Source organism: Rhinoderma darwinii, chromosome 4 (genome assembly GCF_050947455.1).
Source record: "Rhinoderma darwinii isolate aRhiDar2 chromosome 4, aRhiDar2.hap1, whole genome shotgun sequence".
Lineage (NCBI taxonomy): Eukaryota > Metazoa > Chordata > Amphibia > Anura > Rhinodermatidae > Rhinoderma > Rhinoderma darwinii.
This window is the reverse complement of record NC_134690.1, coordinates 204,608,499-204,730,394: the sequence shown is the minus strand read 5'-3', so window position 1 is coordinate 204,730,394 and position 121,896 is coordinate 204,608,499. Positions and strand designations below refer to the sequence as shown.

Here is a 121,896-nt window from a genome sequence, read left to right as displayed (position 1 = left end):
TTATTTTGAAAAACGATAATTTTTGAGCAAGTTATGAACAATTTTAGATTTACGCTAATTAGTTTCTTAACCACTTTAGGACGCAGCCTGTTTTGGCCTTGTGGCACAGCTGATTTTTTCAAATCTGACATGTGTCATTATATGTGGTAATAACTCCGGAACGCATTTACCTATCCAAGCGATTCTGAGATTGTTTTCTCATGACATATTGTACTTTATGTTAGTGAAAAAATTTGGTCGATAAATTCAATATTTATTTGTGAAAAACGTCACATTTTAGCAAAAATTTGCAAAAATTACCATTTTTCTCAATTTAAATGTGTTTGCTTGTAAAACAGATAGTAATACAATACAAAATAGTTACTAGTTAACATCCCCCATATGTCTACTTTATGTTTGCATCATTTTTTTTCACGTACTTTTATTTTTCTAGGACGTTACAAGGCTTAGAACTTTAGCAGCAATTTCTCATATTTTCAAGAAAATGTCAATAGGCCATTTTTTCAGGGACCAGTTCAGTTCTGAAGTGGTTTCGAGGGCCTTATATATTAGAAAGTCCCCATAAATCACCCCATTTTGAAAACTGCACCCCTCAAAGTATTCAAAACCACATTCAGAAAGTATTTTAACCCTTTAGGAATTTCACAGGATTTAAGGCAAAGTAGGTGTGAAATTTACAAATTTCCTTTTTTTTGCCGTGATTCATTTGTAATAAAAAAAAAATCTGTAACACAGAAGGTTTTACCAGGGAAACGCAACTCAATATTTATTGCCCAGATTCTGCAGATTTTAGAAATACACCACATGTGGCCCTAGTCAGGGGTGAACCTAGCCCCTCTGCTGCCTGAGGCGAACTATAAAAAGGTGCCCCCCCCCCAATCTATCAGAGTTTTCTCATTACTGGCTTTACACATCAAACACGCAATATATACATTTTATTTTAAATAGGAAAACATTTGTTGTTTATTTGTAAAGTGCTGTTTAATGTATAGAGAAGATTTAAAGAACTCTTTTTACTGTATTACTTTAGTATCATAGATCAGCAACGCATTAACACTGAAAATGGTTTAACATCTTCTATGCCCACTTTTTATTACCTAATTGACTTATGATTTTTAACCGAGTTCAGTGGCCCGGCGTGGACGGCATGATGCAGTGACGTCATCGTGCCGGGCAGTTGACGTCATCAGCGTGCTCCCGATCTCTTGTAGGCCTCAGGCCTAAACCAGGCTGTGGCCTACAAGAGCAAATGGCGGAGCAGGGGTTTCTATTGTGGCAAATAAATATTTTTTTTATTTTTTATACTGCTAACTTTTTTTGGGTGGGTTCCGCTGGACTGTTTGGACTACGTCGTAGATTCATTAGACTACTTCAATGATCTACTTTAAAAAAAAAAGAATTGTGAAAGAGGGTTGCATGGGGGAGTTTTAATTTCAATAAAAAAAAATTCTTATGTCTGTTTTTTTTTAATACTTTATTATGGCCTTAGTAATGGCAGCTGTCTGATTGACAGCGTTCAATTACTAAGGCTGGGGCTTAGCATTAGCCAGTAAAAAGGCTATCACTAACCCCTATTATTACGTGGTTCCCACTGCCAGCAGGGATACCGGGAAGAGTCGAGTACGATTCAGTACCTGGCCATCTGAAACGACGGTTAGGCCACAGGCTGGTATTATCAGACTGGGAAGGGCCAAAAAAGTGTCCCTGGGGATGCTAGGCTGCAGCTGCTTTATTGTATCTGGCTGGTTATGAAAAATTGGGGAAACCCCTCATCATTTTTTTTAAATAAATTGAAAAAAAAATTATGTGAGATCGCCTCCATTTTTCATAGCCAGCCAGATACAATAAAGCAGCAGCAGCAGCCTAGCATTACCAGGGTGGGAAGGGCCATGGTTTTTGTCCCTTCCTAGCCTGATGGGTGGCCGCAGGCTGGTACTAAGTACCCTTCAATTCAGATGGTCGGGTGCTGGATCGTACCCAGCTCTTCCCGGTACTCCTGGTGGCGGTGGGTACCGGGGTAATAATAGGGGTTAGTGATGGCCTTATTACTGGCTAACACTAAGCCCCTTCTTAGTAATGGACGCTCTCAATCAGACAGCAGCCATTACTAAGGCTGTAATGAAGTATTAAAAAACAGAGACATAAAGAAATTTATTTTATTGTGCACGCGCACAATCCACTTTAACCATTTTATTTTAAAAAAAAGAAAAAAAGCTTAAATCAGCGAAGTAGTCCAACGAATCTACGACGTAGTCCAAATGGTCCAGCAGAACCTGCAAAACAAAAATTAGCAGTATGAAAAAATAAAATAAAGTTGGCTGCCCCCACAGACATATGAATAAATAGCTACCTTCGGGAACATATTAAAATAATTAGAAAAATTAGGACCATAAAATAAAACATATCAAATAAAAAATTATAACACCTTTCTTTTAAAGAGAACCTTTCACCTCCCCATACATGTGCAGCTGAGTGCAGCATGTAATGGTCAGGGCTGCACAAACTCTGGGGCACTTTACATTTTTTTCCTAGCCTCCTTCGTTATTTAGATATCGGTGCTGTAATATTTGGCGCCCGATATTTAAATAACCCCCTGAACTGTCAATGGGGAGGTAATTGGCAAGGGGGCGTGTAACATCACTGCTCCGCCACCACTAAGGAACAGAAGAAGAGTGTGAATTCTTCTTCTTCTGTTTCATGGCATCGGAGCTGTGTGCGCACGCACGCTCTCACTCTTTAGCTCTCGGCAGACAAGGACGACAAGACTGATCTCTCACCTGAGATTACAGACTTGTACTTGCCTGCCGAGAGCTGAAGAGTGAGAGCGTGTGCACGTGCACATGCTCTCCTCTCCAGCTCTTGCTGTTGACATTGTCCGTAGCTGATTGGACAGTGTCACAGCAATGTTACACGCCCCCTTGCCAATTACCGCCCCATTGGCAGTTCATGGGGTTATTTAAAGATTGGCGCCAAACATTACGGCACCGATATCTAAGTAAGGAAAGAGGGTAGGAAAAAAAAAATGTAAAGTGCCCCAGAGTTTGTGCAGCCCTCCCCATTACACGCTGCACTCAAATGCAAATCTGTGGGCAGGTGAAAGATTCTCTTTAAAGTGTAACAACTTTTAAAAAAACTTTTGACATGTCAGAAGTTTTGATCAGTGGGGTCCGAACACTGAGACCCCCCACTAGTCGCTAAAACGAAGCAGCAGAAGTGCTCGGGTGAGCGGTGTGCCGCTTCAATTCTGTTTGGCTTTCCTTGGAGCAGTGTACGGGCTCCATAGAAAGTCTAGGAGTCCGTACACCGCTCACTCGGCTTAGAAGCAGTTTAGATGTTGTCTGGACTACACATCAGATATTGTGTTTGTCAGTAATTTGTAATGATGTGCTCTCTTGACTTAAAGGGGTGTTCCCATCTAGGAAATGTATGACATATCCACAGGATACTGTAAAGGATCTGCCAGGCACAACTTCTGTGTATACGCCCATAGGTAATCAGTCTGCACCTGAGTCTATGTCTCTGAGACTGACTCAATCTTCCACCACTCAGGATGGCAGGCTTAGGAGTGGGAGAGCCTATCACAGCCTGGCCAGACGGAGCTAGCTCCCGCCCTCTGTCTATTTATACCTGTCTTTCCTGTTCCTCCTTTGCTTGTGATTCTTTTCGTGTGGTTTCCTGGCCCTGCTGCAGCTTCTAACTATTTGACCCTGCTTCATACTGACCCTGGCTTACTGACTACTCTCCTGCTCTGCGTTTTGTACCTCGTACACTCCTGGTTTGACTCGGCTCGTTCACCACTCTTGTTGCTCACGGTGTTGCCGTGGGCAACTGCCCCATTTCCCTTAGCTTTGTGTACCCTTGTCTGTTTGTCTGTCGTGCACTTACTGAGCGTAGGGACCGTCGCCCAGTTGTACCCCGTCGCCTAGGGCGGGTCGTTGCAAGTAGGCAGGGACTGAGTGGCGGGTAGATTAGGGCTCACTTGTCTGTTTCCCTACCCCCATCATTACAGATACGTCATAAATGTCAGATAGATGCGGGTCCCACCTCTGGGACCTGCACCTATCTCTAGAACAGGGTCCCCTAAATTCCGTTCTACCGCTCTGTGTTCCTACTGACGTTTGTGATTCCCGACCATGTAAGATGAAACCGGCGTAACTCGCTAAGCTACGCTGTTTCCGAAAGTTGAATAGTAGTGAATGGCAGTAACAGAAACAGTGTAGCTCGCATGCTACACTGTTTCCGTAACTGCCATTCACTATGGGAGTTACGGAAACAGCGTAGCTCAGCGAGCTACGCTGTTTTAATCTTACATGGTCGGAAATCACATGCGTCAGTGGGAACACAGCAGTAGAACGGGTTTTAGGGGGTCCTGTTCTATAGAAGGGTGCGGGCCCCAGAGGCGGGTCCCACATCTGATTTTTATGACATATCCTGTGGATATTGAGCCAAAAATAGGACATTTTTGAAGCAGCACAAGTCCCGAGTTCCTGGTGCGGTGCACGCTGTCAAGCCAGGCAAACGTTCTCTGGCATAATGTAATTTCCAACAAAACAGTAGGACAACAGAACACGTCTCCAAATCTTCAAAAAGGTTTTATTGTCAAAACATCTTGCGACAAACAGGCAACGTTTCAACCCGCAGTGAGTGAAGGCTTGAGAAAGACCCTTCACTCACTACGGGTCGAAACGTTGCCTGTTTGTCGCAAGATGTTTTGACAATAAAACCTTTTTGAAGATTTGGAGACGTGTGCTGTTGTCCTACTGCTTTGTTGGAAATATCCTGTGGATATGTCATAAATGTCCCTGATGGGAAAACCCCTCTAAAGGCCCTTTTACATGGGCCAATTATCAAGATAACGAGTGTTCACAGAACACTCGTTCCCGATCATTGCCATGTGTAAACAGGGTAACAATCGCTTGTCCCCATACATTACTGATAATAGCTCCTTGTGAAGGGAGGAAACGAGTGCCGATCAACGAGCGGTCCCGTTGATCGGCACTCGTTGTTATGGCCAAAGTGGGCCTGTGTAAATTGGTGGCAAAATGTTTCTGCAACTGTCTAATTCATTTGAACGGAGTTTGCCATTCAGATGTATGTAACAGATTTTATTTTGCAGAAATCTCTGCAACAAATCTACCCCTTGTGAACTATGTTTAAAGGGGTTATGTGGGGACCAAAAAGTATTAGCAGTGTACTCATTGCAGTATGTGAGCACACTCGCTAATATACATTCCGGTCCCCCGTCACGCTGATTCATAGATTTTTTTTATAGCACTGCCGGGGGACTGGAAGTCTAGTTGCACAGGCTTCTTTGATGACAATACAACTCTTCGTCATGTGACGGACCCTGCTGTACTACTGCTCCTGCTTGTACAATAGAGTACAGTGGAATCGTCACAGGACGAACAGTCATATCATCATAACCCCTTTTAAATTAAACTTAAACTGAAATTTCTTTGAGGCTTAGCAGAAGTTGTAATCAGTGGGTGCCCATGAGCTCAAGCTGTTTGGTTACTAGAATGAAACGGATGTGTCAATGCTTCTCCCATGGAAATGAACGAGACTGTAATGCAAGCACTTTTATTCTAGTCTTCTTATTTTATTCATTAATTGGTTGAGTATCTGTTCTTTAAATCGAACGATAAATCTAAGATTAAAATGTATCTGTAAGTTTGGTGATTAAATCAACCTTCAGTACAGATGGACGACCTATTAGTCGTCCATCTTTCTGCCGATTTTTATATAATGTGTATGGTGAGTTTAAAGGGTTATTTATGGCATATCCATGGTCTGTCCATGGTCATGTAATGGACACCCAGGTGCTGGGATCGTTACAAGACACAGCTCTGATACACATACTGTAACTGTAACGATCCCAACACCTGTGTGTCTATCACATGACCAGGACAGTGGTTTATCCACTGGAAGTACACAAGGAAGGTTCCCATTGAATGCCTGCAAGCAGAGAACTAGAAAACTGTGAGAAAATTATACAGAATGTATATTGGAAAATTGTATATCTTTTTATAATACAAAAAATAACAATAATTTTCTGAAACTGGAATACTAGGTAGTTGATCATGTGGGCCTCTGCAGCTTGTTAATGGTAGCCATAAGTAAATAAAGCTCCTTTCAACAAAATAAACACATTGGGTAAATGTATTAATACTAGCGATTCAATCAGCAGTCTTAATATAAAGTTGAAGTAAAAAGGCTTCAATTTATTAAGAGGCGCAATCCTTTTAATATATTAGGCACATCTCTGGCAGTTTGTGCGCCAGAAAGTGAAATCTACGCCAGCCATGGCGTTAATTATGATACATTTGCTGGGCTGCGGGTGACCCTGCCCCTTCCATTAAGCCCCGTCCACCTTTTTACTGCAAATTGCTAATTTGGTGCTGTTTGTGACTTTTCTATGGCAGGAAATGTATAAATTCCCCTCGATAGAGTATCTATGTGAAGCAGCATACAAATATAAAAGAACTATCCCCCAGTTAGTAGATGGTGTTCTACCTTATACATAAGTGAATGTAACTGTTATCTAAGTATATACGGTACATATTTATATAGGAATCCTTAAGCAGTATTTTAAAACGCAGTAATGTTCCGACACGGCAGGCATTGGGAATAACTATTGCATGAACTGTTACAACATTTGCATTTTCGTTATACGTTTTTTTACTTTAAAAATAAAAAAATCCACATGTGTAATTTAGGCTACATGTGGTAAATTGGATCATCCGTAGACAGTGGACACACATGATCTGTATCCTTTTGATCACTCATCAGCTGTAGTTCGAGACACAAACTTCAGAACAATTGGTTTCTTTGGCTGAATGAAGCCTTTATTGCTGAACTCCACTGGGATCTAAAAAACCAGAACAACATAAAATGAGATAGCAGCGTAATACAACTTCGATATGATACATTTATTTTATTTGTCATTCTCTCCCTTCACTGAAAATTATATGAATATAGATGGCCTCACAAACACTTACCAAAATTAGGCAATAAATATCTGAATAAATTATGTAAGTCATCTATTTATAATCTTTATCTAAGGAGTCCACACTCACCAGTGTCTGTATGAGAAATTTGCATGTGAGTACATAGCATTATACCAAGATCAACATGGACTGCAGCGTTTATAGGCAATCAATATGTCCAATTATTCTCAATGGGACTACATGTAAAATTATACAGAAACCGTTAGCAAGATTCTGTAGGGGGCACATTTAAAAAACAACAACATATATAAACATCCTGTATTTAAATTGAGAGAAGGTCGGTGGCAAAATAGCAAGAGTATGGATAGAGACCTGAAAGGGGATTGTATTGGTATGCACAAAGATGCATTTGAGGAACTTCAGTGTATTTAATACTAAAGGCTATGTAAACCTTTGAATACTTTGTTTTAGAAAAAAAAATGTAAAAAAATTATTAGTTCTTAGTGTAACTTTGTAATTAGTTTTTCTTAAAAATTATTTTTACTTTTTCAGATACAGCTTACATAGAAGCTGTATCTTGAACTGAAATCCGGATCCATTCATAACTTAGATGTGATTGATAACAACTGTTCCAAGATATTTTGGCTCGATGGAATATTGTATTTCCAAAGTAATAGAAATGAAATAATAAGCACGAGAGACAACTGGATCCTGCGTTTTAGAGACTTGCAGGACCCGCTGTCAGCGAAGCCGTCAGTCTCGCTGACCTGATGGATTCAGGATTCAGAGCAAGATACAGCTGCTCTGTATACAGAATACAAAGTAGCTGTAGCTGAAAAAGTCAAAATGATTTTTTAATAAAAACCATTTATAAAGTTACGCCTTATGCACACGACCTTGTGCGCCGGCCGAGTTCCGTCAGTGATCCGAGGAAAGATCGAACATGTCCTATCTTTCCTCGAATCGGAGACTCGGATAATTTTTTCACAGACCTGATTCACCCGCTAAAGTGAGGGGATCTGTGAAGACTATTGGGTGCCACTTGGATGCCGACAAAAACGTTCGTGTGCATGATGCATTACACTAAAATACCATAATAAATTATATATTTTTTTTTTACTAAAACAAAGTCTTCAAACGCTTACATAGCCTTTAAAGATGAGGCAATAAGTATAACCCTTTGTTTTATTCTAGCTTTTCTACCACCTGAGGCAAAAAGTGAAATGCCTTACCCGTTAAAAATTCTAAAACCAAATAGCTGTATTCGCATTTTAATTTTTTTTTTGCCACCATTGTCAAAAATCATGGCAGCATGAAACGTGATTTGACCCAAACGTGTGAATACACCTAAATATAATTTGATCAATAAAACCTATAAATAAAGTCAGCATACAACTCATACTAAATACAGCAATATCTAAGTCCTGATTAAGACAAACATGTCAGTTTTGCATCTGAAAAAATGGACTGTATTTCATACATTTCAGTTCCGTGTGGTATCCGTGTGCTTTCCGTGTGGCATTAGTGTTCCTGTTTTTTTTTCTAATTGCATTAGCAAATGGTGTGTGAAAAACACGGACAGAACACAGATGTCGTCCGTGTGCTGTCCGCAGGGCCCCCATAAGGGCAATACTAGTGGTACTCCCATCAGGGGCCCGGCCACATGGCTGAAGAAAAGGGGCCCGTCGGGCTGTCGTCTTTCCCCTCGGACTGTTGTCCCCCCTCCCCCTCGCAACGCTCACGCCCCCCCCTGAAGACCCATTGTAACTTCACGAACTTGATGAATAAGAAACCAACTTCAGCATTGTAGCGGAATAACAGAAGCAGAAGCTCCGTGTGGAGATCCTGCCCCCAGCCAGCTCCTTCTCTACACAGCCGACTGGACCTGCAGGCATGTTAACCCCTTAACGACCGCCAATACGACTTTTCACAGCGGCCGTTAAGGGTACTTATACCAGAGTTCCGCCTTTTCACGGCGCTCTGACATAAGCCCGGCACGGGAGTCCTGTGCCAGCTAAAGCGGGTATCGGGCTGTCTAAAGACAGCCGGACACCTGCACCAACGGGTGGGATCGATTTCAACATCGATCTCCTCCTTTTAACCCCTTAGATGCGGCACTCAATAGCGAGCACCACGCCACATCCAAGTCGTTTTGGAGGGAGGGTACTCCCTTTTTCACCACATCGGCACCCTGCAATTGCAATCGCAGGGTGCCAATGGCTTCTATGGCAGTCGGGGGCCTAACAAAGGCCCCAGGTCTGCCTGTGGTGGATGCCTGCTAAGCCATGCCTGAGGAATGATCTAGCAGGTGCCTATCAGTTTTACACGGACATGAAATAATACGCGGCAATACAGAAGTATTGCAGGGTATTATAAAAGCGATCATTAGATCGCATAGTTAAGTCTCCCAGTGGTACTAAAAATAAAGTTAACAAAAAGTTTAATAAAGTTAATAAATAAAAAACAATGAAACACCCACTTTTTTCCTTATAAAATACTTTAATATGAAAAAAAAACAAAACAATACACATATTTGGTATCGCCGTGTCACCTATAAAGCGATTAAGTTATTTAACCCGCACGGTAAACGCCGTAAAAACTTTAATAAAAAACAATGCTAGAATTTGTGTTTTCTGTTCATCCTGCCTTTTTGATAAAAAAAAGTGATCAAAAAGTTGCATGTTCTCCAAAATGGTACCAATAAAAACTAGAAGTCGTCCCGCAAAAAACAAGCCCTCATACAGCTGCATCGGTGTAAAAATAAAACTATTATGGCTCTTAAAACATGGTGACACAAAAGCAAATAATTTTGAAAAAAAAGTGTTTTCACTGTTTAAAAGTAGTAAAAACATACAAAATCTACATAAATTTGGTATCGCCACAATAGTAATGACCCACTGAATAAAGATATTATGTTATTTGTACCACACAGTAAATGGCGTAAATCTAAGACGCAAAAAAGAGTGGCGAAATGTATGGCTTTTTCCATTACCCCCTTAAAAAAAGTTAATAAATTATATGTACCCCAAAATGGTGCTATTAAATAATACAACTTGTAACTGATGACGGCCCTGGCTGTCCGTGTTTTTCACACACCCATTGACTTCAATGGGCAAAGTGGTCTGCAAAAATGGACCAAAATAGGACGAGCAGTGACTTGCACACACGTGAAAAATCACGCATTTGTTAATAGCCTGATTGATTTGCATGGGTCTGTGTGCTGTCAGTTATTTCAATGGACAGCACACGGACGTAATTTACGTTTCTCTGGATAAGGCCTAAGACTGTATTAAACATCCACACATGAAAAATTAAGCAGTGTACATCAGTTTATTACTCTCTCCGCACAGGAACCAAAACCACTGGGAGCTTCATTACTCGTCACTTGTAGCCAATGTGTGATTGTACTAATAACAAAGCCACCCAACGACCCTGGCTCTTCACTTATACACATACAGTCACTATTTAAACATGTGCGCGCGCACACACAGCATGCACGAACATTTACTACACACATTTACAATCACTAGCTACATACAAGTGTAGCTGGGCACACACACAAAAAAGCCTTTTACCTGAGTGGAGGTGAAGAGCACCTTAGTTTGAAGCATAGAAAGAAGAGCTGGGTTGTTTGGAGGCTGGATTACAGCAAGCAATGCAAAAGCCATTGGTGAGTCCACATATAGTGGCTCCAAAAGGGGTGTGAAGTGTAAGGAAATACATTATGTTCTTTTGCACATTTCTGCGGTAGTTTTCTGAAAAATCAAAGTAAAAAATGTTGTTCTGCCACTATTTTCAGAAAATAGTGGCAAAACCACGGAAATTTTTACAGAGATTTTCAGAAAATCACAGCAGAAACACGCTAAAGAACACAATCTATTTCCTTACACAACGCTGAGTGCCTTCATTAATGGGCAGTAGTACATCCACTCACGGTCCTGGCAGAGTAGTGCAGCTTTGTCAGGGAACGAGTCAACGGAGAAGCAGTTAGACAAATGAGCAGACAGTGGGTTAAACAAACTGCCAGGACTCAATTTTACCGCACCCTCCAGGCCACCGCCTAAGGCGAGATCCTCAACTTGCCTCATGAAATTTGTAGTTCTGGAATTGTGCTATGTTTATATCACCTCACATGGGTGTAAACAAGATCTTGGGTGACATACATGAGCAGCTGACTCAATAGCAAATGCAGCTTTACAGCTAGAAGTTGAATTAACTTATTTTACAAACAAATTTCTCTCCCATCCCATTTTCTAATATACAATGCATACAACCAAGGGCAGACAAAGATAATCGAGGGCCTCCGCGCAAAAACAGCATGCGGGCCCTTCTCTGCCACCACACCTCTTAATTTCCCCTGCAGCAATAGGTAGCATCCCTGGTGGTCTAGGGCAATAAAGGAGTTAATTTCTTTTTTTGGGAAATCCATTAAAACATGCTGCAGTGAGAGGTCCACTGTTTCAGATGCTCATGCATTTCACATACACCTGTTTTTATTTATAGTATACATCGCAAGTACATGTATATGTAATTAAAATTAAAAAGGGACCAATCAGAGCACTCTGCATTAAAGAGGCTCTGTCACCACATTATAAGTGGCCTATCTTTTACATAATGTGATCGGCGCTGTAATGTAGATTACAGCAGTGTTTTTTATTTAGAAAAACGATCATTTTTGACGGAGTGATGACCTATTTTAGCTTTATGCTAATGAGTTTCTTAATAGACAACTGGGCGTGTTCTACTTTTTGACCAAGTGGGTGTTGTGCAGAGAAGTGTATGACACTGACCAATCAGTGACCAATCAGCGTCATACACTTCTCTCCATTCATTTACACAGCACATAAGGGAAAAGATGGATCAAATCTTTTGTCATTGTTAATAATAATATCCCTGGTTGGAAGGTGCAGGGAAGGTGTTAATCATCGCAGATGTGGTGGTCGAAGGTCAGTAAAGGGGTTAACTACCCGTAATAAAGGATGCAGAAAACCTTCCTATATCATCAGCTATCTGTGATTGGTTGACTGGGATGATGCAGTGTTTGTGTAATATATGAGAGGCTCGGAGAAAGTGTTAGTAGGGGTTGGAGGCAATAGAAGAATGATTCTTGTTTTAACCCCTTACAGTCCAAGCCATTTTTTAACAAAAATTTACACTCCCTGCCTGAGCCATAACTCTTTTATTTTTCCGTTAATGGAGTGGTGTGAAGGCTTGTTTATTGAGGAAGGAATTGTTTCTATTGCCATGTGGGGTGGAATTTGAAAAAACTGTGATTTCTCCATTTTCTTTTGGGTTTTGTTTTCACGTCTTTCACCCCGCAGTAAAAACGACAAATTTTTTTCATATTCTGAAAGCCATAACTTTTTTATTTTTTCATTGATTGAGCGGTGTTAGGGCTCTTTTTTTTTGCGGCACGAGTTTTGGTTTTTATTGGTACCATTTTTTAGTACAGCGATTCTGGCGTTTTATATATATATATTTGTGGTTTGACGGCGTTCACTGTTTATTTGTAAAAAAATTAACTTCAGAGGAAAAAGTTTTTTTAGGTTTTGAAGAAAAAAAAATTTCACTACTAAAAACTTTAACTTTTCTTTTTTTACACAATCTATTAGTCCCCCTAGGGGACCTGAACCAGCGTTCGTTGGATCGCTGGTACAATACACTGCAATACTAGCAGGGCTTAGCAGAGGCAGAGTGAAGGCAGTCCTGGGGGCCTTAATTAGGCCCCTGGGTTGCCATGACAACCATCGGCACTCCACAATGGCGTTGTGGAGGCACCGTTGAGCAGTCAGAGAGGTGGCGGCCCACTCTAACACCTCAGATGATGTGGTCGCGATTGACCGCAGCATTTGAGAGGTTAAACGGCTAGGAACAACGTGATCGCTGTTCCTGGCCGTTAGTACCGGGTGTCAGCTGTAATATACAGCTGACACTCGCAGTGTATGGAGTGCGCTCAGCGCGGTCCATACTTCTTCCCCTGCACCTTGACGTACACTTATGTCAAGGTGCGTTAATAAAATCGCCTGTGACCTCAGTGGGCTCTTCTTCTCTTTTGGCTACTGTGCAGCTGAACAGGCTACACAGGTTATATGTCCGCCCAGGCATACAACCCCCTTCTTAAAAAATCTATTCATATATATTACACATAACATGCACATATCATCAGATAATTCACCTCCAAAATAAAAAGACCACCACCCATTTAGGCCCTGTTCACACAGTCTATTTCCATTGATTTCAATGGGAGGCGGAGGCGTTGTTTTCCCGCGAGCGAAAAAAAAAAAACCTTGCGGGAAAAAGAGGCGACATTCTCTTCCTTTGGGTGTTTCCGTCTCTGAGATAAAGCTTTTGTCGCAGCGTTTTCTGCCTGCGGCACTCAATGACCGCGGCAGAAAAACGGCCCAAAAAATCCACCGCAAAAAAAGGAAGCAAAGATAGTGAAGGCAGGTCAAAATGCCTGAAGGAATTTTTAGGCAGATTTTTCTACCCGCATAAAAACTCAGCGTGAACAGGTCCTTAGACTAATAGTGAAATAAAGCATGCAAAATTCTAAATAACACCCACAAATGTTTGCCTTTTCTTCTTCTTTAGCCTTTTATTAGAGGTTGCTGAGAGTAAACTACTGATGTTCCCTTAATAGTGTGTGCCAGTCTCAGATGCCTAATCAGAGTGCCAGCCACAGATGGCCCAGAGTGCCAGCCACAGATGCCGCCTCAGAATGTCTGCCTCATAGGTGCCCCCATTCAGTACCACAGCTACCCCTCCAGTCATCTAGTCACAGTTGTCCCCCAGAGCCCAGCCAAAACTTACATACTGCATTGGTGTGGGCATCTCTGCATCTGACAGCCCTTGCATCCATAACCTCAATTACACTACAGTGACCAGGAAGCAGGCCGAGACCAATTTGGTTGTGGCTCCTTCCATGGATTTATTATATTTCAGCAGATCGATATGCCAGAATTTATAACAGTCGGTTAAAACAGTACCAGGACTGAATCTTAGTGCACGTACTGTAGTTTCAGCAGATATATGGACACTGGGCAACCCAGAGCTCAAATCTGAATACAGACATTTATCAATATGTATAGAGTAAATGATTCTTGTGTGTTACTACAGCTCGGTGAATGCAGCCTAATGCAGGTTGTAGTTTATTTTGCAGGTAGAACCATCTATGCAGAAAGTAAAAACTATTATAGAAAAACAATGAAAAACAAGACAGGTACAGACAGGAAGTGATCTTACATAGTTACATAGTTAGTACGGCTGAAAAAAGACACATGTCCATCAAGTTCAACCAAGGGAAGGGAAAAGGGAAGGAAAAATTTCTACACATAGGAGCTAATATTTTTTTGTTCTAGGAAATTATCTAACCCTTTTTTAAAGCCATCTACTGTCCCTGCTGTGACCAGCTCCTGCGGTAGGCTATTCCATAGATTCACAGTTCTCACGGTAAAGAAGCCTTGTCGCCTCTGCAGCTTGAACCTTGCTAATGAATGTAACAAAACATAACAGAAATGCTGTATTTGAGACAAGATCTTACGTAAAACCAAGTATGACTTGATGCATTGACCCTCAACAACTGATATATAACCTATAAAGTATGGGGTACAATTAACACAAAAAGTATGGCAGAAAAAAATCACAAACTTTATTAACATATGTCACAACAATTAAAAGATGAGTCATACAGAGCATGAATAAAAACGTTCAAAAATCGCAAGGGATAGGAGTACAAAGAAATGGGGACAGAGTCTAGTAAGATGAACTAAAGCAACCAGACTAGTTAGTTATATAATCAGTGCAATAATGCAAGTAGTAACATGTGTAATACAACAATGTGCATAGATACTAATATATACTGATGAATACACTGAAAGTCTGTTGCCGAACACCAACCTCCCATAGGACTGCTTTAAAAGCAGAGACATGCAGGTAAGTAATACTCCAAGTAAATGTTTATGAAAGCAAGCAGCATGGGAGGAATGAATACAATGACATACCCATAATCGTGATAGTATCCCTGCAATGGCCACCCGAGGACGAAGGCATCCCGCCGAAACGCGCGTCGGGTCTGACGGTCTCTCATTGCAGCGATACGATCACTCATATCCCTTGCGATTTTTGAACGTTTTTATTCATGCTCTGTATGACTCATCTTTTAATTGTTGTGAAATATGTTAATAAAGTTTGTGATTTTTTCTGCCATACTTTTTGTGTTAATTGTACCCCATACTTTATAGGTTATAGAAAAACAATGAACACAAAATGGAAATAAAGCACATGTTGACTGTGTATGGAGTAGTTAGCTCACCAATGTGTCTTTACATGGTCGGCAGGTGAAGTGCTGGAGGATGGCTGTGATGGCTACTTTCATACTCAACATAGCAAATCTCATCGCTATGCAGTTCCTAGGTCCATCTCCAAAGGGCAGAAAGGTGTACGGTGTATGGTTTACTCTATTTTCTTTACTGAATCTGGAGAAAAACAATGTAAATATATAAGTAATGCCAGAGCTTAGTCTGATAGGCCGTCGGAGGGGGCTGACCCCCTTTTCCTACAGGCTTAGATGCCGTGGTCGCTATTTCACACAGGGCCAGGTAGGGCTGAACAGTATTTTTCCTTCAATAAATGAAGGAAAACGTATACACCTGAGCAGATACATATATATATATATATATATATATATATATATATATATATATATATATATATATATATGGATAACAAGTTAAATGTATACACATGAGAAGACACATAAAGGTGAGTAAGGCTGGGTTCACACTACCTATTTTCAGACGTAAACGAGGCGTATTATGCCTCGTTTTACGTCTGAAAATAGGGCTCCAGTACGTCGGCAAACATCTGCCCATTCATTTAAATGGGTTTGCCGACGTACTGTGCCGACGACCAGTAATTTACGCATCGTCGTTTGACAGCTGTCAAACGACGACGCGTAAATTGACTGCCTCGGCAAAGAAGTGCAGGACACTTCTTTGCAATGTAATTTGAGCCATTCTTTATTGAAGTCAATGAAGAGCAGCTCAAGATTACGGGCGTCGAAGACGCCTCGCATAATGCGAGGAGGAGCTTTTACGTCTGAAACGACGCAGCTGTTTTCTCCTGAAAACAGTCTGTCTTTTCAGACGTAAAAGACAGTTCTCGTGTGCACATACCCTTACGCTTTATAAGTCACAGTTGGAAAGTAATTTTATGATGGACTCCATTATGCTTTAAAATTTCCAAGACTATATGGTGTTTTATCGAAATGTTGGCAAAGTTACCTCTCTGGATGGAATTCTTCAGGTTCAGGCCAGAATTCAGGGTCATGGTGCAAAACATATGCTGGAATCATGCAGACCGTCCCTTTTGGTATGGTGACACCATTAACCTCAACAGTCTGCTTTGAAACCCTTTCTAGTCTTCCCGCTGGAGGATACATACGAAGAGTCTCCTGAATCACCATATCTAGGTATTCCATCTGGATCAATATGTCATATGTAGGGCTGGCCTGATGATTGATAAAATGAATAATATTGGCATTATTCCAGGAGACAGATTACTAAATACAGCTAAAAATTGAAGACTATTTGCATTCTTGTATTTTTGTTTGTATTGTATGCAGCATTTTAATAATAATTTTTATCTATATTGATCTGAATAGCTATGAAGATCTACCAAGCACTTGATGTCTTTATTTTAGAAACTATTAATAAATCTGCCACCAATAAAAGTAAAAATCGCCAACTCCAGTCCGCGATAATCATAATACAATACACTTTACAACGTTTGAACATTGTAGCTATTCCCATTACTGTTGATTTGTATTATGTTACATTTTTCAAAAACTCTAAAGTGTCACCTACGTTCAAGATGTCTGCATGGGCTGGCATGAGCAACTTTCTGCTCTGCTGGCAGCTTGTTGGCCCATCCGGAACTGTGGCGTTACAATTTCCACTGCTTCTGCTGGGCAGCTCCAGCCACAGAATAGGGCCCCGGTGTGGCACGTGACATCACTCCATCTGGGCCTTTAGGGCGAACTGCTTCACTGTTGCAGTTCTCAGTCATCAGCCCTGGTGGTGCCTTTCCTGTTATTTTTTTCTGTTCTCCCTGTGTTTTTCTGTATTTGACCTGGTTACTGCCTTGACTCCACTTGATCTGACTTTTCTGCTTACAGACCTCTGGCCCGACTCTGACTTTGCCTCCTGATTCTGATTACTATACCTGACTTTACCTGCCTGTTATTGGCCTGGATCTGTTTAATCACAAAACATTTAATTGCAGCCCAACCATCCATTGAGGACTTTCCTGCGGACCGCTACCTGGGAATCTTACAGGCAAAGTCCATACCTCCTTAAGGGTTAAGAACGGGGTTATGGACTCCACAGCCCAGGTTAACCTGGGCCAACTCAATAACAGTTATTCCTTGTTCCAGCTGACAAACATTTTTTGCTCTGTGCTAAACTCATTCTCTATCAAGTCTGCATGGTGCCAATTAAGTCTGTTCCTGCTACACTGTGCTACTCTGCTTCACCATGCCCGAGACGTTATCCAACTATGTTTGTTGGGGACCAGGTACCCTCTTGGGCTTATAGTCTAACACAAAGCATTGTACACTGTCACGTTCTTACCTTATCAGGAAGATATGAGTCAACCTCCTCCTGCAGTTTCTTCTGAACATCAGGGTGGGTGGCCAAATTATGAAACAAATAAGTTAATGTCAAAGTTGTGGTCTCAAATCCACCCACTATAAAAACAATGGACTGAGCCATTATCTCTGTATCAGTCAGAGCTGTAAAACAAAGGGAAAAAAAAGGAAAAAGCACAGTAAGTTTAGGATGCATTTGACTTTTTCCAGAATGTCCTTTATTGAAATCAGACAAAAAAATTATATTTATTATGGCCAGTAGGATACAGAAACTACCAGAGTGTTTATCATATAAATGGTAAAACAACGTGATCTCACAATCTTTAAACGTGGGATGATTGTGGATGTGAGTACAACTAGTGTGAGTAATGTGTTTAGGGGGGTGACGCCTCACCTGCAGGAAATTTGATGGTATGGAAGAATGGCAGGCAGACACGCAGTTCAAATGCAGCAATTTAAGTCAAACTTTTTCTCAGTTTTAAATATACAATGCCCACCAAAAGTTCCGGAACACCCTCATAACGTTTGAACCGTTCGAGGTAGAGGGTTGAAATTTGGTGGGATTTAATGGGGTCATAAAATCTACCAGTTAACGCCCAAAAAAACACCCTTACCCCCTTGGGGGCGGTGGGGTTGGCAGAGGCAGCAAAATCTTAAATGGCACGGGGTTCGAGTGGGGGCTCATTTGAAAGCTCTTTTCAATAAAAAAAAGGATGTTGCAAACAATTTTGAGATAGGATTTTCTTTCGCTGAGATAGTTAACGTTAAAGTGTTAGCATTACCCAAAATGTACCGCGCAGGTAAAATCCTAAATGTGTGTAGGCGCGTGTGCGTGTGAGCTTGGGAATGTCACATCAAGGTGACTATAAATTACGTATTATTACACTCGACCTAGGCGATACAAAAGGGACCTTTTCTACGATTGTAACATGATTTCATGTGTACCCATTTCGGTAGTTGCTTGTTGTGCTCCACTCGTTGCAGATGTATGAGGATTATCATGTACAGTGAGCAGAACATTTAAAGCTTTTTCATCATTACTAGCATGTTTGGGTCTACCGGAGCTTGGTGCGTCTTTAATTGAACCGGTTGTTTTGAAATGATGAACAGTTCCTTTAACAGTTGACAATGAAATTGGATCACGGATAGGATAAGTGGCATTGAATAAAGCCGCTACTTCTCGATAGGATCTTATTTTTCCTTCGTCATGCCCTGTCATCATCAATGAAGTGATCCTTTCCGTTTCGGTCAAACGCATTTTGTGATATGACAATAGAAATGCACAAAAATGAAAATTACTCTCCGAATCAGCGCTCTCTGAAATTCACAAGCGACTACCGAAACGTCTACACATGAAATCATGTTACAATCATAGACAAGGTTCATTTTGTATCGCCGAGGCCGATTGTAATACGTAATTTAAAGTCACCTTGATGTGACATTAAATGTGACATCCCACTCGACCCCCCGTGCCGTTTAAAATTTTGCCATGCCTCTTGCCACACCCAACCCCCACCCTTTCCGACCCCAGTTCAGACCACACAGTAAAATTCCCCCATAGTGCCTTCCCTTAGCATGATGCCCCCATAGTGCTTCCCCTTAGTATGATGCCCCATAGTGCCTCCCCACAATTGAATGCCGTATAGTGCCCCAACACAGTATCCTGCCCCATAGTGCCCCCCCACACAGTATAATGCCCCCATAGTGGCCCCCACAAAGTATAATGCTCCCATTGTTGCCCCCACACAGTATCATGCCCCAATAGTGCCCCTTACACAGTATAATTCCCCAATGCCACTTACACACAGCATCATGCCCTGAGTTCACCCAGAAAAATGTCCCATAGTGCCCCTCACACACAGTGTAATGCCTCCAGAGTGCCTCTCCACACAGTATAATGCCCCCATACTGCCCCTCTAAACACACACACACACACACACACACACACACACACACACACACACACACACACACAGTATGCCTCCATATTGCCCCACAGTGTAATGCCTCCCCAGACAGTATAATGCCCCACAGTGCCTCCCCACACAGTATAATGCCTCCATTGTACCTCACTACAGTATAATGCCCCACATAGTGCCTTCCCACAGTATAATGTGAATGAGATACCTGTGCAAGTATGGTATGGTCTGTGCTCTGTGTGGCTCAGCACAGAAAGGCTAGATAATATCACTGCATCATCACGCCTATCTGCGACAAGCAGTTCACGGCTGGCGTTACATAGTGAATGGTGGAGCAGGGAACTGATAACTCCCTGCTCTAGCACTGTATCTGTATCCTGAGGACGCAGATACCTAGACATCCTGCTGGCACTGTCCCGCTGGTTCAGGGATGGGTTCTCTCACACTGCACAGTACCTCATTGGGTCTCTGATACTCTGTAACTTCCGGTGGCCCTCTGCAGCCAATCAGTCATAGCTTACTCCTCGCAACTACCACTTAGGATAGCGGTATTGAGCCTCTGTCAGTCTGTCTTTAAGGTCACGAGATACTCCTTACACTGACAAAGTCTTCTGTGCTGCGTCACCACTTGCGACCTGGTCACTGGCCAGTACCTACTTCCCTCACCACCGTCATACGTCCAATAGCATTTGCAGCCACAGGCACTTACTTTGGTAATCTTTGGTTGGACCCGCCTCCTAAATGTGTGGGCACGGTGTACCTACGCCTCTGCATTCCACAAACTGCAGAGGTAAATTTCAAGGGACCTGCCACCTTAGTAATGGCACTCGGGGAAGCGTCTCCCTGCCCACAAGGAAGCACCACCACAGCCTGCCAGCAACAGCATCTTCAGAATATTACACTTGCTTGAGGACCTGCACATCCTGGTCATGTGACCACAGGTCCTATTTACATATCACACAACAGCACAATATCACATACTATTGTAGTTTGGCCACCGGGTGGCAGCAACACACTAAAATTAGGTAGAACTGCTGGTAAGACCAACATTTACAGACACATGCTTGGACTTGAACCTGCTAAGAAATCAAATAAAATTACAGTCACATTCACATTCGGTGCCCTGGCCACACAATACATTAGCATAAGTAAAACCTTAACATAACACAAAACTGAACACAATACCTGTGTTGGTAAACGGTTATTGAATGCTGGAGCCCATCATAATAAACTGGCTACTGTATATACGCATCATTTCCAAATTCTAATGTCTTGAATTATTATTAGTTTCGCAAAAATATTCCCCCAATGTAGATATTAAACATATTTTCAAAACAATGGCAATCCATATACCTTTTTGCTCCTTGTTTAAGCCACTGGCATCTTCTACTCTAGAATCCAACATAAGTTGCAGGAAATCGACACGACCCTGTTAGTTAAAATGAAGAATGAGGATGATCTTATTTTAGGATTACTTTATGATCAGTAGTATTCATTATTCTATTTAGACATGTCATTCCCCATGGCTCCGGCAGCATGATTTCCTTGGAAAAATCTACAGTAAGTTTTTAGATATAATAGATGTACACCACCTAAAGATTTTTCTTGACATTGAAGCAAAAACCACGGCACAGTTCACACTTTCTGGATTCTGCGCCTAAATCCTGACATAATCTACTCACATTCCACTGGCAGTGCATGTTAATGGAGTATTTTATTTCCCATCTACACGCTCAGGAAAAGAAATACTTACCTGAAATAATGTACACGAAGTGGATTTTTAAATTTGCAGTGTGTTCATTACTGCTGCGAATTCCGTGCTGAAAAGCCATGGATTAGCTTCACTGAATTATAATAAGGGGTAATTCATGTGCGTAGTGTCAACTGTGGACTTCTGATGAAAATTTTCAGCAAAATTCACGCCAGATTTGATTATGGCTAATCCATGACCTGTGAAAAAACACCCAATATGTTGCTTTGGTTATCCCCTTTCTATTTAAGGTGTAGGGCACGCTTTTCTCAGGGGACGCGTCTTTTGCCCTTGATAATAGAAGGGGTATGATTAGATAATGAATAGAATAGATAATGAATAAATAGAAAAAATATTGCTCAACTAACACAGAGCGGTAGAACGGGGATAATGTGGCCCCGTTCTTGAGATATGTGCGGGTCTCAGAGGCGGGACCCACATCTATCTGACATTTATGACATATCTTGTGGATATGTAATAAATATCCCCGATGGGAAAACCCATTTAATCTCTTTCCTATTAATGCATTTTAAAATAATTTTCTATTCTTTTTAGAAGCATTTTTATTTTTTTAGTTTTTTTTAGTTTGTGTATCTGAATAAAGATGAATCATTAAATATAGCATGTGCTGACATCTAATGGGCAAACAGGCTACACTGCAGGCATTTTTGAATATTATCATCTCATCATCAATAGTGGAGAGAGGAATAGTAACAAAATTACAAGTTTGTTGTATTCCCCCAGGTTAGCTACACGTGGAAAATTGTAAATGCCCGACACTTAGCAGAGAGAGTAGACAAAGTTATCTTGGGAGAGATCGAAGAATAGCTGGCCATCTCAAATTCGAGACAAGGTCTAGAAACCAGGAATCTCCAGTTGGGTCTGGGACACTTGGAGGTATGCAAGTGTTACAATACCAGGTAATTTGGCAAACAATACCGCTTATACTGCCGCTTCCAGAACTTTACAGTTTACATTAAATCATACATAAACATATGCAGCCTATAAAATACCAAAATAAGCCAACGGTTAGTAATTTTATACATTAAAATGATGGTCTATTCCTCAGTCGGCGTATGATTATTTTACAACTCTCCTTGACAAAGCTAGAGGTCTATCTCTCTTCTACGCTACTCTACTTCAACCTCAAACCTCTCAAAAACCTAAACATTTCCTTACTTGGGAAGCAGACTTGGACATCTCCATCTCACTGCGAGAATGATGACATGCCATTTGTGGGACCAAAAATATCTCACCGCTCTACACATTGGGAAATTGCTCTCTAGATTCTGCTAAGGTGGTACAGATATATCCAGGTATGACCCATCGTACTCCCCATTATGTGGGCATAATTGTGGGGATCGGGGTGACTATTTACATTATGATGGAAATGTCCATTGGTATTTAATTTTTGGAAAGTAGCTTTCACTCTGATATCCACTGTCTCCCTTCATCGGATTTCCCCCTCCCCGGCATTGGCTTTGTGCTTTATTGGATTTAAGGACTTACCTCATCGTATTCGACATGTCCTTGGTCATATAATGCTAGCTACTAGAATTAGAATAGCTAGAAGATGGAAATCTCCAACCCCCTTATCCTTGGAAGGACTCATTAACCAAGTCCAATCAGACTATTATATACAACACATGCTGGCCTCAAAAGGCACTCAAGGCTCCAAGTTTATATCTCTGCGATCTAGCTGGACAGTTTTTATACCTAGTCGCTCCTCTTCCTCCTCCCAGCCCAGTCCTCACAACTCGGAAATTTAGTTGTTATCATTTGTATAGCCATTCTGATTTCTGTACCATACAGACTTTTTGTTTTGTAGTAGGTCAGTGCTCTAATGTCTTTAAGATATTACTACATTGTATATCTATTCCTGATCCCCTGGCAGCCACGGGTACAAGTCTTGCCTATCGGAGGCAGATCACCATGTTTGGGCCTCTTTTTCCCTTTCCCCTTTTGTTGTATGTAATACCTACATCGTAATTATACCATGGATGGCCTGTTGCTATCCTTGTCATATCAATGTTTGTTTTATGAAACTGAAAATGTAATAAAAATGTAATTTGAAATAAAAAAATAATTGACTACTTACCGAGTGGTCTCCTTTCTGTCGCCTCTTTTTAAAACTAGTCACAGCATTCATATAGAAATTCAGGAAGTCTTTTGGAAAAAAGCTTACATTTAGTCTCTCAAGAATAGGACAGAGAAATGGGAAAATCACTGAAAGTGAAAAAAAAAAAATATTTCAATGAAATAAAACAGCAAAGAGTAAAGTTCAGGCGTTTCTCTATGTGCACTCTAATGCATTTTGCAGCTAAAGTATCTGGTGAACTACACACAATAAAAATATTTTTTACAATAATTTAAACAATGAAAGGCAGAAAGTATTAAGTTAAAGTATTTCCGAGAGGGCGATTCAATATAAATTTTTTAAGTGGATTTGCAAACCTAGGAGCAAACATCCACGGACAATTCAGATAAAAGTGAAATTGTGACACTTTAATGTACGATATATGCATGCAGAATGTATTTTTTGTGCAGACTATGAACCAAAGCTCTTTGGCCTGCTTATTTTTTTGTTAAATACAAGACTTGCTACATGTCCCAGTTACATCATTACATCATACCCATAAAGGAGCGTGCACAGAAATCATAGGGTCCCATAGCAAAACTCAGAATGTGGGCCATTATTATAGTTAATGTCCATCATAATTTCATAATGTACCCACAGATGTAGCCGAGTTTCTTGACTGTCAAAAAGTCAAGTTAAGGTTTCTTGACACAGTGTATTTAATGCATTAAAAGTCAAGATAAAGATGGCTACATCTGTATATATACAGGGTTCAGAGCATTGTTTTCCATACTGTGAGGGTTTAGCATCAGGAGAGGTTGGTACAGCGGTTTCTTTGTAGCCAGAGACAGGGACACCGTGCATTAAAAGTCATAACAGGGCTTTGCCTGTGTTTTTATTCTTGTCAAAGAAACAGCCTCTTGTACAACAAGGCAAAATACAAAATAAATCCTGCTCGTCTGAGCACTAACTAAACAAGATATTATCTAACTATACCAAGTGCCTTCCTACCGGGCACTGGACACAAAGTAACACAGGTCTTTACTCACATAGCATACAGGCTACTCCAGCCTTAGTAGTCTCCAGTCTGAGTCAGGGGTGAGACTCCCCCACGCTGTGTCTGCATCTTTTTATACACAGGCTACAGGTGCAGCTAATTGAGCAGCAGCCTTGTCCTACAAACAGAGATGGACTAGGGATTGGGGAACCCGCCCTGGAGCCTAGGATACATATGACAGGATTCTAGGGGAAATATACCTTCCCTCAATGACTTTACCTGTCACTGTCTCACAATACATAAAGGCTATGTACACCTTTGCAACCAATTTTTATTATTATTATTATTATTGTCACAAAGCATCTAGAATGAAAAATGATGCAGCAGGTTTTTTTTGTCATTTCCTACGGTTTTGTTTCTGCAGCTCCTTTGCAGACCTTACATAGTTACATAGTTTGTACGGTTGAAAAAAGACACATGTCCATCAAGTTCAACCAAGGGATGGGAAAGGGGAAGTGGGATGGGAAAGGGGAAGTAAAAAATTTCTACACATAGGAGCTAATATTTTTTTGTTCTAGGAAATTATCTAAGCCTTTTTGAAAGCCATCTACTGTCCCTGCTGTGACCAGCTCCTGCGGTAGGCTATTCCAAAGATTCACAGTTCTCACAGTAAAGAAGGCTTGTCGCCTCTGCAGGTTGAACCTTTCTGTTTCCAGACGGAGGGAGTGCCCCCTTGTTTTTTGAGGGGGTTTTACATGGAACAGGATTTCACCATTTTTTTTGTATGTGCCATTCATATATTTATATAAGTTAATCATGTCCCCCCTTAGTCGTCTTTTCTCAAGGCTAAATAGGTTTAGTTCTTTTAATCTTTCCTCATAACGTAGATTCTCCATGCCCCTTATTAGCTTCGTTGCTCTTCTTTGTCTTTTTTCCAACTCCAGGGAATCCTTTCTATGAACTGGAGCCCAGAACTGGACTGCATATTCTAGATGAGGCCTCACTAATGCTTTGTAAAGTGGTAATATTACATCCCTGTCCCGCAAGTCCATGCCTCTTTTGATACACGACAATATTTTGCTGGCCTTTGAAGCAGCTGATTGACACTGCATGCTGTTATTTAGTTTATAATCTACAAGTACACCCAGATCCTTCTCAACAAGTGACTCCCCCAGTGTAGCTCCCCCTAGGACATATGATGCATGCAGGTTGTTCTTACCCAGGTGCATAACTTTACATTTATCTACATTAAACTTCATTTGCCAAGTGGACGCCCAAACACTTAGATTGTTTAAATCTGCCTGCAATTCACAAACATCTTCCATAGTCTGAACTATATTGCATAGCTTGGTGTCATCTGCAAAAATAGAAATCGTGCTATTAATCCCATCCTCTATATCATTAATAAATAAGTTGAATAATAGTGGTCCCAGCACTGAACCCTGGGGTACACCACTTATAACTGGGGACCATTCAGAGTAGGAATCATTGACCACAACTCTCTGGATACGGTCCTTGAGCCAATTCTTAATCCAATTACAAACTATACTTTCTAAACCTATATTCCTTAATTTACCCATTAGACGTCTATGGGGGACAGTGTCAAATGCCTTTGCAAAGTCCAAAAACACTATATCCACAGCGCCCCCTCTGTCTAGGCTTCTGCTTACCTCTTCATAAAAACAAATCAGGTTGGTTTGACAGTTTCTGTTCTTTGTAAAACCGTGCTGGCTGTCACTTATAATACTATTTATTGTCACATAATTCTGTATATAGTCCCTCAATAGCCCCTCAAACATTTTCCCCACAATTGATGTTAAGCTTACTATAATTACCCGGCGAAGACCTAGAGCCCTTTGTGAAAATAGGCACCACATTTGCCCTGCGCCAGTCCCTTGGCACTATACCAGTCATGAGAGACTCTCTAAATATTATGAAGAGGGGGACAGAAATAACTGAATTAAGCTCCTTAAGAACTCTAGGGTGTAACCCATCTGGTCCCGGGGCCTTGTGTACATTTATTTTATTTTATTTAGCTTGCACCATATCTACATTCATCCAATTCAGTATATCAACTGATATATTAACAGCACTGGCAGCGGCTACATCAGCTGCTCCTTCTTCTGTTGTATATACAGAGCGGAAGAACCCATTTAGTAACTCTGCCTTCTCTTAATCCCCTGTGACCAACTCCCCATTACCACTATCTAAGGGTCCTACGTGTTCAGACCTTGGCTTTTTTGCATTTATATGCTTGAAGAATTTTTTAGGATTTGTTTTACTATCCTTGGCCACCTGCCTTTCATTTTGTATTTTTGCTGATTTTATTATCTTTTTACAGATTTTATTAAGCTCTTTATATTTTACAAAGGCTACAGCTGTACCCTCAGATTTGTATTTTTTAAATGCCCTTTTTTTTGTCATGTATTGCCCTTTTTACAGAAGGTGTAAGCCATGTGGGGTTTAATTTGAGTCGTTTATACTTGTTACCTATAGGAATACATTTTGCACTATAATTACCCAAAGTAGATTTGAAAATCTCCCATTTATCATTTGTCCCATTATTTAACATTAGTTCTTCCCAGTCTATATCCTGAATTGCAGCCCTCATCCTGGGGAAATTGGCCTTCTTAAAATTAAGTGTTTTTGCCCTCCCAGCCTGTGTTTGTTTTTTACAGTACAGGTAAAATGTAACTATATTGTGATCACGGTTACCGAGGTTTTCACAAACATTGACGTTCCCAACAAGATCTGCATTATTAGAAATGACCAGATCCAACAGAGCTTCACCTCTAGTCGGGTCTTCTACAAACTGGCCCATAAAATTTTCCTGCAACAGGTTGAGGAAATGTATCCCCTTTGCAGTTGAAGCCGAACCATGACACCAATTAATATCCCGGTAATTAAAATCTCCCATTATCACAACAGTACCCGCCTGTGCAGCCCGCTCAATCTGTTTATATATTTGACCTTCTATCTCTTCAGTTATATTGGGGGGTCTATAGATTACACCAAAAGTAATTTTTTCAGTGTTTACCTCCCTTTGTAATTCCACCCACAAGATTTCAACCTCCTCACAATCTTCACCCTCTAATGTCTCATTCACACTCACCTTCATATCGCTTCTCACATACAGACATACACCACCACCTTTCCTATTTGCCCTGTCTTTCCAAAACAGTGTAAAACCCTGCAGATTTACAGCCCAATCATGTGAAGAGTCCAGCCATGTCTCAGCAACACCAACTATATCTATATCTTCTTCAATTATCAAGGCCTCCAGCTCCCCCATTTTGCTTGCTAGACTTCTGGCATTTGTGAACATACACTTTAACTTGCCTTTAAATGTTTCACATCCAGTATCAGAAATGTGATTATTTGACATTTGGGCCTTTTTATTTTCACTGCTGTTTTGTAACGAAAGGATCTCCTTATCTTGTTGCCTAGTCCTCTCCCCCCGTCTGTTTTTCCCCCCACCAATATAGTCTGACCCCTCTCTAACCTAACTACCCCTTTATTTTCTACATTGGCCTCCCTCCTCAGCCCTAGTTTAAACACTCCGCCACCCCAGCTAGAATTCTCTCCCCCAGCACAGCGGACCCCCTTCCATTTAGGTGCAAATCATCTGCAGAATACAATTTCTACCCCAATGAAAAGTCAGCCCAGTGCTCTAGGAACCCAAAGCCTTCTCCTCTACACCAAGACTTAAAGAGGCTCTGTCACCAGATTTTGCAACCCCTATCTGCTATTGCAGATCGGCGCTGCAATGTAGATTACAGTAACGTTTTTATTTTTAAAAAACGAGCATTTTTGGCCAAGTTATGACCATTTTTGTATTTATGCAAATGAGGCTTGCAAAAGTCCACGTGGGCGTGTTTAAAGTAAAAGTCCAACTGGGCGTGTATTATGTGCGTACATCGGGGCGTTTTTAGTACTTTTACTAGCTGGGCGTTCTGACGAGAAGTATCATCCACTTCTCTTCAGAACGCCCAGCTTCTGGCAGTGCAGACACACAGCGTGTTCTCGAGAGATCACGCTGTGACGTCGCTCACAGGTCCTGCATCGTGTCGGACGAGCGAGGACACATCGACACCAGAGGCTACAGTTGATTCTGCAGCAGCATCAGCGTTTGCAGGTAAGTCGATGTAGCTACTTACCTGCAAACGCTGATGCTGCTGCAGAATCAACTGTAGCCTCTGGTGCCGACACGATGCAGGACCTGGGGCAGGACCTGTGAGTGACGTCACAGCGTGATCTCTCGAGAACACGCTGTGTGTCTGCACTGCCAGAAGCTGGGCGTTCTGAAGAGAAGTGGATGATACTTCTCGTCAGAATGCCCAGCTAGTAAAAGTAGTAAAAACGCCCCGATGTACGCACATAATACACGCCCAGTTGAACTTTTACTTTAAACACGCCCACTTGGACTTTTGCAAGCCTCATTTGCATAAATACAAAAATGGTCATAACTTGGCCAAAAATGCTCGTTTTTTAAAAATAAAAAAGTTACTGTAATCTACATTGCAGCGCCTATCTGCTGCAATAGCAGATAGGGGTTGCAAAATCTGGTGACAGAGCCTCTTTAAGCCATGCATTTAACTCCCTGAGCTCCCGCTGTCTTTCCTGTGATGCGCATGGCACAGGCAGTATTCCTGAGAATACAACCTTGGAGGTCCTTCCCTTCAGCTTGTAGCCTAGTTCTTTAAAATTATTCTCAAGGCTCCTCCACCTACCATTTATTCTGTCGTTGGTACCGACATGGACCACAACAGCTGGATCATCACCAGCCCCTCCCAGCAATTTGTCCACCCGTTCCACCACATGCCGAACCCTGGCACCTATATCTCTCTGTGGTGGTAAAACACAGCAAACAAACCCTGTGTAGTTTGATCCTGCAGTTATGCTCCCTTCTAACTGTGAACTAGTTTTTGCTAACTTACATTTGGTATGTTAGCAATATACCATGATACAAGGGGAGACCTCCTTCAATTTGATATGCCATCCATTATGGAGTACAGATGTAGCCATATTTATCTTGACTTTTAACGCATTAACCCCTTAACGCATTATCACGTAACCGTACGTGATGAGGGTTAAGGGGAGGTTAAGGGGAGGTATGGAGCGAGCTCACGGGCTGAGCTCGCTCTATACACAGCGAGTGACGGCTGTGTTACACAGCCGACACCTCACTACAATGGGCGGAATTAAAGATTGGTCAATCGCGATCGCGGCATTTAAAGTGTTAGAATCAGGGGGGCGCCCCTCAAACAAGCCATCGTGCCCCCCCCCCCGCAGCATGATTGGCCGGTAACAACGGTTGTTATGACAGCTTGGGGGCCTAACAATGGCCCCCAGGTCTGCTATTGTTGCACTTTTTTGAAGCTCTGCCTCCGGCAGGGCTTCGTAGAGGACTGTCAGAGTCACGATATACTGCAATACATTAATATTGCAGTATATCATGCAAGCGATCTAATGATCGTTGCTTCAAGTCCCCTAGGGGGACTGATAAAAAAAATACAAATTAAAAGTATTAAAAGTAAAAAAAACGCCCCCTTTCACATTTTTCCCTAAATCAATGTTAAAAAAAGAAATGTTAACATAACTAGTATCGCCGCGTCCGTAAAAGTCCGAACTATCACAATATAGTGTTGTTTAACATGCAAATTGCTGGTTTTTGGTTACCTTAGTGCTCCAAAAATGTTTTAATAAAAAGCAATCAAAAAGCATATACCCCAAAATGGTATCGTTGAAAACGACAGCTCGCCCCGCAAAATTTAAGCCCTCACATAGCTAAATTAATGGAAAAATGAAAACGTTATTGCTCTCAGAATATGGCGACACGCAAGATTGTTATAATTTAGCAAATAGTTTTTTTTTTTGTTTTTTTTTAAAGTGGTAAAGCAAAAACATAAAAATTTGGTATTGCCGTAATCGTATCAACCTGTAGAATAAGGTGAATATTTAGTTTTTACCGCCTGATGGATGCAGTAAAAACCAAACCCCTCAAAAATTGCGTAATCGCCGTTTTTCACGCCACAAATAATTTGTTTTCAGCTTCCCAGTACATTATGCGGTACAATAAATGGTGCCATTAAAAACTACAACTTGTCCTGCAAAAAACAAGCTGGAAAAATAAAAAATAGATGGAAAAAATAAAAAAATTATAGCTTTTGGAAGGTGAGGTGCTTTTGAGAATATTATAAAAGTGATGAAATAATATTTGCTTAGTAAGAATAAGGCCAGGGTACCACGGTGACTTTCATGTTCATTTACTTTCCAATGATCTAATCTCAGCAATATCTGCATAATAACCACTTTATATAAAATGTGCTTATAATAAACTAGCCAGAAAGTGCCTCACTTCTATGATTTCTTCAACTTCTTATTTGATATCTTTAAAAATTCTTTGCTGGTGCCAAGATGTGGCCCCAGTCCAGAAAGTCTGTGGCTAGATGTAATCAATGTGGCCACGAGTTACATCCAATCCATAGTTAATACTGTGCTCTCGTGAACTTGTCTCATGACTGTAGTGCTTCCTGGCAGGTTTGCAATGGGAGGCACATTTTGAATATACCAATGGATATGCATGTAAAATTCTTACGTGGGGATAAGCTGTTTAGATAGCTGATTGTACACTGTTTTTCAGGAGTAGGAGATGGACGGGAAGGGGCCAGCAGCAGCATCAGACAAGTCTATGCAGATGCTGAGTGGAGACAAAAGGTGATCTGGGTAGTCATGCTCTTGTCAAACGGAGGCAAGCATGCTCTTGTCAAACGGAGGCAAGCATGCTCTTGTCAAACGGAGGCAAGCATGCTCTTGTCAAACGGAGGCAAGCATGCTCTTGTCAAACGGAGGCAAGCATGCTCTTGTCAAACTGAGGCAAGCATGCTCTTGTCAAACTGAGGCAAGCATGCTCTTGTCAAACTGAGGCAAGCATGCTCTTGTCAAACGGAGGCAAGCATGCTCTTGTCAAACTGAGGTAAACATGCTGGCTGTCAACCCAAGCTGTGAGGTAGATAGTTGTCCTATTGTGACTAAAGGAGCACCAGCTGAATCAACTTGATGCACATCGGTCTGCATTGATACTGTATACACAAAACTGTAAGATACTTTTAGCAAGACTATTTGCAAAGTTGCGCTAATATTTGGTTTTAGGCAAATTTGAGCAAAGAAAAAAGGGTTTCCTATTACATATTAACCCCTTCCCGACATCCGCCGTATATATACATGGCGCTATCAGGCAGGGCTTCCCGCAAAGCTCAGTATTATTACGTTGTGCTGGTAGTGCGGGCTCAGGAGCTGAGCCCGCACCATCACCGCCGGGTTTCAGCTGTATGTTACAGCTGGCACTCTGATGTAATGACCAGGACCTGAGCTAGCATCCGATCCGGCAGATTAACCCTTCAGACGCTGCGTTCAATAGAGATTGCAGCATGTGAGAGGTTATGAGCCACCGGCACCCCAGCAACGTAATCGCTGTGTTGCCGGTTGCTGCAATGGCAACCGGAGGCCTAATACTGGCATCCCGGTCAGCCAGCAATGGAAGCCTCCTATGCCCTGCTCGCCGTCGGGGCCTAAAAGACTTCTGATACCATCGGCAAGATGGCGCAGGCTGAGCTTCCGGCTCAGAAGCTGAGGCAGCGTCATCAGCAGTGGGTGCCTGCTGTATGTTACAGCGGACACCCCGCTGTAACGGCGGGAACTGGTGCTAGCTCTGATTCCTGCCATTAACCCCTTAGATGCAGCGATCCAAAGTGATCGCTGCATCTTAGTGGTTTGTAGCAAATCGGCAGCCTGCCATGCGATCGCAAGGCTGCCGACTGCTACTATGGTAACAGGAGGCCAAACAATGGCCTCCTTTCTGCCATTACAGAAGCTGATTAGGCCCCGACCTGAGCTGGGGCCAGATCGGCTTGCTGTCAGTGAACAACTGACAGTTCTAATACATTGCACTACATAGGTAGTGCAATGTATTAGAACATCAATCAAACAGTTTGACCTTCAAGTCCCCTAGTAAAATAAAATAAAAGTTTCAAGTACTAAAATAAAACACTATCACCCTTTTTCCCATATCAAGTCATTTATTATTGAAAAAAAATAATAAAACCATACATATTTGGTATGACCACATCCATAACGACCTGAACTATAAAAATATTATATTATTTTGTCCCGCGCAGTGAACCCTGTAAAAAAACAAACCTAAAAAATACTGCCAGAATTGCTGTTTTTTTGGTCACTTTGTCTTCCAAAACTTGAAATAAAAAGTGATCAAAAAGTCGCATGTATCCAAAAATGGTACCTATAAAAACTATAGCTTGTTTTGCAGAAAACAAGCCCTGACACAGCTCAGTCGATGAAAAACTTATGGCTCACACAACATGGCAACAGAAAAAATACATTATTTTTACAAAAGTCATTTTATTATGCAAAAAGTTGTAAAACATAAAAAAGCGCTATAAATTTGGTATCGCAGGAATCTGACTGACCTGCAGAATAAAATTAACATGTAATTTATGACACGTGGTGAACGCTACATAAAAAAAAACTATGCCAGAATTGCTGTTTTTTGATCACCTTGCCTCCCAAAAAAAAAAGAAAAAAAGTGATCAAAAAGTCGCATGTACCCCAGAATGCTACCAATAATAACTACAGCTCATCCCGCAAAAAAACAGCCCTCATGCCACTACATCTATGAAAATATAAAATAAGTTAAGGCTCCAATAAGTCAGGAAAGAAAAATATCCAGTTGTGCAGGCCCGAGGGGAACATTTCTTCTGTTTCAAGTGGCGATTTATGAAGGCCATAAAATTGGGGAACCAGGAAGGGGAGGGCCCAAACATATCTGCTGGAAGCGAGGGTGCCCGTATTATACCAGGACGACACTTTCCCAGCAAAATTACCCAAACTGCAAAGGTGCCGAGTGTGGACCAAAACGGGATAAGAAAGGACCATTTATCAGTGCGACACTGGCCTGTGCATAAAGGATTGCTTCACAGTGTAACAAATATTTATGGATTATTTTATTGTTTACCCCATTATTATACCGCTTGACTATGCCCCTGATGTACTCTGCCCAGCTCACATATGCCCCACATTATAAACTGAATAAAACTCCAAACAAAACTACTACCAAGTAAATCAACGCTCCAAAAGCCAAATGGCGCTCCTTCCCTTCTGAGCCCTACAGTGTGCCTAAACAGCAGTTTACTTCCACATATATGGCATCGCCATACCCGGCAGAACCCTTTTAACAATTTTTGAGGTGTGTGTCTCCAGTGGCAAAAGCTGGGCACAACATATTTCCCACTGAAATGTCACATCTAGGGAAAAAATTTAATTTTTACTTTGCACCATCCGCAGCGCAATCATATATGGAAAAGACTTGTGGGGTGAAAATGCTCACTATACTCCTTAATAAATGCCTTGAGGGGTGTAGTTTATAAAATGGGGTCACTTCTCAGGGATTTCTTGTATTATTTCACATCAGAGCCTCTGGAATTGTAAACCAATACTGTGTAAGTTGCGAACTTAGGCCTTAACTTCGCTTGGTACTCTTTTCACACCTGAGCCCTGTCTATAGTCCAGGCAAAAGATTAGGGCCACATGTAGGGTGTTAATAAGCATAATAATTAGAGAGCTGTCTTGTTATGGTGGCACAAGCTGTGCACCACATATTGGCATATCTATGGAAAATAAATCCCATTTTCACTCTGCCATATCGAGGTGAATACCTTGAAGGGTGTAGTTTCCAAAATGGGGTCACTTTTGGGGGGTTTCCACTGTTTTGGTCCCACAGGGGCTTTGCAAATGCGACATAGCGACTAGAAACCAATCCAGCCAAATCTGTACTTCAAAAGCCAGATGGCGCGCCTTCCCTTCGGAGCCCTACTGTGTGTCCAAACAGCCGTTTATGACCACATATGGGGTATTGCCATACCTCAGGAGAAATTGCTTTACAGACGTTGTGGTTCTTTTTTCCTTTATTTGTTGAGAAAATGAAAAATTTGGAGCTAAAGCTACGTCTTATTAAAGAAAAAGGATTTTCCTCTCTTCGGAAAGAGCACAAAACTGAGGGATTTTTTAAGCTGTGGGAGAATTTTATACCTCTCTTACCACTTCACATTAAACAAAAGCTGATTGCATGCTTTGGCTCCTCAACCTGGTACCTGGAGCATCAGTTGTCTGGTGTGACACCAATCAGGCTATGAATCCTTGCATGAATCCGCCCCCTCTTCTCTCCTTCCCTTCCCCTTTCTTTATGGTTTCCTTTATGTGTTACATGTCCTATGAACATTGATACTCTTGTTTTAATTTCCTTTGTTTTTGGGGTAAAATCTCTCATACCGTTCTAACGAGGATCCTTTGCAATAATTTATATGACTTGTAGGTTATATTTTCTTCAACATATTGATATAAGTGTTCAGAGATGTTATTGCCATGGGACATGTTGTTGAATTTTTGTTCATTTGTCTGTAATTGTTGGAAAATAAAAAATACATACTTTAAAAAAAAAAAAAGAAAAAAGGATTTTCTTTATTTTCACTGCCCAATCCTAATAAAATCTATGAAACACCTGTGGGGTCAAACTGCTCACTACACCCCTAGATGAATTCCTTGTGGGGTGTAGTTTCAAAAAAAGGGGTCTTTTTTGGGGTGTTTCCTTTGTTTTGGCATCACAAGACCTTTTCAAACCTGACATGGTGCCTAAAATATAATCTAATAAAAAGAAGATCCCAAAATCCAAAAGGTGCTCCTTTGCTTCTGAAGCCTGTATTTCACCACTCCTTTGCTTTAATTCTTGTTAAACGCCTGAAGGGTTAAGAAACTTTCTAAATGTTGTTTTGAATACTTTGAGGGGTGAGGTTCTTAACATGGAGTGCCTTATGGGGGTTTGTATTGTATAAGCCATACTCGGGAGAAATTGCTTTACAAACATTGTGGTTCTTTTTTTCCTTTATTTCTTGAGAAAATTAAAAATTTTGAGCTAAAGCTACGTCTTATTGAAAAAAAAAGGATTGGTTTTATTTTCACTGCCCAATTCTAATAAAATCTTTAAAACCTCTGTGGGGTCAAAATGCTCACTACACCCGTAGATTAATTCCTCAAGGGGTGTAGTTTCCTAAATGGAGTCACTTTTTGGGCGTTCCCTGTTTTGGTCCTTCAGTGGCTTAGCAAATGCTAAACCATTAATGCTAAATTTGAGCTCTGAAAGCCAAATAGTGCTCTTTCCCTTCTATGCCCTGCCGTGTGGCCAAACAGCCATTTAGGACCACATGTGTGGTATTGTTTTAATCGGGAGAAATTGCTTTATAAATGTGGTTGTGCTTTTTCTCCTTTTGTCCTTGTGGAAATGAGAAAATATTAGATAAACCTACATTTTCTTTGAAAGAATGTAGATTTTAATTTTCACTGCCTACTACCAATTAATTTCTGGAAAAAAACCTGTGGGGTCAGAATGATCATTATACCCCTAGATAATTTCCTTGAGTGGTCTAGTTTCTCAAATGGGGTCTTTCCACTGTTTTGGCACTGCAAGAGTCCTTCAAACCTGACATGGTGCCTAAATATTTTCTAATAAAAAGGAGGACCCAAAATCCACTAGGTGCTGCTTTGCATCTGAGGCTGGTGCTTCAGTCCATTAGCACCACATGTGGGATACTTCTAAAAACTGCAGAATCTGGGAAATAAATATTGAGTTGTGTTTCTTTGGTAAAACGTTCGTTGTTACAAGAAAAATGGATTAAAAATGAATTTTTATAAAAAAAAAAAAATGTTAACATTTCACCTCTACATTGCTTTAATTCCTATGAAACATCTAAAGGGTTAAGAAATTTTATAAATGCTGTTTTGAATACTTTGAGGGGTGAAGTTTTTAACATGGGGTGACTTATTGGGGGTTTCTAATATATAAGGCCCTCAAAGCTACTTCACAACTGAAATAGCCTTTTGACATTTTCTTGAAAATGTGAGAAATTGCAGCTAAAGTTCTAAGCTTTGTAACGTCCTAGAAAAATAAAACGATATTAAAAAAAATGATGCCAATCTAAAGTAGACATATGGAGGATGTTAATTAGTAACAATTTTGTGTGGTATAACTGCTTGTCTTACAAGCAGATACATTTAAATTTAGAAAAATGCACATTTTTTCAATTTTTCACTAAATTTTGCGGTTTTTCACAATTAAATATTGAATGTATCGAGCAAATTTTGCCAGTAACATAAAGTCCAATGTGTCACTAGAAAACCATCTCAGAATTGCTTGGATAGGTGAAAGCATTCTGAAGTTATTACCACATAAAGTGAAACATGTCAGATTCGAAAAATGAGGCTCTGTCAGGAAGGTCAAAAATGGCCAAAGCGGGAAGGGGTTAATCACATCTTTTTGTCAATAAATTGTTTATGTATCTTGTAACATATTAATATGATTTTAACCCCTTCCCGCTGCAGCCACTTTTGACCTTCCTGACAGAGCCTTATTTGTAAAATCTGACGTGTCACTTTATGTGGTAATAACTTTGGGATGCTTTTACCTATCCAAGCGATTCTGAGACCAGGTTTTTCGTAACACATTGGACTTTAAGTTAGTGGTAAAATTTGATAGATACATTCAGTATTTAATTGTGAAAAGCACCAAAATGTAGCGAAAAATTGGTATCTCCTTGTAAAAAAGATAGTAACACCACACAAAATGGTTGAAAATCAACATTTCCCATATGTCTACTTTATGTTTGCATTGTTTTTTTTAAACATTCTTTTATTTTTCTAGGATGTTACAAGGCTTAGCACTTTAGCAGAAATTTCTCACATTTTCAAGAACATTTTAAAAGGCTAATTTTACAGGGACCAGTTCAGTTGTGAAGTGGCTTTGAGGGCCTTTTACAATACAAACCCCCATAAGTCACTCCATGTTAAAAAAACCTGCACCCCTCAAAGTATTCAAAACAGCATTTAGAAAGTTTCTTAACCCTTTAGGCGTTTAACAAGAATTAAAGCAAAGTAGTGGTGAAACACAGGCCTCAGAAGCAAAGGAGCACCTTGTGGATTTTGGGGCCTTCTTTTTATTAGATTATATTTTAGACACCATGTCAGGTTTGAAAAGTTCTTGTGATGCCAAAACAAAGGAAACACCCCAAAAAAGACCCCTTTTTGGACACTACACCCCAAAAGGAATTCATCTAGGGGTGTAGTGGGCATTTTGACCCCACAGGTGTTTCATAGATTTTATTAGAATTGGGCAGCGAAAATAAAATAATAATTTTTCTTCAATAAGATGTAGCTTTAGATCAATATTTTTCCTTTTTCTCATCGAATAAAGGAGAAAAAGCACCCCAACATTTGTAAAGCAACTTCTCTGGAGTACGGAAACCATAAAGAAAGGGAAAGGGAAGGAGAGAAGAGGGAGGGGGGAAGAGGATGGACACGCGTATCCCCCAGCAGTACCACAATTCCACACTGATGTGCAAGGATTCATAGCCTGATTGGTGTCACACCAGACAACTGATGCTCCAGGTACCAGGTTGAGGAGCCAAAGCAATACCCCATATGTGGTCATAAACTACTGTTTGGGCACACGGCAGGGCTCAGAAGGGACGGAGTGCCATTTGACTTTTGGAGCACAGATTTTGCTGGATTGGTTTCTTGGCACCATGTCGCTTTTGCAAAGCCCCTAAGGTACCAGTACAGTGGAAACTACCCAAAAGTGACTCCATTTGGGATACTACACCCCTTGAGGAATTCATCTATGGGTATAGTGAGCATTTTGACACCACAGGTGTTTCATAGATTTATTAGAATTGGGCAGCGAAGTTGAAAAAAATCTTTTTTCTTCAATAAGACGTAGCTTTAGCTCAATATTTTTCATATTCTGCACCTCAATATTTGTAAAGCAATTTCGCCTGAGTACAACAATATCCGACATGTGGTCATAAACTGCAGTTTGCGCACAGAGTAGGGCTCAGAAGAGAAGGAGCGCCATTTGGCTTTTGGAGTGCAGATTTTGCTGGATTGGTTTCTGGGTGCTATGTCGCATTTTCAAAGCCCCTGTGGGATGAAAACAGTGGAAACCCCCCAGAAGTGACCCAATTTTGGAAACTACACCCCTCAAGGTATTTACATAGTGGTGTAGTGAGCATGTTAACCCTGCAGGTGTTTTCCAGAATTTAGTGTGCACTCGATGTTGCAGAGTGAAAATGGGAATTTTTCCATAGGTATGCCAATATGTAGTGCCCAGCTTGTGCCACCATGAAAAGACGGCTCTGTAATTATTATGCCGTGTTTCCCGGTTTTGGAAACACCCTACTTGTGGCCCTAATCTTTTGCATCGACATTTGACCAGGCTCAGGAGTGAAAGCGTACCATGTGAAATTGAGGCCTAATTTGGCGATTTACAAAGTATTGGTTCACAATTGCAGAGGCTCTGATGTGAAATAATAAAAGAAACCCGAGAAGTGACCCCATTTTGGAAAATACACCCCTCTCAAGGCATTTATTAAGGGGTGTAGTGAGCATTTTCACCTCATGTATTTTCCATAAATGATTGCGCTGTGGATGGTGCAAAGTATAAATTGCAATTTTTCACTAGATATGCCATTTCAGTGGCAAATATGTTGTGCCCAGCTTGTGCCACTGGTGATACACACCCCAAAAATTGTTAAAAGTGTTCATACGGGTATTGCGATGCAATATATGTGGAAGTAAACAGCTGTTTGGGCACGCTGTAGGGTTCCTAAGGGAAGTAGCGGCATTTGGCTTTTGGAGCGTGGATTTTGCATGGTAGTAAATTTGTTTGAGTATTGCTGGTGTTTTCAATTACAACGTGGGGGTACATGTAAACTGGGCAGAGTACATCAGGAGCATAGTCAGGTGGTATTATAATGGGGTAAAAAAACAAAACAATAAAATATGGTTTCCGTTTGTTTCAGCTTGGATTCTGTTTATGGGTTACCCTGACTGAAAGCTCAGACAGAACCCATGAAAGGAGTTTCGACGCAGATGTGAATGAAGCCTTACCGGTAGGTCTGCCGCTTACTTACATATGCTAAATTATATAAGGTAGTTAAATTAAGGCTCAATCACATGGTCATATTATGACTGCATTTTATACAGAGCCTTAACCCCTTCCCGCACCTTGACATAACTACACGTCGATGTGTGCAGTAACTTCGTGCACCTCGACGAGCAGTTACGTCAGTGCTTTGACAGTTAACCGCCGCGCGGCGCTACACCGCAGCGGCGGTTAACTGTGCAGGGTGTCTGACCTGCATTCCCCATTGCCGATCAGGGGCCCATCGCCGCTGATTTAGTCAGTTAACGCCTTAATTGCGTTGTTCGGTTTTGATCGCCACATTTAAGTTGTTTAGCGACGATCTGCAGCCCCCACGTGAAATCACGGGGGCTGGCGATGGTACCCATGGCAACCGGACGCCAGACAATGGCTTCCGGGCTGCTATGTACAGAGGCCTATGAGGACCAGCCGGAGGGTGGTCATCGTAGGCTTCCTGTCAGTGTGACTGTCACGACACAATGACAGTTGGAATGCATTACACTACGTAGGTAGTGTAATGTATTCCAGCAGCGATCAAAGCTGCAAGTCTAAGTGTCCCCTAGTGGGACAAGTAAAGAAAGTAAAAAAAAGAATAAAAATGTTTTAAAAAAAGTGTAAAAATAAAAGTTAGAAGTGACATAAACAAGAACTGCTTTTTTTCTATAGTAAGTCTCTTATTTTAGGAAAAAAAATGAACACGTAAAAAAAAAGTACACATATTTGGTATCACAGCGTTCGTAACGACCCCAATTATAAAACTATAATATTATTTTTCCCGCAAAAAATAATAAACGAAAAACAATGCCAGAATCACTATTTTTTGGTCACCACCCCTCCCAAAATCTACAATAAAAAGTGATCAAAAAGTTGCATGTACGCCAAAATAGTAGCAATACAAACTACAACCCATCCCGCGAAACAACTAGCCCTTACACAGCTTTTTTGACTGAAAATTAAAAAAGTTATGGCTCTCAGAATATGGTGACACAAAAAATAATGTATTTTCTAAATAAGTTATTTTATTGCGCAAACGCTGCAAAACATTAAAAAAAACCTATATACATATGGTATGGCCGTAATCGTACCGACCCACAGAATAAAATATAATGGTCATTTATAGCCCAGGGTGAACGCCGTTAAAAATAAATAAAAAACATTGTCAGAATTGATGCTTTTTGGTCACCTTGCTTGCCGAAAAATTGAATAAGAAGTGATATAAAAAAATCAAAAAAAAAAAAAAAAAAAAAAATCGCATGTAGCCCAAAATGGTACCAATGAAAATTACAGATTGTCCCGCAACAAATAAGTCCTTATGCAGCTCCGGTGGTGAAAAAATAAAAAAACTTCCGGCTCCCAGAATATGGCGATGCAAAATGTGCAGTGTTCCAAAAGCGGATAGGATCGGGCGCCATTTATAAGTGCGACACTGGCCACATATCTGCGGATTATTATTTATTTACCCCATTATTATACCCTCTTATTATGCCCCTGATGTACTCTGCCCAGCCTACATATGCCCCCACATTATAAACTGAAATACCAGCAAACCGCCAGAGCTACTACCAAGCAAAATCTGCGCTCCAAAAGCCAAATGCCGCACCCTCCCTTCTGAGCCCTACAGCGTGCCCAAACGGCCGTTTAAGTCCACCGATATGGCATCGCCATACCCGGGAGAACCCGGTTAATATTTTATGAGGTATTTGTGGCACAAACTGGGCATAACATGTAGTGCACTAAAATGGCACATCAGTCGAAAATTTTAATTTTCACTCTGCACCATCTGCTGCGCATTAAACCCATCGCGCACCATGACTTAATAGCATGTCGTGGTGTGGAGGGTGATATATGGAGCGTGTCACGTGCTGAGCCCGCACCATAGGCTGCAGCCGCCCCCTATCTAGTGCATAGGAGAACATATCGCGTAGGGAAGGGATGAGATGTTCCGAGTATTTGTGATACACCTCTATAGGAATCCCATCTGGGCCCGACGCCTTCCCTTTTGAAATGTCCCCCATGGCCTCCCGTATCTCCTCCTCCGTCACATCGGCCTCTAATTCGATTCTGCCTTCTGTGCTCAGTGTAGGGAACGTTATACCATCCATATAGGTTTTAAACTCTGACACATCGTATCTAGAATGGGAGGTGTATAACTCTTTGTAGAATTGTACAAATGTCTCGGCTATACCTAGGGAGTCCGTCAAGCTCTCCCCCGATCCCCCCTGTATCTTGAGGATGGCTGGACTTTTAGAGTTCTGGTGGATTAAGTGTGCCAGTAGCTTACTAGACTGGTTGCCCAATTCAAAATACGATTGCCTGGTAAAAAATATTTTCCTGTTTGCCTTTTCCTGAAGCAGCATAATGTATTTCCGCCCTGTTTGCAGCCAGAGATCCCTGTTCGTGTCTGTAGGGTCATCTATGAATTTACCCTCTAAAATTTTGCATTGCTGCTCTAGCTCTAATTCAATCCTGGTAGAATCTTTTTTAATATATGAAATCGTGGACCTAAGACATCCTCTAAGGTAAGCTTTCAAGGTGTCCCATGCAATACTGGAATTCTCAAATGAACTATGGTCCATGTTAAACACCTCCAATTGATCTGGGATTCTATCTTGAGGGCCTATCAGGGTCAGCCAAAAGGGGTGTATTTTCCACGTCCCAGGCCTAGTAGGACCGGGGAGGCTAAGGCTGGCCACCATAGGGGAATGATCCGACGCTCTATAGGAGATAGAGTTAACCATGGGCACAACAAGAGCATTACCCACCATATAATCAATGCGTGATAGGGAGTGTCTGCCTAGTGAGTGACATGAATACACTTTAGCTGTCGGATGTTTATATCGGTAAAGATCCATCCACCCCATCTCATCCAACCATAAGCCCAATACAGACATGTCGGGTGCCGCCCTATCCCCCTCAGAGGAAGTGTTAAGTCTGTCAAGGCTGCAGTTCACTACCATATTGAAATCTCCCATTCCCAGTACTTTAGCGGTCGGATAAGTTGCGGCAAAGGCAGCAGCCATATGTAAAATTCGCATAGATGCGGGCGGGGGGATGTACATGCCCAGTATTACATAGGGAACATTTTCTATGAGGGCATACACAAACACATATCTGCCTTCACTATCAACTTTGGTATGGATGGCCTCCCACCTCACGGATTTGTGCACCAGGATTGAAACACCTCTTGAGTATGAAGTATGACAAGAGTGGCTAGACCACTGAACCCAAGGTCGGGTCACTGTTCTCGTTTTGGCGGGTATTAAGTGAGTCTCCTGGAGGCACAATATATGAGGGTTAACTCTACGGATGTGGCTATACAGTATAACTCGCTTCTGCGGATTACCCATACCCCTCACGTTCCAGGACATTGCAGTTAAAGAAGACATCTATACATTGCGATCTCCATTTGCAGGAGTAAGCCATATTTCCTGATATACAGTAACATTCTCGTCTGTTGCAGAGGTGAGTATAAATGAATCAATACATCTCTTACACGGTTGCATCTGTACCTTAGTAGTATTAAATCTATCCGCATCCGCGGCACATTCCAACTTATAACCAAGATAAACCAGTTGTAAACATTATAACAATACAGACAATGCATGAAGATGCATATTACATTGCCGTTGCATGCCCAGAAACGTGGCATTTAAGTAATCGGGGGTAATCCCCGCGCCAAACAGCAACTGTTCAAGCTTCTATTTTTAAGGATACGTGCGGTAGTCTCCTCAGGAGTGTCGTCTCACATATTTAGCTGACGTAGAAAGGCATCTTGGCCAACCGATCTCCATCCGGCCCCATCCGCATCACCGTCAGGATTAGACATACCGAGAGTCCTTGCGAACTGTCCCACGGTTCCGGTGATACAGATTGGGTCAATAGCATCAGTCCGCCTTGCATGAGTCGCCGACTGCGTTGATCAATAATATTAATTTTGGCGTGCCGATCTTTTACTTCTCACCCAGTCGTCAGCTTCTTGCGGGGAGTTGAAAAATATGGATCTTTCCCCATCCACAATACGTAGTCGGGCTGGATATGACATTGAGTAGAGGATGCCCAGATCTCTCAGGCGCCTCTTGACGGCCAAAAATGTCGCCCTCCGCTTTTGCAGGTCAACAGAGAAATCAGGAAATATAGACACCTTTGCCCCATTATAGGTGATCTCCGGTAATCGACGTGTCAGGCGTAGAATCATGTCCCGGTCATTGCAGTTGAGTAGGCGTGCCAGCAGCGGTCTAGGGGGTGCTCCTGGGGGTGGTGGTCTCCCCGGCACTCTGTGGGCTCTTTCAACCGCCAAGGCCTGCGAAAATGGCGCGTCTGGGAGCAGGTCTTTAAGCCATTGCAATACAAATTCACCCGGATTTTGACCTTCTATTCGTTCAGGCATGCCAATTATCCTGATGTTGTTGCGCCTTAGCCTGTTTTCCATGTCGTCTGATTTTTGTCTCCACAATTCTGCTGCCGATTCCAGATCAGCGATTGCCCCAGGCAAGGATGCCGTTCTATCTTCCAGCCCAGATACCCTTTCTTCCGCATGCATTATGCGCTCCCTCATGGCTTGCATGTCTTGCCTCATTAGCCCTATGTCAATCTTTACCTCTTCCAGCTTTCCGGTGAGTGAGGTTTTACAGGCCGCAATAGCTGTCAGCAGCTGGGTCGTCATCTCAGACAGTGTGGGCTCCGAGGCTTCCTCTGTAGTTGTATCCTGACTGCCTGAGGTTGCTCCTCCACCTCCTCCCTTAGAGCGCTGGGGAAGAGGAGTGCAGCCGCCATCTTGCCCTTCACCTCTTGCAAAGCCTTGCAACTTTTCCGCGGCCGACTGACCTCTGGTTGGACTCATTTTTGCTCCGGTAGTCGCCTTCAACCGCCTGGACCGTTTGGAAGGTATGTTTATAGCTTTTAGAAGCTGTAGGATTACTTGCAGGATAACTTTGGCGCGGGTTCACGGCGGAGCTCTCAGATCATGCGACCGCTCCTGCTGCGCGCTAAGCCACGCCCCTGGAATCCCCTGTAAAGCGTGGCACACACACCCGACTGTAGATATTGGCACACACACCCCTGTATTTAGCGCCGCACATACCCCCTGTAGATAGCGCTGCACATACCTCACTGTAGATAGCACCACACCCCCTGTAGATAGTGCCACCCACACTCTCCTGTAGATAGCGCCACACACACCCCTGTAGATATCGTCACACACACTCCCTGTAGATAGCGCCACACACACTCCCTGTAGATAGCGCCACACACACTCCCTGTAGATAGCGCCACACACACTCTCTGTAGATAGCGCCACACACAGCCACCTGTAGATAGCGCCACACACAGCCCCCTGAAAATAGCGCTCCACACCCCCTGTAGATAGCGCCACACACACCCCCCTGTAGAGAGCGCCACACACAGCCCCCTGTAGAGAGTGCCACACACAGCCCCCTGTAGATAGCACCACACACAGCCCCCTGTAAATAGCACTCCACACCCCCTGTAGATAGCGCCTCACACACCCCCCTGTAGAGAGTGCCACACACACACCCCTGTAGAGAGGGTTTTCTGGTTTGGTGTCTGAATTAATTTTGTTGTGTGTTTTTTACACAGATAACGTATGTGTGTGTGGCGTGTGAAGAGAATGCAAAAGCATCATCCAGGCATGCCCGTGGCGGTGGGAGATCTTAGGGACTGCAGCAGCCAGAACTACATTTTGGTGAGTGACTCAGCTTCAGTGCAATGATTTTTGTTTATGTTGCCCCACCTACACCCTGACAGATTCTTTGCACACACACACACACTGTTTCCCTTTTTGCCCCCCACAGAGCCGCTGTCTCTTCCCTGTCACTCCACAGAGCCCCTGTGAGGTTGCGTCTCCCCCTGGCTACCACTGCCACTTTCAGTTCTCCCAGCCCTGGCACTTAGTCTCTCCCCTTTGCCATCCGACACCCACCTCCTGTCTCTGCCCTGCTCCTCCAAAGAAACCCTGCTAGTTTTCTTTTTAATGTGCCCCACCTCCCGCCCCTTTACATTTCACCCCCCCTTCTAATGATGAGGGGGTGGGGGCCAGACTCATTAGCAGTATGGGGCCCAGAAATTTCTGGTGGCAGCCCTGCTCACTATACCCCTAGATAGATTCCTTAAGTGGTGTAGTTTCCAAAATGGGGTTACTTTTGGGGGGCTTCCACTGTTTCAGTATCTCAGTGGCTTTGCAAATTCGACATGACACCCAAAAACTATTCCAGCTAAATTTGAGCTCCAAAAAGCCAAATAGCCCTCTTTCCCTTCTAAGCCCCGGTGTGGGTCCAAACAGCACTTTATTACCACATATGGGGTCTTTACGTAATCTGGAGAAATTGTTTTACAAATGTTGGGGTGGTTTTTCTCCTTTATTCTTTGTAAAAATTAAAAATGTCTACGTTTTTACAGAAAAAAAAGTAGATATTTACCTTTTCAGACTAATTCCAATGAATTCAGCAAAACAACTGTGGGGTCAAAATGCTAACTTTACCCCTAGAAAAATTCCTTGAGGGGTGTAGTTCCAAAATGGGGTCACTTTTGGGGGGTTTCCACTGTTTTCATCCCTCCAGTGCATTGCAAACGCGGCACGGCACTGAAAACTATTCCAGCAAAATCAGAAATCCAAATGGTGCTCCTTCCCTTCTGAGCCCTACTGTGGGTCCAAACAGCAGTTTATTACCACATATGGGGTATTGCCATAATCGGAAGAAATTGCTTTACATATGTTGGGGTGCTTTTCTACTTTATTCCTTGTAAAAATTTAAAATTTCTAAGTTTTTTCACAAAAAAAAGTAGATTTTCATCTTCACATACTATTTCAAATAAATTCAAAACAACTGTGGGGTCAAAATGCTAACTTTACCTCTAGTGAAATTCTTTGAGGGGTGTAGTTTCCAAAATGGGGTCACTTTTGGGGGGTCTTTACTGTTTTGGTACCACAAGACCTATTCAAACCTGACATGGTGCCTAAAATATATTCTAAAAAAATGAGGCCCCAAAAATCCACTAGGTGCTCCTTTGCTTCTGAGGCCGGTGTTTCAGTCCATTACCGCACTAGGACCACATGTGGGATATTTCTAAAAACGACAGAATCTGGGCAATAAATATTGAGTTGCATTTCTTGGGTAAAACCTTCTGTGGTACAGAAAAAAAATGTATTACAAATGAATTTTTGAAAAAAAAAAATGAAATTTGTATATTTCCCTTCTACTTTGCTTTAATTCCTGTGAAACACCTAATGGGTTAAAACACTTTCTGAATGCTGTTTTGAATACTTTGAGGGGTGCAGTTTTCAAAATGGGGTGATTTATGGTGACTTTCTAATATATAAGGCCCTCAAAGCCACTTCAGAACTGAACTGGTCCCTGAAAAAATAGGCTTTTGACATTTTCTTGAAAATATGAGAAATTGCTGCTAAATTCCTAAGCCTTGTATCGTCCTAGAAAAAGAAAAGAATGTTCAAAAACCGATGCCAGCATAAAGTAGACATTTGGGAAATATAAACTAGTAAGTATTTTGTGTGGTATTACTATCTGTTTTACAAGTAGATACATTTCAATTTAGAAAAATGCAAATTTTTTCTAATTTTCTCTAAATCTTGGTGTTTTTTACAAATAAATATTGACTTTATCTACCATATTTTTTCCCTAACATAAAGTACAATATGTCACGAGAAAACAATCTCAGAGTCACTTGGATAGGTAAAAGCATTTCGGAGTTATTACGACATAAAGTGACACGTCAGATTTGAAAAATCGGCTTCGTCCATAAGGCCAAAACAGGCTCAGTCCTGAAGAGGTTAATAGGGCTACAGTAGAAGTACATGAGACCTCTACTGTCCTCCGTATATTTCCGATTTCCTATAAAAGCATATAGAGGCTTCTTCGGTCGGATTCCGTACAAATCCAACTAACAATAAATCGTGGAATGTTCGAGTGGATTAACCTTGCATTGCAAAGGACTTGCTTCTGCCATTTTAACACAGAAAGAGAGAGACTGCTTTATAAATCTCCCCCTATGTGTCTAAAAATGGAAAGAAAGACCTCCTACCCATCACAACAAAAGAAGCAAAAATATTTTTTTTAAACGAAAGGTATAGTTGTCTAATTAGAACATGCCTTAAATAACTAACAAGTATTTGGTCATTAAGGAACATTAAGTGTTCATCTAAAGGGGATTTCCCAACATATACATATATGGCATAGCCCCAGCTCTGGGACCCCACCTATCATGAAAACACAGATACATTGGACCCTGTTCTGCCAGATTGCTGGATTCAGGTGGAGAGGAACATGCATACATATCAAATAAGGAGAATAAAATAAACAATAACTAAAATGTATTGCCTCGCACTTTGTTCCAAAAATGTTAGCTAAAAATAAAAAAACCTCAGTGGAAAACCTTACCCACAAATAGGAGTACTGGACTGAGGAATCCAACTTTCAGCAGTTTCTTGGTTTGGGTAAGAAATGGGTCATTGGGCTTGTTCAACGAGTCAATGTCCACACCGAATGAGCTACTGGCGATCACATCCAAACTATATGCTCCTAACACACTAAAACAAAACATATAGCAAGGTATCAATTCAATTATTATTATTATATTATATAAATAAATTATATAAGGGAGTTAAACATAGATGAAACAATGTATTGCATGCTACAATAAAATATGTAATGTGCAAAGGATGGGTAAAACTTTTCTTGTTAATCATTGGCGGAAACAGCACCAGGGGTATTTTAGCCTAGTGCTTTAAGATGTAGACAAGACCTAATGCTGCTATTTTTTTATTTTATTTTTATTAATTTCTTTTCTTTCCTTAGCTTCAGGTGGGTTTTCAGCCCGTTTACAGTCTATGTTAACCCCCTGTGAGTGTTGGGGAACCAGGCAGTCCTCTGCTGTTTTTCCCTCTCTGCTGGTTACCTAAATTTATATTTTTTGCTTCCACAGGCGGAGTACCAGTACCCCACTATATGTCCGAAGTTATTGAAGAGGTGACCCTGCGTGCACCCAAACAGGTGTGAGGGTAACTATATTCCCCTCCCCCTCTATTGCTATTCTACAGGCAGCTATCTGGGGTAAATACTAGAAGTCCACTTTCTCTAGGGGCTTTTTTGTTTTTATTGAGGAGTCATTCCTCTCTTGGGCTGTTTTCTGGTCTTCTAGCCTGAATACCCTTACCTTTGGTGCTTTGTATTTTGTTTTCGCTGATTTGAGCATTTTTGCTTGGTGAACGAATATAGTACTCAGCTTCTGTCTTGTGTGGGCCGCAGTCATCTCCTGCTGTTGCCTCCACCCCTGGTCTGTCAGCTGTTCATTTTTTGTCTATGGTTCGTTTGGAAGGCAAGTTTTGAGGGTAGGGCTGAGCCTTCAGAACACTGGAGTCCTTTACTGGCCGGTGTTATCTTTAAAAACGGTTCTCAGCACTTCCACTCTTCTGCAGCTCGTCTTCTGGTGCCATCCTTCTCGTGTCTTCAGCTACAGGGGTCTGGTAGGCCAGCCTTTTTGCTGTATTATAAAATGTCTTCAATCAGGCCTTGAACAGGGTCTTGGCTTAACTTCCCGGAGGGTCAGATTTCTGCTCTGTCTATTGTTTTTCAGAAAACTTTGGTTTTGGTTCTCAGGTAAAGATTTTTTTTAGAGGGTAACTAACATGGTCCCTCCTTTCAGACATCCCATTAAGCCTTGGGATCCTTCTGGGAACGAACTCCTTTTGAACATTTGAGAAACAGTTTGCTTCATCTGCTTCCCTGGAATGTAGCTTTTCTGGTAGCTATCACCTCCATCAGGCAGGTTTCAGAACTTGCTGCCTTGTCCTGCAATTCACGTTTTTAAGTCAACCGTAAGGATGAGATTATTTTCCGACCTGTTTCATCTTCTCTCCCGAAGGTGGTCTCTACCTTCCATATTCATGATGAGATTCTTCACCCTTCTTTTTTCCGCTACCCATCTCATCTGTGGGAACAGCTTTACATTGCCTTGATTTGGTAAGAGCAGTCCTAATCTATGCGGCTGCAACAAAGTTGTTTTCGGCGCGGCAATTTTTTTTTAGTTATTCCTGAGGCGCTACCTAAGGCTTGGGCGGCATCCAAGGCCACTATTGCGTGTTGGATCCAGGCTATGATTTTGGAAACCTATCAGTCCAATGGTAAAGTTCCTCCCCTTCAGGTTACTGCCCATTCTACAAGGGCTTTTGGTGCCTTCTGGGCGGTCAGGCATCAAGCTTCAGTTGTTCAGGTCTGCAAGGCTGCAACTTGGGCTTTTGTGTACACTTCACTTAGTTTTACCATATTCATTCTTTGGCCTCTGCTAATTTCAGTCTGGGTCGCAGAATGTTGCAGGCAGCTATGTGTTAGGCCAGTTGTATGACTGTACTTTTAATTTGTTTTTGCTCACCCTGTGGGACTGCTTTAGGACGTCCCATGGTGCTGTGTCCCCTTAACGATTAACGAGAAAACAAGAATTTTATACACACTGTAAAAATATTTCTCGTTGAATCCATTTGGGGGACACAGATTCCGTCCTATTATTTTTTGTTGTCGACATGTTTGTATTCTTTTTTTCTTATTGCTTTTGTACAAACTGAATAAGCTAAGACCCTTTCCTACGTAGTGTCGACTTCTAGTGGCAGTAGCATATACCCATGTTGCTGTGTCCCCCAATGGATTCAACGAGAAATAGATATTACGGGAAGCACAGAAATCTTGTTGTTCTGCACTAGCCACTGCTGCGATGCCCCCTTTGTTTACGCTGCTTGGCAGCTCTTTGTAGGTGGCATTGTAGTTGGGACAAGGTGATTGATCGGAGTGTGACAGAAAGACACAAGTAAAAGAACAGACATATAGGATATGCCATAAATGCCTGTTTGGTGTGGAACCCTTTACTGATCCCCGTCTGCTGATTCTGCATATCGGCCACTTCGACATCAACTTCAGAGATTGTGGCGGCCAGGAATAGGGGACAGCAGGCCGCCATTCCCCCGATTGGTGTTTGACCTAACACTGAGACACTCACCTATCAGGCATTTACGCCATAACCTGTGGATATGCCAAAATGCCAAAGACTTGAGTACCCCCCTGTCACATTTGTTTAATGCCATTGATATTTTGAAAGCAGACTCAATAATATTCTACTAAAAGCATCCAAAAACTGAAAACTCCATAAGGCTATGTTCACACTGAGTTTTTTGCAGGAGGAAAATTCCTCCTTCAAAAACTGCTCCAGACGGTTTTTGCACAGCGGTTTGACAAAAACTCGTCAAAACACTCGTCGAGGCGTTTTTTCCCTCTTTCTGACTGATTGAAATGGGGTTTTGGAGGCGGAAACCGCCTCAAGATGGGTCATGACGCTTCTTTTTACCGCAACGGTTTTTTTTTACCTGTTCAAACTCCGTGTGAACAGGGCCTAAGAATAAATGTGTGTCTATAAATACAGTATTAATCCAAACGTATAAAAAATAATTAAATTGTTTTTACAATAGTAAAATTCCGCTTTACGATATAATTTTCAAGAACAGACTTACTCTTTCATGTCACATGGCTCTTCTTTGTCGACATAAATCTGGATATTCCGCACAAGCAGATTTGAATAGTGGTCCATGATATGAAACATCTAAAAATAAGATATGTCAGTTATTGATGTAAAACCTATTCTCCTTACTCTCAGGCATTAGGTACATATCAGTCCAGAATACAACATAAAAAAAAACACCTCCGTATGCCTCTGTATTAAATCTAAAGTATACGGAGGTACAGTAGGGCCCCATAGAAGTCTATAGGTGCCCTATTACAGATTCATACAACTCGGAGGTTGTACAGAGATGTAATACTGCCATGTGTAAGAGGCCTTAATATGAAAATGAAAAGCTGTTCTAGACAAATTGGTAATCACCTCTTTGAGTTTCCCACTGGTAAATGTGGGTGAGAGAACAGTGCGAATCCTCTTCCATTGCTCATCCTGAGCAATTGTTATTGCAGACTCCAATGGGCCATTGAGACCAAAATTCTGCAGTAAATAAACATAATAGCATGTTAGACCTTATTCACACAGTTTATTTTTGGTGTGTTATTTGCAAAGACAAAACCAACAATAGATCCAAAAAAGTGGAAACATATAAGTATTTTCTTTAACTGTTTTTGAAATTCTTACACAGTCTAATTAATGGCTTAAATTAAAACTTTAGGCAATAAATGTTTTTCCTTGGGAGTTGAGAGGACCATGCCATCCCCAAAGTCAGAGTTAGGTCCAGAATTATTTGGACAGTGACACAAGTTTTGGCATTTTAGCGGTTTACCAAAACATATTGAATATACAGTTACATAATCAATATGGGCTTAAAGTGCAGACTCTCAGCTTTAATTTGAGGCTATTCGAATCTTAATTTGAGGAAGGGTTTAGGAATTACAGCTCTTTAATATGTAGCTGCCTCTTTTTCAAGGGACCAAAGGTAATTATCTCAAAAGCTATTTAATGGGCTGTGCCCTCGTTAATCCATCATCAATTAAGCAGGTAAAAGGTCTGGAGTGGATTCCAGGTGTGGCATTTGCATTTGGAATCTGTTGCTGTGAACCCACAACATGAGGTCACAGGAGCTTTCAATGCAAGTGAAACAGACCATCATTAGGCTGAAAAAAATGAAGACATCCATCAGAGAGATAGCACAAATGTTAGGAGTGGCCAAATCAACAGTTTGGTACATCAAATTAATCCGCACAGGATTTTTTTTATTTATATTTTTTTATATTTTCCAAGCAGCGTATTCTAATTATAAGTATACACATATATTTATATTAAAACTTGTGTATTTTTCAAAAGATTTTCTTTCTATAGGGTTAGCTTTGTTGTTTAAAGAGAAAAACTGCAAGAAAATACACTTATGCCACATGCACACGACAGTGTGCGCAGGCGAGTCCCGTCCGTGATCTGTGGAAAGATAGGACATGTCCTTTCTTTCCACGTATCAGAAAGTCGGGTCCATTTTCATCTCCCCTAATTTTCACGTTATGTATGGAACCATTTGCTGAAATGATCCACACTTCTACCGATATCACAGGCATTACAACAGGAAACATAGAACATCAAATAGGTCTGTACGCAGATGATGTGCTTATTGCATGTCATTCCCCTCTTACTTCGGTGCCTGAGATACTTAAGGTTATTCATCAATATTCAGAAATTTCTTATTATAAATTAAATGTTTCAAAATCTTTATTAATGCCCATTCATATTTCGCCTCAGTTAAAATCCTCCATGGTTAATTTTGAGTTTACTTGCGCTGACTCGGGTGTATCTTATTTGGGTATTCAACTTATTCCCCAACCTTCTCAAGTAGTGCAAACAAATTATTCTAATCTACTCTTAAGGTTACGTCAGGATTGTGCCAGAATAGATAAATTTAGTTTATCATGGATTGCTAGAATTCACTTGATGATACAAAATGATACTACTTCCTAAATTTCTGTATTTATGTAGAACCTTGCCTCTCCTCATTCCTTCAACATTTCTGTCACAAATTCGGTCGTTATTTTTAACTTTCATATGGAACAACAAAAGAGCTAGAGTACAAAACATATTCTATACCGCAAGATTAGGGAGGGAGGACTGGGTGTACCAAATGTGAAAGCATATAATATAGTGGCTGTAATGGACCAATTATACTCTTGGTGGAATTCCCGTGGACTCACCTTTGGTCTCTTCTGGAAGATTCAATTATTACGAGCCTTTCTCTTAGAGATTTAATGATGACAAAATACTTAGGAGCTATCTCTCCATTGTTGCCTTTACAGACCATGACAGACTCTTTGAAGGTGTGGGCTGAATATATATGTAAAAACAAATGGGTTCATTTCTCTAGTAATTTAATTCCACTATCAGTCATAAAAATTCTTATACCGCACATCTCACTCCAACCCTGGATATCTGCCGGTCTCACATCCTTCTCAGATTTTCTGGATTCTGGACAATTTATTTCCTTTGAAAATGTAGCTAAATCTTTTCAGTTGCCTCACACTCTTTTACCAATACCTCCAGATTAGACACTGTATACAAGGAAGGGCTCTTCCAGCTAAAGCCTCCAAACTTACGTCATTTCATACATTTTTATTCAACTGGCACGGTTACCCTTAGGCTGAGTTTTACGTCTGAAAAAAGGGCTACAATACGATGGCAAACATCTGCCCATTCATTTGAATGGGTTTGCCGACGTACTGTGCAGACGACCTGTCATTTACGCGTCGTTGTTTGACAGCTGTCAAACGGCGACGCGTAAAAATACAGCCTCATAAAAAGAAGTGCAGGACACTTCTTTCAGACGTAATTTGAGCCGTTCTTCATTGAACTCAATGAAGCACAGCTCAAAATTTACGGCTGTCAGAGAAGCCTCGCAAAATGCGAGGAGGAGAAATTACGTCTGAAACGAGGCAGCTGTTTTCTCCTGAAAACAGTCTGTCTTTTCAGACGTAAATGCCTGCTATCGTGTGCACATACCCTAAAGGGTTGCCTATTGGTTATGACATAATTTTTAAATTAGAGAAATCTGGCAAAGCCAATCATATGTTGAACTGGGAGGGGGAGTTGGGAGAAATCTTCTCGGAAGAACAATGGATTAAAGCTGCTAACTGGGCACCGAAACATTCAAAATGTGTTAACCATTGGGAGTTGATGAAAAAAAAATACATCTTAGATGGTATCTGACTCCTACCAGAATTGCCCATATGTCTCCCGGCTTCTCCAATTTATGTTGGCTTGGTTGCAGACAATTAGGTTCCCCTTTACAGATGTGGTGGCTTTGCCCAGTAATTGCATCGCTATGGGAACAAGTCTTTAACCCATTCCCGTCGTAAACAACTTTTAGATTTTCATTTTCGTTTTTTCGTTTATTTGTGGGGTAGAAAATGAAAAAACAGCGATCCTCCATGGTTTTTTGCGCACCGTTTTTACGGAATTCACTGTGCAATTAAAACAACATGTTAACTTTATTCTGCCAGTCAATATGATTACGGCGATACCAAATATGTATAGTTTTTTCTATATTTTACTACTTTTACAAGTAAAAACCTAACTGTAAAAAGGAAAATTTATTTTGTGTCGCCAAATTCCGAGAGCCATAACTTTTTATTTTTGCATCGATTAAGTGGTATAAGGACTTATTTTTTGCGCGACAAGCTGTAGTTTTTTAATAATACCATTTTGGTGTACATGCGATGGTTTGATCACTTTGTTATTTAATTTTTTGTGGGAGATTAGGTGACCAAAAAATAGACAATCTGGCGTTTACAATTTTTTTTTTACGGCGTTCACTGTGCGGGTTAAATAATAATATATTGTAGTAGCTCAGAGTTTCACGGACGCGGCGATACCAATTATGTTTATTTATTTATTTTTTTACTATTCTCTAGGGGGGGAAATGGGAAAAGGGGGGTTTTTTGAACTTTTAATATTTTATTTTATTTTTTTACACAAAAAAAAACTTTAACTAATTTTTACTTTTTTTATTAGTCCCCCTAGGGACTAATAGTCGCTTATATCGCTTGCATGATATACTGCAATACTAATGTATTGCAATATATCGTGATTCTGACAGGCATCTATTAAGCCCTGCCGTAGGCAAGGCTTAATAGGTGTACAAAGATGGCGGACATGGGGGGCCTTCATTAAGCCCCCAGGCAGCCATAGCAACCATCGCCCCCGCGATTGCGTTGCAGGGGGCGCGATGAGCTGTTAGAGCGGGTCGCCCCCCTCTTTCTGACGATTTAAATGCTGCGGTCGGTATTGACCGCAGCATTTAACTAGTTAAACTAGCGGGATCGCGCTCGAGAGTGATGCCGCTAGTTACTCTGAAGTGTCGGCTGTAACATACAGCCGACACCGGCATCGTATGGAGCGAGTTCACTCCGTGAGCCCGCTCCATACTTCCCCTACCCGAATCTGGCATATGGATACGTCAAATGTCGGGAAGGGGTTAAATTTATTGGAGAATTAGTTGAGATTCCCTTACAAAAATCTCGAGGTATAAAGAGATATTGTAGGGCCTCAGGTACAACTTAGAGTTTGTATGGAACTGTATGGCTGTGCGTAATACAACAAACCTAAAATTTGCTATACTAGATATATCTTTAGACAAAATTGTTCCTTCCGCTAGATTAATAATACAACATATACTTATTGCTACAAGACTTGCAATAGCTCAATCTTGGATATCTCCCATATCCCTGTCCCTTTCTGATGTTATAAGAAGGGTTAATAGCCAATATTACCATGAAACCTTTAACCCCTTCCCCCTGCTTGCATTCTGGGCCCTAATGTCCAAGCCATTTTTTACATTTTTCCATTGTCACATTCGAAGAGCTGTAACTTTTTTATTTTTGCGTCGGCATAGCTGTATAAGGTCTTGTTTTTTGCGGGACGACTTGCAGTTTTTATTGGTACCATTTTGGAGTAGATGCGACTTTTTGATCACTTTTTATCACATTTTTTTTAAGTCAGGATTAACAGAAAACAGTAATTTTTCCATTGTTTTTTATTTATTTTTTTACGGCGTTCACAGTGCGGGTTAAATAATGTTATAGATTTATAGTCGGGGTCGTTACGGACGCGGCGATACCAAATATGTGTAACTTTTTTGCTTTATTGTAGTTTTTTTTAATAGTAAAGCAGTTTGTAAGGGGAAAAAGTGGGTTTTTCATTTTTTTTGTTTCACTTTTTTTTTTTTATTAACTTTATTAAACTTTTTAACTTTTTTACTAGTCCCACTAGGGGACTTCACTATCCTCCGATCGCTATTATAATACACTGCAATACTTTTGTATTGCAGTGTATTACTGCCTGTCCGTTTAAAACGGACAGGCATCTGCTAGGTCATGCCTGCGGCATGATCTAGCAGGCATTCGCTCCAGGCAGACCTGGGGGTCTTTATTAGACCCCCGGCTGCCATAGAAGACACAGACACTCGGCGATTTTATGGCCGGGTGTCAGTGAGATGAGAGGGAGCTCCCTCCCTCTCTCCAAAACCATTCAGATGCGGTGCTCGCTATTGTGCACCGCATCTGAAGGGTTAAACGGGTGAGATCGATACTAATATCGATCTCACCCGGCAGAGCAGGGACGCCCCCAGCCCTCAGCTGCCTCTAGCAGCTGAGAGCAGGGAGATTTGACACTTCCTGCTCTGTTTACTTTATTCTACAGCAGCGCCGTAGAATAGCGGCGCTCTAGAATAAAGCCCACTAATGACCGCCGTAAAAAGGCGTATCGGCGGTCATTAAGGGGTTAAGATGTATGATGTACACCGTAGAAATACGCAATTGTGGTAAGCTTGGTCTCAATCGAAATATTTTATATGATGTCATTTTGATGATACGTCTATTTACCTTATATACCTTACAGCAATGACAGTGTTTGGTTTTTGTTCTTGGTATTTTATTATTTTAGTTTTCTTTCTTTCTTTGAACAACAGTTCATGATGTAATAATTGTAAAATCTTTAATAATGATCGAATGTTTAAAAAAAAAAAAAGAAAGTCGGGTCCATTTTCACGGACCCGGTTTACCCGCTAAAGTGAATGGGTTCATGGAAACTATCGGGTGCCACTGGGATTCCATGAAAAACGGCCGGAGTGGCACTGCACTTAGATGTTGCATTTTAAGGTTATCGCACATTTTTCACAACTTTTTCTGTGCAGACACCATTCAGAAAGACTCATATCAATGAGCCCTAGAGTATCATGAAGCAGAAATTGTTATTTCCATGATTATCTCTATTGTACACGTACCCGTCTGTTCATGAAGTTAGTGTAACACTCTTTCACCAAGATGGTTTTAATAATAACTGGATCTAAAATTGCAAGCACTGGTTGTCTACCGTCATAGAGTCTGCAAAACAGCAATAAGTAGGTTAGAATCGATGAGCATACAAGAATGAGCTACAGTACCGTGAAATCTTCACTTAGGGCCAATAAATTCAATTATTAAATTTAAAATCTACACTGAAGCTAGCCATACATTAGTGATTGCTGGCGTCCGTTTTCTGAAAGAATTGTGAACATTGATGTTTTGGACAACAGATCCATAAGTAAAAACAACAAATCGCCAATCGACCTCTGCTTTGATCTGTGAATGGTCTGGGCTTTGATTTATGGGATGCAGATCTGTCATTTGGCATGAATGACCTTACAGGACTGCACTCCACAACAACTGAAAAGATCCAACACGGAAGAAGAACTTGTCCACACATAGCTGCATTCGGTCAGCATCAGTCATGCTCGTACATGTCACAAAAACGCATCAGAAAATGGCCTAAATTTGCCTTTTCGGCTGTCCAATATTACTAGTGTATGGTCAGCTTTATTCAGGCCGACTTTGTCTTATATACAATTTTGTTAAATGAGCTGAAACAATTGAGTGGAACAAACATACAAAAATAATGTACTTTTCGATAAAAAGAATAAAGGATGTAGTAAACCCCCATGCATACGGCATACAGTATGGGCCCATAGCAGGCTACAGCCGGTGTATACAACTTTCGTGTACATGAGCCCTTATACTACCCTTTTATTATGGAAACAAACGTTTTGTTGCCTTAACGTAATGTATGAAAAAAACAAACAAATCTGCACTGTATGAATGTGTGCATTATTTAATGCCAGTGTTTAGAGAGTTAGGCCTAGTGCACAAGGCAGATCAGAGTGTATGCAGCCTATTCAGAAGCACATGGAGTCCCATGAAGGTTTTGTCAGAATATATATATATATATATATATATATATATATATTTATTTTGAATTCTTTTTTTAAATCTTCACTGTAAACTGTCCTTACTATAAGGGCCTTACAGTAAGGACAGTATAGAGGAAGGGAATTGCCATCAACAGTGCTCTCAAATGCCATTTGCAGTAGGGGCAAGGCCCCACGTGGCGGAATTGCTCTGGAATTCCGCTGAGGACACTCCGCAGCGTTAATCCGCAGCGGGCCCGTTTCTCCATTGCCTTCCACTACTTTTTAGTAGTGTTCATTTAGACGATGCGGAAAATTCCGCTGCGGAGCATAGGCTGTGGTGCAGAATTTGGTGTTCGCAGCATACAATGGTTGTTGCGGACGTGTGGCGGACTGGTTGCAGACTCATTGCGGAAGTTCTCCATTGACTTCAATGGAGATTCTAAATTCTGCAATGAAGTCCGCAGATGTCATGTACATGTTATGTGTGCTGCGGAGCGTATTGGTTTTTTAACATGACATTTCTTCATTCTGGCTGGACCTATGTATTTCTAGGTCTACAGCCAGACTGAGGAAGTCAATGGGGCTCCCGTAATTACGGGTGACTACGTGTGTGCACCCATAATTACGGGTGACTACGTGTGTGCACCCATAATTACGGGTGACTACGTGTGTGCACCCGTAATTATGGGAGCGTTGCTAGGCGACGTCAGTAAATAGTCACTGTCCAGGGTGCTGAAAGAGTTAAGCGATCGGCAGTAACTGTTTCAGCACCCTGGACAGTGACTACCGATCACAATATACATCAACCTGTAAAAAAAATAGAAGTTCATACTTACCGAGAACGCCCTGCTTCTTTCTCCAGTCCGGCTTCCCAGGATGACGTTTCAGTCTAAGTGACGGCTGCAACCAATCACAGGCTGCAGCGGTCACATGGACTGCCGCGTCATCCAGGGAGGTCGGGCTGGATGCCGAAAGAGGGACGCGTCACCAAGACAACGGCCGGTAAGTATGAAATTCATTCTTTTACTTTCACTAGGGAGAGTGCTGTCCCTTCTCTCTATCCTGCACTGATAGAGAGAAGGGAAGTACTTTCACCTCAATACGCAACGGCCAGTCCACATCAATTTACTGCACATTTTGGGCAGATCCGCAACAGAATCTGCAACGCAGATTCTGTGCAGCATTGATGCGAACAGTTGCGGAAGAAATACGCCACGTGGGGCCATGCCAGTTAACATTTTTATAAAGCCCTTTAATTCAATTCCCCAAAATGATTCCAGATCCCATAGTTTAGACCAGACCCCAGATCAGACCCCACTAACTATTTTTCCTCTCCTGGCTGCAGGCTCTTAAGCAACTCCGGCTACTCTTCTGCTTCAGGCTCCACACATAGAATCTTGATGCTGGCCATCTTTAAGACATTGTGTGAAGTGGCGCCTGGAGTTGAAAAAGAGCCGATGCTGCTGCTGAACAGGAGTCGGGGGTAAGGAGAGGATACTTAAATTGGTCATCATCTATTGGATTATTCCAGTAGATAACAGCCAATTTAAAAAAAATAAAAATACATTCATATACATATATACGTACATACACACATTATATATATATATATATATATATATATATATATATATATATATATCAAAACTGGCGTTGTACGCCTTCCCCCTGGTTTGCAGGAAAGTGCCTGGGACTAATATGGCTGGCAAATTTGGGACTTTTGGCAACCATGGCTGTAGGCACTTCTAGGGGCTATAGTACCCCTAAAAGCGATGCCTCCATTATACAGCATAAAATTGGAGGTATAAAGAGATATTTTAGGGCCTCAGGTACAGCTCAGAGTTTGTATGGAACCGTATGGCTGTGTGTATGAGCCCTTAGTGCAACAAACCTAAAATTTGCACATGAAAACATTTACTTGAGTATTTAAGCTTACCCCCACAATTTTCCATATTTCTTGAAGCATTCCATATCATATTGGACGATACCCTAAAAAAACAGAATATATCACTAATGTTTGTTTCACTTCATTTACACAAGGCAATGACGGTACATAACCCTACCACATTATTACCAAAGAATAGGGAAAAAAGGATGCAAAGACTACATTTTTGCTTTGATTTATGTTATTTATTTTAAAAGAAACTGTTCTAGTAATTGATTCCATACTGTTTACAATTGAAAACAGCGTTGTAAAAATATACGTGATGCATAAAATAGCAACGTTTTCCAAACGCCCTCCTAGAATGATAGCTGGAATCTGATTGGTTGCTATGGGTGACTGCTATACTTTTCCCTTGCACCAGTTTTGATAAATCTCCCCCCAAGTGTACGTCAAACCATACAAAAATCAATGCTAATGTTTGTAAATAATAATAGATAATGAAAAAATACTATTCCTAAGGGTAGATCTAGACGACAGTGAAAAACGGCCGTGTGACAGCCGTTTTCAGAAAAATGAAGTTCTGTGGTTGTATTCACATGGCTGGTTTTTTAACAGCCAGTGAACATTGGCCGTCAAAAAATAGGACATGTCCTATTTTTGTCAGTTTTCACGGCCCATAGGAGTCAATGGATCAGTTTTTACTGGGCCATTTTTCAGGAAACAATCCTAACGGCTGGTAAAAACTGTTCCTGGCCGAGGAATCCCTGCACACAGCGCTACTTTGAGCGCTGAGCCCGGGGAAGCCCTTGACATTACGGTCCATATAAGGACAGTGAAGTCAGGGCTTCCAACAATGGAATCCCCGGCCAGAGCATAGCAAGATCTCTGGCCAGGGACTCCAGTCTTGCAAATAGCACCCCTCCATTTATATAGCACCCTCCTGCCTGATGATAGCAAGCCCCCCATCCCCCATAGATAACGCCACTGTAGCTCCCTGTAGGAGCGGAATCCATCGGCGGCCGGACACCGCTCTCGCAAGGGATTCTGCTTCTGGAGAAGCCCCCAGCGTCACTATCCAGATATGTTGGCACTGTGGCACTATGTGGGCACTGTGGCACTATGTGGGTACTAGCCCTATGAGAGCATTAGTGTCAGTGGGCACTGTGGCACTATCTACAGGGACATTGCAGCACTATCTACATGGGCACCGTGGTGTTTTCAGGGGGTTGGGTCAAAAAAACATGACAAATGAAATCCTTTTTTTTTTTTTAACGGCCATTAAAAAAAGATGGCAAACGAATGACAAACGGCCATTAAAAAACAGACAGACTGACTGGAAATGGATGAAAATTTGGAGACACACAATGGCCATGAAAAACTGACAGTTGATCAGTTTTTAATGGCCATTTTTTTCACTGTGGTGTGAATGTAGCCCAAGGCCTCATGCACACTTCCATTGCCCGTCATATGGCCGTTAATGACGGATACGTGAAACACGGACCGCACACGGATGGCTTCCGTGTGCAGTCCGTTGTTTCACGGACCAAATCAGTGTTTGACTGTTCCGTCAAAAACGGATAAGAGTAGGACCTGTCCTATGTTTGACGCAACGGCCACACAGCCCCGTTAAAACAACGGAAGTGTGCATGGCCCCATTGAAATTAATGTGTCAAGGTGATATCAGTTAAAAAAACGGATATCACCCTGATGAAAATAACAAGTCATGAGGCCTAAAAGTCAGTTGACATTTAGGCCAGGTTCACACAGTATAGTTTTGATGCTTTTGTAAACAAGGCCTAAAGCAGCTTTTTCTATAGCATACAAAAATATACTGTTTCATATACTTACTTTTTTGTACCCCAAAAATGTTCCAATGAATGGTAGTGGCCTGGGTCCAGGAGTTCCCAACTTCTTAAATATGCCATAAGGATATATTCCATAACTGAGAAAAAAAACACAACATTGTATTTTATAAATACATTCATATGAAGCTTCGTTCACATCTCCGTCGGGAATCCGTTCATGGGTTCCATCTGACTTTTCTCTCAGGGGAACCCATGAACGGAATCCAAACTGAAACCCTAGGTTTCCATTTGCATCACCATTGATTTAAATGGTGAAGGATCCAGTGCAAATTTTCTTCCGTTTGTCACCGTTGTTCAAGGGTTCCATTGTTTTGACGGAATGAATAGCGCAGTCAACTATGGTATTGATTCCGTCAAAACGACTGAACCCTTATACAACGGTGACAAATGGAAACCATTTGCACCGGACCTGTCACTATTGAAATCAATGGTGATGCAAACAGGAATCTAAAAGGATCCCTATGCGCTGACTAAATGAATAAGAGAGGCGTGTATGACGCCGATTGGTCAGCGACATACACTCCCCTGTACAACGCCCACTTTGTCGAAAGTAAAAACACGCCCACTTGGGCATTAAGACACTCATTAGCATAAATCTAAAATCACTAATAAAGCGGTGAAAACAGATAGTTTTTTTTAAATAAAAAGCACTGCTGTCACCTACATTATAGCGCTGATCTCATTATGTAGGAGATAGGGCACTTATAATGTGGTGACAGCGCCTCTTTAAAGAGGCTCTGTCACCAGATTTTGCAGCCCCTATCTGCTATTGCAGCAGATCGGCGCTGCAATGTAGATTACAGTAACGTTTTTATTTTAAAAAAACGAGCATTTTTGGCCAAGTTATGACCATTTTTGTAGTTATGCAAATGAGGCTTGCAAAAGTCCAAGTGGGTGTGTTTAAAAGTAAAAGTCCAAGTGGGCGTGTATTATGTGCGTACATCGGGGCGTTTTTAATACTTTTACTAGCTGGGCGTTCTGATGAGAAGTATCATCCACTTCTCTTCAGAACGCCCAGCTTCTGGCAGTGCAGACACAGCGTGTTCTCGAGAGATCACGCTGTGACGTCACTCACAGGTCCTGCATCGTGTCAGACGAGCGAGGACACCGGCACCAGAGGCTACAGTTGATTCTGCAGCAGCATCAGCGTTTGCAGGTAAGTAGCTACATCGACTTACCTGCTAACGCCGATGCTGCTGCAGAATCAACTGAAGCCTCTGGTGCCGGTGTCCACGCTCGTCCGACACGATGCAGGACCTGTGAGTGACGACACAGCGTGATCTCTCGAGAACACGGCTGTGTCTGCACTGCCAGAAGCTGGGCGTTCTGAAGAGAAGTGGATGATACTTCTCATCAGAACGCCCAGCTAGTAAAAGTATTAAAAATGCCCCGATGTACGCACATAATACACGCCCACTTGGACTTTTACTTTTAAACACACCCACTTGGACTTTTGCAAGCCTCATTTGCATAACTACAAAAATGGTCATAACTTGGCCAAAAATGCTCGTTTTTTAAAAATAAAAACGTTACTGTAATCTCCATTGCAGCGCCTATCTGCTGCAATAGCAGATAGGGGCTGCAAAATCTGGTGACAGAGCCTCTTTAAGTCCCTCACCATTATCAAGTTCTTTGTTAACTGTCACTGAATAGAAATGTTAGTGCTTACACACGGAGACTAAAAACCTGTACTGACCTAAGGCTCTGTTCACACAGAGTTTTCTGGAGCTGATGTTGATGTGGAAACCGTGTCGGAATAAGCGCCAAAAAAATGTCTGAAATCGACCTTTGATTACAATGGGAGACTGAGGCATTTTTCTTTCCTGGGCGGCATTTGGCCACTCACGGGGAAAGAAAGAAGCATGTCCTTACTTGCCGCGTTTTCCGCCTCTGACCTCCTATTGAAATCAATCGGATGCAGGACAAACCTGCGTCACTAGTTCCCGAGCTTTTTTTCGTGGCGTTTTTTGCCTGCAGTTCTTGCATTAGTTTCAATGCCCAAGGGCGAAAAACGATGGGTAAAATGTGGAAAAAAAGGGCAGGCAGTTCAAAATCTGCCTCAAATTTCCAGAAGGAATTCTGAGGCAGATTTTTGCTGCCTGCAAAGATCTCTGTGTGAACAGGGCCTAAAATTTCTCACAGCTGAGGATTTTACACAATTGTTCCAAGTATAGGCAATCCTTTGTGGGCTAAACAGTCTGGGTTCCTGCGAACACTAAGGGTATGTGCACACACAAAATAAAAAACATCTGAAAATACGGAGCTGTTTTCAAGGGAAAACAACCAATGAAGTTCAAAAGCCACTCGCGTTTTTACGTCCGTTTTTGGAGCTGTTTTTCTATAGAGTCTATGAAAAACGGCTCCAAAAACGGCTGAAGAAGTGGCATGCACTTCTTTTTCGCCCCGCCGTTTTTCCCATTTAAATATGGGTAGATGTTTGGAGGCGTTCTGCTTCCGATTTTTCAGCCATTTTTCAGGACGTTACGGCCTGAAAAATGTCTGAAAACACTGCGTGTGAACATACCCTAAGTGCCCTTTTACACAGGCCAATTATCAGGCAAACGAGTGTTCATATGAATGCTCATTCCCGATCATTGCCATGTGTAAACAGGGCAAAGATCAGCTGATAACCGAGCAAACCCTCGTTTATCAGCTGATTGTATCGTTTATGCAGCGTGAAATATTATTGTTGTCAGCAGCGCGTCTCCCTGTGTAAACAGAGAGGTGTGCTGCCGACATGATGGAAATGTATGGGGACGAGTGATCATAGTAACAATCGCTCTTCCCCATACTAGCGGTCACATTGATCGGCGCTCGTTTTCACGACCCATAAGTTTCCTCAGACGACGGCCCACATTTGTGCCAGTCCCTGGAGATATTAATTGTCAGCTGATTCGGTCTAAATAGTCAGGAAAGATAAGCTAACTGGTCGCAAAGCCACTTTAACATTTATTTGATTCTGGCCATATTTTAATAATAGACTAACCACCTGTTATCTTTGAATGTAACTGTTGACCTAAGAACATTTGGGGGCCTCTGTAGTAAACCATTTAGTGCAATTCATATCATGAATGTGGTTACAGACCCCACTTCCCTCTGTACTGTATTATAGTATAATAATGATATAATATAGTACATTAGCAGCTATAGTAATAAAAAGGACACATTGTACAATCACATGTATTCGTTACTCACAGTAAAAACAACAGCAAGAGGATAGCCAATAATATCCAGGTGCCAGGGGAGAGACTTGGCATAAAGTTCATGATCCTTGCTGACTTTTTCCTTTCCGCTGTCTGAATGTCACTGTGCACTCGGCACCACAATATATAGCTTCAGTTTACTCCTTCAGTTTACTCCTCTTTGTTCCTGGGCTTCTTCTTCCGTTTCTCAGAGAGCAGTCACATGATCTCTAGGCCTGGCCAGATATGTCAGTGTTGTAAAGTTGCGAGGGAGGTGAATGAGTCACAATGTTCTCAATCCAGCCAGCTGAGAACCAAATACAATAACATTTCATGAATTATTTGTAGAATATGATGTAAGGGGTCCTCCGTGAGCACCTAAATATAATAGAAAAAGCCAGGCGTACTGTATGTCAGTAGGGACTCATATGGACATACAGTACCGACCTGCCCATGAACCTTCATGTTTTTTACAATTCCTATTATTTATTTATTTTTTTCATTTCGAAATGTAATCATATAGATCAGAGTTTCCCAACCTATTCAGGCTCGAGGCACGCCAGGAAAAAAAAAAATTCTCAGGGCACCCCTACCAAAAATTGTTTACAAAACGACAAAAAATGGCTAAAAACAAGCACTACACTCTTAGGCCGGATTTACACGAGCGTGTGCGTTTTGCGCGCGCAAAAAACACGCCATTTTGCGCGCACAAAAGGTACATAACAGCTCCGTGTGTCATCACCATATGATGTGTGGCTGTGTGATTTTCTTGGAGCCGCCATCATTCATAGTTTTTACTGCTGTTGCGCGAATCACGCGCGTCACACGGAAGTTCTTCCGTGTGCTGCGCGTGATTTTCACACACCCATTGACTTCAATGGGTGCGTGATGCGCGAACAACGCACAAATATAGGACATGTTGTGTGTTTCACGCAGCGGACATACCCTACGTGAAACTCACGGACAGTCTGCACGGCCCCATAGACTAAAATAGGTCAGTGCGAGGCGCATGAAAATCACGCGCGTTGCACGGACCTATTATACGTTCGCCTGAATAAGCACTGAGGGCTTATTCAGACGAACGTATAATACGTCCGTGCTACGCGCGTGATTTTCATGCGCCTCGCACGGACCTATTTTAGTCTATGGGGCCGTGCAGACTGTCAGTGAATTTCACGCAGCGTATGTCCGCTGCGTGAAACACACAACATGTCCTATATTTGGCCGTGCTTCGCGCAGCACGCACCCATTGAAGTCAATGGGTGCGTGAAAACCGCGCACGGCACACGGAAGCACTTCCGTGTGCCACGCGTGATGCGCGCTACAGTAGTCAAAAATATGAATGAAAACAGAAAAGCACCACGTGCTTTTCTGTTTACAAACATAAAAACAGTGTCATAATGATGGCGGCTGCGCGAAAATCACGCAGCTAAGCATCATATGCTGCTGACACACAGAGTTTTTATGGACCTTTTGCGCGCGCAAAATGCCGCGTTCTTTGGACGAGCAAAACGGACACGCTCGTGTGAATCCAGCCTTAGGGTATGTTCACACAGATAACCGCAGACAAAAAAGCACCAAACGAGCGCCGCAGTTTTTTTCTGCCTCCTATTAATTTCAATGGGAGGTCAGAGGCGTAAACCACTCGAAGACCGTCACCCCCCACTCACAGTAAAATGACCATCAGCCCCCCACTCACAGTAAAATAACCATCAGCCCCCCACTCACAGTAAAATGACCATCAGCCCCCCACTCACAGTAAAATGACCATCAGCCCCCCACTCACAGTAATGACCATCAACCCCCCCACTAACAGTAAAATGACCATCAGCCCCCCCACTCACAGTAAAATTACCATCAGCCCCCCACTCACAGTAATGACCATCAACCCCCCCACTCACAGTAAAATAACCATCAGCCCCCCACTCACAGTAAAATGACCATCAGCCTTCCACTCACAGTAATGACCATCAGTCCCCCAATCACAGTAAAATGACCATCAGCCCCCCTCTCACAGTATAATGACCCCTCAGTAAAGACACCATAAGCCCCTCCCCCCCAGTAAAATGACCATCAGCCCCCTCCAGTAAAGCCGGCATCAGCCTCAGTCCCCCGCCCCCAGTAAAATGACCATCACAGAGAGAAAGTGTGCTTACTCCTGGGGAAGGAATAAATAAGGACGTATAAGAACAACAACTCCCAGCATGTCCAGGCTATTATTATGTGATATCAATGGACATTACAGAGGGGAGATATAAGAGGAGAGAACTACAACTCCCAGCATGTCCAGGATGTTATGTGATATCAGAGAAAGTTTACTGGAGGAGGAGGTAGAAGAGGAGAGAACTATAATTTCCAGCATGTCCAGGTTGTTATGTGATATAAGAGGACATTACAGGGAGGAGGTATGAGAGGAGAGGACTACAACTTCCAGCATGTCCAGGTTGTTATGTGATATAAGAGTACATTACAGGGAGGAGATATAAGAGGAGAGAACTACAACTACCAGCATGCCCAGACTGTTATTATGGGATATCAGAGGACATTACTGGGAGGAAGTATAAGAGGAGAGAACTACAACTCCCAGCATGTCCAGACTGTTATTATGGGATATCAGAGGACATTACACGGAAGAGGTATAAGGGGACTGTGATGCAGATTTTGTATATTTGTAGCTATGCCAAATATGGTCTATTTATGCACTGTGCCTTTAAATGCGTTATATCTTTAGGCCAGGATCACACACACAGTCTTGATGCAATTTTTGGCTCAGTTTTTTTTAGCCAAACACACACAAAAGAAAGGAGATACATCAGTCTTCTCTTTATACCTTTCCTTCCTTTTGGATCCACTTCTGGCTTTGGCTAAAAAAACTGAGCCAATAACTGCACCAAAAACTGCATCAAAACTGAGTGTGTGATTCTGGCCTTATGCTTTTTTTCATTCCCTAGGTGGCGTTCCAGAGGAGGAGTGGTCTGTCCAGCCAGTAGTACTTTAGTTGTGTTGTTATTGCAAGTGCACTGTAATGTTATGTCTGTTATTGGCAGGTGAAGCGGCATCATGGTTGGCTCTCTGGTAACTAAATTGATTGGAGCTGGGATGTAGGGGCCCTATGCCATCTTGGCCAAATTTCTGCCGAGCCATAACAGAGCCAGGCCGTTGCAGGGTGGCTAATCCCCCGTCCTGGGGGCGGTGCTTCTTCTATAAAATGGTGGTGTTCCCGCCAACCAGAGTTCAAAGATTGGGTGGAAGAGGTGAACCTGGCTGTAGAGAGTGAGAACTGCTGTAAAAGAAGGAGCTGGAGAGTGAGCTGTGTGACAAGAACTGTGGAACTGCTGTGCTAGCGACACTCAGAATATATTTTGTCACAGGATGCCTTTGTATTGAAAAGCCTAGTCGTTCATGAAACAATATCTGCCCGTCTGTGAAGGATGGTTTATTTGCTTATATTCTCTGTATTAAATTACATTATGAATTATCAAGCAGGATGCCAAATTACTAAAATAAGTATTCTCCATTTTGTTTTCCTCTATATAATTCAAAGAAATATCTTATCTTCATGTGTTCATAATATGGCCTTCATACCCAATTGTAGTAGGTTGGCTGAACGCCCAGACATAAAGTGCAACTATTTCTCATTATCACAACAAATTCCCCCATGAGAACGAACCACTAACAACACCCCATTGTATGCTTGTCTCCAGGTGTTACCTGATGTCAGCATTTTAATGAAGAATTAGAATTATTTACTTGAAATATTCTTATCGTCTGCTATTGGCTGAATAAGAAATATTGTCACATTGCATCTGATTGGTTAACCTCAAGCCTACACCCCTTCTGAATGATATTATTATAATTGAGTTTGGCAATAAACCTCCAGAGGAGTATTTTGAGCATACCAGCAGCATCTGTGTGTTATTTCTCCTCTCTCGTATATATATCGGTATGAAATCTCCTGATTAGGATGCTGGATAAAGTACCTGGCATGAGTGTCTGTTGGAACACTCGTCTAAATTTCAGTCTAATATATTTTGAGCCATTGGCTTCCACGACGCATCTAATAGGACCCTTAGTCAGGGGTAGTCGAGCTTAGGGAGGTAGAGATGTACTGTAAGGCTATGTTCACACAGGGAAGATTCGCCACGTAAAAGCACACAGTGTTTCCTGGGCGTCGCAGGGAATTCTGTCCGAAAAACCGCACCAAATTGTGACTGCGGAAAACTGCACGTAGAAAAGAAAAAGTTTGATACTTACATAGCCATGGCAACGCGTCCCTCTGCCGTCCTGCAGGCCGGCCTCTTGGGATGACGTTTTATCCCATGAGACCGCTGCTGCCTGTGATTTACTGCAGCGGTCACATGGGTTAAAACGTCATCCCAGGAGGCTGGCCTGGACGAAGAAACACAGAATTCTCAGTAAGTATAAGATTTTTTATTATTTATGAGTTGCGTTTACGCAAATACAATTGACATGCTGTGGATGAAAAAAAAAACACACCGCAGGTCAATTTCTGAGTGTTTTTCTCCGCTCAGCATTTACGCAGCATGTGGATGACATTTGTTCAACTCTCATCGACTTTGCTTTGGTAAACCGGGAGATGTGCTACCGACATGATAGAAATGTATGGGGACGAGCGATCGTAGTAATGAGCACTCGTCCTCATACAGAGCTCCGTGTGAAAGGAGCACCGATCAACGAGCTGTCTTGTTGATTGGCACTCGTTTACACGGCTCATGTGTGACAACAGCTGATTGGTCAGCTGGTCTGAATGGTGGGGAAAAAATAAAGTATTTAAACCCCTGTTGCCAGTGGTTCAGGGCAGTTTAGGAAGAGCCTCGATACCAGCGCCCTGCCCACCCTCCCTGTTTTTTCCCCTTTTGTCACAATGTTTATTAGAGGTCGCAATTTTTATTAGAGGGGTGCAGCCTCCCAGCTACTGCTAAGTTGACATGTTTTATCTGCTAACTGGTTATTGATTATTCAACTGATAAATTAATGGTTTTAATTAATTATTATCTATTATTAATTCGTTAGAGTAAGTCTACACATAGATTAAATACTGCAGACTGTTCTGCATCGGATTTCATTGCAGAAAACTGCAGCGTAATAAAGTAGCAGCAAAGTGGATTCGATTTGAACAAATCTCATCCACACACTGCGTAAAAAAATGTTCATAAATTAACCTGGGGTGCATTTTTTTTTTGCGGAATCCCTGGTTTTTGGTTGCGGGTTTTCCCCATTGAATTCAATAGGGAGGTAAAACCTGCAAGAAATAGCAGATGTTGTGAATTTTGCCTAGGAAAAGCTGCAATTCCAATGCAAAAATCACAACTCAGAAAAAAAAAAAGCCTATACTTACCCAAATCTCTATGCTCCTGCGTCCAGCCTGGCCTCCAGGGATGACGTTTTATCCCATGTGACTGTTGTAGCCAATCACAGGCTGCAGCGGTCACATGGAATGAAACGTCATCCGAGGAGGCCGGGCTGCAGGACGTCAGAGGGACACGTCGCCATGGCTATGGGTAAGTATAAGTTGTTTTTTTTACTTCTGTTTTCCACAACGGACAGTGCCAGCACGGTTGTTGGCCGGGTCGCAACTGTGTCAGGGCCGCTCCGTGTGGCCTTACCCTTACTCAGTGTATCTGCCCTGTGTGAACATAGCCTTATTCTATTTATTCAGATGTTGCTATGATTTTATGTAATCCTTAATAAACATTGCGGCCATAAGTTTATCCAATATAAAGTGTTGTGTGTTTATTTATTATTATTTTATGTTGAATATTGGTTTTATTGGGAATAAAGAAGCGTCATGACCCATCTTGAGGCAGTTTCCGCCTCCAAAACCCCATTTCAATCAGTCAGAAAGAGGGAAAAAAAACCTCGACTAGTGTTTTGACGAGTTTTTGTCAAACCACTGTGCAAAAACCTACTGGAGCAGTTTTTGCAGGAGGAATTTTCCTCCTGCAAAAAACTCCGTGTGAACACAGCCTAATGACGTTTTAGATAAGTAAAACTCATATTAGAGGGTAAGGTATCTGGAAAATGTCTGACATGTAGCCTGCTAAATAAATTTACACGTAAATGACCAGACTGACCTAACAAAGGGAACAGTCCGGTCCGGAAAGGCGTAGTCAAATGAAAAAATGACATAGATGACCTAGGAATTATATACATCCAGTTGTAAAAAGCACATGATGTCAGCTCAGATTTATATGTGTGTATAGTGTCACATACCTGCAGTAGTGGATGTGGATCCACCGACTTGCCGCTTGAGTGTGAGAAGGCTGTAATACTGTGACCTGCCGCTGTGTCGGCGATTCACAGTATGAGCAGGTGAGGAATGAAGGCCCATTCAAAACAGCAGATCGGGCCCCCCACCGATTAAATAATGCTGGATAGGCCATCAATTTTATATAACTGGGAAAACCTCTTTAAAAAAAGTTTTTGGTAATATACCAAAAATGTTAAAAGTTAAAAAAAACAACTTTCCCATTTTTCCTCTAAAGTAATGTAAAAATATGTTTTGTAGGGATGAATACATATTCCATTCAAAACCAAGGTTGTTATTATTATTATTATTATTATCAATAATAATAATAATTATTATTATATTATTAATAATAATACTAAAGTAATATAGATGGAGCTGGAAGCTTCTGGCTACCAATGCAAAGTCAAGTCCTTCAACCATTACATGCCATTTGTATAAAGTCCTCTTGTGTTCTACCTGTGCTGCAATCTCGTACTCACAATAGATTTGTCACTAGAGAGTATGGTGCAAAGTACTGCAGTTTATTTGTTAGTGAAACTCTTTACAATTTTTTATTAAAGAAGACCTCCAGTAAAAACACAACTTTCCATGTCTGCATTCCCCACCTGACTGTATACCACACTCTACACTTCTTGTATGTATGCTGGACGTAGTTATTGAACTGCTGTCTTGTCTGTGCTTTAACCCCTTCACGCAAAATCACGTAACTGTACATGATGAGGGTTAAGGGGAAGTATGGAGCGAGCTCACGGGCTAAGCTCGCTCCATACAAGGCAGGTGACGGCTGTTACACGCAGCCGACACCTCCCTGCAATGAGCGGAATTAAAGTTCACTGACTATTCACGGTCTAAACACTTCATTATCGTTAATGTGTTAGTATAAGACAGCACATAGTGATCTAAGAGGATCCCTATGTGCTGAGTAAATGAATGGAGAGAAGTGTATGACGCTGATTGGTCAGCGTCATACACTCCTCTGTACAACGCCCACTTGGTCAATAGTAAAACACGCCCAGTTGTCCATTGAGAAACTCATTAGCATAAAGCTAAATTCGCTAATAAAGTGGTGAAAATAGATCGTTTTTTTAAATAAAAAGCACTGCTGTCACCTACATTATAGCGCCGATCTCCTTATGTAGGAGATAGGGCACTTATAATGTGGTGACAGAGACTCTTTAAGAACTAATTAGATAAAATCTAAAATTATTCATAACTTGCTCAAAAATGATAGTTTTTTAAAATAAAAACCACTGTTGTTATCTACATTACAGCGCCGATCAGATTAGGTAGGAGACAGGGCACTGGTGACAGAGCCTCTTTAATTTTTCTATAGGGTGCTTTTAAATTTGTATTAAACTTTGAAGCTCAATTTTACATGTTTTCTTTGTCCCACTTGGGGACTTGAAGCAGTGATTCTTTGATCACTTGTATAATGCTTTGGAATACTTAGTATGTCAGAACACTATTGCCTGTCAGTGTATAGTCATGTTCACACAGGGCAGATACGCTGCGTAAATATACACAGCGTATCCGCCCTGAAACGTGCAGGGAATTCCAGCCAAATAACCCCACCAAGTTGTGGGGCGTTTTTTTGGGCGGAATGTCCACGGAAAACAGCGGTTGAAAAAAATAAAGCTTATACTTACCCCATTCTCTGTAGTTATGGCGATGCATTTTCTAACTCCTTACAGACCCTTTTTCTAATCTTGGACAAACCATTTGGGACAGCCCCTTTAGGATGGCGTCCCTTTATACATTACACATACAGTGGACCATTCGACCAGGATAGCTGTGATACTCACACCTAAAAGGAATCTTTCAGCAATTTTTAGCCCTCAAAACGGCTGACAGCGCTGTATACAGGACAGGGATAGCAGCGTAACTATACCTGTAGTGATGGTCATGCAAGTTGCATGACCAAAAAAAAGAACAACAATATTTACTGTATATGTCCACGGCGCTGCAATTGCAAGTGCCACAGAGGCGGCCCCTTCATGTTCTGGGCTCCTGGCTCTCTGCATTGAATGCTGCCAGCCCCTCCCCTCTTATGTGAGTGACAGCTCTAGCATTCAATCAGGAAACACCTCGAGCCGCCACTCAGAGCAGACATTAGAAAGTAGATTTCTCGGACACCACAGGTATGGTTACAGCACTTTCCCCATCTTGTATATAGTGCTGTCCAACCACTCAGTGAACATTTATGACTTGTCTTTGAGTACACTGTAATCCTAGGACATTCAACTCTCAACCCTAAACTTTGAAGTGACACTTTTGGATAATGGAACAGCACACCTTTAAGAAGAATCTGCAAAAGTAATTAACCCCATCATAGGTGTAAAGTTAAAAACTCCTTGCAGCACAGTACTCACACATTGCACCCCTATAGACTCATGTACATAAAGGTAAACTGAGGATATTAGCAAACAGATGCAAACACTGACATGTGAACAGATGGGCATGACACCAAAGGTTTAAATGGTCATTCCTCACTTCTGACTTTGTGAGTGTTACATAAAGAGATTGCACAGCTCCTGGTAATGAAAAAATCCTGTATCTATTGGAAAACACAGCAAGGAACCCTTAAGAAAATATATGATTCTGAAGCACATAAGTAAATGTGACAACTGATGATAAGTTAAAAATTTGGTCAAATAATGAATGCCTTTCCCTCCACATTCCGATTCTGAGAGGCGAGCTATATGACCAACAGAGGCATTTTACTCAGTGTGGACCAAAAGGGATGATCTGTTAGGCCAGAATCACAAAGCGCAGCCAAAGCCCGGATTAGATCATAAAGGGCTGCATAAATATTTTTTTAAAAATAAGACCCTTTTTGCTAGAACTGTATATAAATCTGTCCTATACAGCTAAAGTTGTACTAATAACTAGTTGTGGTAACACACGGCAATAAAATAGCTATGATCTCATGTAGCCGCATGACTTATGTACTTTGTAAACCGGTCGGTTCCATAGTGGTGACTGTTTACTGTAGGTTGACCTGCAGCACGGACACATACAATAGGAATTTTTATATTACCTTTTTTGACTACACTTGTTTTTCTTCCTTTCATTAAGCTTGGCTATCATAAATATGGCTATGACCCTTACAATTTAGATTAATTCTATATGTAAACGTGACCATATCACCAATTATTATAACCAGATGTGAAATATAAATCACCCGCCTGTCTATGTTTAAATAGCTGCAGTGACGATGTGCTGTACTGACATGTGACTGTCAGTACGTACAGCACGTGAGGGCTGCGGCCAGTGATTGGCTGCAGTGGTCACATGTTACGGCACGTCAAATCTGCAGCAATGTAAACATCTAACAGCGGGAAACACGGGGTCAGCGTGTTGGAGGATTTAAATGGTAAGCTTGGTTTTATTTGTTATTGTATGACATAAGAAGTTCCTAGATTTGTTTTTTCTAAACCTGGAACCCATTTAGGATTTCACATAAAAATATTTTCATTTTTAATAGGAGACATTAAATAAGGCCTCATGCACACTTCCGTGTGCCGTTGAACGGCCGCTACTGACGCTTCTGTGAATCACGGACCGCACACGGATGGCTTTCGTGTGCAGTCCGCTGTTTCACAGACCAAATCAATGCAAAGGCCAAAACTGTTCCGTCAAAAACGGGCAAGAGTAGGACCTGCACTACTTTTGACGGAACGGCCGCACGGTTCCGTTAAAACAACGGAAGTGTGCATGGCCCCATTGAAATGAATGTGTCAGGGTGCTATCAGTTAAAAAAACGGATAGCACCCTGAAGAAAAAAACTGAAGTGGGCATGAGGCCTTAGCCAGAAATCAACATTTGGAAATAAACAGAAGTTAGTTTGTTATGTTTTATTGTTACTATGAATACATTCATAGAAATGTGATACAAATAAATATATATATTTATATAATACAATTTTACATTAAATGCTTAGTTCATAGTTATATATAGTTAGATAATAAAAAGTTTGGGAAAGGGGAGTAATAACCGATCTGAGCACACTTCTGGTTTAGGGTATGTTCACACGGCAGCGTCCGTAACGGCTGAAATTACGGGTATGTTTTCAGGAGAAAACATCCCCGTAATTTCAGCCGTAACGGCATGTGCAGGCGCTTGAACGCTGCGTCCATTATGTAATTGGCGCTGCTTTTCATTGGAGTCAATGAATAACGGCTCCAATTACGCCCCAAGAAGTGACAGGTCTTTTGACAGCGGCGCGTAAATATATGCCTCGTGTGAACAGACAAACGTCAGCCCATTGCTTTTAATGGGCAGATGTTTGTCAACGCTATCGAGGCGCATTTTTGGATGTAATTCGGGGGTTAATACGCCCGAATTACGTCCATAAATAGGCCGTGTGAACATACCCTTAGAGTTGTGGTTATTTCTTTTAAGGCCCCTACCTGGTAAAGACGGGTGTAGTTAAAATAATAACTGCAAGGTGGGTTTCATCCTTAGGGTATGTTCACACACCCAATTTACGGACGTAATTCGGGCGTTTTACGCCTCGAATTAGGTCCGAAAATACGGCTCCAAACCGCCGGCAAACATCTGCCCATTGAAATCAATGGGGTTACGATGTTCTGTGTGCACAGGCTTTTTTTTTACGCGCCGCTGTCAAAAGATGGCGCGTAAAAAGACATCCGCGTCAAAGAAGTGCATGTCACTTCTTGAGACGTAATTGGAGCCGTTTTTCATTGACTCCTTTGAAAAACAGCTCCAATTACGTCCGTAATTGACGCCGCGAAAAACGCGAGTACGAGCAATTACGTCTGAAATTCAGGAGCTGTTTTCTCCTGAAAACAGCTCCGTAATTTCAGCCGTAATGGATGCTGCCGTGTGAACATACCCTAACTGAACAATGTTGTACAAAAGATTGTGCAGCAGTATACATATTAGAAAATTACAATGATAGGCCTCATGCACACGACCGTATTTTTTCCCACCCGTAAATACTGGCGTAAATACGGGTCCGGTGTCACACGTATTCCACCCGTTTTGCACCAGTATTTACGAACCCGTGCTCGTAAATATGGGTCCGGTGTCACACGTATTCCACCCGTATTTACGAGCACGTTTTTGGCGGCAAAATAGCACTGCACTAATCGGCAGCCCCTTCTCTCTATCAGTGCAGGATAGAGAGAAGGGACAGCCTTTTCTGTAATAAAAGTTAAAGAAATTCTTACTTACCCGGCCGTTGTCTTGGTGACGCGTCCCTCTCTTCACATCCAGCCCGACATCCCTGGATGACGCGGCAGTCCATGTGACCGCTGCAGCCTGTGATTGACCTGTGATTGGCTGCAGCGGTCACATGGCCTGAAACGTCATCCAGGACGTCGGGCCGGATGTCGAGAGGGACGCGTCACCAAGGCAACGGGCGGGAGACCGGACTGGAGGAAGCAGGAAGTTGCCGGTAAGTATGAACGTCTTTTATTTTTATTTTTTACAGGTTTATACTGATCGGTAGTCACTGTCCAGGGTGCTGAAAGAGTTACTGCCGATCAGTTAACTCTTTCAGCTCCCTGGACAGTGACTATTTACTGACGTCGCTTAGCAACGCTGCCGTAATGACGGGTGCACACATGTAGCCACCCGTTATTACGAGAGCTCCATAGACTTCTATGGACTGTCCGTGCCGTTATTACGGCCAGAAATAGGACATGTTCTATCTTTTTTAACGGAACGGGCACCTTCCCGTGAGAAAACGGGAAGGCACCCGTCGCCAATAGAAGTCTATCAGCCCGTTATTACGGGTCGTGATTACGACCCGTAATAACGGGAGTTTTTACGGTCGTGTGCATGAGGCCTTATCATTTGGAAAACTACTATAAAGAAGCACTTATTCTTTAAAGTGTAATTAAACTTTTAAAAAACTTTTGACATGTCATAGTGATGCTCTCCGAGTCTTTCCCATGCCACCTGCCCTGAAAATCCATATCATCTCCATTAACCATATTTGCCTGCTACATTGTATACGTCTTTTACTCCTTGCAGCTTCACATCCTCCCATTTAGCTACAGTTTGACTGGAATTGGAATGTTTGTATGCGAGATCAACTAAGTCAATATCCAATCTCATTATTTACTGTTATGGTATCGCACAATTGTAACAATATCATTCTAAATATTGTTGTCTCTTGGATGCCGTTGTTGTCTGCCAAAAAACAAGTCTGCCAACAAAATGTCAGTCTCCACTTAGAGTGCGTGTATACAGTATATACGTAATATATGTATACAGTGGTCACTCAGATTCAAATCCAGAATCCGGCTCCTCTTCACTGTTTTCTTCATCATTGTCCGTGTCTGATTCAGAGTCATAGATGGATAAGGTGGCCTGGACTGGAAAATTTCTTAATAAGTCATCTGCTTCCACATACAATAGATCTAGTGGTTTAGATCTGGGCCAAAATAATCTACAAGATAAAAAAAATATATAAATATACATATTACTACAGTGACCTGAAAGCTAGCGATATGTTGATATGTATATCATGTCATCAGTAAAAACATAAATAATGAGACAACAGTATACAATTACTAGAATAGAAAACCCGTTACATGGATTTGCTAGCAAAAGGAATGCAGTGGTCTGTTAATATATATAAATGATCCCCATAGATGCCCTCACACCGTATAATGCCCCCCATAGCTGCCCCCACACAGTATAATGCCCCCCATGTCATCTCCTCCCACAGTATAATGCCGCCCATAACTGTCCTCACACAGTATAATGCCCCCCATAGCTGTCCTCACACAGTATAATGCCCCCCATGTCATCTCCTCCCACAGTATAATGCTGCCCATAGCTGCCCCCACAGTATAATGCCCCCCATAGCTGCCCCCACAGTATAATGCTCCCCATAGCTGCCCCCACAGTATAATGCTCCCCATAGCTGCCCCCACAGTATAATGCTCCCCATAGCTGCCCCCACAGTAAAATGCCCCCCCTCCCTCCCATACACAGTATAATGCCCCCCTCCCTCCCATACACAGTATAATGCCCCCATGTCTGCCCCCACACAGCATAATGCACCCCATAGCTGCCCCCACAGTATAATACTCCCCATAGCTGCCCCCACAGTATAATGCTCCCTATAGCTGTCCCCACAGTATAATGCTCCCTATAGCTGTCCCCACAGTATAATGCTCCCTATAGCTGTCCCCACAGTATAATACTCCCCATAGCTGCCCCCACAGTATAATGCTCCCCATAGCTGCCCCCACAGTAAAATGCCCCCCCCTCCCTCCCATACACAGTATAATGCCCCCTCCCTCCCATACACAGTATAATGCCCCCATGTCTGCCCCCACAGTATAATACTCCCCATAGCTGCCCCCACAGTATAATACTCCCCATAGCTGCCCCCACAGTATAATGCTCCCTATAGCTGTCCCCACAGTATAATGTTCCCCATAGCTGCCCCCACACAGTATAATGCTCCCCATAGCTGCCCCCACAGTATAATGCTCCCCATAGCTGCCCCCACAGTATAATGCCCCCTTCCTCCCTCCCATACACAGTATAATGCCCCCATATCTGCCTCCACACAGTATAATGCTCCCCATAGCTGCCCCACAGTATAATGCTCCCCATATATGTCCCCACACAGTATAATGCACCCCATAGCTGCCCCCACACAGTATAATGCTCCCCATAGCTGTCCCCACAGTATTATGCCCCCTCCCTCCCATCCACAGTATAATAACCCCCTCCCACACTCCCTCCCATCAACAGTATAATGCCCCCTCCCATCCATACACAGTATAATGCCCCCCTCCCTTCCATCCATACACAGTATAATGCCAACCCTCCCTCCCATCCATACACAGTATAATGCCCCCCTCCCATCCATACACAGTATAATGCCTGCCTCCCTTCCATCCATACACAGTATAATGCCCCCCTCCCTTCCATCCATACACAGTATAATGCCAACCCTCCCTCCCATCCATACACAGTATAATGCCCCCCTCCCTCCCATACACAGTATAATGCCCCCCTCCCTCCCATACACAGTATAATGCCCCTCTCCCTCCCATACACAGTATAATGCCCTCCTTCCCTCCCATACACAGGATAATGCCCCCTTCCTCCCATCCATACACAGTATAATTCCCCCTCCCTCCCATTCATACACAGTATAGTGTCCCTATATGTAAGATACATACTTACCTATCCCTGTTCCCACGACGGGTGGAGGATCCTTTGCCTCCTCTGCACTGTGCTCAGTGTGCTGTGAGCGGCTCGGCGAAGGCAGGCGTGATGTAGTGGCGTCATCGCGCCTGTCTGCACTGAGTCACTCACATCGCACAGACCGGAGGAGGAGAAGGATCCTCCACCCGCGGGGGAACGGGGATAGGTAAGTATGTATGTATTGTATAACCGAGAAGGACGTAGTGTTACCGAGAATGACGTGTCCGTGGGCGGAGCTAACTGGCGGTTGGGCTGTGGGCAGAGCTCTATGTGGGCGGAGCTCTATGTGAGTTTCGGACACCACGTCCTTCTGGGTTATATAATAGATTAAATACTGCCAGATATGGTTCTAGCATAAATATTTTCCAGGGAGAGGTTAATAATTAATTAACGGTTTTCCCATTAATACCATATATATGTTTAATCAGTAGGGGTCTGACTGTTAGTACCCTCATCGATCATGAAGGTCTTGTGCATCATTTGCTGAGACTAGAGTCTGGAGGCGACTTGCATGTGCAGGCACACATTATAGTCTATGGTGGGTATGAAAACAAGCTTTTGAATTACAAAGTCCTTTTACGACTGAGCAGTCAGCAAGTAAATGTACATAATTTGATGACTACACAGAATGTATGTGATGTGACGGGAGTGGTTTAAAAAACGTCTGAAAATCAGGAGCTGTTTTCCCTTGAAAACAGCTCTGTATTTTCAGACGTTTTTGAGTTTGTGTGTGAACATACCCTAACAAAGAATGAACATGTCTTTCAGCCATTGTCGACATATAAAAAATGGGCCTGTTGTCAACATCTGTTTTCTTCTGACTACTCAGTATCAGCTTTTACTTCACCCTTCCAATGTCACACGTCTTACCTCACGGGGTGGTTGTAGTCTGCAGGCTTCTGTCCAGCTTGACGATTTTCACACAGGCCTTTGGCATATGGCTGGGATAAAGAAGAGAACATGCGATCATCAGTACAAGCTGTTTTCTACATCAGCGCACCTTTCATGCACGTCTCAGCATGGTGTGAGAGGCCAAGCTATGAACGTATTTTATACTGATCGCTGAACCGTGGAAACATTTCATATATTCACCCAATCAATAAAGTAGCTGAATATAAAGGTTAGCGGGATCAATGATTGCCACTCTAAGCCCAGGTATGGTGTTATTCTTCTGCTGGTTTATACCCATGGGAAAGTTCAACATGGCTGTCATTACCTCATGACAGGAAAATGAGACATTGTTATTTTATATATTTATAAAAGTAAAAAGCTATATATGTAGGGCAAATCTCTACAATGAAATAAAGAAAGTTACAGTTTAGGTGCTGTTAAGCCATGTGAACATACCCTTAGGCCCCATGCACACGAACGTGTTTTTGCGTCCACAATTCCCCCGCAAATCCACGGGAGAATTGCGGACCCATTCATTTCTATGGGCCCATACACACTATCCGTGTTTTCACGGGTCTCCGCATGTCCGCAAATCCGTGCCGCAGAAACTCAGGACATGTCTTATTACGGCCCGCAAATTCGATGCGGACATGCCCATAGAAGTCAATGGGCCGGTGGAAAATGCGGGTACACCTCTGTGTGTCAACCGCAGTTTGCGGATTTGCGGAAGTGTTGCTAGGCGACGACCGGGAATGAGTTCTGTCGTCATCCTGTTTTACCTAGGCTTTTTTTTTTTATTCGCATTTTGCGGATTACATACGGATGAACTGCGGATTACATACGGATGAACTGCGGAGGACATTTCACGGAACACGGTCCTGGAATTTGCGGACCAGAAAAACACTACGGTCGTGTGCATGAGGCCTTACACTGCTTTACGTTTTACATTCAGCAACAACATTGGGATCCGTGGGTATATCACGAGAAGCTCCGGCATATTGTATATTGACCAGATGTCATTTTACTTGACTAGTTTGTAGCCTGGAGAAAAGCGAATCACAGAAATAGCATATGGTGAATTGTTTATACTTACCAAGCTTTGTGGCAGCGATTTTCTGGAGCAAATTTGAGTCCATGGTCTCCAAAACGAAAGCTGCGGCCTGCAATTTACAAGTGGATAAGTTATAAATGGTGTCAAGCTTTCATAGATGTACACAGCATAGGCAGTCTACAAGAATGTTCCAATAGCAAGAAGATGCGTTACTATGGAAGGCCCCGTGCACACGGCCGTCATTCTGATCAAAGTACGGATCTATTTATTTCTATTCCCCACGGACACCTTCCCTTATATTTACAGGAAGGTGTCCAGGCCATAAAAAGGCTCCGCAAAAAATAAGACATGTCCGAGTTTGGATTTTACGGACCGCGCTCCCATCCCGTAGCCGTAATCACAGACTGGGATTACGGCTACGGCTGTGTCCCCTGCACTAAGTGACATGTAAAGAGTGCCTAAGTGACATTACACATTACAGGGGGCCTAAGTGACATTACACATTAAAGGGGCCTAAGTGATATTACACATTAAAGGGGGCCTAAATGACATTACACATTAAAGGGGGCCTAAGTGACATTACACATTACAGGGGGCCTAAGTGACATTACACATTACAGGGGGCCTAAGTGACATTACACATTACAGGGGGCCTAAGTGACATTACACATTACAGGGGGCCTAAGTGACATTACACATTACAGGGGGCCTAAGTGACATTACACATTAAAGGGGCCTAAGTGACATTACACATTAAAGGGGGCCTAAATGACATTACACATTAAAGGGGGCCTAAGTGACATTACACATTACAGGGGGCCTAAGTGACATTACACATTACAGGGGGCCTAAGTGACATTACACATTACAGGGGGCCTAAGTGACATTACACATTACAGGGGGCCTAAGTGACATTACACATTACAGGGGGCCTAAGTGACATTACACATTAAAGGGGCCTAAGTGACATTACACATTAAAGGGGGCCTAAATGACATTACACATTAAAGGGGGCCTAAGTGACATTACACATTACAGGGGGCCTAAGTGACATTACACATTACAGGGGGCCTAAGTGACATTACACATTAAAGGGGCCTAAGTGACATTACACATTAAAGGGGGCCTAAGTGACATTACACATTAAAGGGGGCCTAAGTGACATTACACATTAAAGGGGGCCTAAGTGACATTACACATTACAGGGGGCCTAAGTGACATTACACATTAAAGGGGGCCTAAGTGACATTACACATTAAAGGGGGCCTAAGTGACATGTAAAGGGGGCCTAAGTGACATTACACATTAAAGGGGCCTAAGTGACATTACACATTAAAGGGGGCCTAAGTGACATTACACATTACAGGGGGCCTAAGTGACATTACACATTAAAGGGGGCCTAAGTGACATGTAAAGAGTGCCTAAGTGACATTACACATTACAGGGGGCCTAAGTGACATTACACATTAAAGGGGGCCTAAGTGACATTACACATTAAAGGGGGCCTAAGTGACATTACACATTACAGGGGGCCTAAGTGACATTACACATTAAAGGGGGCCTAAGTGACATTACACATTAAAGGGGGCCTAAGTGACATTACACATTAAAGGGGCCTAAGGCACATTACACATTAAAGGGGCCTAAGTGACATTACACATTACAGGGGGCCTAAGTGACATGGAAAGGGGGCCTAAGTGACATTACACATTACAGGGGGCCTAAGTGACATGGAAAGGGGGCCTAAGTGACATTACACATTACAGGGGGCCTAAGTGACATTACACATTACAGGGGGCCTAAGTGACATTACACATTAAAGGCGGCCTAAGTGACATTACACATTAAAGGGGGCCTAAGTGACATTACACATTAAAGGCGGCCTAAGTGACATTACACATTAAAGGCGGCCTAAGTGACATTACACATTAAAGGGGGCATAAGTGACATTACACATTAAACATGCGAGAGCAGTTTTTAGTTCTTTGAAGACACAGCAGTACAGCAAAGCACTCAGCAAAGAATAAAAACGTTTTACATTATAAGAAGGACTTTTATATATATATATATATATATATATATATATATGACTTCTGGAGACATAAAGTGCCACATCCGCTGACTAGAGGTTATTTTTATTTATACTGGATGACACTGATATAATAGTAAGCCCGAGGCTATCACACAATAAATGGCCATATTTCCATGTGGATTTACATATATTCGCACCATATCTGCCTTATAAATTGATCTTTTCTTTTAATAACAGACGTGCGGCGTTCACGAGTAGGAATTGAGGAATACACATACATTATTTTATAAAGTAGTCCCTATGTCCTCATGCTACTATATCTACGACCACAAGTGTTATTACATATCTAAGAGTCCATAATGATACCAAAATAATGTATGTCCAATCAAATGCCTTTAATCCAGCATTGATGAAACGGAATAGGCGCTGGATTACCAGATATTCTGGATTACGGGACAGTAAAATAGAAAAGTATATTAAATTTACTCATAATGGAAAAGAAAACAACTCCCAAAAATTTATTTATTTTTAACAACATGATAGATTATCAGAATTTCCAGATTAAAGGAATTATATTGTAATAATTGTACTCCTAATAATCCCTGTGGCTGTAAAGGTCATTGTTCTGACGTCCTGTCATCCAGAGACCACCTATGTACATGTGCTGCAACTTTATAAGATTAGAAATTCATAAACATTTGTGTAAATGTATCTGGAAGTTTTTAGAACTGGAGATATGCAAAAAAGCATAGTGATGAGGGGGCAGACATTTTTGACTTCCTGTTCGTTTCATGGCTGATAACAGGGAACAATAGATTGTAATAAACTGCACAGCAAATGTGAATGAGCTAGATGTTTATATTTACACACACCAGTAGTAGGGTAGTGGGTAAATGCTGTACCTTGACAATAACTACTGTATAGTAAACCAGATTGTATAGGAATTACCTGTGCTCTGCCCTTCTGTCTGCTCTCTTAGTAACACGAACACATCCAGCTGTGTGAGGTCTTCTCCTGAGGCATCTGCAGCTTAGGCAGTCCATACTCAGCGAGGACAGCCTGCAGTCTTCAGTCCCCTCGTCCTCCCTCGCCCACGTCTGCTCCATGACCATAGTTCTCCAGGTCTGTGCGCACCCTTTATAGTCTGGGACTGGCCTATTTACCTAAGCGATGATGAAGTGGCCAGCGCTGACCAGAGGAGGCAGAGGCCATCACCACTAATGTTTAGACTCGTGCATGACTCCAAATGGTGAGGGGAGAGATGTGACAAGGACGTGTTAATGGCACCTCCACAGGTCCACGGACAGGACAACGCAGTCACCATACTGTGGGCTATGATGAGATCCACAGCACACTTATCACTTGTCCACCCAGTGACCTCACTGTACACATAGCTGACAGGTGACTGACGGGGCGCTCCGCTCCTGGTCTGGGCAATTCATTATGTCCCAGTGCCTGATCAGTATGATTATACACACTATCTATCTATCTATCTATCTATCTATCTATCTATCTATCTATCTATCTATCTATCTATCTATCTATCTATCTATCTATCTATCTATCTATCTATCTATCTATCTCATGTCTGTCTGTCTATCTATCTATCTATCTATCTATCTATCTATCTATCTATCTATCTATCTATCTATCTATCTATCTATCTATCTATCTATCTATCTATCTATCTCTCATATCTATCTATCTCATATCTATCTATCTCATATCTATCTATCTCATATCTATCTATCTATCTATCTATCTATCTATCTATCTATCTATCTATCTATCTATCTATCTATCTATCTATCTATCTATCTATCTATCTATCTATCTATCTCTCATATCTATCTATCTATCTATCTATCTATCTATCTATCTATCTATCTATCTATCTATCTATCTATCTATCTATCTATCTATCTATCTATCTATCTATCTATCTATCTATCTATCTATCTATCTCATGTCTGTCTATCTATCTATCTATCTATCTATCTATCTATCTATCTATCTATCTATCTATCTATCTATCTATCTATCTATCTATCTATCTATCTATCTATCTATCTATCTATCTATCTCTCATATCTATCTCATATCTATCTATCTATCTCCTATCTATCTATCTCCTATCTATCTATCTATCTATCTATCTATCTATCTATCTATCTATCTATCTATCTATCTATCTATCTATCTATCTATCTATCTATCTATCTATCTATCTATCTATCTAATATCTATCTATCTATCTATCTATCTATCTATCTATCTATCTATCTATCTATCTATCTATCTATCTATCTTCTATCTATCTATCTATCTATCTATCTATCTATCTATCTATCTATCTATCTATCTATCTATCTATCTATCTGTCTGTCTGTCTGTCTGTCTGTCTGTCTGTCTGTCTGTCTGTCTGTCTGTCTGTCTATCTATCTATCTATCTATCTATCTATCTATCTATCTATCTATCTATCTCTGGTATTCTTATACATAGTTACTATTGTGATGTTCTACTATCACAGGGCTTGCAGTGCGTGTATCTATTGTAATAAAAGGCTTTGCACTTTGATGTGCCGTGTCCGATAACCTTTATGTTGTATATAAACATGGAGTCATCTCATCATAAATAACACTACACAGAGGAGCGGAGGCCTTAGGGTACTTTGAGGGATACCAGAGCAAGACCGCTCTTATCTATGAGATAAACAGCCGGCCTACACGGGGTTACGTGGGTCATGTAGGTGAATGCACTGCTTGTGGTGACCGCATGAAGACTATCAATGCTGACGGGTTGACTAGAGCTATGTGATACTGTGTCAGGCAAGCCGCAGGTATGGCTTCCCCTCAGTCCTATGAAACCCCCTCAGTCCTATGAAACCCCCTCAGTCCTATGAAAGGCAGTTACTGAGCGTCTACTTGGAGCAATATTTCATGTGTTGGGCGGGAAAGTTTGATGTGAAGTGATGAGGACCCAGGCTCGTGTCTCTCGTTTTGTCACCTCTCCTCGGTGTTTGGACAAGATAAGAGGGCGGTTATCTGCTCATGGGGAAAAGAATGTTCTCACAAATGGCGGTGGGAGAGATTTGTCAGGTCCTTGTTAATCCCCTGGGGAAGGGAATGAGTTCAGTGCACACGACCAGTCACTTCACTTGTATGAACTGCCCATATCCCTGACTGCAGAATTGTGTAGAAAATTATATGTAAGGCTACATTCACACAAGCGACACAGATTTACGCGCGTAAATCTGTCCGTGTGCGTTGCTTTTTGTATCTGTGCTCTGCGTGTGGCCTGTGTTTTCCACGCACTTTCAAGCACGTCTTTTTTTTAGTAATGTAATTGATCCGTGAAACATGGACAGCAAAAAGGATGTGGGTCCGTGTTCTGTCCGTGGTTTTAAAGCATCCATTGACTTCAATGGGCGACTAGGTGCGTGAAAACGCACCGTTATAGGACATACAGTAAGTTTCACGCAACGGACACACGCTGCGTGAAAAACAACGCATGCGTGAATGGCCCCATTGAAATCAATGGGTCCGTGTGCTGTGAGTTGTTTCAGTGTCACCCTTCCATTCATGGTTTGCGCTAGACCTTTCCATGAACCCATGAACGGAAATGCAAATGGAAACCATAGCTTCCGTTTGCATTACCATTGATTTCAATGGTAATGCTTCCATTGCAAATGGTTTCCGTTTGTTTCAGTTCCATAAGGTTTCCGTGTTTTTTTTCACCCAAACAATAGCGCAGTCAACTGCACTATTTCAGCGAAAAAATCTTACGTCACTGTTTATTCATGGACAATGATGTTAGGGGCTTTGAGATGCCGGAATCCCCGGCCGTAGCGTCCGCAATGCTCTGGCAATGGATTTCGCTCCTAGAGGGAGCCCCTGACGTCACTGTCCATAAATGGTCAGTGACGTCAACAGCTTTTACAAGACAGGAGTTTCTGGCCAGAGGGCTTGCGATGCTCTGACCGAGCACTCCATAGTTGAAAGCCCTGACATCACAGTCCATGCATGCAGGGCCGTATCTGCCACTAGGCACTGGGGGTGCAGAGTCAAGGGCGTCCAGCAGGGGGGGGCCTCTGCAGAAGCGTGTTTTTTTTTTTGGGTTGAACTTGTGACCTGACCGACCAGCAGTCAGGCCACTCACGGCAGGGGGAGGGGGTACGCTTCTCCAGCGCTCCTCAGACTGTAATACACTCTCTCTGTTATTGTATTGGCCAGAGCTGCTCACGTGAGCAGCTGTAGCAAATCCAAGAACAGTGGGCATGTGTTAGACTCATAGTCTAAGAAGTGCTGTGGGGAACGGACGGCAGAGCAGGAGGGTGCCGAACAAGTTCCAGGGCAGGTATGTATAAATCGTTTATTGTCCGATGTAGTGGTTCCCAAATGGGGTGCCACGGCAACCTGGGGTGCCGTGAGAACCCTCCAGGGGTGCAGCGACACTCCTCTGAACCTCTGCCGCGGCCGTGCTTTCTCTCCCGTTCCTCCTCACAGTGCGAAGTGCATGTTTGGAGGAGGAGATTTTTTGCAGCCCCCTTGTAGATAGCACCCCCCTTCCAGTACATAGCGCCCCCCCCTTCCTGTGCATAGCGCTGCTGTAGCTCCCTGAAGGAGCGGAATCCCCCTGTGTCCGGAGAGTCTACTCCTGGTCGTAGCGCTTGATGTCTATGTCCATATATGGACAGTGACATCAAGGGCAACTCCTGAAGCAGAATCCCCATCTACAGCGTTGCCGGCGCGGTGGCCGGTGAATCGGCACCAGGAAAAGCCCCTGGCGTCGCTGTCCATAAATGGACCGAGACGTCAGGGGCTTCTTCTGGAGTGGAATCCCCAGTAACAGCGTCGGCAACGCTGTGGATGGGGATTCCGCTTCAGCAGTTGCCCCTGATGTCACTGTCCATATATGGACTGAGACATCAAGCGCTACGACTAGAAGTGGAATTCCCGACCTCAGGGGGATTCCGCTCCTTCAGAGAGCTACAGTGGCGCTATGTACAGGAAGGGGGGGGGGTGTGCTATCTACAAGGAGGGTTGTGGCACTACCTACAAGGGGGCTGTGTGGCACTACCTACAAGGGGGCTGTGTGGCACTACCTACAAGGGAGCTGTGTGGCACTACCTACAAGGGGTCTGTGTGGCACTACCTACAAGGGGGCTGTGTGGCACTACCTACAAGGGGGCTGTGTGGCACTACCTACAAGGGGGCTGTGTGACACTACCTAGAAAGGGGGCTGTGTGGCACTACCTACAAGGGGGGCTGTGTGGCACTATCTACAGGGGGCATCTGTGAGTGGGGGGCTGATGGTCATTTTACTGTGAGTGCGGGCTGATGGTCTTCAAGTGGTTCCCACCTCTGACCTCCAATTGAAATTAATTAGAGGGAGAAAATACCGGCGGCGCTTGTATGGAGTACTTTTTTGCCTGCATCTTTTGCATTAGCTTCAACAGCTTAAAAAAACGTAGGCAAAAAAAGTGATGGTCAGGCACTGGGGCAGACACAGGCTGGTATTATTAGGCTGGGAAATTCCAAAAACAGTGGGCCTTCCCACCTTGGTAATGCTAGGCTGCGGCTGCTTTATTGTATCTGGCTGGTTATAAAAAAGTGGGGGGGGGGGACCCTATGTAATTTTTCATAACCAGCTGGATACAATAAAGCAGCCGCAGCCTAGAATTACCAGGGTGGGAAGGTCCATTGTTTTTGGGACCATTACTCCAGATGGTCGGGTACTGGATTGTACTTGGCTCTTCCCGACACCCATAGTGGCGGTGGGTACCGGGGTAATAATGGGTGGGTTAGTGTTAGCCTCTTCACTGGCTATCACTATTGCACCAGTATTTACGGACCCGTGTCCGTAAATACGGGTCCAGTGTCACCAGTATTCCACCCGTATTTACGGGCACGTTTTCGCTGAAAAATTGCACTGCAGTAATCGGCAGCCCTTCTCTCTATCAGTGCAGGATAGAGAGAAGGGACAGCCCTTTCAGCAGAAAAAGTAAAAGAAATTCATACTTACCCGGCCATTGTCTTGGTGATGCGTCCCTCTCTTGAGATCCAGCCTGACCTCCCTGGATGACGCGGCAGTCCATGTGACCGCTGCAGCCTGTGATTGGCCTGTGATTGGCTGCAGCGGTCACATGGGCTGAAACGTCATCCCGGGAGGCCGGACTGGAGGAAGAAGCAGGGAGTTCTGGGTAAGTATGAACGCAACGTCTTTTTTTTTTACAGGTTGATCTATATTGTGATCGGTAGTTTCTGTCCAGGGTGCTGAAAGAGTTACTGCCGATCGTTTAACTCTTTCAGCACCCTGGACAGAGACTATTTACTGACGTCGCCTAGCAACGCTCCCGTAATTACGGGTGCACACACGTAGTCAACCGTAATTACGGGAGCCCCATAGACTTCTATGGGCCTGCCCGTGCCGTAATTACGGCCTGAAATAGGACATGTTCTATATTTTTCAACGGCACGGGCACCTTCCCGTAAGCATACGGGGAGGTACCCGTGGCCAATAGAAGTCCATGGGCCCGTCAAAACGTGCCGTAATTAAGTACGGGCGTTTCTACGTTCGTGTGCATGGGGCCTAAGGCAGTAGAAATGAAGATAAAAAAGACATCAACACAGGAAAAATATTTTATTGAAATAAACCCCCCCCCCCACAACCCTCGTTAACCATTTTATTGGAAATAAAAATGCTGTCATCGAAGTAGTCCTCGAATCCGAAGTATTCCAATGACCGAACCTGTAGAAAAATACAAAAAAAACAAACATTACTAACACTAATAACTAAAAAAGCAAAACCATTATCATACTTACCTTACTGGGACTATGACAGTAAACTAAGCAGTGACAGCTCTAAGCTGCCCATTGGTTAGTTTACATCACGTGATCCAAGGTTAAGTCAATTTATTGGCCTACTTTTAAAAGTAGGACAATGTACTGATGTAACCGGCGGGCGTAATTTGCTCCAGTCGGGAAGGGAGTATTTTTAAAAATTAACTAAATAAACTGGGACCTAATCAATAATAGGGGAAATGGGCCCCAGTGTTCATGTGGGGGGCAGGGGAGGGAATGTTAACAGGGTAGCACTAAGCATTTATTTTAGGGTCAGTTCACACATTGCGTAATATTGCAGATTTCCCGCATTGGATTTCATTACGAAAAATCTACAGCATAACACAGTAGCAGCAGAGGGGATGAGATTTGAACAAATCTCATCCACATGCTGCATAAAAAACCCACCGTAAAACCGTTCATAAATTGACCTGCGTGCGTTTTTTTAATCCGCAAGCATGCCAATTTATGCTGTGAGATCGCTGGTTTTCTGTTGCAGGTTTTCCCCATTGAATTCATTGGGGAGGTAAAACTTGCAACAATTAGCATGTTGCGATTTTTGCAGCGGAAAAGCCGCTTTATCGGGGGCGTCAGCACTAAATGTGCCTAGGGCAGCACCAACTCCAAATACGCCCCTGCATGTATTGACAGTGACGTCAAGAACTTCCCGGGCTATGTGCATAAAGTAGCGCTGTGTCCGGGGAGTCCTCTTGTGAGGGCCAGGATCAGTTTTTAATGGCCATCACAAGGATTGATTTGTGAAAATTGGCCATTAAAAACTGATCTATTGACTTCTATGGGGTCTGTCGGGCCGGGAAAACGGGCAAAAATAGAACATGTTTTATTTTTTGACGCCCAGTGTTCACGGGCTGTTAAAAAAATGGCTGTGTGAATACACTCACAGAACCCAATTGTGAAAACGGCCGTGTGACGGCAGTTACAAAAACAGCCATCACACTGCCATTTTTCACTGTCATGTGAATGTAGCCTAGGGGTTAGGGTTTGATCACGACCCGCTCAGTGACAGTATATCCTGAGCTTTCACATACACTGAACATATTCATAGACCCCTATACACCCAAGTGATACCAAAAGAGTGTCCCTGTGGCATCCACCGGGCAGGTATACGTCCTGGGGCATAGCTAAAGGCTCATGGGCCCTGGTGCAAAAGTTCTTGGCCTTTTTAATTTATTTTCACTGGCAATGGCAGCGGCCCACCTGTAACTTTCAGCTGCATTTCTGGGTCTTTTAAGTGACCCATCGATGCAGCACTAGCAGCCAGGGGGGGTCGCCCCTCCCCCCCAAATAAATAAATGTAAAAAAATAATACAATATATATATCGGAGACAGTATATCTATAAGACTTCAACCCCTATAGCTACGCCACTGGATAGGATTAGATACATTCTCTCAGAAGACATACTGGCTCATCAAACAGTATCACACATAATAAGATTCAATACAGCAGCTCAGCAGACTGTATCACACATAGTAGGATTAGATACATTGTCTCATCAGACAGTGTCATACAATAGGCTTAGATACCGCGGCTCAGCAAACCGTATCACACAAGGTATGATTAGATACAGGGCCCAAGCAGTCAGTACCACACATAATAGGCTTAGATAGATGGCCCTAGCAGTTAGTTTCACACATAATGGGCTAAGATACATGGCCCCAGCAGACAGTATAACACAAGCAGTCAGTATAAGGCTGGGTTCACACGACCTATTTTCAGACGTAAACGAGGCGTATTATGCCTCGTTTTACGTCTGAAAATAGGGCTACAATACGTCGGCAAACATCTGCCCATTCATTTGAATGGGTTTGCCGACGTACTGTGCAGACAACCTGTCATTTACGCGTCGTCGTTTGACAGCTGTCAAACAACGACGCGTAAAAATACAGCCTCGTCAAAAGAAGTGCAGGACACTTCTTTGGACGTTTTTGGAGCCGTTTTCTCATAGACTCCAATGAAAACAACTCAAAAAACGGACGTAAAAAACGCAGCGAAAACGCCGCGAAAAACGTGAGTTGCTCAAAAAACGTCTGAAAATCTGGGTCTGTTTTCCCTTGAAAACAGCTCCGTATTTTTGGTCACTACGTGTGCACATACCCTAAGACATGATAAGCTTAGACTCAGGGCCCCAGCAGTAAGTACCACACATAATAGGCTTAAAAACATGGCCCCAGCAGACAGTATCACACATGATAGGCTTAGATATAGGGCCCATAGCAATCAGTTTCACACATGGTAGGCTTAGATACATGGCCCTAGCCAGGGGCGTAGATAAAGGCTCATGGGCCCCGATGCAAAAATTCTTACTGGGCCCCCCCCCCCGCAAACTTCTCATGGCCGACGGTTCGCAGCTTTCAGCTGCATCGCTGGGTCTCCTAAGTGACCCAACAATGCAGCACTAGCAGCTGGGGGCGTCACTAAGGCTGGGTTCACACACCCTATTTACGGACGTAATTCGGGCGTTTTAGCATTGAATTACGTCCGAAAATGCGGCTCAAAAGCATTGGCAAACATCTGCCCATTCATTTGAATGGGTCTTACGATGTTCTGTGCCGACGGTAATTTTTTTTTACGCGCCGCTGTCAAAAGGCGGTGCGTAAAAAAGACGCCCGCGTCAAAGAAGTGCCTGTCACTTCTTCAGACGTAAATGGAGCCGTTTTCCATGGACTCCATAGAAAAACAGCTCCAATTACGTCCGTAATGGACGCAGCGAAAGACGCCTGCACATGCTATTACGGCTGAAATTACGGTGCTGTTTTCTCCTGAAAATACCGTAATTTCAGCCGTAACGGACGCTGTCGGGTGAACATACCCTCAGGGCTTAAAATGTCAGGGGAAATAGCCCCAATACATATGTGTCCACCCCAAAAAAAATGTGTGTATAGGAGACAGCATAGCATATCTATAGCACTACGACCCTATAAACTATGGATAGGATTAGATACAGTGGCTCAGCAGACAGTATCACACATGATAGGATTAGATACAGTGGCCCAGCAGACAGTATCACACATGATAGGATTAGATACAGTGGCCCAGCAGACAGTACCACACATGATAGGATTAGATACAGTGGCTCAGCAGACAGTACCACACATGATAGGATTAGATACAGTGGCTCAGAAGGCAGTATCACACATGATAGGATTAGATACAGTGGCTCAGCAGACAGTATCACACATGATCGGATTAGATATAGGGCCCAGCAGACAGTATCACACAAGATACGATTAGATACAGGGCCCAGCAGACAGTATCACACATGATTGGATTAGATACACAGCTCAGCAGACAGTATCACACATGATTGGATTAGATACAGGGCCCAGCTCGCTGACATTGCGTCTCCAGCGCTGGACCCAGGATAGGTAAGAATAATAATTTTGCTTCTTTGTGTTACTGATTATTTTTGTGTGTTTGTGTTTTTTTACAGGTTCGGTTGTTGGACTTCGGATTTGAGGACTTCAATGACGGCGTTTTTTTTATTCTCAATAAAATGGTTAATGAGGGTTGTGTTTTTTTATTTCAATAAAATATTTTTTCTATGTGCTTGTATCTTTTTAAACTTTATTATCACCGCCTTAGTAATGGCCGCTGGCTGATTGACAACCTCCATTACTAAGGCGAGGCTTAATGTTAGCCGGTGCGGAGGCTACACTAACCCCCATTATTATATGACCAAAAAGCACAGCATGGATCTAGAGTGGTTCAAAATAAAGTGAAGATGCGGCTGTCAGCAAGCATGTTAAATATGAACCAGATCCAGGGGTGTATACCCATGGGGCATCCAAAGCATGATATATGACCGAGAAGAGAACAGATGCCAATGCACAAGAACATTTAGAAAAATGAGCAAAATATTTTATTCAAAATGACATATACATACAAAATGATAAAAAGAATCCATAAACCAACAGGTTAAAAAGACCAAACCGCCATACAATATATAAGGAAGGTAACGTCTGAAGTTGACGTACAATAATGACAACCAAAAGGTATGATCTAATAATCAGGGTACATAAATGCATAAGTATGAATAATACATTAGTGAATAAATACAAGAAAATGTGTGAACATCAAGCACATACCCATTGATCAACCAGATGGAAGCACGGCGATGTGTCTGCCCCAACGCGCGTTTCGGCGCAACTGCCTTCGTCTGGGGGTAGCGTTTTAAATGATGTGTATACCACTATATATGGGGATGGGCCAGCCGATCGTAGAATAAAAGAAAGGGGGAGAAACCCAAGTATAAACATGTAATAGTACATGTTTCGCTGCATGTTTACCGGTCGCTTACCTCGTGGTGAAGCCGGTGGCCGCACCTACCAGAAACGCCAATCACGAGAGGCCAGGGTCGGATGCACGTCATCGCGTCAGAGGACGCGGTCACGTGGATCCGAAACCCGGCGCATCATGAGGGCGGGACGGAGGCCGGGCACCCCTCTACCAATCAGAAGAAGCGACACAGCGAAAAGGTAAGTAACCCAGGATAGGACAGTATATACAGAATTGGCCGTGAAGCCAAATTATTCAAAACGTCAAAGACAACGTATGTTTCAGTATAGCACACATGTAAGCAGACAAATTTGAATGAAGTATAACATTATGAAGTGCCAAATTATTCAAAACGCCAAAAACAACGTATGTTTCAGTATAGCACACATATAAGCAGACAAATCTGAATGAAGTATAACATTATGACAAAAGACAACTTGAAGAAGCATGAATGCTAAATAGCTCTATGGTGAAAAGATAATGAAATAATGTGAGCCGTGAAATTATACCGAATGAATTTTAATAAATCGTGAGGAAAAAGACAAATGCACTGAAAAACAGTGCCTAAGTACTAGGAGCAAGAAAAAATAAAAATGATGAATAAATTCCTGCATCAGTAAAATAATAAATGATGGAAACATGCAGAAATACGTGAAAAGAATATATGTAATGAAAGTGAAGAATATATTGGATGATGGAGTATGTGTATGTGTATGTATGTGTTATGTGAAAGTAAGTGAATGAATGAATATAGAATGAATGAAGAGATATAAAAATAAGTAGAGTGAGTAATGCCCAATGGATGAGCGGTGCAGTGAAAGAAAAAAGAATGATTGTGTTTATATGTATGTGTTTAGATGCACACAACTAAGATAAATAATGTGAAAAAGTGACAATATAAAGTTACGTTTAATTGAACGTCTTTTGACAAAATTGGTTAAAAGGTGCACAAAATATTACACTAATGGTTGTATTGACGCAAAAACCAAGATGACACACACAAGTGTGGATGAAAATTTCTATATTGACTGGTCACTGCGCGTCGTGAGTAAACGAAATCGATGGAAAGATATGCTGGCATCCCAAGGAGTGGAAAACAAGGAATCCAAATAATGAAAGGAAGAGAATCACATCAAAGATCTAATCTGTAAATGAATAAAAAAATGTTAAAATCATATAAACACACAGGATCCTATATGAAAAAATGAACTCCAACACCATTAAAAGCTACTGACAGTCAGAGAAATGATGAATATCCAGCGGTCTCATTGAGACCTGCGGGGTACATAGTTTGGAGTCTCCATATCCATTTGCACTCACGTTGCAGCAAACATTTTTTGAGATCACCCCCACGCATCCCAAGATTAATATGGTCAATGCCCCTGATTTTAAGCATCTTGGAGTTGCAGGCATGGTGTGATCGGAAGTGCCTAGGGATTGTCTTGAGCTGCTCGATATTATCAGCCGTTTTTGCATTCTCGATATCCCGTACATGTTCCCTTACCCTCAACCGAAGCTCACGGGTAGTCATACCTACGTATATTTTCGGACAGGGGCAGAGAGCATAGTATATGACACCCTTAGTTCCACAAGATATGGGCCAACAGATTTTAAAATCATGTTTGCCACTAGAGTCCGTGAATTTTCCTATTCGTTCGATATTAGGACAACTGATACAGTCACCGCAAGGTTTGCAGCCCCATTTTGGTCCCTTAGTCCCGAACGCCTTACCAGGTTGAGTAGGTGAGAGATAGCTGCGTACCATGGCATCACGCAGATTGGGAGCTCTGCGGGGTGCCATGGCAGGATAGGGAGGAAGAACTTTCGATAAGGTGGGATCGGTCAGCAATATAGGCCAGAATTTATTCAAGACACTGCGCATTTCTGTCCACCGAGAGTTGAAGGTGGTAATAAATCTCACCTTAGGTTCTGTGCCCGACCTTTGAGTAACTTGCAACAGTTGTTGTCGATTGGTCTTTGATGCTCGATCCCGAGCTTTGCGTATACTGCGTTGACTGTAACCCCTTTGAGTAAACCTGTCGCCTAGTTCTTTGAAGCGAAATTTGAGATCTTCATTGTTGGAACAAATCTTCTTTACACGTAAAAATTGACCCACTGGAATAGCATCGATGGTATGGCGAGGGTGCGATGAAGTGGCATGCAAAAGTGAGTTGGTTGAGGTTTCCTTACGGTATAAATCCGTCTGTAAGAAACCATTGCCATCTTTCTTGATTAATATATCCAAAAAATCGACATTAGAGTAACTCCACTTATATGTGAGTTTGATATTAAGTAGGTTACAATTCAGAACTTTAATGAAATCCGAAAGATCTTCAGGAGTGCCCTGCCAGATCATGAAAATGTCATCAATGAACCGTGCCCAAAAGGGGACACGACTCATTGACGGCCCATGATCTGACAGGAAGAGATCTCTCTCCCACAGCCCCAGGAACAAATTGGCATATGAGGGTGCACAGGCTGCCCCCATCGCCGTCCCCTGGAGCTGTAGGAAGAACGATCCATTGAAGGTGAAAAAATTATGTTTGAGTGTGAAATCCAACAACAACAATATGAGTTGAGAAATTTCACCTTCAATGTCACTCATGGATAGGAAGCTCTTGACTGCATGTAGACCATCGCTATGTTGGATGCTAGTGTAAAGGGATTCAACATCACATGTAACTAATAAGTGATCTGAATCAATGTGGTCTTTTTAACCTGTTGGTTTATGGATTCTTTTTATCATTTTGTATGTATATGTCATTTTGAATAAAATATTTTGCTCATTTTTCTAAATGTTCTTGTGCATTGGCATCTGTTCTCTTCTCGGTCATATAACCCCCATTATTACCCCGGTACCCACCGCCACCAGGAGTACTGGCAAGAGCCGGGTACGAACCAGTACCCGACCATCTGTAGTGACGGGCAGGAACCGGGGTGGCCGCAGGCTGGTAGTATTAGGCTGGGGAAGGTCAAAAACAGTGGCCCTTCCCACCCTTGTAATGCTGCCTGCTGCTGCTGTGTTGTGTTGTATCTGGCTGGTTATGAAAATTGGGGGGGACCCCACATCGTTCTTTCCAATTATTATTTTTATTTTAAATGACGTGGGGTCCCCCCCATTTTTCATAACCAGCCAGATACAATAAAGCAGCAGCAGCCTAGCATCACCAGGGTAGGAAGGGCCACTGTTTTTGGCCTTTCCCCTCCTGATAATACCAGCCTGCGGCCACCCCAGTGGACGACCATCACTACAGATGGTCAGGTACTGGATCGTACCTGGCTCTTCCCAGCACCCCTGGTGGCGGTGGGTACCGGGGTAATAAAGGAGGTTAGTGTTAGCCTCTGCATCAGCTAACACTAAGCCCTGCCTTAGTAATGGACGCTGTCAATTAGCCGGCGGCCATTACTAAGGCGGTAGTAATATAGTTTAAAAAAAAACACAAAAACATAGAAAAAATATTTTATTGAAATAAAAAAAACCCACACAACCCTCATTAACCATTTTATTGATAATAAAAAAAAAGCGGTCATCGAAGTAGTCCTGGAATCCGCCATAGTCCAACGACCGAACCTGTAAGAAAACACACAAAAAATTATTAGTAACACGTGTTAGGCTTAGATACAGGCCCCATGTGTGATACTGTCTGTGGGACCCTGTATCTAAGCCTACCACAACGTAGGCTTAGATACAGGGTCCAGCAGACAGTAATCTTATACAGTATAAGATTAGTGTGCTGGGGCCCTGTATCTAAACCTACAGTGTGGTAGGCTTACATACAGGGCCCATCAGACAGGATCACACATGGGCCATGTATCTAAGCCTACCATGTGATTGGCTTAGATACAGGGCCCAGCAGACAGGATCACGCTTGGGCCATGTATCTAAGCCTACCATGTGATTGGCTTAGATACAGGGCCCAGCAGACAGGATCACGCATGGGCCATGTATCTAAGCCTACCATGTGATTGGCTTAGATACAGGGCCCAGCAGACAGGATCACGCATGGGCCATGTATCTAAGCCTACCATGTGATTGGCTTAGATACAGGGCACAAGCAGACAGGATCACACAATCTGTGATCCTGTCTCATGGGCCCCCTAAGCCTGCTACATCGTAGGGGTTGTAGTCCCTAAACATTGATGGCCTATCCTCAGGATAGGCCATCAATAGCTGATGTGTCTCTCGGGACCCGCAAATCAGCTGTTTTGAAGGGGCCGCAGCACTCGTACGAGAGCTGCTTCCCCTTCATTTCACTACTCGCTCACACTGTGAATCGCCGACACGGATTCACAGTGTGACCGGAATGAAGTGACAGGAATGAAGGGGAGCAGCTCTCGTACGAGTGCTGCGGCCCCTTCAAAACAGCTGATTGGCGGGTCCCGGGAGTCGGACCCCGCCAGTCAGGGCTAACCTTACCTTCCTCTTCGGCCGCGGCGGGAGTTCTATCGTCTCGATGCTGTGCGCGGCGCATAGCGCTGTGACATCATGCGCTGCGCACAGCGCTTGACGTCAGGACCTCCGCTGCGATCCGGAACCAGGAAGGTAAGTAAAGTATGTTACTATAGTAACAGGGGCCCGCGGCCCGAGTTACTATAGTAACTTTTTATTGATGTGGTGCGGGGGGCCGTGGGCCCCCCTGGCTTCGGGGCCCGGTCGCAATTGCGACCGCTGCGACCCCTATAGCTACGCCAGTGGCCCTAGCAGTCAGTTTAACACATGATATGCTCGGATACAGGGTCCAAGCAGTCAGTATCACACATGATAGACTTGGATACATGGCCCCAGCAGACAGTATCACACATGATAGGCTTAGATACAGGGCCCCTAGCAATCAGTTTCACACATGGTAGGCTACACACATGGCCCTAGCAGTCACTATAACACATGATAAGCTTAGACTCAGGGCTCCAGCAGTAAGTACCACACATAATAGGCTTAAAAACATGGCCCCAGCAGACAGTATCACACATGACAGGCTTAGATATAGGGCCCATAGCAATCAGTTTCACACAAGGTAGGCTTAGATACATGGCCCTAGCAGTCAGTTTAACACATGATATGCTCGGATACAGGGTCCAAGCAGTCAGTATCACACATGATAGACTTGGATACATTGCCCCTTCAGACAGTTTCGCATATGATAGGCTTAGACACAGGGCCCCATATAGGGTTCTCTTCATCTTCGGGCGCATCAGTGGATCCTTACACCTAACACAATGTTATGTGTGCCATGCAGACAAGGTCCTGACACCTGACAAGATAGCTTATACTTTCCACGGCGATACAGCGCTGCTCCGGCGGCACTCCAGCTAATTGTACACATGCAGGTAGCATGTGACCACTGCAGCCAATCAGAAGGTAGTCATGTTTTGTATTTCTGGCATTATGCCAGAAATAAGAGTCGTCACTGCTGAGCCCTCCTGATTTGTTGCAGCGGTCACATGATGCCTGCATGTAAAGAAGGATAGGTGAATACTGCCTCTTTTGTTAACCCCTTGCGGGCATTTGACATATACTTACGTCATAGCTGGCAAGGGAAAGTAGGAAGTGGGCTCACGAGATAAGCCCGCTCCATACTAAGGCACTATTCACATCACGTTTAGGCCTTCCATCGGAGGTATACGTCGAGAAGACCCCCAATGTATACCCACGACAAAAAGACCAAACCTATCCCACTGTATGGCAGTGGGAAAACTCCTGAAGTCACTGTCCATATATGGACAGTGACATCAGAAGAATTGCTGGAGTCCCTGGGCAGAGCGCTAACTAATGCGTTGCTGGGGGACACCAGCGATAGCAATCTCCTGACGTCACTGTCCATATATGGACAGTGACGTCAGGAGTTTTCCTTCGCTGGAGTCCCTGGGCAGAGTGCTAGTAGTTTCTCCATCTTGGAACTCTGGCCCTGGAAAGCTCCTGACGTCACTGTCCACATATGATTGTAAAGAAGTAATTCCACAGCACTCACTTTATCGGAATCTCTCCACTTCAATAAAAGAGATGCAAATTCCGAGTCCAGAAATCCCATCCGGACGGACTACTAGTACAAAAACTTGAGGACAGCATCCATGTGGCAAAAGTGTACTTGTGTTTATTAACACATCCCAAATATAAAAAGCTACGTTTTGACCCCGCAGGAGTCTTTCTCAAGCCTGCTTGAGAAAGACTCCTGCGGGGTCGCAACGTAGCTTTTTATATTTGGGATGTGTTAAAATAAACATAAGTACACTTTTGCCACATGGATGCTGTTCTCAAGTTTTTGTACTGTCCATATATGGACATTGACATCAGGAGCAGTGCTGGAGTCTCGGGGCAGAGAACTAGCTGATTCTCTGCTCGGGGACACCAGCGATAGGAAACTCCTGACGTCACTGTCCATATATGGACAGTGACGTCAGGAGCTTTCCCAGGGCTAGAGTCCGGGGCAGAACATCTACTAGAACATCTGCTCTGCCCAGAGACTCCAGTGCTGTGGAAGCTCCTGACGTCACTGTCAATATATGGACAGTGACGTCAGGAGCTTCCCTATTGCTGAAGTCCCCGACAGAAACAGCTAGCGCTCTGCCCCAGGCCTCCAGCACTGCTTCTGACGTCACTCTCCATATATGGACAGTGAAGTCAGGAGTTTCCTATAGCTAGAGTCCCCAGCAGAGCATGAGCGGGCGCACTGCCCGAGGACTACAGCACTGTTCTTGACGACACTTTCCATATATAGAAATTGATGTCGGGAGCTCCCCAAAGTATACGTTTAACGTATGCCTGTGACTGATGCCTCACAGTAGCATCCGTCACCCAAAGGTTCCCATGTTGCATATGTTTTTTTTGTGGGATCCTTCAGGATGGAATAGCGTAGACTTCTACCGACGTATACCAGCCTGACGAGGCCAAAAGGACACTCTTTTGGTCTCCGTCAGGATAATGGAGCCCTATGAACACGATTATCTTGTATGTCGGGAGCTTTACCGATCTACAAGATAAACGTAGTTCAATAACGTAATGTGAATGGGGCCCAAGCACGTGTCAGCTGTATGAAACAGTCAACATTTCACTGCAATGAGCGGGATCCCGCTCGAGCAAGATACCGCTCGTTTAATCCCTTCGATGCTGCGGTTGATAGCGATCGTGGCATCTAATCCTTTAGAAAGTGGGAGTGTCCCCCTCTATCAGCCCATCGCTTCCACTCGCAACGCGATCGGTGCCAATGGTTGTCATGGCAGCCTGGGGGCCTATGAAGGCCCCCCAGGTCTGCCATCTTTGTACCCCTAAATAGGAGCATGTAAAAATAACTGTATACTGCAATACATTAGTATTGCAGTATATGGTGCCAGCGATCACTGGTTCAAGTCCACTAAGGGGACTACAAAAAAGAGTTAAATAAAGATTTTTTTAATTTTAAAAAAATATTAAAAGTTAAAAAAACAACTATATCGGGCTATATCGATGGAAAAATAAAAAAGTTATGGCTTTTGGAAGGTGGGGAGGTAAAAGCGAAATTGCTAATTTTAAAAGTGGATGCGGGGGGAAGGGGTAAATTCATGTAATTTACAGCCATCAGGAAAAAAAATCCTCTGTTGTGGTATCACAGGGAAATTGAACACTAAGAGTCCTTTTATACCAGCCAATATTGGCCATAAAAACGCGCGCCGATCAACGAGACAATGAGCTATGTATGGGGACCAGTGAGGGCTACTACGATCACTCGTCCCCATGCGTTTACACAGAGAGATGTGCTGCCGACAACGATAATATTTTATGCTGCCTAAACTATACGATCACCCGATGAATGAGCGTTCGCTCTTTCATCAGCTAATCGTTGCCGTGTTTGCACAGGGCAATGATCGGGAACGAGCATTCATATGAACGCTCGTTTGCCCAATTATTGGCCCGTGTAAAAAGGCCTTTACTGATAGGTTTCCCCCATATCATATCTCATTACTGGTGGGCCCAGCAGGGGGTCACTTTGTGATCAGCTTTTTGTAAAGGGACCCTTCTAAAAAGTAGGGATTGTCCACATTGGACAACCCTTTGAAGAGGTTAATACAACCTTACCATAATAAGAGGCTATTGTTTTAATACTAAAACAGTTTCAAGCTTTTTTTAAAGTGCATACCTCCCAATTTTCAAGTATCAGAAAGAGGGACAACCGTTGCGGCGCACACAATATTTTTTTTTTAAGATACGCCTCTAATTCCACCCAATCCCTGTCCATACCCACCCGGTTCAGCCCACACAGTATAATGCTCCCATAGTGCCTCCCACACAGTATAATGCCAAATAGCTGCCAACATAGAGTACAATGCCCCCATAGATGCCACCATACAGTATAATGCCCCATAGCTTCCCCATAGATCATAATGCCACATAGCTTCCCCCATACAGTATAATGCCTCCACAGCTGCCCTATACAGTATAATGCCCCCATAGATTCACCCATACAGTATAAAGCCAACACAGATCCTCCCATACAGTATAATCCCGACACAGATGCCCCCATGCAGTATAATGCCCAAACAAATTCCCCCATGCATCATAATGCCCCCATAGCTGCCCCATACAGTATAATACCCCCATACAGTATAATGCCCACACAGATGACCCCATACAGTATAATGCCCCCATAGCTGCCCCATACAATATAATGCCCCATAGCTGCCCCCATACAGCTTAATGCCCCATACAGCATAATGCCCCCATAGCTGCCCCATACAGTATAATGCTGCCCTTATACAGTATAATGCCCCCAAAGCTGCCCCTAGTGTCAGTGCCAACATATAAAGTGCCAGTACCTGTAATGACAGGGATAGGGAAACAGACAAGTGAGCCCTAATCTACCCGCCACTCAGTCCCTGCCTACTTGCAACGACCCGCCCTAGGCGACGGGGTACAACTGGGCGACGGTCCCTACACTCAACTCAGTAAGTGCACGACAACAACCAGACAAGGAAACACAGAACAAAGGGAAATGGGGCAGTTGCCCACGGCAACACCGTGAGCAACAAGAGTAGTAAACGAGCCGAGTCAAACCAGGAGAGTACGAGGTGCCAAACGCAGAGCAGGAGAGTAGTGAACAAGCCGAGTCAAACCAGGAGTGTACGAGGTACCAAACGCAGAGCAGAAGAGTAGTCAGTACCCACTTACCCGGCCGAGTTTGAGACCCCTGGTCTATACGAAGCAGGGACAAGTAGTTCAAGAAGCTGCAGCAGGGCCAGGAAACCAACAGAAAAGAATCACAAGCAAGGAGGAACAGGAAAGGCAGGTATAAATAGACAGAGGGCGGGAGCTAGCTCCGTCTGGCCAGGCTGTGATAGGCTCTCCCACTCCTAAGCCTGCCATCCTGAGTGGTGGAAGATGGAGTCAGTCTCACAGACATAGAAGCAGGTGCAGACTGATTACCTATGGGCGTGGATACAGAAGCTGTGCCTGGCAGATCCTTAACAGTACCCCCCCTTTTATGAGGGGCCACCGGACCCTTTCTAGATGGACCTGGTTTATTGGGGAAATTAAGGTGGAACCTCCTGACCAATACCCCAACGTGAACATCCCGGGCGGGTACCCAAGTCCTCTCCTCAGGCCCGTATCCTCTCCAATGGACCAGGTACTGTAGGGAGCCTTGGACCATCTTGCTGTCCACAATCTTGGCCACCTCGAATTCTACCCCCTCAGGGGTGAGAACGGGGACAGGAGGTTTCCTCGAGGGAGCCAAGGACGGGGAGCAGCGTTTAAGGAGGGAGGCATGAAACACGTCGTGTACTCGAAAAGATGGGGGCAACTCCAGTCGGAAGGAGACACGATTGAGGACTTCAATGACCTTGTACGGCCCTATAAACCGGGGAGCAAACTTCTTGGACGGGACTTTAAGGCGCAAGTTCTTTGACGATAGCCACACCAGATCCTCGACCATAAACAAGGGGTTAGCAGAACGTCTTCTATCTGCCTGAGTTTTTTGTATGCTCTGGGACGCCTCTAGGTTCTTCTGAACCTGGGCCCAGACTGTGCACAGTTCCCGATGAACGACCTCTACCTCGGGATTGTTGGAACTACCAGGTGAAACGGAGGAGAACCGTGGATTAAACCCAAAATTACAGAAAAAGGGGGAGACCCCTGACGAGTTACTGACCCGGTTATTAAGGGAAAATTCAGCGAGTGGAATGAATAAGACCCAATCATATTGACAGTCAGAGATAAAACACCTTAAATATTGTTCTAGAGACTGATTAGTCCTCTCGGTTTGGCCATTAGTTTCAGGATGGAAGGCAGAGGAGAAGGACAGATCAATCTCCAACTTTTTACAGAAGGCTCTCCAAAACAAAGAAACAAATTGTACCCCTCTGTCAGAAACAATATTGACAGGGACCCCATGGAGACGCAGGATGTGTTTGACAAACAAGGTAGCTAACGTCTTAGCATTGGGTAGTATTTTGAGGGGCACAAAGTGGCACATGTTACTGAAGCGGTCTACTACAACCCACACCACCGACTTGCCTTGAGATGGAGGCAAATCGGTGATAAAATCCATGGAGATATGGGTCCAAGGTCTCTGGGGAATGGGCAAAGAATGTAGTAAGCCCGCTGGTCGGGACCTAGGAGTCTTGGACCTAGCACAAACCTCACAAGCGGCGACGTAGGCCTTAACGTCTTTAGGCAACCCAGGCCACCAATAGTTTCTGGCAATGAGGTGCTTGGTACCCAGGATGCCTGGATGACCAGATAGTGCGGAGTCATGATTTTCCCTAAGTACCCTTAGCCGGAATTGCAGGGGAACAAACAGCTTGTTCTCAGGAAGGTTCCCGGGAGCTGAACCTTGATCAGCAGCAATTTCAGAGACTAAATCAGAATCAATAGAGGAAATGATTATACCTGGAGGCAAAATACAAGCAGGATCTTCCTCCGAAGGAGGGCTGGCCATGAAGCTACGCGACAGTGCATCAGCCTTAATATTTTTAGACCCAGCCCTATAGGTAACCAAAAAATTGAATCTGGTAAAAAATAACGCCCATCGAGCTTGTCTCGGGTTTAGCCTCCGGGCCGATTCTAGGAAAACCAGATTCTTGTGGTCGGTAAGGACCGTTACCTGGTGCCTAGCCCCCTCCAGGAAGTGGCGCCACTCTTCAAATGCCACTTTAATGGCTAAGAGTTTGCGGTTGCCAATATCATAGTTACTCTCAGTGGGCGAAAACTTCCTGGAGAAGTAGGCACAGGGACGGAGATGGGTGAGGGACCTGGTACCCTGGGACAAGACAGCCCCCACTCCCACCTCGGACGCGTCAACCTCCACGATAAATGGCTCCATTTGGTTGAGCTGAACCAACACCGGGGCCGAGATAAAGCACTTCTTAAGGGCCTCAAAAGCCTGGACAGCCTCAGGAGGCCAGTGGAGGAGATCAGCACCCTTGAGAGTGAGGTCCGTAAGAGGTTTAGCGATGACCGAGAAGTTAGCAATAAATCTCCTGTAATAATTAGCGAACCCCAAGAAGCACTGTAACGCCTTCAGGGAGGCAGGTTGGACCCATTCCGCCACAGCCTGGACCTTGGCGGGGTCCATGCGGAATTCATGAGGAGTGAGGATTTGACCCAAAAATTGTATCTCCTGCACACATTTTTCGGTCTTCGCAAACAGTTTGTTTTCCCGAAATACCTGGAGCACCTTCCTGACATGCTCAATGTGGGAGGACCTAAACTGGCACCTTAAGGCAGGGTCATTCCACCGAGAAGCTACGCACCACTTCCTAAAGTCAGAGCAATACTCCTCAACAGGTCTCTTACCCTGACGTAAGGTCACCAGCTGACTCTCGGCAAAGGCAGTCCTGTCAGTCTCGTCATAAATGAGTCCGAGAGCAGAAAAGAAAAGATCAACGGAGGAAAGTTCAGGGGCGTCAGGAGCCAAGGAGAAGGCCCATTCTTGGGGCCCTTCCTGGAGCCGGGACATAATTATACCCACCCGCTGGCTCTCAGAACCTGAGGAGTGGGGCTTTAAACGAAAATAGAGCCTACAACTCTCCCGAAAGGAGAGAAAAGTCTTCCGGTCCCCTGAGAACCGGTCAGGCAACTTGAGGTGGGGTTCAAGAGGTGAGGTGAGGGGCACTACCATGGTAGCATCAGGCTGGTTGACCCTCTGAGCCAGGGCCTGGACCTGTAGGGAGAGACCCTGCATTTGCTGAACCAGGGTCTCAAGAGGGTCCATAGTGGTGTGAGGGACCAGGGTAGAGTAGGTATATGGCCTTGTGATTATGTAATGACAGGGATAGGGAAACAGACAAGTCAGCCCTAATCTACCCGCCACTCAGTCCCTGCCTACTTGCAACGACCCGCCCTAGGCGACGGGGTACAACTGGGCGACGGACCCTACACTCAGTAAGTGCACGACAACAGCCAGACAAGGAAACACAGAACAAAGGGAAACGGGGCAGTTGCCCACGGCAACACCGTGAGCAACAAGAGTACTAAATGAGCCGAGTCAAACCAGGAGAGTACGAGGTACCAAACGCAGAGCAGGAGAGTAGTGAACAAGCCAAGTCAAACCAGGAGTGTACGAGGTACCAAACGCAGAGCAGAAGAGTAGTCAGTAAGCCAGGGTCTATACCAGGGGTCTCAAGCACGCGGCCCGCGGGCCGCATGCGGCCCCTGGGGCTGTCATCTGCGGCCCGCGGGACACAGAGCCGCTAGTATCGGCTCTGCTCCGAGACTCTGGAATTCCCTGACATCGCTGTCCACATATGAACAGCGATGTCTGGGGCTTCCCCAGAGCCGGAGTCCCGAGCAGAGCGCTGGTGTCGGCTCTGCTCCGGGACTCTGTGGAATTCCCTGACATCGCTGTCCACATATGAACAGCGATGTCTGGGGCTTCCCCAGAGCCGGAGTCCCGGGCAGAGCGCTAGTACAGGCTCTGCTCCGGGACTCTGGGGAATTCCCTGACATCGCTGCCCATATATGGACAGTGTGTCAGGGTCTTGCCCAGAGCGGAGCAGAGCGCTGGTGTCGGCTCTGCTCCTGGACTCTGTGGAATTCCCTGACATCGCTGTCCACATATGAACAGAGATGTCTGGGGCTTCCCCAGAGCCGGAGTCCCGAGCAGAGCGCTGGTGTCGGCTCTGCTCCGGGACTCTGTGGAATTCCCTGACATCGCTGCCCATATATGGACAGTGTGTCAGGGTCTTGCCCAGAGCGGAGCAGAGCGCTGGTGTCGGCTCTGCTCCTGGACTCTGTGGAATTCCCTGACATCGCTGTCCACATATGAACAGCGATGTCTGGGGCTTCCCCAGAGCCGGAGTCCCGAGCAGAGCGCTGGTGTCGGCTCTGTTCCGGGACTCTGTGGAATTCCCTGACATCGCTGCCCATATATGGACAGTGTGTCAGGGTCTTGCCCAGAGCGGAGCAGAGCGCTGGTGTCGGCTCTGCTCCTGGACTCTGTGGAATTCCCTGACATCGCTGTCCACATATGAACAGCGATGTCTGGGGCTTCCCCAGAGCCGGGGTCCCGAGCAGAGCGCTGGTGTCGGCTCTGTTCCGGGACTCTGTGGAATTCCCTGACATCGCTGCCCATATATGGACAGTGTGTCAGGGTCTTGCCCAGAGCGGAGCAGAGCGCTGGTGTCGGCTCTGCTCCTGGACTCTGTGGAATTCCCTGACATCGCTGTCCACATATGAACAGCGATGTCTGGGGCTTCCCCAGAGCCGGAGTCCCGAGCAGAGCGCTGGTGTCGGCTCTGCTCCGGGACACTGTGGAATTCCCTGTCATCGCTGCCCATATATGGACAGTGTGTCAGTGTCTTCCCCAGAGCGGAGTCCCGGGCAGAACGCTATTATCGGCTCTGCTCCGGGACTCTGGGGAAGCCTCTGACATCGCTGTCCATACATCGACAATGATGTCAGGGGCTTCCCCAGAGCAGGAGTCCCAGTGATGTCAGGAGCACAGCTGGAGTCCCAGGAAGAGCCTACTAGCGCTCTGCCTGGGACTCCAGCTCTGGGCAAGCCCCTGACATCACTGGGGCAGCCTCTACAGAGGGCACTGGGGCAGCCTCTACAGAGGGCACTGGGGCAGCCTCTACAGACGGCACTGGGGCAGCCTCTACAGAGGGCACTGGGGCAGCCCCTACAGAGGGCACTGTGGCAGCCTCTACAGAGGGCACTGTGGCAGCCTCTACAGAGGGCACTGTGGCAGCCTCTACATAGGGCACTGTGGCAGCCTTTACAGAGGGCACTGTGGCAGCCTCTACAGAGGGCACTGTGGCGTGATCTACAAGTGGGTGTGTGACAGTATCTGAAGAGGACACTGGCATTATCTAGGGGTGTGTTGCATTATCTACAGAGGGCACTGTGGCCTTATCTACAGAGGGCACTGTGGCCTTATCTACAGAGGGCACTGTGGCCTTATCTACAGAGGGCACTGTGGCCTTATCTACAGAGGGCACTGTGGCCTTATCTAGGGGTGTGTTGCATTATCCACAGAGGGCACTGCGGCAGCATCCACAGAGGGCACTGCGGTAGCCTCTACAGAGGGCACTTTGGCAGCCTCTACAGAGGGCACTGTGGCAGCCTCTACAGAGGGCACTGTTGCAGCCTCTACAGAGGGCACTGGGGCAGCCTCTACAGAGGGCACTGGGGCAGCCTCTACAGAGGGCACTGGGGCAGCCTCTACAGAGGGCACTGGGGCAGCCTCTACAGAGGGCACTTTGGCAGCCTCTACAGAGGGCACTGTGGCAGCCTCTACAGAGGGCACTGTGGCAGCCTCTACAGAGGGCACTGTGGCAGCATCTACAGAGGGCACTGTGGCAGCCTCTACAGAGGGCACTGTGGCAGCCTCTACAGAGGGCACTGTGGCGTTATCTACAAGTGGGTGTGTGACAGTATCTGAAGAGGACACTGGCATTATCTAGGGGTGTGTTGCATTATCTACAGAGGGCACTGTGGCCTTATCTACAGAGGGCACTGTGGCCTTATCTACAGAGGGCACTGTGGCCTTATCTACAGAGGGCACTGTGGCCTTATCTAGGGGTGTGTTGCATTATCCACAGAGGGCACTGCGGCAGCATCCACAGAGGGCACTGCTGCAGCATCCACAGAGGGCACTGCGGCAGCATCCACAGAGGGCACTGCGGCAGCATCCACAGAGGGCACTGCGGCAGCATCCACAGAGGGCACTGCGGCAGCATGCACAGAGGGCACTGCGGCACTATCTAAAAAGGGGCTGCCCAATCTTGACATGTGTGCTAACTGAGCCGCCGGACTGCATTTAGCGACACTTAAACTGGAAAGCTGGATTGTTGAAATAAGCACGTGGAGAAATATCTCAAATTTTAAACCTAGCGCTATTATTCTAGTAATGTAGTATTATTATTCTAGTAATATAGTATTATAGTAGTTCAAATAACTAATTGATTAACAATAATTTTGTATTGTATCAAATTTGAAAGTAATGCGGCCCGACCACTTCCCATTTTTTCTATATGCGGCCCACTTACCCGGCCGAGTTTGAGACCCCTGGTCTATACGAAGCAGGGACAAGTAGTTCAAGAAGCTGCAGCAGGACCAGGAAACCAACAGAGAAGAATCACAAGCAAGGAGGAACAGGAAAGGCAGTTATAAATAGACAGAGGGCGGGAGCTAGCTCCGTCTGGCCAGGCTGTGATAGGCTCTCCCACTCCTAAGCCTGCCATCCTGAGTGGTGGAGATGGAGTCAGTCTCACAGACATAGAAGCAGGTGCAGACTGAATACCTATGGGCTTGGATACAGAAGCTGTGCCTGGCAGATCCTTAACAGTACCCTTGTAGATAGTGCCACTGTGCCCATGTTGATAGTGCCCATTTAGATAGTGCCCCTATATAGTGCCGCAGTGTCCATGTTCATAGTGACACCCCCCCTTGAAGATAGCACTACCCCCCCCCCTGTAGATAGCGCCATTGGGACTGCCTCTAGGAGCTGAATCCCTAGCCAGAGCATAGGCTGGGGATTCCGCTCCTAGAGAGAAGCCCTGATGTCTCTGTCCATATATGGACAGTGACGTTAGTGGCTACACCTTGAGTGGAGTTCCCATTGCCAACTCTGGCTGGGGATTCCACTCCAGGAAGAGCCCCTGACGTCAATGTCCATATATGGACAGTGACCTCAGGGGTTTCCTCTAGGAGCGGAATCCCCAGCCAGATAATTGGCAACGGGTATTCCGCTCAATCAGTAGCCACTGACGTCACTGTCCATATATGGACTGCTCCCTCTGCTCTTAACTAACTCTGAAGCAGGGAGCTGATGGTTCCCTGCTTCAGAATTGGGTTCAACTGTATCTGAGGCCTGAGGACGCAGTTGACAGCGGGACATACCCCCGGCCACCCGGGACGGTTAGGAGGTATGGAAGTGTTTTTTTTACATGTGGAACTAAAATGCTGTTACTTTCTTTTTACCATGCAGTCCTTTCTGTGTGCTTCTGTAGGGTTCTTGTGGCTGTTCTCTGTGTAGAATATAAAGGCTATGTTCACACGGGGTATTTTGCCGAGTTTTTTGACGCGGAAACCGCGTCGCAAAACTCGGCAGAAACGGCCCGAGAACGCCTCCCATTGATTTCAATGGGAGGCGTCGGCGTCTGTAAAACTGCCTCGCGGGAAAAAGAAGCGACATGCCCTATCTTCGGGCGCTTCCGCCTCCGACCTCCCATTGACTTCAATGGGAGGCAGGAGAAAGCGTATATCTCGCTGTTTTATGCCCGCGGCGCTCAATGGCCGCGGACGAAAAACGGCGCGATAATTGCCGCGAAAATCGGCGTGCAGGGAGAGGAATATCTGCCTCAAAGTTCCAAACGGAATTTTGAGGCAGATATTCCTCCCCCAAAATACTCCGTGTGAACATAGCCAAACATTGCCCTCCAGACACAAAAACAAAAAAATTAGATATTTACAAATTCATGTACACATTAAGCTCTGTTCACATCACGTTTTGCCTTTATATTCAGACGTATGTGCTGAACAGAGTCATCACGTCGTCGCCTCACGATCCCGCAGTTCCGATGGGTTGTTATGGCAGCTGTGAGCCCAGGTCTGTGCCATTCATCTGAAAGCGTTTTTTTCTGCAGCAGGTTCATGGATTTATTCACGTTTCGTTTAGAAGGATAACACTCCCTTTTTAAGCTCTTTATTATGGAGAAAAGTGTAAAGATAAAAAATACTATACATATTTGGTATAGTCGCCTTTGTAATGACCCAAACGATAAAATTAACACAATATTTTATATAAGCCGTAAAGAAAAACTAAAAAAACAATGTCAAAATTGTTTTTTTTTAATCATCGCTCCTTCTAAAAAACTGAATTAACAGGGCTAAACAAATTACCATGTACTGCAAAATAGTACCAATGAAATCTACAACAAAATAAAAATGTTAGGGATCTTCTGCAATATTTTCTGAAATTTATTTTTCTAGCAAACATAAAAATGAGGTATCGCCGTAAGTGTAGCGACCCACAGAATTAAGTTATCATGACATTTATACAAGACGGTGAACTCTGTAACACTAAAACAAAAAACAATGGCAAAATGTCTTGTTTTTTTTCCTACCTCACACCAAAAAAAAAAAAAAAAAAAAAGTTCTACAACACATAATATGTACTCCAAAATGGTGGCATTAAAAAATACATATTGTCCCGCAAAAAACAAGCATCTACTTGGCTACTTTGATTATTGAAAAAAAAAAAAAAAAAGTTTGGGCTTTCAAAGCGCAGAGATGAAAAAACTGAAAAAATAAATCATTGCGTCCTTTGGTCCAAAATAGAAAGCATTCTTAAGGGGTTAACAAATGCTGGCTGGCAATAGATATATATGACAATCTAATAAGGAGGTAAACAATCTTTAAATGAATACAGCCAGTTAGATTACTGTGATACTGATACAGAGACAATCACCGAGCAACAATGACGGACCTTTCCATCCTCCACAGTATATATATGTATAAATGGGGTTCCTCCCTTCTCAGCATAATGATTACAAGCCATTTACATTAAATTTAAGTCAGGTTGTTGTTTGTTATGATGGGAATCTCCTCCTATTAGAGGTCATTGATAATAGAGCAAGCCCATTTTATAGCTGGCAAGTAAGTGCTAACTACCCTGCTCTTTGTTTTTTCATGTCTACCCTGCACAATTAGGCATGAGGTAGTAATTAGTAGGCAAACACTGTCTACTATGTACACAGTTTAAAAGCTAACAATGTCTACATGTCAGTAAATAATATAAATTATATGTCAGATTTCTGATATAACATAATATGATATATATGTAACAATTTTCCTCTGCTGTAACTACCATAGAAACAGTAACGAAGTGCAGAGATTGTGAATAGACATTCCGTGGAATGTCTATTCACTGTCTAAACACTTCAGTATTGTTAATGTGTAAGTATAAGACAGCACATAAGGATCTAACAGGATCCCTATGCGCTGAGTAAATGAACGGAGAGGAGTGCATGATGCTGATTGGTCAGCGTCATACACTCCCCTGTACATTGCCCACTTTGTCTAAACTAAAAATACGCCCACTTGGGTATTAAGCAACTCATTAGCATAAATCTAAAAACGCTAATAAAGTGGTAAAAATAGATCGATTTTTTAAAATAAAAAGCACTGCTGTCACCTACATTATAGCGCCGATCTCCTTATGTAGGAGATAGGGCACTTATAATGTGGTGACAGAGCCTCTTTAACCCCTTCAGGACTGAGCCTGTTTTGGCCTTCAGGACGAAGCCGATTTTTCAAATCTGACATGTGTCACTTTATGTGGTAATAACTCCGGAATGCTTTTACCTATCCAAGCGATTCTGAGATTGTTTTCTCGTGACATATTGTACTTTATGTTAGTGAAAAAATTTGGTTGATAAATTCAATATTTATTTGTAAAAAACACCAAGATTTGGAGAAAATTTGCAAAAATTAGCATTTTTCTCAATTTAAATGTATCTGCTTGTGAAACAGATAGTAATACCACACAAAATAGTCACTAGTTAACATCACCCATATGTCTACTTTATGTTTGCATCGTTTTTTGAACATTGTTTTATTTTTCTAGGACGTTACAAGACTTAGAACTTTAGCAGCGATTTCTCATATTTTCAAGAAAATTTCAAAAGGTGATTTTTACAAGGACCAGTTCAGTTCTGAAGTGGCTTTGAGGACCTTATATATTAGAAAGTCCCCATAAATCACCCCATTTTGAAAACTGGACCCCTCAAAGTATTCAAAACAGCATTCAGAAAGTGTATTAACCCTTTAGGCGTTTCACAGGAATTAAAGCAAAGTAGAGGTGAAAGTTACAAATTTCATTTTTTTTTTACAAAATTCATTTGTAATAAAAAAATTTCTATACCACAGGAGGTTTTACCCGAGAAATTTAACTTATTATTTATTGCCCAGATTCTGCAGTTTTTAGAAATACCCCACATGTGGCCCTAGTGCGGTCATGGACTGAAACACCGGCCTCAGAAGCAAAGGAGCACCTAGTGGATTTTGGGGCCTCCTTTTTTCTAGCATATATTTTAGGTACCATGTCAGGTTTGAAGAGGTCTTGTGGGGCCAAAACAATAAAGACCCCCAAAAGTGACCTCATTTTGGAAACTACACCCCTCAGGGAATTTATCTAGGGGTATAATTAGCATTTTGAACCCACAGTTTTTTTTGCTAAATTTATTTGAATTAGTTTGTGAAGGTGAAAATCTACTTTTTTTCTGAAAAAACGTAGAAATTTGTAATTTTTTCAAGGAATAAAAGAGAAAAAACACCCCAACATATGTAAAGCAATTTCTCCTGATTATAGCAATACCCCATATGTGGTAATAAACTGCTGTTTGGACCCACAGCAGGACTCAGAAGGGAAGGAGCACCATTTGGATTTTGAAATTCTGATTTTGCTGGTATAGTTTTCAGTGCCATGTCGCGTTTGAATTGCACTGGAGGGAACAAAATAGTGGAATCCCCCGGAAAGTGACCCCATTTTGGAAACTACACTCATCAAGGAATTTTTCTAGGGGTAAAGTTAGCATTTTGACCACACGGTTGTTTTGCTGAATTCATTGGAATTATTCTGTAAAGGTAAAAATCGACTTTTTTTCTGAAAAAAGGTAGTCATTTTTAATTTTTACAAGGAATAAAGGCGAAAAAGCACCCCAACATTTGTAAAACCATTTCTCCCGATTACGTAAATACGCCATATGTGGTAATAAAGTGCTGTTTGGACCCACAGCGGGGCTTAGAAGGGAAGGAGCGCTATTTGGCTTTGGGAGCTCAAATTTAGCTGAAATGGTTTTTGGGTGCCATGTCGCATTTGCAAAGCCCCTGAGAGGCCAAAACAGTGGAAACCCACCAAAAGTGGAAATTACACCACTTAAAGAATCTATCTAGGGGTATAGTGGGCATTTAGACCCCACAAGTCTTTTGCAGGATTTATTAGAATTGGGCCATGAAAATGAATATCAACATTTCTTCCACTAAAATGTTGCATTTTTTTAAATTTTACAAAGGATAAAGGGGGTAAAAGCTGCCCAACATTTGTAAAGCAATTTCTCCCGAGTACGGCAATACCCCACGTGTGGTCATAAATGGTTTTTCATTAGAAAGTAATTAACCCTTTCTGGACTGATCCATTTTTTTCTTTTCCTTTTTAGTTTTTTCCTCCCCGCGTTCGAAGAGCCACAACTTTTTTATTTTTCAGTCAATAGAGCGGTATGAGGGCTTATTTATTGAGGGACGAGCGGTCGTTTTTATTGGTACCATTTTTTGGTACATACAACTGTTTGAGCACTTTTTATTACATTTTTAGCTAGAGCGAAGGTGACCAAAAAAACAGCGATTTTGCCGTTTTAAATTCTTTATTTTTCACGTGAGACGCTCCATACATCACCCCCCACACTAAGACATGCTATGTTGTGGTGCGCGAAGGGGTTAATGCGCAGCGCATGGTGCGGAGTGAAAATTACAATTTTCCACTCATATGCCACTTTAGTGCACTATATGTTATGCCCAGTTTGTGCCACTGAAGACAAATACCTCATAAAATATTAACCGGGTTCTCCCGGGTATGGCGATGCCATATCTGTTGACGTAAACTGGTGTTTGGGCACGCTGCAGGGCTCAGAAGGGAGGGAGCGTCATTTGGCTTTTGGGGCGCAGATGTAGCTTGGTAGTTGTTCTGTTTGGGGTTTTACTGGTGTTTCAGTTTGTAATGTGGGGGCATATGTAATCTGTGCGGGGTACATCAGGGTACATGTTATCTGTGCGGGGTACATCAGGGTACATGTTATCTGTGCGGGGTACATCAGGGTATAATAAGAGGGTATAATAATGCAGTAAATAAATAATAATCCGCAGATGTGTGGCCAGTGTCGCACTGGTAAATGGCGCCCAATCTTATCTGCTTTTGGAACACTCCGCACATTTTGCATCGCCATATTCTGAGAGCCAGAACGGTTTTATTTTTTCTCCACCGGAGCTGTGTGAGGGTTTATTCTTTGCGGGACAATCTGTAGTTTTCATTGGTACCATTTTGGGGTACCAGAAATTTTTTTGATCACGTTTTATTCCATTTTTTGGCAAGCAAGGTGACCAAAAACCATCAATTCTGACAATGTTTTTTATTCGTTTTTTTATGGCCTTCACCCTGGGCTATATATGACCATTATACTTTATTCTGCGGGTCGATACGATTACAGCGATACCAGATGTATATAATTTTGTTATGTTTTGCAGCGTTTGTGCAATAAAATCACTTATTTATAAAATAAATACATTTTTGTGTCACCCTATTCTGAGAGCCATAACGTTTTTATTTTTCAGTCAAAAAAGCGATGTAAGGGCTTGTTTTTTGCGGGACGGGATGTAGTTTGTATTGGTACCATTTTGGCGTACGTGCGACTTTTTGATCACTTTTTATTGTATATTTTGGGAGGGTTGGTAACCAAAAAATTGTGATTCGGGCACTGTTTTTTGTTTATTTTTTTTGCGGTGTTCACCGTGCGGGAAAAATAATATTACAGTTTTATAGTTGGGGTCGTTACGAACGCGGCGATACCAAATATGTGTACTTTTTTTAACGTGTTAATTTTTTTCCTATAATAAAAGACTTATTATAGGAAAAAAAGCATTCTTTGTTTATGTCACTTCTAACTTTTATTTTTACACTTTTTAAAAACATTTTTATTATCTTTTTTTTACTTTTTTTACTTGTCCCACTAGGGGACACTTAGACTGGCAGCTCTGATCGCTGCTGGAATACATTACACTACACACGTAGTGTAATGTGTTCTAACTGTCATTGTGACGTGACAGTCACACTGACAGGAAGCATCGGAGGACCGGCCGGGGGCTGATCCTCCGAGGCTTCCGTACATGGCAACCCGGAGGTCATTATCTGACCTCCGATTGCCGTGATAAGGATCGCCAGCCCCCGCAAATACATGTGGGGGGCTGCCGATCCGCTGTAAACCTCTTCGATGTGGTGATCGCAATCGACCACCGCATCGAAGGGGTTAATTGCCGATTTCAGCGGCGACAGGCTGCTGATCGGCAACGGGGAGAGCAGGGCTGACACCCTGCACAGTTAACCGCCGCTGCGGTGTAGCGCCGCGCGGCGGTTAACTGTTAAAGCGCGGACGTAACTGTACGCCAAGGTGCGCAAAGTTACTGCTCACCTGGACGTACAGTTACGTCCAGGTGCGGGAAGGGGTTAACATCTTAACAGTCTAAGGCTGGGTTCACACGAGCATGTTACGTCCGTAATGGACGGAACGTATTTCGGCCGCAAGTCCCGGACCGAACACACTGCAGGTAGCCGGGCTCCTAGCATCATAATTATGTACGATGCTAGGAGTCCCTGACTCTCCGTGGAACTACTGTCCCGTACTGAAAACATGATTACAGTACGGGACAGTTGTCCTGCAGCGAGGCAGGGTCTCCTAGCATCGTATATAACTATGATGCTAGGAGCCCGGCTCCCTGCAGTGTGTTCGGTCCAGGACTTGCGGCCGAAATACGTTCCATCCATTACGGACGTAACATGCTTATGTGAACCCAGCCTTAGGCTTCATTCACATCTGCGTCAGGGTTCCGTTTTGGGCGTTCCGTCGGAACTTTCCGTCAGAACGGAACCCTGACTGAAACAAACAGAAATCATAGGTTTCCATTTGCATCACCATTGATTTCAATGGTGACGCATCCGGTGCAAATGGTTTCCGTTTGTCTCAGTTATGAAAGAGTTCTGTCGTTTTGATGGAATGAATAGCGCAGTCGACTACGGTATTGCTCCCATCAAAACGACGGAAACCTTGCACAACGAAGACAAACGGAAACCATTTGCACTGGATCAGTGGATCAGTCACCATTGAAATCAATGGTGATGCAAACTGAAACCTATGGTTTCTGTTTGTTTCAGTCAGGGTTCCATTCTGACAGAAAGCTCACACGGAAAGCCAGAACGGTGCCTTGACGCAGATGTGAACGAAGTCTAAAGGAAAAGCTTTGCTTTGATGGTATCAGTGCAGGATCAGAACATTTAGTGTAGAGAACGGGATTGGATCCTGTCCCGTGAGATTATTCAATCCCGTCCTTGGCACTAAATATTAGGATGTGTGCACAGAACCTGAGGTCAGTTTCACACAAGCGGATTTGTAAACATGCATAACACGAGTCCCCATTAAATCCGTATTACAGATCATATTGCATCAGTATGTCATCAGTATTTATGGTATGTTCCCACAGGGTGAATACCCTGCGTAAAAGTACACAGGGTTTCCGACCTTGAAGGTGCAGTTTTTTCGGCTGAAAGGTCCGCTGCGGAAAATAGCAGGTAAGTAAAAAAAGCTCATACTTACCAGTAGCCATGGCGACACGTCCCTCTGATCTCCAGCAGCCCGGCCTCCTGGGATGACGTTTCATCCCATGTGACTGCTGCAGCCTGTGATTGGCTGCAGTAATCACATGGGATGACACGTCATCCCTGGAGGCCGGGCTGGACGCAGGAGCAGAAAGATCTGGGTAAGAGATTTTTTTTTTTCTGAGTTGCGATCTTTGCGGCGAAATTACTGCTTTCCCGCTGCAAAAATCGCAACAACTGCTATATGTTGTGGGTTTTACCTCCCATGGAATTCAATGAGGTAAACCAGCGATTCTACAACATAAATTGACATGCTGCGGATTAAAAAAAATGCAACGCAGGTGTCATGTACTCCCATCCTGCTACTTCCTGGGTCTCCAGGACGTCGAGAGTTACTCGCTCAGGCGTCGCCCGGCCTGGCAGACTGAGGCAGTCTGCAGCCATTAGGAGCTCTGGAGCGTCAGGCCAATCAAAGCCTGGCTGATGTTCCTGAGCTCCCACCCTCTCCCTCCGTGTACTTCCCAGGTGACCCTTTGTTATTTCTCTACTGTCTCTGTCTTATCCGTTTGTCAGTTTCACTGGTTATAGTATAGGGACCGCCGCCCAGTTGTGCGCCGTCATTTAGGTCGGGTCGTACAAGTAGGTAGGGAAAGAGGTTTGGAAAGAACAGGGACTTCACTGTGTTAAATTGATAAAGTGTTTCGTTCAATAAAGTCTAAAATTTGTTACAGCCTGAAGGAACGATTTAAATTCTAAATCTTTATTTTTTATTCAATTGTAAAGACTGTCTCATAAGCCCAATATAACCTAATTACAGGCACAAGCAAGCGGTCAGAGAGATGAGAAGCGTCAGTAGGTGTTAGGACGTCTATCCACCCACAGATCATGCACTCTCATTATAGTATATGCTTACACTGGAAACCTTGCCACAGATAAATTAATCCAATGCGTTTCAGTATCCCCAAGTTTATGGGGTACGTCATCGCAACGCATTGCATTGTTTACCTATAATCCTGTGCTGTATACGGTGTGAGTTCCAACTGCCTGGAGCTCCCAGGGAAACTAGGGACGCTTCGTCGTCTGGGCATGCTGACTGGCTGATACACTGGGAGGCTCGCCACCATCTGGGACGTCAGCAATGGCGTGTTCTATGCGGATTGGTCGGCGGGCGAACATACGTCAGTCGGTGGGAGGACTTAAGCCTTTAAATATCCGGCGTCTTCCCGGCGCGTGTGCGGCCAGTGCATCAAAGCCGTACACACGCTGGGAGACTGTAATATGCACAAAAACGGTGCTAACTGGCCCTATATCAATTAAATATAATCCCTGGTGACGTACCCCATAAACTAGGGGATACTGAAACGTGTTGGATTAATTTATCTGGCAAGGGTTCCAGAGTAAGCATATACTATAATGAGAATGCATGATAGACGTCCTAACACCTACTGACGCTTCTCATCTCTCTGACCGCTTGCTTGTGCCTGTAATTAGGTTATATTGGGCATATGAGACAGTTTTTACAATTGAATAAATAATAAAGATTTATAATTTTAATCGTTCTTTCAGGCTGTAACAAATTGAAGAACAGGGACTTCACTGTTTACTGTGTATTTGTTTGTGATAGCAGGTCAATTTATTAAAGTTTTTTCTGCAACGTGTGGATTTGCTGCTACTGTAATATACTGCGGATATTCTGCAATGAAAATCTGCAGTATTTATGCAACGTGTAAACCCGGGCTTACACATCCCTAAAAGGGTTTTCAAGCCAACAAAAATTGATGGCCCCTCCTGACAAACAAATGCAATAACGATGACAATTGAAGTGATTAACATTGATGATTGGCTACAATAGAAAGTAGGGCAAAAGGAAAAGCATGCACATCCAGAACATATCAAAAATAGCAGGTACACCTGAGGAAGCCAGGTTTTTCCTGGCGGTACGTGTGGAACTGGTCTTTGTTTTTTAGTGTGTACCCCCCTGCTGTACGCATACTAAATTTTTGATTCTTGTGATGCTTTGGGTATGTGCCTTATTGTATTGCATGTCATTTTCTTTGATATAGTCTTCTCCTACTTTTGTAATTATTATATTCTTTGATGTTCTTATCCTATTTTAGGAACTTTTAGGGTAAAGCCACACGGAGCGGACCTGGAATACTCCTTAACGAGGTATTTGACAGCCGCCTCTACATAGTGCCAGCGCGGTTGTTGGCCACGTTGCGACCGTGTCAGTGCCGCTCCATGTGGCCTTACCCTTAGGCTGGATTCACACGAGCGTGGCGTTTTTGCGCACGCAAAAACGCGGCGTTTTGCGTGCGCAAAAAACACTTAACGCTCCGTGGGGCAGCAGCATATGATGCGCGGCTGCGTGCTTTTCGCGCAGCCGCCATCATTATGACACTCCATTTGGATGTTTGTAAACAGAAAAGCACGTGGTGCTTTTCTGTTTTCATTCATCCTTTTGACAGCTAATGCTCGAATCACGCTGTTCGCACGGAAGTGCTTCCGTGCGACATGCGTGGTTTTCACGCACCCATTGACTTCAATGGGTGCGTGATTCACGCAAAACGCCCAAAGAACGGACATGTCGTGACTTTTTTACAGCGGACTCACGCTGAGTAAAAATCACGAACATGTCTGCACGGCCCCATAGACTAATATAGGTCCATGCAACGCGCGTGCAAATCACGCGCGTTGCACGGACGTTTTTCCCGTTCGTCTGAATAAAGCCTTAGATGCATCTAAGTGGAGCTCGCATATGTGCGTCACATATAATTCGGCAGGACTGATTCAGTTTGGGGTTTGTGCACACCTTACAGTGTATCCTATTGTGGATCACTGTATGTGATTTTTGTATACAAAGTTTTTAAACTGTTTGTCTTTTTGGTGTTAATACATTTTTTTAATTTATTTTTTTATATCTTCTGGATGTGCATGTCTTTCCTATTGCCCTACTTTCTATGGTGGCCACAATTGTTTCTATAGGGCTCAGGCTGTGCACTCCTTGTATAGTTAGTGTGCCTGCCCATCCTTGGTTGTTCATAAATCGTTGATGATTATCTTGTTACAATGGCTGCTTTTAAAGGGGTTTTCCCATGAGAGACATTTATGACATATCCACGGGATATGTCATAAATGTCAGATAGATGTGGGTCCCAACTCTGGCACCCGCACCCATATCTAGAACAGGACCCCCTAAACTCTGTTCAGCTGCTCTGTTTGCAGCTGAATGAGGTAAATTCCGACCATGAAAAAGGTTATGTTGTTGTGAGTTCACATCAAACTCAATGGTAGTTACGGAAGCACCGTAGCTCGCATGCTACACTGCTTCTATAGCTGCCATTCACTACTATGGGAGTTACGGAAACAGCGTAGCTCAAGCGGAAACGCAAGATAAATTTCAAATATGCACTGCAGGTCAATATTTGTGCAGAAAAAATCAGCGAAATGTAGATG

The 121,896-nt window shown here is 43.3% G+C and overlaps 2 protein-coding genes across 2 annotated transcripts; both read right to left on the bottom strand.

Moving 5' to 3' along the window:
• Window positions 1-6,002: 6,002 nt before the first annotated feature.
• Window positions 6,003-65,326, bottom strand: LOC142759668 (cytochrome P450 3A9-like). The gene is made up of 13 exons (XM_075862091.1): window positions 65,036-65,326; window positions 61,824-61,917; window positions 60,027-60,079; window positions 57,149-57,248; window positions 51,274-51,387; window positions 50,906-50,994; window positions 47,790-47,938; window positions 23,360-23,487; window positions 20,865-20,940; window positions 17,576-17,736; window positions 16,229-16,455; window positions 15,259-15,421; window positions 6,003-6,868 (listed from the first exon to the last, which is right to left on the bottom strand). Exons 1-13 carry the CDS (start codon window positions 65,104-65,106, stop codon window positions 6,779-6,781), a joined length of 1,515 nt encoding a protein of 504 aa, XP_075718206.1. The 5' UTR covers window positions 65,107-65,326; the 3' UTR covers window positions 6,003-6,778.
• An 11,767-nt stretch (window positions 65,327-77,093) lies between these two features.
• LOC142760996 (protein ripply2.2-like) lies at window positions 77,094-84,986 on the bottom strand. Its single transcript, XM_075864171.1, has 4 exons — window positions 84,415-84,986; window positions 81,477-81,543; window positions 80,363-80,433; window positions 77,094-77,711 (listed from the first exon to the last, which is right to left on the bottom strand). Exons 1-4 carry the CDS (start codon window positions 84,576-84,578, stop codon window positions 77,540-77,542), a joined length of 474 nt encoding a protein of 157 aa, XP_075720286.1. The 5' UTR covers window positions 84,579-84,986; the 3' UTR covers window positions 77,094-77,539.
• Window positions 84,987-121,896: the final 36,910 nt, after the last annotated feature.

Bases quoted from the DNA above. Each gene is read 5' to 3' on its own strand.
- LOC142760996 (XM_075864171.1), bottom strand. From the start codon at position 84,578: ATGGTCATGGAGCAGACGTGGGCGAGGGAGGACGAGGGGACTGAAGAC. The intron at 81,544-84,414 runs GTAATTCCTATA...TGTAAATTGCAG, and splicing joins GACAGAAGGGCAGAGCACAG to GCCGCAGCTTTCGTTTTGGA. The intron at 77,712-80,362 runs GTAAGACGTGTG...TTTATCTTGTAG, and splicing joins GACTACAACCACCCCGTGAG to ATTATTTTGGCCCAGATCTA.
- LOC142759668 (XM_075862091.1), bottom strand. From the start codon at position 65,106: ATGAACTTTATGCCAAGTCTCTCCCCTGGCACCTGGATATTATTGGCT. The intron at 17,737-20,864 runs GTATATGGATTG...TTTGTTTTACAG, and splicing joins CTTAAACAAGGAGCAAAAAG to CTCTGACTGATACAGAGATA. The intron at 6,869-15,258 runs GTGAGCTAACTA...CTGGTTTTTTAG, and splicing joins GACCATGTAAAGACACATTG to ATCCCAGTGGAGTTCAGCAA.